Source organism: Lynx rufus, unplaced genomic scaffold (genome assembly GCF_022079265.1).
Source record: "Lynx rufus isolate CCGP_SWC_20201006 ecotype Redwood Valley unplaced genomic scaffold, mLynRuf1.p SCAF_9, whole genome shotgun sequence".
In the NCBI taxonomy this organism is placed as follows: Eukaryota; Metazoa; Chordata; class Mammalia; order Carnivora; family Felidae; genus Lynx; species Lynx rufus.
This window is the reverse complement of record NW_025814897.1, coordinates 10,268,026-10,412,204: the sequence shown is the minus strand read 5'-3', so window position 1 is coordinate 10,412,204 and position 144,179 is coordinate 10,268,026. Positions and strand designations below refer to the sequence as shown.

The 144,179-nt window shown below is 41.1% G+C and overlaps 3 protein-coding genes across 7 annotated transcripts; 1 reads left to right on the top strand and 2 right to left on the bottom strand.

Annotated features, from left to right (window-relative positions):
* Positions 1-27,168: 27,168 nt before the first annotated feature.
* PTS (6-pyruvoyltetrahydropterin synthase) lies at positions 27,169-69,436 on the bottom strand. Of its 3 annotated transcripts, XR_006960667.1 has the most exons (8): positions 68,255-69,436; positions 66,439-66,518; positions 65,223-65,245; positions 64,802-64,858; positions 62,824-62,894; positions 48,270-48,371; positions 27,475-27,643; positions 27,169-27,260 (listed from the first exon to the last, which is right to left on the bottom strand). XR_006960667.1 is itself a non-coding variant. In XM_047071462.1 (7 exons), the coding sequence occupies exons 1-7, from the start codon at positions 68,341-68,343 to the stop codon at positions 40,006-40,008; spliced, it is 432 nt and encodes a 143-aa protein (XP_046927418.1). In that variant the 5' UTR covers positions 68,344-69,436; the 3' UTR covers positions 38,719-40,005. The 3 variants fall into 3 exon arrangements, 2 of the variants coding, with proteins under 2 accessions (XP_046927418.1, XP_046927417.1); XM_047071462.1 differs by lacking the exons at positions 27,169-27,260; positions 27,475-27,643 and adding an exon at positions 38,719-40,015; XM_047071461.1 differs by lacking the exons at positions 27,169-27,260; positions 27,475-27,643; positions 48,270-48,371 and adding an exon at positions 62,194-62,630.
* A 2,656-nt stretch (positions 69,437-72,092) lies between these two features.
* On the bottom strand, positions 72,093-121,474 carry LOC124506151 (testis-expressed protein 12). Of its 3 annotated transcripts, none has more exons than XM_047072170.1 (14): positions 121,066-121,474; positions 120,029-120,107; positions 114,443-114,518; positions 108,934-109,138; positions 99,114-99,325; positions 98,793-98,908; positions 97,798-97,900; positions 92,376-92,504; positions 91,003-91,163; positions 89,690-89,857; positions 75,561-75,698; positions 74,815-74,997; positions 73,888-73,998; positions 72,093-72,357 (listed from the first exon to the last, which is right to left on the bottom strand). In XM_047072170.1, exons 2-14 carry the CDS (start codon positions 120,089-120,091, stop codon positions 72,244-72,246), a joined length of 1,779 nt encoding a protein of 592 aa, XP_046928126.1. In that variant the 5' UTR covers positions 120,092-120,107; positions 121,066-121,474; the 3' UTR covers positions 72,093-72,243. The 3 variants fall into 3 exon arrangements, with proteins under 3 accessions (XP_046928126.1, XP_046928125.1, XP_046928127.1); XM_047072169.1 differs by lacking the exon at positions 121,066-121,474 and adding an exon at positions 120,909-121,049; XM_047072171.1 differs by lacking the exons at positions 72,093-72,357; positions 73,888-73,998; positions 74,815-74,997; ... (8 more) ...; positions 114,443-114,518; positions 121,066-121,474 and adding exons at positions 117,458-118,224; positions 118,991-119,042; positions 119,134-119,245; positions 120,909-121,058.
* A 3,599-nt stretch (positions 121,475-125,073) lies between these two features.
* On the top strand, positions 125,074-142,873 carry IL18 (interleukin 18). Its single transcript, XM_047070529.1, has 6 exons — positions 125,074-125,239; positions 134,039-134,122; positions 134,945-134,956; positions 138,367-138,501; positions 139,318-139,451; positions 142,629-142,873. The coding sequence occupies exons 2-6, from the start codon at positions 134,047-134,049 to the stop codon at positions 142,848-142,850; spliced, it is 579 nt and encodes a 192-aa protein (XP_046926485.1). The 5' UTR covers positions 125,074-125,239; positions 134,039-134,046; the 3' UTR covers positions 142,851-142,873.
* The last annotated feature ends 1,306 nt before the right edge of the window (positions 142,874-144,179 follow it).

Sequence of the window (144,179 nt, the reverse complement as noted above, 5' to 3'; positions counted from 1 at the left end):
AATGATGGGAGTGTTAAAATCCAATAACTTCATTACCTTGTTTGAGACAGTTTCACTGTAAAATTACTCTTCTTTTACCAGCAACAATAAAAAAAAAATTTTAAGAAAGCAAAATTCAGAGCCATTCTTAAAGAAATCTCTTAGAAAAGATACCTGGTGATTTCAGAATATGTGTCATCACAGTAACTTCAGCTGCTGTACACATACATTCAATATTTGTATACCAGACGAAATATAATAAAAGTTGATCTGTTACTTACAAAACAGCCCAAGGCAAATGTTCCAAGTTTTCAAGAGCAGCTCTCCACCCAGGGGCACCCAGGCTAACAAAAGTTCTGCTGTCTTCATCGTGTGGCCTCCAAGGTTGTCCTTGTCATTTCCTGGCACTTATCTGGAAGGGGAGGGGTAGGGAAAGGGGTAAAGCATGGATGAGAGTTCAATGAGCACTCTTATGGGTAAGTCCTATAAATCACACACATCACTGGGGAACCCAGATGCCTGGTAAATATCATGGGGCTTCAGGCTTATAAAGGAGAATTTGACTGATGGAGGCCAAGAACAGATGGAAAGGAAGCTGCTTTTGACTTAAAAAATTTTTCCAGGGGCGCCTGGGTGGCGCAGTCGGTTGAGCGTCCGACTTCAGCCAGGTCACGTTCTCGCGGTCCGGGAGTTCGAGCCCCGCGTCGGGCTCTGGGCTGATGGCTCAGAGCCTAGAGCCTGTTTCCGATTCTGTGTCTCCCTCTCTCTCTGCCCCTCCCCCCGTTCATGCTCTGTCTCTCTCTGTCCCAAAAATAAATAAACGCTGAAAAAAAAATTAAAAAAAAAAAAGCTTTAAAAAAAAAATTTTCCAATAAAATAAAAGTATTGAATAAAAATTAAAAGCCATATATAAAGCAGTAAATGAGTGGAATTTACACGGCAGAAGGTCAAATAAGTATTATGGATGGCAAACTTGAGAAATGCTTTCAAAATGCAGAGAAGGGAACAAAGAATTGAACTATCCTGTTTCACTGATCCTAAAGACATCCATTTTCCCACATGTTAACACTTTAGAAATCAGGTTAAGTCTTACTATCAGTGACATCTTACAATCATTTGGACCGGGGAGCTGTCACGGTGAGGCTAGCAAGTCCTGGCCATGGGCAAACTTTAGTCTCAGCTATTCATGTTGTAAGCACTTTAATTGAGTTATGTACATTGTTGTGATTACATGTGAGTTTAATTGCCATTTGAAATGACTTCTAAAAGAATTACACTATGATTTGGCATTGAAACAAGAAGTTATTGTGTATGCAGAAAGGCATGGAATTAGACCAGCAGGAGATAATCTGATATGAGACTGAAGCAAGTATATTATTGGAGCAATAACAGCAATTGCTTTTTTGTTTTTAAAGAAAAACCAAGCACTTGATAGGATCCAAGAAAGAGAGAAGTTTTCTTGAAGTACAAACTAGGTTTTGTCACTGAGATACATGCAAAAGGGACTGTCTATGACATGCCAAACAATGCAGTTGAAGGCAGGAGAAACTAATAAATCCCCCAAAATAGATGAAACATTTGAAAACAAGGAAGGGCTTGTGTGTGATCAATTTACTGATTTCACAGGACTGTAATTATGGCATGATGGCATAGCTTATTGGCAGCATTTTTTCTTTCCTCTAGTTGTACATAAAATAGTGCTTCTTATAGTCAATACCATCTTAGATTCAATAATATATAGAAATCCAAAAAAGAAAATCTTGGGGCGCCTGGGTGGCTCAGTCGGTTGGGCGGCCAACTTCGGTTCAGGTCATGATCTCGCGGTCCATGGGTTCAAGCCCCGCATCGGGCTCTGTGCTGACAGCTCAGAGCCTGGAGCCTGTTTCCAATTCTGTGTCTCCCTCTCTCTCTGACCCTCCCCCGTTCATGCTCTGTCTCTCTCTGTCTCAAAAATAAATAAACGAAGAAAGAAAGAAAGAAAGAAAGAAAGAAAGAAAGAAAGAAAGAAAGAAAGAAAGAAAGAAAGAAAATCTTTGCTATGGGAGACCAGGAATAGAGATTCAGCCGAAAAATTGTACTGTTGAAGAAAAATCCAGAACAATCAAAAGAGAAGGAATCATTCAAGATATAATTAAAGAAAACTTTCTGAAAAAGAATGGGAAGAGGGGAAGCTGACTGGGATGAAATGGGCTCACCAGGATCCAGGTAAAAGTAATCCAGGAATATTCTGACAAGTTTTAAAATTATAAACAAATAAAAAACATATTTTTCCATATACATCCAAACCAAAAAAAAAAAAAAAGAGGTAAATATCTATAAAGGAATAAAAACCATGCTGCCCTTGGTTTTCTCTTCTACAATGATAGAGCAATGTCTACGGTTTGGACAAGAAAAAGACTTAGACTCAAGAATTTTATTCATGGATAAGTTTCAGTTTTTGAGAGGGAACAACAGAAAGACATTGGTAAGAGCTCAAAATGTCTGCCACTCACATATTCCTCTTTCAATCACTTTGAAATATATTCCAACTGCACAAGTGATGAATTAACATTAGGAGCTCAAAAATGAAAATATCAGAATATAAAAGGACTAGCAGTGAGCAGTGAAACCAATTATTAAACATAGAGATGGGTCTAAAATGATTGTTTAAATACAGTTACAAGAAAGAATATATGTCAAAATAGAGCCAGGACATATACAACAACAAATATTTAATAATAATCCAGATCCCAAACCCATATATAACTAATAAACTTTCAGGTAGGAAGGGGGAACAGAGGGAAATAAAAATATACAAAAGTCTTTGTCCTACACACTTGCGAGCCTACAAGTGCCATTTCATTCTCAATTAAACAATCAGAGAAATATTGATTGGTATTCACATACATTTTTAGAAACACATTACAGAAGACAGTAGGGGACTTTCCTTAAAAAGACAAATGAAGCTTCTTCCCAGCTTCTGCATATTTGGTTTGAAGACCTCTGGACAACACACAGGAAACGTTTTAATTTGTTATAAGGATAAACAAATGTTAAATTCCTTGAAGAAGCCTGTGGAGAACCAGGCTTCAAATGATGTTTAGATCTTACTGCCTACTAATACTTTCTATTTCTTCTGGTAAAAGATTCCTACAATCTGGCACGAAAAGATGCTGAATTCTGCCTCAAGGTGGCGCCCTCTATACCTGAGGTCAGTGTAAGATGGGAGAATCCTCAGGCCAGACAGCCTTGTTCAACAGAGTTGCTGGTGTCACTGAGAAACACACGAAAATTCAACCGGGGTGGAGCGGAGGAAGCTCTCCAAGATACTATTGTTACACACACAGGACCTAGGCCTGAGGTCAATACATACACCAAGTGTTTTCCATCCACTATTTTTTTTTTAATTTTTTTTTCAACTTTTTTTTTTTTTTTTTTTTTTTGGGAGAGAGACAGAGCATGAACGGGGGAGGGGCAGAGAGAGAGGGAGACACAGAATCGGAAACAGGCTCCAGACTCTGAGCCATCAGCCCAGAGCCCGACGCGGGGCTCGAACTCCCAGACCGCGAGATCGTGACCTGGCTGAAGTCGGACGCTTAACCGACTGCGCCACCCAGGCGCCCCTTCCATCCACTATTTAACTTGACGCTCGGGACAAACATCCAACGGGCACCATTTTTCCAATGTTACAGGTGAGAATACTGAGGCTTTTTTTCCCAGAATTAAAAGACTGTTTTCTAGAATTACACAGCCAGTGAAGGGGTGGCAGAGAGAGGTCTCCAAGCCTGGAACTTCTGGCTTAAAAGTTCATTGTGCCATACCACACCATTTCCCTAATTCAAAGAGAGAAGACAGAAAGAGAGTGGAGGTCTGGAAAACAGTGTGGAGGTTCCTCAAAAAATTAAAAATAGAATTATCCTATGACCCAGCAGTAGCACTACGAGGAAATTATCCAGAGGATACAGGAGTGCTAACTCATAGGGGCACATGTACTCCAATGTATATAGCAGTGCTATCAAATTATGGAAAGAGCCCAGTGACTGATAAATGGATAAAAAAGCTGTGGTTTATATATACAATGGAATACTACTCGGCAATGAAAAAGAATTAAAATCTTGGCATTTGCAGCAATATGGATGGAACTGGAGGGTATTATGCTAAGTGAAATAACTCAGTCAGAGAAAGACAGATATCATATGTTCTCACTCATATGCGGAATTGGAGAAACTTAACAGAAGACCATGGGGGTAGTAAGGGGGAAAAAAGTTACACACTGAGAGGGAGGCAAACCACAAGAGACTCTCAAATAGAACAAACTGAGGGTTGATGGGGGTAGGGGATGGGAGTACAGGAAAAATGGGTGATGGGCATGGAGGAGGACACTTGTTGGGATGAGCACTGGGTGTTATACGTAAGTGATGTATCACAGGAATCTACTTCCAGAGCCAAGACCACATTGTATGTCAGCTAACTTGACAATAAAATATATTTTAAAGGAAAAAAAGGGAGTGGAGGGATTGATTTCATAATGTATAAAGGATTAGTATAGGTGCTTTCTCTTTTACAAAACAATAATAATAATAATAATAATAATAATAATAATGCAGTGCACTGGACTAACCACCCTGTGCTAGTACCTCATTAATCCTCCCTAAAACATTCACAAAATGGATATGGGGCTGCTCTTTCTCCAACATAAAAGGTGCTGAGACATTCCCAGAGACTGCCCTGGTCTCCAAGGTTTGACTGGCAAGTACCTTTGAGCCCTCAGTCTTCTTTGTTTCTTGAGTACTCTGGGGTAACCCTTCTCTTGCCAGGAAAGATTACATTAACTCACTGATTGACCCTAAAGAGGTCAGGCCTAATGCACTGCTCCTTCCCATAGCTTAGAGAACAATACTTAAGACATGAGAATGCACCTGTAATAGCAAAATTTTAGACACCAGCAATGGAGTTATTTTTAAATCTCCCTCCCCCCGCCCAACCACTGCCACCAAAAAAAAAAAAAAAAAAATTCACGTCACACTATATTGAGACCGTGGTTCTTCATCTGTGTACCGAGGGCCTTGGCTCATCTACGTGTTACCTAACTCAGTGTGTGGTTCCCCCACAAACCGTGTGTAGAGACCAGGCTGGGCTCTGACGTCAGCAGGCCGCCGCACTCAGAGAACCCAGACTCGGTCTGAGCGCTCCGCGCCTCCTCCTCTCCCGAGTCCCGGAGCCGCCCTCTCCCAGAACCACCCGCGCGTCCCCGAGCAGCGGCGTCCCCGAGCCACTTGCGCGTCCCCGAGCCGCCCGCGCGTCCACGCCAGGCCCGGAGGCTCCGCTGGGCGGCTGCTGCCACCTCTCGGCCGCCCTCTCCCAGCCGCACCCAGCCATCCCGACCCTCCCCTGCCACCCTACCCCAAAACCGTCCCCAGGCATCTGGGTCTGCGGGCGCTCGGCCGGGGGGCGGGGGGGGTGTGCATGATCAGTGGGCCTGGGAGAGCGAGGACATTCCCCCTCTGGCACTTCCTACGGAGGAAGCGCCTTCCTTTCGGGTCACTGCCGCTGTGCACATAGGACGGATATGGGGATGGGTGCTGCAAGCGCCGACCTCCTCTAAGGTTCTGCGGGGCCCCACAGTTCCTCCACGCCTCACCACAGCCTGGCCCGCAGGTGCCCCTGATAACAACCAGACCCCCAAATCTGGGCCATCCTGGCTGCCTAAAGGAATGCGAATGAGAGCACAGGTTTTTCTAAACTCAGACCCCTCTGCCAAACACACCGAATTAGAATATCCAGGGCTGAGAACAGTAAACTGTTATTTGGCAGAGTTCCCCAGGTGATCCTAATGGTCCCCACAGGTAGGCCAGGGACCCACCGAGTGAGAAAACTTACATAACCTTTTCCAGATGCTTGCACACTCACAAACACACACTCCTGAGTCTGTGCAAAGACACACACCTAATATCAGGCCCAGTGCCTGAAAAGGATTTCCCTGAGAGTGCCTCTGACCTAGCCCAGGGTGGGTTTCCAAACTTCTCTGTTCATAAGGCCTTAGTGGCTCAGTAATTATTTTCACAGTCCCCCTAGGCCAAAAGAAATACCTAAGGGTCGGTTCTTAAGTAGTTAAGCCCAAACAATGTAATAAGTCTTTATGTCCTAATAACTGAATAGCCATTAGAAAAAATACATATAAGTTGGAAAAAATTATTTTTATTGCATTCTTAAATAACCAACTACTTACTGATGGGATGTGAGTGCTGGCTGGGTACTACACAGCACCTCAAACCTTGGAATCAGATTAGACACTGCCACCCTTATTTCCTATTCTATATTAGGATTAATATATTATATAATCTATATTAGGATTAATATATTAATATATTAATATCCTAATCTATATTAGGATTAATATATTAATATAGATGTTATAGAATATCTATATTCTAGGGGCGCCTGGGTGGCGCAGTCGGTTAAGCGTCCGACTTCAGCCAGGTCACGATCTCGCGGTCTGGGAGTTCGAGCCCCGCGTCAGGCTCTGGGCTGATGGCTCGGAGCCTGGAGCCTGTTTCCGATTCTGTGTCTCCCTCTCTCTCTGCTCCTCCCCCGTTCATGCTCTGTCTCTCTCTGTCCCAAAAATAAATAAACGTTGAAAAAAAAATTAAAAAAAAAAAAAAAAAGAATATCTATATTCTATAGATGCATGGTGCTTGCATTTGACCACAGCCACCATTAAAAAGACAGCTTCATGAAGATATGATATCATCAAAAAGCATGTAAAGCAATCTAATGGTGAAACCGCAAATTATCCTGACTAGTTGGTAGTTTACATGGGATCCAACAGATGTTAAGTGTCGCCTTAAACATTTAACATATCCCGTGGAGCCCTTGAATTCACTGCAGGGCCCCGGGACATCTCAGCACAGTCTGGAAACATGCAAGGACTTAGCTCCAGGTCACCACCTCATCTCATGCCATGCTCCTCAGAGTTCATGACGCTTGTTATACACCAGGCACCTTCCCTTCTCAGCACACATTCCTCCTCACTATTTTCTCTGCCCAGAACGCTCTTCCCCAGGTCCTGCCAAGAGGCAGACTCCTTCTCAGCCTTCATATCTTGGTTTAAAAGCACCCATTCCCTGAAGCCTTCTCAGGCTTCCTACCAAATCCCTCTCTGCTCTGCCAGCCTGTTTCCTTGTCTTTCTAGCTCTTATCACTAGCTGAAGATATCCTGTTTATTTATTAGTTTATTTACTTTCTAGCTTCCTTATCGGAATCAAGTGAGCTTTATGAAAGCAGGGAATATTGTTCGTTACTGTTTCCCCAGAACCTAGAATAATGCGTAGCAATAAGTAGACGATCGATAATTGTTTAATGAATGAATGCAGCCACTACACTGAGCCCAGGGAGATAAAGGTTTGAAGAATGTGCTTTAGATGTGCTATGCTTTGATCTTCACAACAGCCGTTAAAAAAAATAGATGTGATTAACCCCCAGGAAATCAAGATTCAGAGAAGTGTGGGGCACCTGAGTGGCTCAGTCAGTCAAGCATCTGGCTCTTGGTTACAGCTCAGGCCATGATCTCATGGTTTGTGAGTTCAAGCCCTTGGTTGGGCTCCCCACTGACAGTGCAGAGCCTGCTTGGCATTCTCTCTCTCTCTCCCTCTCTCTCTCTGCCCCTTCCCCGCTCATGCTCTCTGTCTCTCTCTCTCTCTCTGTGTCTCAAAATGAATAAACTTTTTTTTAATTAAAAAAAAAAAAGATTCAGAGACATGTTCAAGGCTGCATACCTGAATGGCAGAGCTAAGATTCAAATTCAGGTCCAGTTGACGTTTCATAAAACCACACCACCTCCCGTGGACTTTCCATTATTTGCCCAGAAAAGCTGAGGCCAGCAGCAAAGGAAACGGACCCTCAGGACTAGTTCCCAGAGTCCTTAGAAGAGAAAGTGGCCCACAGTGGAATTCACCCTCTAGAGGTTCCAGTCCCCCCACACCCAGGAGAGACCAGGAGAGATGTCCCTCTTCCCCAGGAAGGTCGTGCCTCTCTGATTCCCCAGCTGGGAGCTGACACAGGGAGGCCTCCTGCAGCCTCATCTTGTGGCCAGGCCCATGTTCTGCTGTAAACTTAATGACACGTGTGACTGGTGGCTGCCTCTAACTGCCAAGTTCCCAGTGATCACCCTGACAGGTAGGGGGCTAACACACAGCTGCAGGAAAGGATTTGATGGGCACTGCACTGGGTACCACAGGGCACACGGTTTACACAGTCTCTGAGTGAGGCAGGGATTATCAGGACCTGCTCACCTGCAGCGCCAGAAATTTCAGGTTGCCACAACATGAAAGGAACTATGAAAGGGGCACACAGGTCAGACACTGGCCAGCTGGACACAGAGTCTGAGGCCCTTGTACAAAGGACAGGAGATTAAACTTTGGTCTGTAAAGTCAAAAGACCAGCGCTTTGTCATTTTCCCTTCTTCTATGGCTGGCTTCTACCATATTATTCTTAAACTGGGTGGTGCAGGCAAGAAAACAATTCACCTTTCCTCTCCTTGCCTTTACACCCCCTTTTACCTGGCCTAGCTCATGCCTGCTTATTCTTCTAGACTCAGTTCCCTTGATTCCTCCTCCAGGAAGCCTGCTCTGGCCCTCACTGGGTAAGTACCTCTCCTCTGTGCTCAGTGTAACTGGGGCTGACCACACTGCCTTCTAATTGCATGTGTGTGGGTCTGTCCCTGCAGCCAGACTGGAGGCTGTTCTGAGGTGGCAGCTGTGACTTGCTCACAGTGGTGTCCCCAGTCCTCGGCACCATGCCTGGCACATAGAAGGATGTTGCTTAATATTTGTGATCACCGAGTTACTGAGTCCCCCACCCACACACTCTGATGTGGGGTTGAGGAGACGGGACACCACAGTGCTAGTCTCTGTGCTGCGCTGGTATCCATGGGGTCTTGGGAAACCTAGAAGTCATCTAGTCCAGCACACAGGCACCTGCCTCCTGAGGCCCCTTCCCTGGAAGAGTGGCCTGCTAAAACCACACACACCACGAGAATGACACCCTGAGAAAGGCTTGGCTACAGGCTGCTATCACTTCTTAAGGCTCTGAGCCTACATCACTGATGGCTTAAAACAAACTCTTCGTGACTCAACTTCATTATCTTCTATCCTGTGTGGAGCCTCCCGGGCTCTGCATCAGGTCACCATGACTGCACCCTCTGGGGCTTATGACACCACCTCCACATGCAGCAGCAACCCCAGACTCCTTTACAGCAAAAATAGCTTGCCAGAAAAATCGTCAGAAAAGCAATTAACATGGACCCGGTAACAAGAAAGCAGCAACGTGCAGGAACAAAGGAGATGGCTCTTAATAGCAAAGTTTCCAATTGCCTGCCCTGGGAAGCCAGCACCAGAGACCCTGGGCTTCAGGCATTAGTCATTAGGCTCTGCCCCTGATGCTTTATCTCAGAGGAGCAGAGCACCCCCTTTTCATCATGAGCCGGAAGCTGGTCTGGTGTGAGGGCCTGCAGAGACCTCCTGAAGCCAGCAATGAGAGGGAGAGGCAGCAGCTCACAAGAAAGGCAGACAGTCTCCCCGCTGCTTGTGGAGAAATGGTGCCTTGTCTGTAGCAGAGGACGGAGAGGCCGGAGAGAGAACAAACACTGGAAGCATGGGGTGACTGACTGTCTGCCCACGGGCAATGTCATGGGGAGAAATGAGAGAGAAACAGAGACACAGAGAGAACAAGCAGGGAGGAAGACACAAAGAGACACAAAGTTGAGAAACAGAAAGGCGAGAACTTATAGAAGAATGAGTTTTTACAATCCAAGAGGGGCATGAGGGCATGAGGGGGTGGTGGTTAACAAGAGCACAAGTGGAATATTCTAGACCTCATCACCAGTAACTACAAAGCCAGATCGAACTTACTTTCAATCCCCAAACTGTGACCACCTGGGGCTTAGGTTCTAAGCTCCCACCAACCAACCTGTCAGCACGTCCAGCAGGGGTCTCTGAGAGGGGCCAGGGCTGCCTCACGGGAACTCGAGAATAGGCCCCTGCAGTGGAAGACCTTCCAGGCTGGCCTCCCTACCAGGCCTCCACCATGGTGCCCCTGAGCTCATTGCTCTGCAAAGCACGGCGGCCCCCAACCAGGGCCACCACCATAACTACCACTCTGGCCACCAGAGAAAGGGCCCTCCTCAGATGCTTCCTTCTCAGCCCTAACTATGGAATCCACCCTCGTCCAATACCACATGGCATGTCTGAGACCAGCTACATTTCATGAATTTCCTGAAGGACTAGAGGAACCTACGTAGACCTCAGTGCAGCCAAAGGCCCCTCACCACCTGCATCCCATGTCACACCACCCACCTTCACGGCCAGGAGCCTCTTCTCTCCCACCACCAGGAATGTGCCAGGCACCTACATGCTCCCGGCTGAGTCAGAGATGGTACCTCACCTGACCTACCTCCCATAACCACAATGCTGTGCATCGCTTCCACAACCCTTCCCTTCCAGAGGACACCACTTCTACTACGGCACAGTCCAGATGGGCTCAAGCAAAACCATCTCATAACATCACACAACGGTGCATCTCCCAAGGCCTGGCTGATCCGTTCTTAACTAACCTCATGTGGGGGAAGTCAGAAGTGCAGGTCAGGTGAGGTAAAAAGCTCAGTCCAGATTTTTCTTACTGTCTTTTTAATAAAGGTTAAAACTGGGGGGCCCAATCCCACCAAAGTGCCCTTTCACAGGGAGATGCCAACGGATTCTCTCCTCGAAACCACCAGCTGAAAGTTTGTGTTATTTCACTTGCTCAGAGTCTGTGTGGTCCAGCTCTGCTCTTCTCTCCAGCCCACCTCCACCACTCTGTCACATTCAAGCCATCCCTTGCCCCCTTGGCCACTGACCCTCTTCATGGCTGTGTCTTCTGCCTACTGTGTCCTACTCATGTTCAAAACTCAGTCCAGAGTCCAAAACTCAGCTCATGTTCAAAACTCAGCCACCTCTGGGGAATGTTCCCTGATGGAAAACATCTAATCCAGGGCTCCCTGGGCTGTGTTCCTGCTCCCATACCTGCCCGATTCACTGGAGGTGCTTGAAACTATTCCGTGGCAAGAAAATAGTTCCAGTCCCTGGAAGAGTGGTTACAAGAGGGCACCAGGAATAAATTCCCTTGAGGTCTTCCATGGAGACATTCGTTGGTCACCAAAATCTGCCTTCTCCTTTTATAGGAATAGATGTAGAGCTGGGTGCTGGCTACCAAGAAGGGACCACATTTCCCAATGCCCCTTGCTTCCATGAGACTAAGTTCTCACTCACCACTGGAAAATGAGCAAAAGTGACACCTGCCACTGAAAATACCTCCACGGGTTCCTCCACATTCTTTCTGGAACCCAGAAGAGCCAGCATCCCAGCTTCAGTCAGCAGTGCTAATGCCCTGGGGTGGTGCCGGGTTCCTGAATCCTCTGATGGCATAAATGAACCCATCTACTCACTGTGGACTATTAAATGTGAGAGAAATAAACCTCGGTATTCTTCAAGACACTGTATTCCTGGATGTTTTTCTTACAATGGCTTTGCCTTTCCCGTTAACGATAACAAGAGCAGGCAATTTCCTGGCGTGAGTCACATCTGGTTTCCTCACACAATAGTGACAATACCCTCTAAGGATCAGTCTCACAGAACGCGCTGGTTAAGAGTCAGTCCTGAGCCTCGCGGTGAATAACAAAGTACCTCCCTGCACCACCTGTGCCAAGAGACAAGTACGGCCTCCTTTCATCCAATAGGCCATGCACCTCTTTCCTCCTTCATTTTGCCTCCCCCTTTCCCTGCCCCTCAGCTGAGCAGTGTGAGCTAGTACCTGCCTTCCCAGAGCACCTGTCCTCCTCTTCTGTACGATGAAGGACTAGTCTTGACTGGTGCTTCTCAACCCTGGCTGCTCATTAGAATCCACCTGGGAGCTTTTAAAAACTGAGATGCAGAGGTCCATGCCAGGCCAATTAACACCAAAGTTCTGTGGGATACAACCTCTAACTCAGAACTCTATCCAGTTTTCACATTGACTGCATCACACCCCAGAGCCATGTTGTTCTGGTCACGATCCAGCCCAACACAGCCTGCAGTGGGCTCTGTGTCTCGTTGATGATTCATCACTTACGTACAACACCCCAACAAGCACCAACCTCAACGTCCATCACCCATTTTCTCTGCCTCCCCAACCACCTCCCCATCAACCCCCAAGTAGGTTCTCTGTATTTAAGAGTCTCTTACATTTGATTCTCTCTCAGTTTGTAACTATTTTTTTCCTTCCCTTCCCCCACGATCTTCTGTTAAGTTTCTCAAATTCCACATAGGAGTGAGAACATATGATATCTTTCTTTCTCTGACTGACTTATTTCACTCAGCATAATACCCTCCGGTTCCACCCACGTTGTTGCAAATGGCAAGAACGTTGCATTCTTTTTCATTGCCGAGCAGTATCCCAGTGTGTGTGTGTGTGTGTGTGTGTGTGTGTGTGTGTGTGTGTGTGTGTGTATACCACAGCTTCTTTATCGATTCATCAGCTGATGGACATTTGGGCTCTTTCTATAATTTGGCCATAACCAATGTGGTCACTTTAAGTACAAAGTGAAAAGCATCACCAGGAGCAGTGCAAACATACAACTTGAAGCAGCTCTGGCTGAACCTCTGAGCCCAGTTTCCTTAGCGGTAAAACAGGAATAATGAGAGCCACAACACAGATATGATACAAAAGTATGAACAAGGACACAATACAGCATAGCACCTAGCATGTAGGAAGTGCTCAACGAATGTTAACTCTCCCCTACTTTACCCCCAAAAGTTTTCCACATCCCCAAACCTATACCTTTGTGTCCCCTGAGTGACGGGGGCCCCTGTGCCACAGCCATGTGAGACCTTTGCAAGGATACCTGAAATGCAAGGCAAGGGAGATGCAGACGCTGCTCAATGTGGGCAGAGCAAGGCAGCCACTAACAGTACGACAAGTTTTGCAATGCACAACTCGTGAGGACCCCTCTCACCCTGTGCTCATCATAGGTTTGGTTACTTCAACAGCTTTCTGGAAAATGTCAGTGAAGTGTCTTGAGGAAGAAGTACCCTTTAAGTTTGAACAAACTGCACAGTGCCATCCACATTCCCTATCCCCTATGCCCCAGTGTGACATCGCCCCTCATCAGGCGACCAATCAACCTGCCCATAAAGTATGTCGTGATCATGCCCACCTCAGGGACACACGAGCCATTCTTTGTGCCCTTCCTTAACATTGACCACACAATGAGAACGGGAAACAGAGCAGGACAAATGGAGAAGATGAATCCCACCAAGAGATATCCTGAAGCTTCCATTCTGTGGGAGCTCCCAGCCCCCGACAAGGCAGACCAAATCACTCAGTTCCCAGACCGGGGCTCCAACTCACTGCAGCCGCAGGTGAGTTTCCAAATGGGACAGTCCTATGGTGTGCCACAGCCATGCCCTTTTAAAGGAAACGGCCTGGCTACAAAGTCAACTCCAGCCAGTTCTGTTTTGTATCACACCCTCCCCGGCCCAGCTGATTGCAATGGAAGCAAACTCCCCAAGGGCCAATTCACTGGCTGGCCAGAGACCTTTGATGTGCCCAAGCACCAAAAAAAAAGGTGGGGGGCATCAATTAGGGCTCTGTCTCAGGAAACAGAACTGGGAAATAGCAAGGGAATAAGTTAGCTGGCGGTGTGTGCTAAGACTGAAACGCCATACGGTGCAGAGAGTGGAGAGATGTCAGAGGGACCACGATGGGGTGGGGGAACTAGCCCTAGAGCAGAACTCAGGGCAAGGTCAGCAGCAGATAGTGAGAGAAGGCAGGCCACCTTACTGGGTAGAACCAGGGCAAAAACCAGACTATTGCTCCAGTGTGAGCTTAGACCCAGAAAGCGGGCTCTGGGACATAGGTTCCCTCTGTTGCTCTGCTGTCCTGTCAACCTCCTCCTCCCCTACTTCCCGCCAACTGCTGTGGAGTAGCCTGTTTACAACAACCGAAAGAACAGCTCTGCTAAACCTCTTAGAGAAGACCATGAAAGGGACCACTTAATAAGGAAGCTACCAGAAAGGACGACAACTGTTCTGGAGTTTCCAGGAATAACACTAATTAACATACGTGTAACCATTTGCAAATTTTGGCTTGGAAAAATGAGGAGAAACATGGAAATTGATGGGGAGCTCTCTCTCTCATCAGTGACGATAGAATCCATTCATTTTAATCAGATGACCAGATGGAGGACTTTGTAATCTATGGCTCTCCCACCCCCATGTTGGTGGATCTTCTAGAGCTTCAAGGAAACTCCCCAAGAGCAAAGAACAGAGGACAGCATCTTGAAATATACCCTTTCGGCCACTAGAGGGAGACACTTCCTTATGAAACATGTCCTAGCCAGTTCCCTACCAGGGGGGATTCTTACCAGATTTTGTGGAAGGACCACTTTGCATTCTTCCTCTTTTAGGCAGCATCCTCTCAGGAGCCAAATGGGCTCTTACCCTGCCTTGGTCGTCAACAACAACAACAACAACAACAAAAGAAGAAGAACTACAAGTGTTCCCCTGCTTCAAGTCAACTTTGGGTTGAGGTTACCCCCAATCAAAAAGGAAGCTGCAAAAAACTGCTGCCGAGTGCTGCCTGGGGTGACAGCTTCCTAGGGAGCCATGGGCCTGGGGAGCTGGAGGACAAAGAATTCCTTCCAGGAACTGAGCTGGGCCACCCCCTGTGCCATCCCCACCTTTCCCATTCACCTGCTACCAGCATGGAGGCCTTTTTTAATTTAATTTTTTTTTATTTTTTTGGACCAGCGTTTCAGGAAGCCAGCAGGAAGCTACAACACTTCTAGGCCTAGAGAACACATAGGAAGAGAAAGAAAAAAAATCTGAAAGCTTCCCATTCCAAATGAGCCTGCAAATCCAAAATTACAAATACATGCAGAAATCAAATGCTAAAGCTTAACAGCCAAAACCAGCAACAACCTGAACATAAACCAAGCCACGTGAAATCAGTTTTAGGAAACAGCATAGCAGGCATACATAAGCATGTGGAGGATGGCTGAGAGATGAACGTAGGCGTTAACGTCCACCACGGGAAAGGGCAAACGGCCAGGCAGCACATGCAGCTGGCCTTCTGGAGCAGCCCTCGCTGGGGAAAACTCACAGGGAGGAGCAGGAGTGTGTGTGCAGGTCCCCGAGGCCCTCTTCTCCCCTGGTGGCACAAGGAGGTCTAGCCCGGCCAGAGGCCAGACATCAGACTCTAGAAGGACCTGGACTCTCAGACTGAGGGGCTTTGAGGTTGCCGACCAGAGAAGCATCCACCTCTTCCTGGAGGAGAGGCTGGGATTCAACGGCAGAATGATGCGGCAGAGCCTGGGCCGTGTTCTCAGTGGGAGGTCCGAGCCCGGTGGCTGCAGCTCTACTACCTAGCAACCTGTGGCGGGATTCACAGTTGGGGAGGCACCAGCACCCCTCTCCAGGCACGATGGGGGAGGGAGGGCAAAGGGCTGGCACCCAGTCCTTGCTGTTGTCAGGACTGACGGACGTAAGCACTGGGCCATTCCTGTAGATCCCTAGGGTTCAGCCCGAGACACATCCACCTCTACCTCTCAATATCTACTTCAAAAAGAACAAAAAAATATGAAACCAAAACAGGTGGACATGAAAAACTATTTTTAATCACGGAAGTAAAAAACACAGTAATTGAATTTAAAACTCAAACAGCCACCAAAAATCCTCTGCTGGGCACAGAGAGGGAATGAGTAAACTGAAAGAAGGCACTGTAGAATTCACCCACAACGTAGCCAGAGCACCAAGAGATCAAGGATAGGAACGATGAGTTAAGATGGCAGATGGATTAAGAGACTCTAACAAACACCCAGGAGGAGTTTCAGAAGAGAATGAAGGAAACGGTGAGGAAGTCTTACCTTGTTCCCTCCTTTCTTTCACACCCCACATCTAATCCATCAGCAGATTCTCTTGGCTCAACCTTCAAAGAATACTTTGAACCTGAGCGTCCACCCTCCCTGTCCCTGCCACGATGATCCAAGCCACCACCACCAATCTAACTGATCGTGAGCCCCCTCACAACTGAGTCTCCATGCAGGGGCCAATGTGATCACTGTAAAACATAAATCTGGTCATGCCATCCCTTGCTCACAGCCCTCCTGTGGCTGCCAATCACATTTAGAGCAAACTCCAAAGCACTATGTTCTACAAGCTCCTTCCTGATCTGGTCGCAGCAAACACGCCATTGCCACTTCCCATGCCAGCCTCCACTCTCGCTCTCTTCCACTGCACTGACCCCCCTTCCTTTCCTCCAGCACCGAAGGCACTCCACCACAGGGCATTTGCACTTGCATTCCCCTCTGCCCAGGGGAAGCATCCCCCAGATAACTGCATGGTTCATTTACTCCTCCATTCATTCATCTCTCTACTAAAGCATCAGTCATCAGAGAACTTCTCTAGCCTTCTCCCTAAATACCTCACCCCATCCCCATAACTGGCATTACAGGTTCCTGGACATAGAATGGCCTCTTCAGTAAATGGTGTTGGTGTAATTGGTTATCCATACGTGAAAAAAAATGGATTTTTATCTCCCACAATCACAAAAATTAATCCCTGGTCAATTCAAGACCAAAATGTGACATGTAAATCTTCCAAACTTTAGAAGAAAATATAAGGGGATACCTTTTTAAAATCTCACAAAAGGAGAGGACTTCTTAAAAAAAAAAAAAAAAACTAAAAAAAACCCTGCTCATAAAAGGAAAGATTACAAATATGACTATTTTAAAATTAAAGATGTATGCTCAGCAAAACACACCACAATGAAAGGTAAAAGACAAGCCATTTTTGAAGAAAGATATAACACAGACAACCAATAAATGTTCAGTGTCCAGTACTATAAAAAAAACTCCTACAAATCAATGAGAAAATGACAAACAACCGGAGAAATAAGCAGAGGATAGAAAGAGGCACTTCACAGAACAGAAAGCCAAAATGACCACACTATAAACGTGAGAAAGAACACATCAAAAGCTTATATTCATCAATATAAAGGAAATATATGTGAAACAATGAGATAATGATTCACACCAGATTTGCAAAAAATCAACTCTTGATAATTCCAAGTACAGTTGTCAGTGGGGAGGGGTGCCAATCCACTGCACAGTCAAAAATCCACATATAACTTCTGACTCCCCCCAAAACTTAACTAAGAGCCTACTGTTGACCAGAGCCTTACCAATAATATAAAGTTGAGTAACACATTTTGTAGGTTATATACATCATATACTGTATTCTCTCTCACACACACACACAAAAAGAAAACAAGAGAAAAGAAAATGTTATGAATAAAATCATGAGGAAGAGAAAATACATATACAGTCCTGTGTTTATCAAAAAGAAACAAAATCTGTGTATGAGTAGAACCACACAGTTCAAACCCATGCTGTTCAAGGGTCAACTGTACAGCATCACCAGCCCCTAGGAGTGAAAAGGATGTCCTTGGAATGTCCTCTGCTGGCTACTCTGACCTTTGGCCCCTGTGACCCTGGGCTCTGTAGTTCAGAAGCCTATATATGTAAGTCAAGTCCTTCCACAGACCCACACCAGCCCTCCTTTCCTCTTGCCTTCACATCATCCTTCAAGAGAGCTCAACTGCTTCCTGCACATTTCCTGGGCCTTTTCCCTGCTCTCCTGTCTGAAATTCTCTTCCTCTTTTCCACGTGTCCAAATCTTACACTAGCCTCAAGGTCCGGATAAAATGCCTCCTCTTCTCTTCCCCCAAGGGCCCCTAGAAATAGCTTCCCCTTTATCTCAAAGCCCACTATCTCTTCTTTGCTTATGGTGAAGCAAAGGATTAGCTTCGTAAGGATAGGTCTGATTCATCATAGGTCTTTCCTCCTACCGACCCACTATCTGGACAGAGCATGCCTCGGGCTAATCAATACTGATTGAGTGATGTGGGCTGCATCAGGGAGCCTTAACAACTAATCAGTAAGGGGTCTAATCAATAAGGGGTGAGAAGGAGGAGCTGTAGAGAATGTCATCCAGGATTCTGGGTCTGCTCTTTTCTATGGCACAATATGGGAGGAGAACCGGGTTTGGGAAGGAAGACAGTAATTCCGTTTTAGGCACAAGGAGCTGAAAGTGCCTGTAGGACATCCACGTGAGAATGAATAGCACCCAGAAGAGGCGTCTAGGCTGGAAACAATGCAAAGGATGTCCAGTGACATCGCTGTTTCCACTTGAGAAAAAAATGAAATTTGGAGAAGGAACTTGGTCAAACCTGTCTGGTAGGAAAAAGTAGATTGCAGTAATGAATTCTGTCTGATAGTACACTGCCTGGGGAGAGGAAAGGAGGCGCAAGTCTCTCACTGGGAGATCCAAGAAGGGATTTGGAAGATGCAGGATTCCACTGGGGGCACCAATGGTTTGGGGGAACAGCCAGGCCTACAGCAGCCCCTCTCTTGAGCCCCATGTCCTCAAAGACAGACTAGTGTAGTTTAAAAAGCCCTGGCTCAGGAAATGTGAAATCCCTTGTGACGTGCCTCCGTTTCCTCTACTGTAAAATGAAGTTAAACAAAAAACTGCTAGGTCTCTTATAATTCTAACATAGATGGGATCAGTAATTCATCTCTTTGACTCTAATTTTTTTTAATGTTTATTTATTTTTCAGAGAGAACAGAGGAGGGAGAGAGAGATGGAGGGAACAGGTGGAAGGTCTGAAGCAGGCTCCGTGCTGGCAGCTGAGAGCCCGGTGCGGGGCTCCAACTCACTAACCCTGACATCACGATCCGAGCTGCAGTCAGACACTTAACTGACTGAGCCACCCAGGAGCCCCTCTTTAATTCTAATGTTTTAAATACAAGGTTACGACCATTTCTTTTCTAAGTACTCTGCTTCCAATTATAATATTAATATAATTCCCATAGTGTTCATTGTAGAAAATTTGGGAAAAGGGCAAAGCCTAAAGAAGCAGCAAAAAATCACTACAATATCACCAGCTGGAGACAACACTGCTAACATTTCACTATAACTTCTACTGGTTTTCCTTTTACTGTACAAATACATTTTTTTTTTACAAAAATTGAGTAATAATATCCATCACGAACTGAGCACCTGATTGATACACAGGCTAAGACCAAGTGTTCCACATCCATATCACCAATCCTCATGGCAACCTTATAGGGCAGAGAGCAATGTCCCCCTTTTAAAGAAAAGAAGCTAAAGCCCAAAGAGGTCAAGTGACCTGCTGGAGGCCATATAGCTAGAAAAAACACAAAATTCCTACCACACTAGCTTTCTGACCTGGATTTTTGTAATATTTTTTTTTTTTTACTTAATTCTGCTTTAACATGTTCTCATTTCATTTTTCAAATACTTTTCTACCACGTTATTATAAGTTGCTTCAAGGCACTAATCACACAGTCCCCCATTGGTTAGCATCTAAGATGTTTTCAGCATTCACTCTCAGGAACAATGCTGTGATTATCTTCTTTGCCCTCAGCAGTAATTATTTCCTTAGGGTAAATTCAGAGAGGCTGAACACCTAGATGGAAGGAGATCTGCCTTCTTAAAGCTATTGACAAATAGTGTCAGGTTGCCTTCCCCCAAAAAGCTGAACAATTGTTCTCCCTTTAATCATGTATAAAAGTTCAGTCTACCTGCAACCTCATTAATGTGGAAAATTATCTTAGTTCTATTAATCTCTGCTGATGTAATACATGAAATTTCTTATCAGTGAAGTTGAACTTCTAATGTCATTGACAATTTCACGATTCATTTTATTTTATATTATTTTATTTTATTGTTTATTTATTTATTCTGAGAGACAGAGAGAGTGTGTGTGTGAGCAAGGGAGGGGCAGAGAGAGAGGGAGAGGGAGAGAATCCCAAGCAGTCTCTGCACCATCAGCACAGAGCCCAACATGGGGCTCGATCTCACAAACTGTGAGATCATGACCTGATCCAAAATCAGGAGTTGGATGCTCAACCAGCCTGAACCACCCAGGCACCCTTCATGACTCATTTTAACAAGTATTTACTATATAAATCCTTGGGAGATGGGAAGGAAGTGAAAGAATGGGAGAAAAGACAAGAAAAATTAATTTTACTCACTTAACAAAAACCACGCACCTAACATACACAGAGCACGTGGTATGCCCTACAGGTGTTAAAATGAAGAAGACTGAACAGATATTGAACAGATACTGATGCAGAGTATCACGGGAGACACAAAAGGAAGGTACAGTATTTGCCCTCTGAGACTTTGCAATCCAGTTGTGGAGGGAGCAAACCAACACCCAAAATGTTTGGATTTAATTCCTCCCTCCCCTGTTCTTTCTTGGGACTGCCTCCCCACATCCACTACGGCTTTTTGGGCCAGTCTTAAACTATTGCGAGTTGTCCACAAGCCTTATTTCCTGAATCACCTGAGAGCCCCAGAGGGCAGGGATGGTGTATTATTACTCATATGCTCGTCACGTCTTGTCGGTGAATGATTTCATACTTCCTTCACAATTATCCAGTGTTGTAAAACAGTGGCCGGCTGCCAAGTCCTCTACCCACTGCCCACCCCTACCCCCATATTAGTCCACTGCATGCCTGACAGCATCAGAAACACAGAAACCCACATACAAGCTTATAGGACTATATATTAAATTTAAATGAATGGTATTAACTTATTGGTTTGGTTAAATAAACCACCTCACTACCCTCAACGGTCAGAATCCTAGGCTTTCCATCTGCCAGTTCATTCACATGGCCGAACATGCAGGGAGGCTCAAGCATTTGAGGTTTGTTTGTTTTTCACTTTCTCATGCCTTACCGATGTTCACATGCCCTTCCTGCCCTTCCGGGACCTCACAAACCTCATGATCATCTCCCACCACCCCACCTGAGGGTCTGGCTCAGAAAACCGGCCCCCCACACGGAGGCAGAACAAGACTCATTTCATACACTTGCCTTCTCTTTTCCCCTCCCACAGGCTATCCTATTCCTAGGCCCTCTGGGCCCTCTTCCCCTTGGCTCCACTTGCTGCAGGTGCACATGAAGCCCATGCTGGGTCTCCCTTCTCTTTTCTCTAAGGCACATCTCACAATACCACCATGTCCCTGAGTTTCCCCTTTACTGTGCACTGATGCATTTTATCTGCATTGCCCAAACATCTAAGGCCGGCTCAGCTAAATAAACATTCACTTCATGGAATTCATTTTAATTCTGATTCAAATTTCAGGAGTGTTTCAGATTAGTGAGGGCTTGGAGGGTTGGAGAGAAATGGTTGCCATAGTGGGGCTGGGATGGACCTGGAGTGTAAGACTCAGGTGACTAGGTGGCCAGGGTCCTTGGTCCCCCTGTACCTCTCTTTCCTTTTCCCCTCCACCCACTTCTGAGGAGCCTTGGGCAATAGAGAGAAAAGGTGTAGATTGAAGGAAGTAGCGGGGGCCTTCAGCACTGGCCTCTGCCCATCATCCACACACTGGCCTCCAGGACAATGCTGGCCCTTGGACACACAGCAAGGCCCTGGCAGACAGGAAAGACTGAGAGGCTTGTGGAAGAGGAAAAGAGGAGACGAGAGAAAAAAGGGGGTTCCCAGAAGTGTGACTGAGGTACTAGAAGGGAAAAGTGAAGCCATATTTGCCCCCCCCCACCCCACGTGTACTGGCATGGGTATTGGCCAATAATAAAGACCACTAAGGTGCTGTGCCTTCATGCCCTCCCAGAGGTCACCAATAGAACCAAGGGGTCGCAGTGTGTATGACAACCATTGACCAGACAGGCCCTGCATTAGGTGTCATACCTATGAGTCGTCACTGAATACCAGTAGGCACTCTGTACCCAAGACCACCAAGACTCCCAGTTAGGGTTTTCAAACTTGAGGGTGCTTAAGAATCACTTTGGGGCTGAGAAAAAAGTCAGGAACATGCATTTTAATAAGTATCCTGTGACATGATGCAGATGTCCACAGACCACAGTGGTGTATCGAGATGGGATCATTGTGGAGCTCCAGCCTGGCCCCAGGAATCACCGGTCTCTTTGGATCCTTGGAATCACTGGTCTATTAATGCCTCAGAGGCAGCTGACCCAGTCACTGTCCCCAGTGAAAGTCCCCCCAGTCACCCCTCCTCCTCGGGACACCTCAGTGCTCCTCCACCCTTCCTCTCCCTGTCTCTCTCTTTCCCTCTCTCAGCAACATTTTCTGTGTGCCATTCAAAGCCCCCAAAGCCTAATAAACTCTCCTACATTTTTTACCTTTTTCCTGTGACCTTACCCTGTGATCTCAGAAGAAATCCAACTTTGCTGAGGACACCACTCCCCAGGGTCACCACTAGCCTCTATGGCACCTTGGGCAAATTAGAAAGAAGTGGCCTTTCTGGGGATGGAGGTCACATTGGTTAAAAGTTACCCTCCAGGACCCAAAATGTGGTGAAAGCTCAGATTTCAGCCCCATCCCTCCTCAGACCTAGCACAAACTACACCAAGTCCAGCCTGAATGCTTCCTTGTGACGTTCCATGGAGATTGGTCAACATCCCACTCCCCACTGGCATCAAGATCAAGAATGGAGTTGCTGTCTTAACTCCCCAGTGCCATTTCCAAACCTTTACTCTTCCTCTTCCTATAAAAGTCCCTGCCATTTTGAGACATGGTTATATCGGCTTCCAATCTCATCAGTGAAGGCTGAGATTTTTCATCTCTCCCTACCACCTTGCTGGATGTCCATAATTTCCGAACACAGTAGTCTCACAGCTCACGAACCTCCTCATCTTCATTCCCTTCAGATTCCCCACATCCAGGAACCTTGTCAGAATTGCCCCTCATTGGAAATCTTAAATTCCAACAGTCCAGCCCCAAACAACAATCCATTTCCTGTGTCGCTCTTGCCTACCCCTCAGCATCACAGAGACCCCAGATACCCTGAGTCCTTCATTTGCTGCCTGCTCAGCCTAGACCACATAGGTGACCACCTGAACCATTCTCTCACAAGCATCTACCTTCAATCTCATTTTTCTGGAAAAAAAATCCAACCCTAAAGAATCCCATGATCTGCCTTCTACCTTCCCTTGCCCAGGCCAAGTGCTGCTGAAGAAAAGCACACAACTCTACAATAGCACCATGGTCTCCAAACTCAACTGGGTTGTGAGTGCTGCAGATCAAGGATACTTTAACATGTGCTTTATAGGCTATCTCTCCCACCGTCAGGAACTGTTCCAATCTCTAGAGCCCCCTTCAAATCTCTCCCACCCAACCCCAAAGGCCGTCGTTCTTGACAGACAACATCTCTTCTTATATTTTTTTATGTTTGTTTATTTATTTATTTATTTATTTATTTATTTATTTATTTATTTTGAGAGAGAGAATAAGTGGGGAAGGGCAGAGAGAGAGAGAGAAAGAGAGAGAGAATCCCAATCAGCCTCCACACTGTCAACACAGAGCCTGATGTGGGGCTCAGTCCCACAAACTGTGAAATCATGACCTGAGCTAAAATCAAGAGTTGGATGCTCAACCCACTGAGTCACTCAGGCACCACACATCTCTTCATATCTTTATGAGAACATTGAAGCCATAAAATGAGAGCTGCCTGAACTTTCCAGCCCCCACTACGCTCTGATCAATCTCTGTGCTCCTTCTTTTCCTTATCTACAGTCTCCCAGGATGAGGGTTCTTCTCCTTGCCCTAGACCAGTCCCTCCATCTATGTTCCCCACCCTTACAAACTGTACTCCTCAGTTTCTCCCCTTAGCTTGCAACCTCCCCACCCTTCTCTAGGGTTTCCTGCCTCTTAGCCTATAAATATGTTCCAGTTTTGCAACATTTAAAAACAAACAAAAACCTTCCTTCCGCTGGGTCTCCTGGCCCCATCTTATGTCCCTCCTTCCTTCTCTACTAAAACCTATACTTGCTCTCCCCACCATCTCCCTTCCCCTCCCAACTCATTCCACTGCAGCTTCAGATCCTCTATTCACTGCCCCTTAGTAAAAAATCAATACCTTCCCATGGTCAAATTCACTGGATAATTTCTATACTTTTCTTACTGTTGCATTTGACCCTAGTGCTTACTCTTTCTTGAAACTGTCTACTCCCCTGTGACTGCAATGCCACTCTCTCTCTGTCAGCGTGGGTCTCCACCTTGGATTCCTCTTCCACCCACCATTTAATCATTGGGATTCCCTGCCAATCAGTCCTTAAACTACTGCTTTTCACATTCCACACAGTGCACCTGGACAAAAGCTTCCATTGTTGGGATTTCCCTATCACCGATACCCTGATAACTCGCAAGTCTCTACCCTAGCCAGGGTTTTATTCCTGAGCGTCAGGTTTATCAATACAACTGCATGCTAGACATCACCACTGAGACAGATACTCCACAGGCATCTCCAAGGAGACCTAACTCACCATCTCCACCCTTGCCCCAAAACTGTTCCTTCTGTGATCCCCATTTTAGTCAACGGTACCGTCATCCTCCCATCCAGTAAAGCCAGACACCTGGAATCACCCTAACTCCACCCTCTCCCCGGCAATCTATCTCTAAAATCTGCCCTTTATATTGCCTTAATATTTAAACTCTGTCCCCTCCCTTCTACGGCCTCCACCTCATGATTATTTTGTGATAGCTCATCATCACTCACCTGGACTATCACAACAGCCTCCTAGTTGGACTGAGTCCAGATTTTTCAATCTCACATTCACTCCCCACATAATCACTAAAATGACTGATCTAAACTCAGACCTGGTCATGTCACCCTCCTGCTTGAAAACCTCATTGCCTGTACGATAGAGTCTTAAATTTTTGACATGACCTCTAAGGCCTCAGTGATTTTGGCCTCTATTCATTCTTCAGCATCAGCCAAAACACTTCTTGTCTCAAACATTATGTTTCAGTAATGCCCTGCTCTCATCACACTGTTTCCTACGCCCACACTTCTCTCATCCAATAACACCCACCCCCAAGTGACCTGCATCCTTCAAAATAGCTTGTCCCCCATTTTCTCCATAAAGCACTCTTGCCTTTCCCTTGTATTCCTAAGACATCCTATGCTTAGCTCTTGGCATTTGTCCACTGTTTTGAGAAGAGCACCTGTTGGAATGAGCACTGGGTGTTGTATGGAAACCAAATTGACAATGAATTCATATTAAAAAAAAGAAATTATTTGTTTATGGGCCTACCTCCCAACATTAAATGAAATTCAAAAATAAGGATCAAGTACTGGGTATTGGTCTCTGTGCCCCCTCCTCCAGCTCCCAGTGCTAAGCACATCGCCTGACACATAGACTCACACAATAATTATTGAATTGACTGCCACAGTAGGGCAATGAGGCAGCTATTACAAATGAAGAAGCAAGTTACACACTAGTAGTTGGGGGAGCAGTAATTTAAGCCAACTCTAAGGCCTCTGCTCTTTGAAACACAACCTGGGGGTCGCCAGGGTGGCTCAGTCGGTTGAGCATCCAACTCTTAATTTCAGCTCAGGTCATGATCTCACAGTTCGAAATCTGCACTGTCAGTGCAGAGCCTGCTTGGGATTCTCTGTCTTCCTCTCTCTCTCTGCCCCTTTATCAATAAATAAACTTAAATATTTTTTAATTTAAAAGATATAAAAAGGGGGCGCCTGGGTGGCGCAGTCGGTTAAGCGTCCGACTTCAGCCAGGTCACGATCTCGCGGTCCGTGAGTTCGAGCCCCGCGTCAGGCTCTGGGCTGATGGTTCAGAGCCTGGAGCCTGTTTCTGATTCTGTGTCTCCCTCTCTCTCTGCCCCTCCCCCCGTTCATGCTCTGTCTCTCTCTGTCTCAAAAATAAATAAACGTTAAAAAAAAAAATTAAAAAAAAAAAATAAAAGATATAAAAAGAAAGAAAGCAAGAAAGAAAGGAGGAAGGCAGGGAGGGAAAGAGGGAGGAAGGAAGGAAGAAACATAACTTGGAAAACGTAAGCTAAGCACAGAAATGGAAATGAGAATGATATATCAGTGCACCACCTAAGGGTGATGGTGTATACCAGCAATCTAAGGAAATGAAGGTGGGCAAGATTTGGGGGATCAGAAGAATATGGGCTTAAAGTCCTAGCATTGCTGGTTCCAAGCAGAGTCCTGATATTATAAACTTCTGGCAGTGCCAGGATTGAGCTGCCCACTATATAATTCCACATGCTGGGCCCGAGGTAGCTAATGCTCCCACAAATACAACCATGCTTAGCAACCATTTTTTCTGTCCCCTCTTAGAAAAAAGCCCCTCTCTCGGAAACAAGCCTCCAGGAAGTTCCTGGCATAGATCGAGACATGGAATATCCAAAGGATGTTAGAAGATAAATAAATAGGGATCTGTGTTGAAAAGAGCTGCCATGTCCCTCACCCCCCCTGGGAGGTCCCTATTCTCAGCCACCCACCCTCCAACAGCCTTTCCTACAATCTGAAACAGAACGCAGCCAACGAAAGGAGTCAAGATAGACACAAAACAAGACAAGGAAAGCCCAGGTCTGGGAACCCATGAAATCACACAACAGCAAAAGAGGAGGCTGTTAGATCCAGCTAATGGCCCCATGCCTGCACATATCAAACATGGCCGTCCCCACACACCTCCCTCTGAACTCCTAGTCTAGAAGATATATGGCCCTGGGTGAGGAAGGAACAAGGACACAAGGTTGCAATGATATCAGTGAAAGAAAACTAAAAATACCATCCTGTGTTGACATAAGGAAAAGGCAGCAAGGGTGTGTGTAACAAAGGATAAGGATAGGGTGCCCTTCTCTGGTAAACCCCATGTCAAACAAAGGTGAAGAGGCAGAAATGACCTCATCAGCAGAGAATCTGAGAATCTGCCAAGTGTCCACGGCAAGAACACCCCCAGTTCTCTGTCCTCACCCTAATCTCTGGGGGGCCAAGCCAACCTATCCTCTCCCCTAAAGGATTGTGGGAACAAGGGAGCTCACTTCCTGCCTGGGGAAGGAAGCTAGGGCAGCCTCAGCTCTAAAACATAGTTCTCATTTACCAATGAAGAGATTCACACACCTGCTCCCTACTCTGCTGCTCCTCTGTAGACTGAGATAAAGGCCTTCAGTTTACAAAGTTTCACAAGAGAAAAGAATTTGTTACTCCTCCTTTCTGCCTTCCCCTTAGCCAACCAAGCCCAGCTCCATCGCCACTCAGCTGTGACAGACGGCTCATTACCAGCTGGACAGGCCATGTCCTGGAGCCCTGACTCACCTTTCATTGCTCAAGGATGGGGTGAAGCCTGCGATCCTTGGAATTCCCCTCTGGAGGAGGTATGAGCAGCTCCCAGGCACCACCTCATTGGAATCTCTCTAATAAATAACAAGAAAAATAAGAATTTAATGAGTGCTCTCTCTACGCCAGACATTGCACCTTACACATATCATCTCATTAAAAGCTCCCCAAAAACCTTATGAATAAGTACTACCATTATCCCCATTTTACAAACCAGAGAATAGAGCAGTTCAATATATTGGTTCAAGGTCACATGGATAGTCAATGGAGAAGTAGGTACACAACACAAACCTTTTCTTCCCGACTTGAGATATCCTGCTCCTACCCACCCATGCAGAAGGGGCCATCTTCCCTGCTGCTGTGCGTATCTCCTTCTCCTTGTATGGACTGTGATTTTTCCCTTTTGATAGAAGCTCAAATTCCCAGATCTCTCTCGGTTTTCCATAGGTGTGGAAGCTTCCTGAGGTTAGAAATCACTTTTAATGTTCCTTTGGAAGTGATACCAAGAACATAAATCAAAGGTTTCAGAACACCATGGATGTTTAATAAATAGCATTTACTTGTTATTATTAAAACCATTAATACTCCACATATCCGGTAATTTCCGTTTCTCTAAAGCAAGGTTTCACAACCTCAGCACTATTGACATTTGGGGCTGGATATCTCCTTGTGGTGGGGGCTGTCTGGTGCACTACAGGATGTGTTATATCACCTCTCGCTTCTACTCACTAGATGTCAGGAGCAATCCCACCACCACCAGCTGTGACAACCAAAAATGCCTCCAGACATGACCAAATGCCCCTGGGCAGCAAAATCACCCCCAGTTGAGAAATACTGCTCTAGACTAAGCAAATAAAAATGATAGTACAGAGGCACCTGGGTGGCTCAGTCGGTTAAGGGGTGGACTTTGGCTCTGGTCATGATCCCATGGTTTGTAAGTTCAAGCTCCACGTCGGGCTCTCTGCTGTCAGCACAGAGCTTGCTTCAAGTCCTTTGTCCCCCTCTCTCTCTCTGCCCCTCCCTTGCTCATTGTCTCCCTTCCTCTCTCTCTCTCTCTGTCTCAAAATAAATTTAAAAACAAACTTAAAAAAATTTTTTTAAATGATAATACTTATTCCCTCAGAGTAAAACAGTGAGAAAGTTTATTTCTACCTACAATGAAACAGCACCCTTAATAATCCTACTGAATAAATATGAGAGTTCCTGGGAATTACTTACAAAATAAAAGCACCAAGCACCAATTTCAGAAGATCAAGGTAATGTTCCTGTTATACCTGAACCAAATCCCTTTCTGCTTATAGAATCTTTCATAGTAGATGTCATACACTGGAGGGAATCCACAGCCAAAAAAAAAAAAAAAAAAAAAAAAAAAGGCCTGGGTTCAAATCCCTGCTCATAGTCCCAAATAAATATTTTTATTTCTTAGCTCTTTTACCTATCAGCTTCTGGTCAACTGCCAGGTCTTAGTTGCTGTAAAATGAAAGTAAGGTTTCCCTGCTCAGGGTTGTGGTGAGAATTAAATACAACAGCTAGAAAGCAACTCTATCACAAAGTTCTGCTTAAAAGGGCTCAAAAATAGTCACTTCTTTCTCTGCTCCCACTTGTCACCAGGCTCTTGAGAGCCTGATGTCTGATTTGTTTTCTCCACAACATCTAGCAGAGCAGTTCTCAACCCGGGCCACCTGACAAGAACTACAGAGCTTTTCAAATGCAGATGTCTGGCCCTACTGTGCACCAACTAGATTATAATCTCTGGTTTGAGAATATATATTGTGAGGATCCAAAAATGTACTCATAGAAAAGGTAATATGCATCACCTCTTACGTAATTGTGTTGATGCCAAAAAATAAAATAGTGATAATATTTATATCAGTTCTTAAAATATGATATATTAATCATTAATAATCAATACATTATAAATAATTTAAATAAATAAGTACATCTCCAAATGGCATCTATTGTATTCTCAGGATCCACAAGTGTCATTAGAATTTTTAGATTTTATGTTTCGGGGCGCCTGGGTGGCGCCGTCGGTTAAGCGTCCGACTTCAACCAGGTCACGATCTCGCGGTCCGTGAGTTCGAGCCCCGCGTCGGGCTCTGGGCTGATGGCTCGGAGCCTGGAGCCTGTTTCCGATTCTGTGTCTCCCTCTCTCTCTGCCCCTCGCCCGTTCATGCTCTGTCTCTCTCTGTCCCAAAAATAAATAAACGTTGAAAAAAAAAATTAAAAAAAAAAAAGATTTTATGTTTCAATTTCAATGATCACTTAAAAATAACCTTTACCCATATTATTTTAAAAATCTTTGAAGTGATAATTCTCAATTGAAAGATGCTCATTGGGGCACCTGGGTGGCTCAGTTTATTGAGCATCTGACTTTGGCTCAGGTCATCATCTCACGGTTCGTGGGTTTAGGTCATGATCTCACGGTTCGTGCGTTCAAGCCCCACGTCAGGCTCTTTGCTGGCAGCTTGGAGCCTGGAGCATGCTTTGGATTTTGTGTCTTCCTCTCTCTTTCTGACCCTCCCCTGCTTGTGCTCTGTCTCCCTCTGTCTCTCAAAAATAAAAAAAACGTTAAAAAAAAAAGATGTTCATTGAACAAGACTTTAATTTCTTTTTTTTTTTTAAGTTTATTTTGAGAGAGAGACAGGGAGAGTGAGGGGGGAGGGACAGAGAGTGAGAAGGAGAGAGGATCCCATCAGACTCTGTGCTACAGGCGGGGCTCCAACCAATGAACCACGCGACCATGACCTGAGCCGAAACCAAGAGTCAGACACTCAACCAACCGAGCCACCCAGGTGCCCCAAGACTTTAATTTCTTAAGATAGTGCTTCTCAAAGTTTCAGGAAACAGCTACAGAGAACTCTGAAATTAATATATTAACAAATTACTTAAGTGACAAAATTGCATTTGTACACAAGGCTGGAAATAGAGTCTGTTGTCAGGAGAGCCATTTGCTTTGTTTTTAAAAAAAAATAAGATGCTATAGTATACAGTTATGATATTTAAATGCTAATACATAGTATCAAATCAATACCAGAAGAAAAAAAGAAATCACAGTTCATGATTAATGGCAGAAGTCAGTAGCATCTAAGGGAATTAAATGTATTAAAGGATGCTCCCGTGACTCAACTAATGGAATGATGTTGAAAAGGGAAAGTTATGGGCTGGATTCAGGGCTGCGTGTCAGTAGCCTTGCTGTGTGCTACATCAGCACATCAGCAACTCCACAGAGGCAGAGGTTGTCTTCTCTCCGTGCCAACAACAGGACCACATCTGTAGAGACGTCCAGCAAACATTTCTGAAATAACGAACCCCCACCTTCCTCTTATTATCGTGTTCTTTCTACCCTTATTTTCCCTATATCTTTTATTCCTTACTTATTAAACCTTGTATTTCTGTAAGTTACCTTAAATCCTACAGGAACAAAGTAGGATATGAGAAAATCAACACACTTGTAAAGAACTGGATGCAAGGGGATTCCCGTGAGTAGCATGTTTCCTTGACTTTGCCTCTGGAGAGCTGTCTCTACCACATTCTGTCAGATCTCCACACTGGCCCACCCCCCATCTTTGAGAGTTGGGTTCATGGCCCACTGATGAAACTGTCCTGTATGTTTTCACTACTGAACTGTCCAGTTATGCAGTCACAACAACACATTTGAATTTCTTGGTAAAATGCTGTGCCCTCCAAAGATGTGCCAAAGTGTAGCACAGAAGAACTAAGGAAAGCCATTTCTCTCCAGGGGTAACTGACCTGGGCGCCCTGCAGTGCACTTCCTCCCAGGCAGACAGACAGCCTTGTCTTTCCAGGCAGGAACTCCCGCTGGCTGGCCAGAGAAAGGGGGCATCCAAACCTGCTTCCTCCCTCTGCTGGGGATCCCTTTTCTACTTCCTCTTCTGTTTGGGGATTTGGAAGCACTGAGCCCTAACTTCTCTTCTTGTCTTATTTCACTTCCTCACCCACCAACCCACTCTTCGACCAGACACCAAGTACCCCCAATGCTTCTTTTTCTGCCTAAAAATGAATGAAACCAACTTCTGATTTCGGGGTGACTACATATGTTAATGTTAGAAATAGGAGCTTAAAAGGTTCAACTTCCCTGTGAGCACTCAGTAATGTACAGAATTGCTGAATCATTATATTGTATACCTGAAACTAATATAACATTGCATGTTAATTACACTTCAATTCAGGAAAGGAAATAGAAAATACCTCCTGGCAACATTTAAAAGTTAACGGTAAACTGACATAACCATTATGGGAAACAATATGGAGGAAAAAACATTAAAAATACAGCTACCATATGATCTAGCAGTCCCACTTCTGGGTATATATCCATAGGAAATAAAATCACTTTCTCTAGGAGATATTTGCACTCCCATGTTCATTATTCATAGTCACCAAGACATGGAAACAACAACAGTGTCTGTTGACAGATGAACGGATAAAGAAATTGTGAAATATATACATATATATGAGTATATGAATTATACACACACACACACACACACACACAAACAATGAAATACTATTCAGGCTTTACAAAAGAAGGAAATCCTACCATCTGTGACATGAATAAAACTGGAGGATGTTATGCTAAATGAAATAAGCCACCCACAGAAAAACAAATACTGCATGATGTCACTTATATGTGAAACCTAAAAATAAAAATTAAATTAATAGTAGCACAGATTAGAATGGTGCTTCCCAGGGTCTCAAAGTTAAAGGAAGATGGCGTCAAAGGGCATAGACTTTGTGATTAAGTTCTGGAAACCTAATATAGAGAACAGGGGGAAAAAAGGATTCAATCTCCCACTTATTGAGAAGGTGGTCTTTGAACACTTCCTGAAACAACTTTCCAGCTCCTACTTAAATGCCAACAATCCCTGCTTCTTGCCACAATAACACAAGGCATTTCTAGATGTTACTATACAAAGTAAATCATCATAGATCCCCAGTCTCCAGACTCTGGACTTCAGGGACCTAGAAAAGATGCCAATTGTTCATTTTGCCAAATAAGGACATTAAAAAAAAAGAAGAAGAAAAGATGAAAGAGGAGGCTCTCCTACCTACAAGCTACAATGACCATAATTTCACAACCGGAAAGACATTTTTATAAGAAAATATCAAAAAGCTGTAATGCTCGAATAAAAGGCAAGCCCTTAAGTTAAATAAATTTTTACATTCTCTTTCAAAATCTCATCATTTTGTTCTCATTCCTCTTATTCCACAAAGACAAACTGCTGGCAGCCTGGAGTCTGACCACAATTGACTGTAAGGCAGGAGTTATTTTCCCCTAAAGCTGTATGACCTTGAGCAGTTTACTCAATGCCCAGCAACCCTAGTCCACTGACCAAAGATGCAAATGAGGCAATGTGGGTAAAGCACTGTGCCAAACCAACTATGCTCCCGACACACAATTTAGGCTTATATGAAGCCAAAGTTGTGACCAACAAAAGGTACTAAGCAAAGATAATAATTATTGCAATAGTACATTTCTCTCCAAGTTCTATAAAATGCAAATAGACTAGTAAGAGACCCAAATACACCACAAAGTATACACACATATTAAAATAAAATATTAAATTTAAAATTTAAAATCACATAGTATATTGAATTATAATGATGTATTAAATATTAAAACTAAAAGGTACCAGACCTTGACTTTGGCCCATCTGAATCTCAAAGGCTAAGTAGGAACAGGCATGTATTAACAGGGTGGTAAATCTATACAGTGGAGAAAGCACCTGGCTAGATGGAAGGAGGTAGGCAATGTGGTCCTAACCCTGACACTGCCACTAAGTATGGCTATAGCCTTAGGCAAGTTTAATCTTTCTGTGTACAGTTTTCTCAGACATAAATGAGGAAGTTTGATTAAAATGGTCTCTTAGGGCTTGATCAGCTTGAAAATTCTTAATATCATATACAATAGTGGGTTCTCTCTCTAAGAATATGTAAGCCTCAGGGAATGAGAAGGAGGAGTTGTATCTTCTAAACAGCTGACCACTAGATGACCCTCTAAGGCATAAGGAACCACACCATGGGATCCTCAAAAGCACAACACCCACTACCCTGATCCAAAAAGCCAAAAGGTACAACCCAATTATCCCTAAGTCAACGTGCTGACGGAAACATCCATTGTTGGTAAACAAATGAGAGTATTATAAACATTCTCCAGGCCCCTCCCTCTCCCTGGTGGCCCTTCCTCTCAAATATGCACCCTGCCCTTCCATGGGTAGCTAAGAACCACCATGTACCAAAGGCAGACTATGGCAGGCATGCTACCTGCATTCTCTCTTACACCTTGATGTGATCCTGCAAGGTTTGTTTTATTAACTCCATAAAAGGACTTAAAGAATTGACTTTCAGAACAGGTGAGTACAGTCCAAGGTTACAACGTGAGGGGCAGGATTCAAACGGAGGCCTCTGTGACTCTAACGTCTCTGCTCTATTCTCCTTGGTGGGAATGCTGCATCCCTCCCACCTCTGACACACCCAGGAGACTAGATCAAAACCAGCCAAGGTGCCTCAGGCTGATGATCCCTGCATTCACCAGTGCAGTTGCTCCTGGGGAATTTTAGGGAAGCTCTCTTTAGACTCTAACCTTAGGAAGACTAGCTTCTCTCTGCTCTCTGAAAGCTCTCCTTTCTAAAGAGACCAGTGAGGTATGGAAGTGCCTACCACATTCTATAGCATGAAGTATCAGCATATAAGCTCTAGGCCAACTAGAAACTTTGGGGTACCCAGTACAGTCACAGAACACAGCTTTTCTGACCTTAACAACTAGTCTGACATTCAGTTCCAACCTGGTTTACTTACATCAGCTTCTAAACCCTGGCTATGTAAGGTGAATTCCAGGGATCAGCAACGTCTTGGCGTTACCTGGGAGCCTGTTATAAATGAGGAGTCCCACGCCCCTCACCAGACCTACTGAATCAGAAACTGCATGTTAGCAAGATGCTCCGTGTGATCTGAATGCACATTCAAGATAAAAAGAACTGTTCTAGAATCATCTATGGAGCTTTTTAAAAAGTATGAATTTCCAGGAACTAGAATCCAAAATTACAGAGAAAGGGGTGAAGGAATAGTGGGAAGTCCAAATACATCTTTTTTTTTTTTCAACAAGTTTTCTTGTGGTCTATCCTCAAGAAAACTCAAGTCCCTTCTGGAGGAATCAAAGATCAATTTTGTTTTCTCAACAGCTGTCCCTGTAGCCAACAGCTCCCTCCTCCCTAAAGGCAGTGTTGATGACTTCATACAGGCTCTCTCTTGGGCTGAGCTCCACAATGTACTAAATGAATGGAACAATTCTGCTTGTCAGTTTCCCCGCTCTGCCCCAATCGTCTGCCCTCAATTCACAGGGAGGTTTAGACTACTGTCTCCATATCAACAGCAAAACTCCTATATTTTCTTTTCTCCTGACCCACTACCTTAATCTGGCAGGCAGGTAGGCAGACAGGCAGGAAGGAAGGACGGAAAGCTGGAAGGAAGAAAGAAACATCAGAAAGAAGGGAGAGAACAAATCAACATGTGTTATACACCTACTGTGTACCAGACCCACTCCATCCATCCCCCAAAACAGTTTACATATATTTCTCATTTAACATACATTAAAATATGTAAGATTTGTATTAATGCCCCAATTTTCAGAAATGGAAATTGAAGTTAAGATAAATTAAAACTCTCCCAAAGCCAGGTTCCTAAACAGTATCTAATACTAAAGTTCTTCTGCATTCTTTCTACTACCCCTAACTTGCTTACACATAATATTACATAAATAAATATTTTCACTGAAACCTAAATCACATACCATAAAATCCATTTCAGTGGATTTTAGTATATTCACACAATGATGAAACTATCATAACTAATTCCAGAGTACTTCCAACACCCCAAAAAGAACCCCCAAACCAATTAGCAGTCACTTCTCATTCTCCCTGTCCCTCTCTACCACCCCTCCCACCATCCACCCCCACCCTGTCCCTGGAAAATACTTGGTCTCTATCAGTTTGCCTATCCTGGATATTTCATATAAGTGCTATAATACAATATGTGGTCTTTTGTGTCTGGCTTCTTTCACTTAGCATAATGTTTTCAACGCTCATCCATGTTGTAGCATCTATCAGTACTTCATTCCCTTTTGTAGTTGAGTAAAATTCCATTGTTGGATATACCTTATTCTTGCATCTATTCAAGAGTAAATGGGCACTTGGGTTGTTTCCCACCTTTTGGCTTTAGGAATAACACTCCTATGAACACTCATGTCCAAGTTTTTGTGTGGACATATGTTCTGAATTCTCTTGAGTACATAACTATGAGTGGAGTTGCTGGGTCATGTAATAGTAACTCTCTGTTTAATTTTTTTGAAGAATTGCCAAACTGTTTTTCCAAATTGACTACATTCCCATCAGCAATGCAGAAGGGTTACAGATTTTCCATATCCTTGCGGACACTCGTTATGTCATTTAGCCATCCCGCTGTCCGTGAAGTGGTATCTCTTTGCGGTTTTATTTGCATTTTCCTAATAACTAATGATGCTGAGCATCTTTTAACATACTCTTTCACTTTTGTGTATATTCTATGGAGAAAGTACTCATTGCCCATTTTTAAGTTGGGATACTTGTCTTTTTATTGTTGAGTTGTAAGTGTTCTTTTATTGTTGAATTGTAAGTATCCTCTGGATACTAGGCCCTTACCAGATAGATGATTTGCAATATTTTCTCCCATTATTTGGATTATCCTTGCACTTTCTTGATAGTGTTCTTTGTAGAATGAAAGCTTTTAGTTTTGATGAAGTCCAATTTACCTATTTTTTCTTTGGTTGCTTATGCTTTAGGCATTATATCTATTAAAGTGTTGCCTAATCCAAGGCCATGAAATGTTATACGTGTTTTATTGGGGGGGGCAGGTTGTATAAACACTTACATTTAGATTTTTTACCCACTTTAAGCTAATTTTTTATATAGTATGAGTTATGGGTTCAGTTTCATTTTTTTGCATGTCGATATCCAGCTATTCCATTTGTTGAAAAGACTATTCTTTCCCCCATCAGATTGTCTTGGCACCCTTATCAAAAATCAGTTGATTATAAGTGTATGGGTTTATTTCTGGACTCTCAATTCTTTTCCATTGGTTTATATATGTCTATCCTTATCCCATTATCACATTATCTTGATAACTATAGCTTAAATACTAAGTTTTGAAATTGTAGGCAGTTTAAGTCCAACTTTGTTGTTATTGTTGTTTTTCCAAGATCATTTTGGCTATTCTGGGTCCTGTGTTATAGTTTTCAGTATACAAGTCTCACATTTATTTGGTTAAATTTTCCAGTATTTTTATTGAATATCTTCAAGTTAAAAGATACTTTCTCTTTCTAGTTAAAATCTATTGTTAAGTGCTTCTACTGAAATTTTCATTTCAGTCATACTTTTCCATGGCAGAATTTCTATTTGTTTTCTTTTAAATCATTTTTATGTCTTTAATAATATTCTTTATTTGATGAGACATGATTCTCATACTTTCCTTTCACTCTCTAGACATGGTTTCTTTTACTTTTTGAATGTATTTATAATACTTGAGATAACATCTTTGTCTACTAAGTCTAATATATAGGCTTCCTTAAGGACAGTTTTTTTTTTCCTGTGCACCGACCAGACTTTCTTGTTCCTTTGTAGGTCTTGTAATCTTTTGTTGAAAACTGGACATTTAAAAAATATAATGTGGTCATTCTGGATATGTGATACCCCTCCCTCCCAGGGTTTGTTGTAGTTTCTGTTGGTATTATTGTTTGTTGCTACTGCTACTTTTGCCTGCTTAGCGACTTTTACAAATTAATTCTGTGAGGTCTATCTTCTTTTTATTATTATTATTTTTTATTTTAGAGAGAGTGAGCAAGCAAGTGGGGGAGAGGGGTGGAGGGAGAGAGAGAAAATCCCAAGTAAGCTCCACAATCAGCAGAGCGGAGCTCAGCCCTGCAGAGCCCATGATCCTGGGACCATGACCTGAGCCAAAATCAAGAGTCAAACGCTCAACTGACTAAGCCACCCAGGTGCCCCATCTGTTTTCTTTATCATGTGTGGCCACTGAAGTCTCTGCTCAGTTCACCTGGTGGTCAGCTAAAGAAACCTGAGATTTCTTTTTTTTTTTTTTTTAATTTTTTTTTTCAACGTTTATTTATTTTTGGGACAGAGAGAGACAGAGCATGAACGGGGGAGGGGCAGAGAGAGAGGGAGACACAGAATCGGAAACAGGCTCCAGGCTCCGAGCCATCAGCCCAGAGCCTGACGCGGGGCTCGAACTCACGGACTGCGAGATCGTGACCTGGCTGAAGTCGGACACTTAACCGACTGCGCCACCCAGGCGCCCCAGAAACCTGAGATTTCTGGTTTACAGGCAATTTCCAGATAGGTCACATAGTGACAATTCTCTGGAAATGAGACTTTTGGAGCACTCCAAACCCATTCTGCCCTCTTCCACTGGCTGCTAGTTTGCTGGTTTTCATGGCTCCCATAATGGCAAAGCTGTTGGGTTGTTTTTTTTTTTTTAATGTTTACTTATCTTAGAGAGAGACAGAGACAGAGCATGAGTACGGAATGGGCAGAGAGAGAGGGAGACACAGAATCCGAAGCAGACTCCAGACTCTGAGCTGTCAGCACAGAGCCTGACCTAGGGATTGAACTCATGAACTGTGAGATCATGACCTGAGCTGAAGTTGGAAACTCAACTGACTGAGCCACCGAGGTGTCCCAAAGCTGTTGGTTTCTAAGGCTATTGCAGAGGTGTGGAGAGAGGGGTGGGAATAAGGCAAGCTAAAATGCCACAGTGCTCACGGTGCTTAATGAAATTCCGCCATTTTTCTTAAACAAATGCTCCTCAGATTTTTGCAGGCCTTTGGTAAATTTCTAGAGTTCTGAAAAAATTGATTTTGACCATTTTTGCTGGTGCTCTCATTGCTTTGCTGGAGGAGTAGATTTTTCAGAAGTCCTTGCTCTACCATTCTGTAAGTGCTTCTCTCAAAGAAACATTTATAAATATCACCTTGATTCAATTCTACATTTTTTGGTTTCATTTCTACTCACATAGTACTCTTTCAGAAAATAAATCATAAAAATCAGAGGAGAGATATAAGAAAACATATTTTCTGATTTTTTAGTATTTCCCTTGTGCTATGGTGCTATGGAGGAACACGTCAGGAGCAAGGTGGACCAAAGCTGTTTCTTTCCAGAAAATAAATATAAATCCAAAAGCACGGTCTTCCTAATTCTATGCTAGTCACAAAATGGATGGGGATTGGAGACATGTTCGATAAAGGAAAGCTAGAAAAGGATATGTAATATTCCAAGAAAAGAGAGCTTTTACACCTGGATTCCCTATAGGGAAAAGAGTGGAGCTTCTATTTAATTTTTTTTAATGTTTATTTATTTTTGAGAGAGAGAGAGACAGAGCGTGAGTGGGGGAGGAGCAGAGAGAGAAGGAGACACAGAGTCCAAAGCAGGCTCCAGGCTCTGAGCTGTCAGCATAGAGTCCGACGCTGGGCTTGAACCCACGAACTGGGGGATCATGACCTGAGCCAAAGTCAGACACTTCCCCGACTGAGCCACCCAGGAGCCCGAAGAGTGGAGCTTCTAAACGGGCCAGGTATGTGATGATCACTCCACTCTGGATTTCACTTTGCCAGCACTCAGCCTATTCTCCACAGCTTGCATCAAATAGCAGACGCCGAGATGAATGAGGTGCAGAACAGAACCATGATCAGTACCTTCCCCTTCTTGAGCAAAACTGGAATTGGTAAAGGGTCATGCTGACGAATAGCAGGAGATTCATTCGTGGTGAGATTCTGGGCTGAATTCCAGACACCAGTTCATTTTAGGGAGGAGTGGGAAGGAGATTTGCATTTATGACCTCACGCAGAAGCTCCAACCCCGGAGCATATAAAGAGGTGAGTCGCAGGTATTTCCTAGTACCTGGCCCAGCCGTCTCCAAACCATTCAAGACCATGGCAGTCCTTGGCTCCACACTGCTGCCACTCGGGCTGTTTCTATGCTTCAGACTGCTGTGTTCTTCTGCCAGCTCTGCAGGTGAAATTGACAAATGCATGTTCTTCAGTGAGGTCACCACCACTGGCCCAGGCATCATGGTCAATTCAGATGTCTATGACAGCAACAGAAACTACACAGGTGAGAAGCCGTTCTCTCTGTCGTCCTTTGCCTTCTATAGGGAGTTCATCAGAACTTCAGAGCACACCCCTCCATTCCTGCGCTCCATCACATAAAACATGTGTCTTTGACCCAAATGGGAAGTGGGGGCAGAAACAGAAAGAAAGAGAACATGTGATAGAGTTAGCTGGGTGGGGCTGTTTCTGCCTGTTCTCTGCGCAAACCTGAGCCAGGGGGCCATGACGTCCCGACACCCAGGTTAACTGAGCCCCAGCAAGAGCTCACCTGAGGCAAATTCTCTGACTTAAAGAAAATGGGCATTTTTATTATTTTCAGGGGTAGTATCTGCATCACAGTCTGTAGTCTGTTCACATCCATTTGAGAGAACAATGCCCCTGTGGATGATGGCATGTTGCATGCCGGGAGGCGCTGTTCACCTTCAGTCTGTGGGAGGAAACTCGAGCGAGCTAGGCAGGGGAAGTGTTACTCTCCCACCTGGTTCACAAGCAGCCTGAAGCCGAGAGAAGTGAGGTAGGTGATGGCTCAGGGTTCCACTGCAGCAAGTAAGTGGCAGAACTGTCTGGCTCCTGAATCTTGGTCTTTCCTTCCCAATCTGATGCTTCTCTTCGAGGTGCCGAGGAACGTTCTCCAAATATCCCATTTTGGATCAGCCAAACCTTATAAGTCAAGGCAGGTGCTTTCTAATTACGTTCATAATAACAACATTTAATATGGTGGTTTACAGGTATTCATGCATTTATTCCTCACAATAACCTGTGAGGCAGATACATACCACAGTCATTCCCATTTCACAGATGAGAAAACAGAGGCAGAGGTGATAGTCACTTGCTCAGGTCACAGAGCTACTTAGATGGTGGCACTGGGAGAGAAACCCGAGCAGCCTAGCTTGAGACACCCGGCCCCTAACCACTGCACCATACGCCTCTCACTTACGGTACTGAGCACTGAGACCACTCATTATGTGCTGGGTGCTGTTCCAAGGGTAAATGCTATTGTCTTCCCTGATGAGAACTGTGGCACAGGAGAGTTAAAGTTTTTACCCAAGGTCACAGGAAGGAGCACTGTTAATATCTGAACCCAAGTTAACAGCTGAGATCTGTCCAGCTCCATTCAGCCAGGCTGTCCAGCTTCGGGGACTGCTGTCTCATTACTGTGTCATCCTACTATCCTAGAACTCGACCCCAATTTTTCAGGGAGCACCAGGGTGGATATTACACCCATAAACTACAGAGTCCAGACTTCGGCAGGAGAACGACCATGGTCTGCCTTCCCACGCTCATCCTGTCTTGTCCTTTTTCCTTTTTTTTTTTTTTTCCATCGGGATTGTCACTAAGGGCCTCCGTTGTGACTCAGGTCACTGTATCCCACTCCTTCAGACAGTGGGTCCTATCCTACCAAGCCAGGGCAGATAATCTTATAATTCAAGATGAGGACAGGAAGGCATATGTATGACCTTATCTACAGAGAAGGACCTGGGGCAGGTCAGAGAAACAGCTACAAAAGAGATCACAGACCGCGGACTTAAGATAACATATCACAAGGTGAGGGATTCTGCTGCTGAAATCAAAGAAAAAGAAATCTATCTTGTGAAGATGTTGGGGGAGAGACATGTAGCATGGGGGCCTTCTGAAAGTAGGGAAGTAGGAGAAAGAACAGTCAGGAGAGGATCCATGAGACCCCTCGCAGGGGAATACACTGTGTGAGAGGGAAATCAGGCATTTACATAGGTGCTGGGTAGAGCAGGGGGATGAGGAAGGAGGAGAGGAGCTCCGGTTCACCGAACACCTACTATGTGCCGGGCACTTTTCCAAGTTTCGTCTGACTTCGGCTCAGAACAGAAATGTGCTAAAAGTTCTATGATAAACTGAATCACTATGTGAATGATTTAAGTTGGGAGTCAAAATCCTATGCTCACGGAGACGTGAAGTGTCAGACTCCACACCTAGGATTACACAACAAGCTCTGTGATCTCCTTGTAAGGGTGTCATTGCAGGACTCCTCTGGGATGTGGGACCTTTGGGGAGACTGGGTACATACCCACAAAGGCCAACAGCTTCTCCTTATTTTCATTTTGAATATTTTTTTGATTTCAGGGTTTGTGTCAACATTGGCAGGTCATATATAGACCACATGGCATGTCCCATGGCACAATGGCAGCCTAGGTGTTATCTTAGGAGAGGTTTCCTAGGTTTGTCTTGGTATCAGGGAAAGAAACCTGTGATGCAGTGACAATATTAAGATTTTGCTGTGTAAGCATCAGCCTCCATTTTTCCCTTCAGTGGGCAAGAGGGATGTAACTTGCTTGCCTTTTTCCTGACCCTTCATCTTTAAGGGCACTGTACCACCTTGGGTGCACAACTTTTTAAATCAATCAGTGAGTAGTTATCTGGTACCCTCCAGGTGCCCAGCACTGGATGGGCCAGATACTGACATGGATGAAACCACAGTATATAGTACAAGCCAGGATGTAGCTAAGGACTCAATTCCATAAATATAAACATAAATGTTTCAGGAGAGAGAGGGAAAGAGGGCTGAACTGGCCAGGAGGTGGGACATAGGCAGGGTCCTGGAGGGTAAGCGGGGATGGAATATGTGATGAGAAGGCAGAATCCCAGATAGGTGGTCAGACACAAACAAAGGCCAGGGCAGGTGATGGCCGGGTGCATCTGCGGAGCCAGAAGAAGGCCGGCTGCCCTGAGGGCAGGAGGGCAGAAAACACAGTGAGCCAGGCTAGGAGGACCATGAAAGCCATGTGCCGGGTCCTATAATCAAGAGAAGTGAAAATATAAAAGCAGAAATGTTTAGACCCTCTAGAAAGAAGGGCACTTGGATGGTTTTGGAGAGTACTGTATCCAGAAGGAAGTGTGTGTGGAATCTGATCTGGCTACAGTCTAAAGAGAGAAGGTGGAGGCCAGAAACCCAGACGACAGATGCCTGGGAGGGAAGAAAGGAGGCAGGAAGCCAGAGGGAGAGAGAGAGAGCAAGCAGAAGCAAGAGCACAGGCAAGAGCATGCCCCCAGGAGAACTGACAGACTTGGTGAAATCTGCCGGACAGCATCGCAGAGCCCTCCACCCTGCGTATGTCTACAACAGCAGCCAGGTTCTTGCCGGGCAAGTCGGGGCCTGTGGGGTTTGGCTCAGCGCACCACCACCACCCCCCGCCCCCCCCCCCCCCCCGCCCCCGTGACTGGCAAAAACAAAGAGAAATGTTTTGTGCTTAAATAAATAAATAAATAAATAACAATGGCCATTCATCCAACACCCATCACGTGTTAAACTCTTAACACTATTCTCTGTGCTACTCCCAGGAACCTTGTAAGATAAGGTATCATGATCTCCATGTAACAAGGGATAATATCATTATCCCCAGACCTAGGACCAGCCCTGGGGCAAAGTGGGCATTCAAGAAATATTTGTGGAGTGAGTGATGAACAAGGAAACCGAGGCTGAGAGATGAAATGGCTTGCTCCTAAATGTAAGAGCTACAGTTCTCATCTAGGACTGTCTGACCCTATTGTGCTACAGGCTTGATATTCTATGCTTTGTAAGGAGAAGTCTTTGAATGAATGTGAGTGGCTGACAGGGACCTGGAAAACAGCCCTTTGGCATTGAGAAATTCTTTCAGAAGGGATCTTATTATTTTTTTTTAATGTTAATATATTTATTTTGAGAGAGAGAGCTAGCTGGGGAGAAGCAGAGAGAGGGAGAGAGAGAATCTGCAAAGAGAGAGAATCTGCTGCAGCACAGAGCCTGACTCGGGGCTCCATCTCACAAACCGCAAGATCATGACCTGAGCTAAAATCAAGAGTCGGGCACTTAACCAACTGAGCCACCCAGGCACCCCTCAGAAGGGATCTTCTGAGGGAGAAAATGGACAGACTGAAACATTCTCTTGAAATTCCCTCTCCACTACCCATCAGGATGCTGGAATCTAGCCTGTGAGTGCACCCCAGGCTAGATCAACACGGAAGACTTCACCTGATTGGGGAAGGTCAAGAAACCCTAGGGTTATGTGATAGGTACTGGGGCTCAGAGACCCCATCCCTTCCCTCACACTTGACAATAGAGACCAAGAGGACCAGGAAATGGGCTCTGCTTTGACTTGTCACTAACAGGCCCTTATTTCATGACCGACTTCCCAGGGGGCCCACTTGACCCTTTCTCATGCATCAACCACATCTCTCCCCACTCTCCACTCACCCTGACAGAAGGGGAGAAGAGGCTATCCCCTTCAACTGGCTGATAGGAACCTGGCTCCACAGATTAAGAGCCATCCACGAGCTCACCCCTATTATATAGCAAAACCAGGGCCAGAGTACTGGTCTTCTTTTACCTTTTACTATAAAAAATTTGGAAAACACAAAAATGCACTAGGAAGAAAATAAAAATAATCTATAATCCCACTACCAAGAAATCATACTTAATATCTTTTACTTTATTTTATTTTTTTAATTTACATCCAAATTGGTTAGCATGTAGTGCAACAATGATTTCAGGAGTAGATTTCTTAATGCCCCTTACCCATTTAGCCCATCCCCCCACCCACAACCCCTCCAGTAACTCTCAGTTTGTTCTCCATATTTATGAGTCTCTTATGTTTTGTCCCCCTCCCTGTTTTTATATTATTTTTTTCCCTTCCCTTGTGTTCATCTGTTCTGTGTCTTAAAGTCCTCATATGAATGAAGTCATATGATTTTTGTCTTTCTCTGACTGATACTTTCACTTAGCATAATACCCTCCAGTTCCATCCACGGAGTTGCAAATGGCAAGATTTCATTATTTTTGATTGCTGAGTAATACTCCATTATATATATATATATATATATATATATATATATATATATATATACCACATCTTCTTTATCCATTCATCCATCGATGGACATTTGGGCTCTTACCATACTTTGGCTATTGTCGATACTGCTGCTATAAACATGGGGGTGCATGTGTCCTTTCAAAACAGCACACTTGTATCCCTTGGATAAATGCCTAGTAGTGCAATTGCTGGCTCGTAGGGTAGTTCTATTTTTAGTTTTTTGAGGAACCTCCATACTGTTGTCCAGAGTGGCTGCACCAGCTTGCACTCCCGCACCATAGTTAATATCTTATATTTCCTTCCAGACTTTTTTCATCAACTTCCTTTAAAATGGGATTGTATTATATGCACATCCTATTTGTAACTTTCTTTTTGCACAGTAAATTTTGATTTCATGACCTTCATCCCCCTGTCACATGCCACAGATGGCGGCTGATTGTTTCCTTCTCATTCCCTCGTAGTATGGGTTCCTGTAAATGCCAATATCAGCTCTGTGGTCCTGCGAGCAGTGGATGAGAACAACACCTCACTAGGCCTCTGGGAAAAAGCAGACGAGCTTTGCAACAGCAGCGCCCTGTATCACCTGGAGAACTTGAATGACAAGCTCTTCACAGCAAACTGGGTATCTCCTAACTCCGAAAACATAACCACAATCGAGCTACAGTAAGAACCTGTCACCGTGTGATTTGCTTTGGGCTTTTATGGGCTTTTTGCAGATGGGGTTTATGCAGTTTTACACTGACCTGAGATGGCTCAAAATGCACCCCAGACATGAAGTGGAGAATTTAGTAGCTGTGCTCTTTTTCTGCTTCACCATTCTGTCCAACATTTTACCTACAGTTCATGCGCACACACACGCACCCCCCTCCCCCCAGGGCAGGCTCAACATAGACAGAAAGATCTGGTTTTGAAGAAATCCAGAGCTAGACAGTGGTTAAAGCAAACCAAGCTAACAAACAAATGAAAACCGAATTTATTCAGGACTGTCGCAACAGAAGAACCTAAGATAGAATAAGGCTCAATTCTGAATACCATGTGGGCAAGTGGGAATTTACAGCCAAGAAGCAGGGTGGGGGGGTTGGGGGGGTCACTAAGAAGAAACAACAAGGCCTATAAGGGGGATTCTGGCTAAACTGAACTAACAGGATTCTTGCAGAAGGCAGGCCAAGGTGAGCAGATATTATCTGGGGTGGTAGAGGAGGAAGAACCAGGTGTTAGGGGTGAAGGGTGAGAGGTAATTGCTCAATTGACTTAGAAGTGTTCTTGCTGAAACCAGATTTTACAAGGAAGTGCACAGATAGGCCTGGGAGAAGGTTCTGGAGCCTGACTAAAGTTTGGTCAAGCAAAGAATCTTTGCCACTGGGCACATGTTTGCATCAAATTCCAGAGGATCGTTTTTTAAAACAGATTCGTTTTGAAAACGGCAAGTGTGATGATCATGTAATAACACTGGCTTCCTAGTGTCACACCGAATGGACACACTCAGATTCCGAGGCGAGGCCAGCCGGCGCTCACATTCCACTTTAACAAAACGACCTTCCTCTCAGCTAGAGATGTTACCCAGGTTACTTTAGGAGCCCACATTGAGAGGCCCTCACACTTTCAGACTGCCACTCTGTACCAAAAGGGCAGGTCTCACCATGAAGCCATGTCCCCGGTCAATAGCCACCAAGTCTCTACAGACACTGATGGTGATGATGCTGTTGAGCCATCCTGCCTTCTCCTGCCATGCCTGGGGCCTGATGGGACATGGCTGGCTCTGGAGAAGTCGTTTTGCCCACGGTGACTTCTGAGAGTGGAAATGCAAGGGAGCCGCTACATCCCAGCCTCCTGATGACAGCAGTCTCCTAGATGCCAACCAAAGCTAATCAGGGCAATGACTCTGCTTACACGTCACGTCATTAAAGCCTCTACACTCCATGCAACAACAGATGAAAGACCCAACGGTGACCACCTGCCACAGAAACAGCACATCCCCACAGACAGTACGGTCTCCAGACCCCTCCTTGGCCCACGCGGCTGACAAGGGGAGGGACCGGCACATATAATGGGGGTACAGACAGCAGGGAGCTCCACCGCGCTGGGTGGGGCACAAGGAGATGTGAAGAGGCCCCTGCCTCTGGGGCTCCACAATGAGTTCCGGGGAGACAAGGCCTCTGTAGAAATCGTTGCAGAGGGTGAACATCACTTCCTCCAGAAAGCATTCCCTAAACCCCCAGGTCAAGTTCCAGCTCCCTGCTTTTCACCCTCAGAACTTCCACTGCTTCTTCACAACACATAGCACACCTGGGATCCATTACTTAACTCGTCCACTGATTGTTTCACTTTTTAAAAAATTTTTTAAATGTTTATTTTTGAGAGAAAGAGAGTGCGAGTTGGGGAGGAGCAGGGAGAGGGAGACACAGAATCCGAAGCAGCTCCTGGTTCTGAGTTGTCAGCAAAGAGCCTGATGGGAGGCTCAAACCCGTGGACTGTGAGATCATGACCTGAGCCAAAGTCAGATACTAAACCGACTGAGCCACCCAGGAGCCCTGATTGTTTTGTTTAAAGTCTGCCTCCCTGAAGAGACTGTAAGTGCTACAAGGATTAGAACCACGTCTGTCGCATCCACCACTGTCCCCTCAGCACCAAGCACAGTGATCGGCATGTGGTGCACACTCATTAACTGTTGAATGTATGAATGAGAGAATGGGTTGATAGTGAAATCACTATAATAAGAATAGCATACCAAGGGGGCACCTGGGAGGCTCAGTCAGTTAAGCATCCAACTCTTGGTTTCGGCTCAGGTCATGATCTCACAGTTTGTGGGTTTGAGACCTGTGTGGGGCTGCACACTGTCAGCATGGAGCCTGCTTGGGATTCTCTCTGTCCCTCTCTCTCTCTCTCTGCCCCTCCCCTGCTTGCATTCTCCCTCTCCCTCCCCCTCTCCCTCTCTCTCAAAATAAATAAATAAACTTAAAAAAAAAAAAAGAACAACATACCAAGCTGTACAGATCATTTAATGAACATTGAGCACCTACTATGTGTCAGGCATTGCTGACAACAGAACCTGTCCCCATGGAGCTGGCCCTCCTGTGGCAGAAGAGGCTCACAGCAAGGCAACGCAGTCGAGGAGCATGTCTCTCTAATGGAGCTCTGTGTGGGTTAATGACAACAGGGAGAAATGACTTCACAGAGGTTACTATAGAGTATATGGGCAGATGGGACCAGGACGGAGATCACAGGCAGGGCTGGCTTGGACAAAGAGTAGAGGTTCAGAGTGGTTCAAACAAAGAGCAGAGGTACATACCAGCCGGTGAGGAGTTCAGGGTGCTGTAATTGGTGGGGTGGGGGATGGACAAGAACTTGGCTGGAGCAAGACCACAGAGGATCTTAGTCAAGACAATATAGACCAGATCAGAATTTAACGACCTGCTGATTATGCTGTAGAGAACACTAAGGTCGGGATCCTCTGGGAAGGAAGAAATGGGAGCAGGACTCGTGAATTCCAGAGCTGAGGTCCTCACCACGATCTCTTATTGATTTGCCCTCCACAGAGCCTTTGCTATCAATTTCTACAACATGGCTACATTTTCTTCTCTGCAACTAAGAAGAAAAGGTAAGTTCCTCTGTGGCCTATTTACACATCTGGCAGTGATTCAGTCAGCCTGGAAAATTACTTTGTGGGTGTTCTAGAAAGTCTTCTGGTCATGATTATCCAGATGTCAGTTGAGTCCCCCAACACCTGAGACCTACAGAAGATGGCTCAACCCCTTATCAGATGCCCTCTGGGAAACAAAGCCATTCCCAACATTTCTGCCAACTCCCAGGGGCTAACTCTCAGTCACCTGTGGCTCCAGACTACTGCTTCCTCAGGAGCCATTATGTCTAATACTACATAGATGGATATGAAAGTCAGCTCCTTCTTTAATCTCCACAAAGAATTCCCACTTACACAAAGTCTTCATATGTATAGCAGACTCTAACCAAGGGGCTGAAGGGAAGAGGGGGAGATTTGCATAAAGAAGGGTTGATAGTGTAGAAATACTCATACTTTCCTTCATTCTCAGAGTGGCCTCTGGCCACCACCACTACCACCAGAGATTTACACTGACCTTTCACAGGCTGTCGCCTCCAACTTCAAACCATCCTGGAGCTCCTGGTCCTTCTCCTCCCTTCTCTGTCCTCTTCCTTCTCTCCTACCTCCTTCTATGGAGCTAAAACAAATTCGAGACACTGAGGTCCAAGAAAGATAGGTAACTTGCCCAAAGCCACACAGAAAGCAAATGGCAAAACTAGGACTCATAGTCCACATCTTATAGTTTTTTCCACTTTTCTTAGACTTCCATCAAAACTAGAAAGACAACATTTTACTACGAATGAAGTTTTAAAATGCAAAGCTCAACCAAGAACAATAAACATTAGTCTTTCTCAATGTCCAGATAACAAGTCTTCCTTGGGAGCCCCCCAACATGAAGTATGATGCTCATTTTCCTGCTGACTGTACATTGCAAATGTGGTCACAAGGGATATCTGTTTTCAGCAATAGATTTTAAAGTGATTCTGCCTAAGGAAACTATTACATGAATGCCTTCATGGCTTCCTTTGGTGCTTCCCCTCTGTGGAAAGACCAGAGTATTATTTTCTTCCTGAAGGGTATTTTCAAGATGAACACTCATATAAATGCTAAGAAAGAAAGAAAAAATGTGTGTTTCTAATCAGAATTCCTTCAAGTAGTTGTGTTCAGACTTTGTGGCTCAGTGGGATACTAGAGAAACATTTGCCCTGGAGAAACACTAAATGAGATAAGACAAGGCCTCCTAACTGGAAGACACCCTCCCGCTGGGGACAGTGCTTGGGCCCAGCAAATCACAGGATTTCTCCCTTCTTATTCTTCTATATAGTCCTCTTTGATCCATAGACCCCTGGAGGCATCATTATAATACTCCAGGTTTTCCAGGATCAGACTACCCCCAGGGCCTGGTTCTCTGCTTCTCTGCAAGGCAACCTCAGATGGGGTTGACCCCCACATCTGAGAATGACCAGTGCCTCTGAAACCACAGAAAGAGATTCAGGGGTTTGTACAGGGCCTCTTTGCACTTGCTTTAGGGCAGGGGTAGCCATCCTCAGGTTCGAATGATTATCTATTCTTACAAGCTTTACATGCAAGCTTTGAAATTAGTAGGAAAAAAAGAAAATCATGCCATTCTGGATGATATTTGCACTGGTTGATCTAATATAACATTAAGGACATAAAGACATAGGAGGACAGACTACCCACCCAACAACAAATTCAGTAGTTGTATAAATTCCTTCCCATTTAGGATTGTGTAGACCTTAAAGGTAGAGAATCTTCCTTACTTGCATTTTGTTGCTTGACATTCTGTACCCCCTAGTTTTTTCCTCATCCTCTACAAATACTTGGTAACTGAGAAGGGTCTACTGAAATTTGCTCCAGCGTTCCATCAGATTAGCCTCCTTTCTCTACTGCCCACCACCACTTCCCCCCAACAAAGAGATTGTGATGCTATTGTTTGTTTGTTTCCAGAGACGACCAGCTCCCAGATATCCACAATCAGGACAACCCCAAGCCCAAACCCAATGACAGGACACATCTCTACAACCAGGACAACCCCAAGCCCAAACCCAATGACAGGACACATCTCCACAACCAGGACAACCCCAAGGCCAAGCCCAATGACAAGACATATCTCCACAACCAGGACAACCCCACGCCTGACTCCAAGGACAACCAGCTTGGCCAACAAAACCTTCCTCTGCCCCATCACAAGTGCCATTCAGATCCTGATAGTCTTTCTCACCAGCAAACTCCTCTCCTAGAAGGAAGCTAGGAAAATAATTATTCCTGCCTCCTCTGCATCTCCTACATTGAGTTCCAAGCCAGGGCTCTGACAGGTGTGCGAATGAAGACTTTACATTCTCAAATGTACAACTCTACTGCCACTGCTTTGGACAAAAAAACAGAGACTTGGGATCACTTGGTGGAGGGTAGCTAGTTCACTCACCAGTGGACGTGTAGCACACAGATGTTCAACTGGATCTCTCAGGACACAAATTAGGGTTTTTTGTGGTTTTTGGTTGTTGTTGTTGTTAACTACTTAGACCTGGTCTGGGTGTAACCTGGAATTCTGGCTTTCGATTTCACATGCTGACAGCCAATTCCATGACCAATGTAAACTTTTGTTCGCTGCCAAATGATTTCTCCACGCCCCAGTCTCTGTGGGAAAAAACCTTTCCTCACTTTCAAGATGATCTCAGATTTCTGACCAAACCCACTCAGGTTACACAGAGGTTCTATGTCTCATGTCACTCAACAAGGAAAGGAGAAAGGAATAGCCCTGATGCTATTGGCCACACCAGTAGCATGTGAAGGGCTAGAAAAAAGGAATGTACCAAGTCTGAGCAACCTAGAATGGGAAATTACTATGGTATAAAATACATTATCTTTTTGTCATACCAAATAAGCTATATTTCAAACAAGAATAATGAATGTGTTAAATCCAAATACAAGTCTTTAGTGAGTGGTTACCCTAAAAGTACAAAATACTATCTGATTTTACTCATGTATGTGAACATTAAAAAAAAAATTAACAGAACAGTAGGAGTGTCTATGTTTTCAAAGACAGATCCAAGGGTAAAATTTTCCCAAGGTTATTTTCCTCAAGTTACAAACTGGTCATTTTTCCCCTAATGGTAATTTCCACTAAGAAAAGGGCAAAATATTTACAGTATTCATAACACAATGTAAAACCAAAAGAAAGCATAGGGTTTCCCATAGTACCCTGATGATAAGCAACAAAGTTTTCTTTTAATAATTATCCTAAATTCCAGGATGCCAACATCCAGCACCTAGCCTTCCTTGGGGACAGCTTCTGTCAATTTCTTCCTCTTCCCTGAGAATAGGCCATACTTTCCTACTTGTAGGTTTTTAACTTTTGTTGAGATCTGGACGTGGTGAAGGTTATAACACAGTGACTCTGGAAATCAGACTCCCCTGCCCCTCCCAGGGCACGCTGCTGCTTGTTGAGAGCCTCCGTCCATCTGTTGAGGGATCTCTCAACTCCTCTGGGAAGACTCCACTCTTTTACTTGTTTAATTTTTTTTAATGTTTGTTTATTTATTTATTTATTTATTTATTTATTTATTTATTTATTTATTTAGAGTCAGAGGGGGGAGGGGGAGAAAGCCAGGAAGGGGCAGGGAGAGAGAGGGAGAGAAAGAAATCCCAAGCAGGCTATTAGGCTGTCTGTGCTGTTGGTGCAGAGCCCGACATGGGGCTTGAACCCACGAACTATGAGATCATGACCTGAGCCAAAGTCAAGAGTCAGATGCTAACTGACTGAGCCACCCATGCGCCCCACAGACTGTGCTCTTTGTTGAGTGTGGTCACTGACATCTCTGCTATATTATCTCAGCAGTCAACTAGTAACCTCATAGATTTTCTTACATGTCAAAATTTAGCAGCCTCTTTCTTCATTAAGCATTCCTCTAATAGCTGGAAGTTTTTTTTATATTAGATCCTAGAGTTTGTAGAGAAAGTTCACTGACAGTTTTTGCCAGCAGAATGGTTTCTGCAGTGGACAGACCAATTCCTGGAGCTCCCCATTCTGCCACTTTCTATGACATCACTGGGTAGCCACCATTAGTATACGCCAGGCGCTGTGCTAAAGCACCTTAAAAGCATCATCGCAGATAATTGTCACAAGAACCCTATGAGACAGAGCTGTTTCACAGATAAGGACACTCGGGCGGAGAGAGAGAAATAATTTGCCCAAAGTCACTCACTGAATAAGTAATGAAGCTGGGTTTCTACCATTTTGGAACCTGCACCATAAACAAGGACACTCAAAGGGCCCCCTGTGCGGCTTCTACATGCCCTGGCATCCTCCAGGGCACCTGGCTCCCCAGGGTCATATGACAAGAAGAGGGTATGGAAGGTATGTGTGTCTCTCAGGGACACAAGCAGGCTGCGTGTTCCCACAGTCCTCCACGCCCCACTCTCTGCTGCCACCTGTAAGATAAACTGCGATGACCCAAGACCCAACAAGTTTCATATATACCTGTCGTGGGCCAGCCTGGCCTCATCTCAGGTTCGGTGTGGAAGGTGTGACAACAACTGGAGGCTCAGCAAAAATATTCTCTTGAGAAGTCTGGGAAGAGCTGAACTCAGACACGCGACACAGAGGTAGCTGTGCGAGAGCACTGGGTTCGGAGGCAGGAAGCCTGTTAAATTCTAGTCCGGCTACTAAGTAAAAAAGTGACCTTAGGTAAGTGGCTTTACCCTCGTTTGCTTCGGTTTGCATCTGTTACACACAGGGTTGCCCAGGTGGTATCTGCGCCTTCTTGCAGGTAGGTCTCCATTTTGATTTCTCTGTCACATCCAGACCCAGTTCTAAGGGTCTATCTAGCTGGAGATGGTAAGTTGGTGCTAAGTCAGTGATGCTTTATGCCACGTCTGACTGATTGGCAGACACTGCTGGGAGCACTGTTGAGGAGGATTCTGAAGCAAAAGCCAGGCTCAGAAATAGTGTCGTATTCAACAAGTATTATCTTCCTTGGGCTCAGGAGGCAGGACTGAGTGTCAGGGGACCCAGGTATCTGCCGTCCTTGGTCCCTAAAGTGAATCCAGTGAGTGGCTACAGAACAAGAGTAAAGGGATGATCAAGTACGTACATTCAGTCTAGGAACAGCTAACTCTGATCATCACTACCAGGGAAGTGACTCACACAAGGAAAACAAAGGCATACAGGCAACTCCAAGGAAGCCCACAGGTGGCACCTCAAGCAGAGAATAAAGAGGTGAACAAAAGATAGACTGTTTTCACTCCCACACTCACTTGCCCAACCTTGTTCTTCCACTTTTATGTTTTCTTGTTTGCGGCTTCGTGTTTTGTGAACTCGGTGCATTCTTTTTTTTTTAAGTTTTTTTTAATGCTTATTTATTTTTGAGAGAGAGAGAAAGAGTGTGTGGGGGGGGGCAGGGGAGGGGCAAAGAGAGAGGGAGACACAGAACCCGAAGCAGGCTCCAGGCACCCAGCTGTCAGCACAGAGCCCAACGCGGGGCTGGAACTCACAGACCTCAAGATCATAACCTGAGTTGAAGTCGGATGCTTAACTAACTGAGCCACCTAGGCACCCCTCAAAGCATTCTTATCCTGTGTTAGAAGCAGCAACTGACTACCCATTTAAGGGAAGTGATCATTCATTTCTGAGGAAGTAGGTGAGAAAACTGCTATCTTCCAAATCCCATTACCTCAAAGACATTCATTCACACACCAGAAAAAGTCCCGAGCCTGGTCAGTGGTCCAGGTATCACAGCAACTATTCAGAGCGGGAAGAAAATTCAGAACAGGCAGAACATTCAGATATTACCTTATTATCTATCAACCTCCATGTTACTTTTTAAAATAAATGTTTAAAATATTCATAATTAACTGAAACATTTTTATTTCACATGAGAGGTAGTTCAGCAATTGTCTTAAAGCCTAATTTCTTTTATTTTTTTTTTATTTTTTTTTTAACGTTTATTTATTTTTGAGACAGAGAGAGACAGAGCATGAACGGGGAAGGGGCAGAGAGAGAGGGAGACACAGAATTGGAAGCAGGCTCCAGGCTCTGAGCCATCAGCCCAGAGCCCGACGCGGGGCTCGAACTCGCGGACCGCGAGATCGTGACCTGAGCTGAAGTCGGACGCTTAACCGACTGAGCCACCCAGGCGCCCCTTAAAGCCTAATTTCTGAGACCAGACTGCCTGGGTTCAATTTCATTTAATTTTACCCCTTGTTAGTTGTGGGGCCCTGTACAAGTTACTCACTTTCTATGTGACTCAGTTTCTTCATCTGTTAAAATAGGGTGAAATACAGTAGCTACCCATAAGCTGTTGTGGAGATTAAATCAGTTAACATATACAAAGCATTTGGAACAGTACCTGGTACAAAGTAAGCACTATATAATTATTTAATGCCTAGAAAAAGCATTACAAATGATACACTGATGTACAAGAAAGCCAAGTATTATTCCAATATAAATTTGTACAAATAAAACGGTACCTATAACAAGGACTAAAAGTACTAATTTGTAATTCTTATAAGAAATGGCCAATGTCTGACTTCCCACAATCTTTCTCCCTCCAGCCCCACCTTCACCTTCACACTTCAAGCTTCTAAGTAAAATGTCTCCTAGCGCACTGGGTCAGCTCCTTTCTTCTAGAGAAACTAAACAATGGGTGAGGAATTGAATTACTCCACATAATAAAGAGTTAGGAGGGAAGGTGAGAAGAAAAAGCAAGAGTATCATAAGGATTGGCACAGAAGGGAGCTTCTGGGGGCTGAACAGAGAGGCCAAGGGATTTCCCAACACCTGCTCTTGGTTACAAACCATTTCTGTCTTAATGTCCTTCCAGAGATACAAATGAAAATTAGAGGGGCGCCTGGGTGGCTCGGTCGGTTAAGCGTCTGACTTCAGCTCAGTTCATGATCTCGCAGTCCCTGAGTTCAAGCCCCAGGTCGGGCTCTGTGCTGATAGCTCGGAGCCTGGAGCCTGCTTCAGATTCTGTGTCTCCCTCTCTCTCTGTCCCTCCCCTGCTCACACTCTGTCTGTCTCTCTCTCAAAAATAAATAAACATTAAAGAAAAAAAAGTAAGAATTAGAATTATTTTACTTCTGATAGCTGGACTATATTTCTTTGACTTTGGACCAGCAGTGAAACTGGGACATATGGACTCACCCTGCACCCAGCCCTGCTTTTATGTAAGTTATATCTATGTATATAGATAGAATGAGGTTAAATATATATACCTGGTAGAAATAGGAAATAATTTAACATATGCAAAAACTACACATTTATCTATGCATATGCATATAACCTGTATATAAAAATAACTTCAGACTCAGATGCTTGAGTCCAACAAACTCAAAAAGCATTTGGCTAAATTAACAAAATATGTAGACAGAGCACATTTAAAAACCTTGGGAAATTTTTTGAATAGTTATTTTAATTGAGTATGTTTTTCTTTCTTTTTTGTTTTTTTAAGACAAACAAACCTAGGTTCAAATCCTAGCTCCTTCACTTAATGAGTGACTCTGAACAAGAGTCCCTTAATCTCCTTAGATCCCAGATCTCTCACAGTGAATTGAGAGCTGAGCTGACTCATGCCTCGAAGGGCCACCAGTGATGGAGATGCTGGACACATAGCGGTAGGCATGATGTTAATCACAATAAGTCAACACATGCCAAGAACCTTAAGTTAGTTAACTACCCAATCTCGAATGAGGGTGGAAACATTATATGCCATAATCTGGTCAGGTTGCATTTGTTTCCTCTTCTAAACACAGTTTTCTCCTTCAAGAATAGAGCCTTCAGGGGTGCCTGGGTGGCTCAGTCAGTTAAGTGTCTGACTTTGGCTCAGGTCATAATCTCACAGTTTGTGAGTTCAAGCCCCACATCAGGCTCTGTGCTGACAGCTTGGAGCCTGGAGTCTGCTTCTGATTCTGTGTCTCCTCCTCTCTCTGCCTCTCCCCTGCTCAAGCTCTGTCTCTCTCTCTCTCAATAATAAATAAACGTTAAAAAAATTAAAAAAAAAAAAAAGAATGGAGCCTTCAGATCATGATCTCAGGGTTATGAAATAGAGCTCTGCGTTGGGCTCTGTGCTGACAGCATGGAGCCTGCTTGGGATTCTCTCTCTCTGCCCCTCCCCTGCCCAAAATAAATAAATAAACTTAAAAAAAAAAAAAAGAAAAGAACGGTGGGACACCTGGGTGGCTCAGTCGGTTAAGCGTGTGACCCTTGGTTTCTGCTCAGGTCATGATCTCACATTACATGAGTTTGAGTCCAGCATCGGGCTCTGCACAGACAGTGCAGAGACTGCTTGGGATTCTCTCTCTCCACCTCTCTCTCTCTCTCTCTCTGCCTCTCCCCCACTAGCTCTCTCAAAATAAATAAATAAACTTAAAAGAAAAAAAAGAATGGAGCCTTAACTTTCTCCCTAGTACTCCGGGAATTACTCAAAGTTATTATGGCAACAAAACTGGGCCCTTGTTTGCTAAAAAACAGGTAATTGCCTCAGTGTTGCCACAGATCTATTAAGTTGTATGCTCTACAAAAAACCCTGTTCTTAGGGCCCAAACAGATGGAAAGATAAGAGGCATTCTTTGCAATACCAGCTGAGGCTCTCTCTGCCTGGGGCAAACCTACTCTCCAAAAGCTGGGACAATGACTACCCACCAATCTTGAATTTATTATAAAGGGAGCACTTGTCGGTGCACACCTGTATAAGGGCTGCTACCCAACGATGGTGTGGTCATGAGGACAGCAGTTTATTAAAAGATCCTTCATTGGCATGGTCTAGCTTGTCTTTACTTAAAAGAGTAGTCAAGGACTAAAACAAAATTGACCCACAAAAGGAAACAGAAAATTTCCAGGAAGATAAAATTTGCCATATAAATAGGTTTTGACAAATACTTAGGGGATCTAATTTTATTCTGTGATGGTTGTTCTCTGAGATGAAACACATAAAGAGTAACACCTATCTGAAGTATACTCGCAAAGTTTGATATTAAATCTCAAAGTTTTTACCAAACCAGGTTCCACTATATCTGTAGAGATGGCAGGCATGTTCACTCATTCAATGACTAATTATTCAGCACCCGCTGGGTAGTGGGCACTAGGTTAGGTCCTGGGGAAATACGAATAATAACACAATGGCGCTCTGGCTTTCATGAAGCCAACATCCCCATGATTGGGAAAGACAGTAAACTAGTAAGCAAAATAAATGAGACAAAAGGAAATATAGATAAAAGTTTTGACACTGCAAGAAAGGGGAGTGTGTAAGGTATTATAATAGAAAATAACAGAGGATTTCTACCTACACAGGGTAATCAAGGAAGGATTCTTTAAATGGGGTACATCTAGGCTGGAGTCTGGAGAATGATGGGTTTTATGAAGAGGTAAGGGGGTGGGGGTAAGGGGCAGCATTCCAGGCAGAAGGGCAGAAAATACAAAGATCTGGAGGCTGGAATGAAACTGGAGTGCTTTAGGACTTGAGAAAAGGCCAATGTGACAATGTGACAGCTGGAGGCTGGGGATATGCAGTGGCTGCATCATACGGAGCATAAAGTTTGGATTATATTTTAAAATTAAAAGGAAGCTTCCAAGGGGTGACACGAGACAGGGGAAGAACTAATAAAGGAGTATGGAAGAGAACCAAAGTGGAAGCAGGAGGCCAGCGGAGAGGCCAAGTCAATAATCTAGGCAAGAAATGGCAGCGGTTTGGACTGGGGTCAGTGGCACTGGAAACGGAGAGACCAAAATCCCTGCACATTTTAGAGGAAGAACTGACAGAGCTTTCCGACAGATTACAAGTAAGAGATAGGAATCCAGGACAACTCCCAGATTTCTGGCTTGAAAAATGAATGGATGGTATTGGCATTTTTAGGGAAGACTGGTGGAAGAATAAATTCTGAAGGAGGAATCAGAAGTTCACTTTTGGAAAATGGTGAACTTTGAGATGCCCGTGAGACACCCATCCATGGTTCCATCTGCAGGCAAATAAAACTTCAAAAGGTAAAAGGCAACACTAGCCCTTCTATTTCTTCAGGTTGTCATCAGTCACAGGGCTCATATTTACTAAGACATTTATGAAAAATGAAAAAAGGTTTTTAAACTGAGTTCATACTTACAGTAAGTTGGGAGTTTTCACTAATAAACTGGCTGGCCAAAGCTGACCTTGGGCAGATGTACAGAGAACTTGTTTCTTGGGCATCTTTAAGAATGTAAGCCTGGGATGGTGTTTCTTTAGCCGACAACCAGAAGACAAAACAGGGCAGTATTTTAATTCTTTATTTTCTTTTATTTTTTATCGTTTATTTATTTTGAGAGAGAAAGCGCAAGTGTGCGCACACACAAGCTGGGTAGGGGCAGACAGAGGAGAGACAGAATCCCAAGCAGGCACCACACCATCAGAGCAAAGCCTGATGTGGGGCTCAAGCCCACGAACTGTGAGATCATGACCCAAGCCAAGATCAAGAGTCGGATGTTTAACCGTGTGAGCCTCCCAGGCGCCCCTAATTCTTTTCGTAATGGTTAATACTCCCGTCTTGACGGTGACAGAATACAGTGGGGGCAGGTGGTTGGCTTCTGAAGGAAGCAAACCAACTGACAAGCTGCGTGAAAGCCTCACTGCTGCTCCGAAAACCCTTGCGGTGCACGAACCACACTCCCTCACTTTTCTTTTGTGGTGATAGCAGTTCTCTCTGCAGCTATGTGGAGACTGCGTTTGTCTGGGACATTCTCCAAAAGTGTCTTGCAACAGAATCTTGCTATAAAGTTAAATTGTGTGAAACTAACAATGATTTTTCTGTGTGCAAGGGAGGCTAGAAATATCCCAGACATAACAAAAGCAAAATGAGCACAATCTGTTTCCCATCTTTAAAATAATTCTATTTCCAAGAGGAATGTGCAAGTTTGGAGTTTAAAAAAACAAAACGGACACTTACCATAGATCTAGTCTATTAGTGGCCTCATATGCACAACTGATCATATTCTGGCCATTTTTACAACCCATTGGTGGCGACTGCATCCATTCAGGCAACACAAATGATAGCTGAGTTCTGGTCATTCTGTTCATAGCGATATGGTCAATGTAACTTTTCTCAACATCTCACTTTAGAGTTGGTTTTAATTTTAAAGTGCTTCAAAGAGCCTTATATGGGGGCGCCTGGGTGACTCAGTTGGTTAAGCATCCAACTTCAGCTCAGGTCATGATCTCACGGTTTGTGAGTTCAAGCCCCACGTGGGGCTCTATGCTGACAGCTGGGAGCCTGGAGCCTGCTTCAGGCAGATAGGTCACTAGCCCACTACCCCTGCAGGATGGTCACACAGATTCTGTGTCTCCCTCTCTCTGCCCCTCCCACCACACACCCTCTATCTCTATCTCAAAATAAATGAACATGAAAAAAATATTTTTTAATTAAAAAAATAAAGGTATTTATATGTATCTACCCACAAAACCCACGAGTTCCACTGGAAACAACCACTGCTGATACTCACTCCTGCAAAAGGAAATGTGCTTTATTCCCCTGCCATCAAAAAGAGCATGACAGACAGCCCCTGCCTAGCTCCCCAGCCTCCTTTCCTGCTCTCCTCCTCGTCATACTTCACACACTAGAACGTACATGGAGTCCTCTCCCTCCAGTGTGGTGTGGATTTAGTGACTTGCTGTTAAGTAACAGAATCTAGAAATGTGACTTGCTTACCAGACTGGGACCCCCACTGTGCTGGTGAGAGTGCTCACTGGCGGCACACCCCTCCCTGCCCTCTGGCCTGCTCATGCTGAGGAAGCAAGCTGCTCTATGCAGGCGCCCCCATGGCAGGCAAGGGAGGAAGGAGCTGAGGCCTCACACCAACAGCCCCGTGAGTGTGAGCGAGTGAGCCAGAAGCCGACCCTTCCTAATCCATCCCCGAGATGACTGCAGCCTGTGAGTGACCCTGGGCCAGAGGTCCCAGGGGAGCCACCTCCAGATTTCTGGCACATTCAAACTGTGAGATAATCATGTTTTGAGCCCTTCTGTGGGGTAATCTGTTATGTTACAGTAGATAACTAGCCCACTCCCCCTGCCGGGTGGTCACAAAGATAACGTGAGGTAAATAGAAAGGGTTCAGCACAATGCCTGAGGCCACAGGAGGCAGTGCACTACCTTAGCTCTACCCTCCCTCCCTGTCACTCCATCCCTCCTGCTCCATGAGCATCTGGCCACCATCACCTCCCCTCTGGATCCCCACAAATGCTCTGCAACTGGTTTTCCTTGCTTCCCTGTGTCCAGCTGGTGATTCTCCTTAAAAAGCAAACAGAGAAACTTCAACAGCTCCCTATTGCTCAAAGGACAGAAACCAAATGGATATTCAAGGCCTGCAGACTGTCCCCATTCTGTATTTCCAAGCTAGCTACCCATTACACACTCACACTTCATTACTATTCTATTTACGATCAATCTATTCACTTCATCCCAAATACACTTTGTCCATTCCCACCATGAGTGGATGTGCGCCCCTTCAGTACGTGTTCCTGCTTTTCTCTGGATTCCAAAGGCCACCCTCCTACCCCATCACTTTCACTACCATTCAGGACTGACCTCCCTACTAAGCTTTTCCAAATGTCACCACCCCAGAATAATCTTCTTCTTTCTCTAATTTATTATGTACTCCTTTGGTATTTAAAATCACAGAGATATAAAATCTGAGAACAGGCAGAAGCAACTTCAGAAAGCCTCAGGTCCAATCATTCATGTTATGGGCAAAAAATCTGAGGCTCTGAGATGAGAGGGACACAGCTGAATAGTGGCAGCACAAGGACCAGGATTCAAGCCTCAAAACTCTCGTGTTATTCAATTCTAGAAACATTTACCAAGGGGCCGTTATATATAAGGTACTACAAAATTTCAACAGTTCCTACCAATCTGCCATTCATTTATTTAATCAAACAAAAATTACTGAGTGCTATTTACTAGATACTCTGCTTCGAATAAAGACTTTGTCCACAAGGAATTCAGGGCGGTGAAAAATGCAAAAAGGTAAAGCAACAATTACAAAACAGCTTGATAAGGTCTCTGACAGCAGGTTCTAGGGAGGCAGAAGAAAACCACCTATATACTATCTTTGGTCCTGCCCTCATTCGCTCACCCATTCAGTGTGATAGACAGTCAGACAGACAGACTTCTCACTTTCCTAAGGAAAGTAAGTAGAAAAAAAAAAGGTTCTCTTGAAGCAACTCATGAACGACAAACCCCTGCCATGTCTACGCTACTATGAAAAGTAATGTTTTTCTAATATGATATCAGATCTATAAAATTAGATTTATTTAAAAAAAACTTGAAATATACATACATTATTCCATTACCCTGTTTTTAGAGTCTGTGTTTTGGAGTCAGACAGACCCTGAGTGTCAGACATTCAGTCTGCTGTTTATTTGCTGAGTGATCTTAGGCAAGCAGTTTAAACTCACTGAAATTTAATTTTCTCATCTGTAAAATGGGAATAATACCCACTTTTCATGGCATTTGTGGGAATTAAAATCCTGTCTTTTAAATAATCAATACAGAATATACAAGTATAAGTAACAAAAATTGTGCTTGATAACTAAAACACATTCAAATATCATTAAATGGGCACGGCATTATTATCAAAATTTATCAAAATATCCTTTAGTTACTAACTGTCCAAAACAAAAGGGTACCTCTCTGAAAATTTTTCTAGTAGTCACTGCACAAGTTTTTTTCTACTATTTCCAGGTAGCAACATTCTGAGAATCCATTGTGTGCTAGTTGCTATGTGGAGAGTGAAATAAAACCCTACATTTAAGAAGTTTAGAATACAAATGAGAACACTTCTTTGTGCGAAGCAAGCAAATCCTTTCTTGCGGATTTAGTCATGAAGAAAAGATACTAGGTGCCAAGAATATAGTTCAACTGAAGCAGGTAAGTTTAATGTTAAGAACAAAATGGGATCCATTAGGAAAAACTATATGTAAGAGATGAGTTACAGTGTAAGATATCCTTTTCATGTTGATTATTTTAATAGGATTTAATACATATGATTATTCTTCAGGTTTCTGAATTTAAATTGTTCAGGTGGCCATAAGGTCTGGAAACATAGACAACTATACATAATAAATAGTTTACTGATATTCCAATAAATGTTCAATGAATGTCATGTTCCTCACTAGCAATTTATAGTTCAACAAGCTGTGCAAAACTGCCTTGAACAGTGTGCACTAAACCGGTATTTCCATCAATCCTTGTATATGCACTTACAATGCATCACCTAAAGTGATTGTATGCCTTATTTTCACTGAATAATCTTGTGCCCTCAGCACACCTGAGAAGTAATCAAGAAGTGTATGTTGTCTGTTTTCGGACTATATGGCCACCTATATATATATTTTTTAAGTTTCACCTACTGTAAGTCTTATAAACATTTTTGCCATTCATATTTATACCAAGGAAAAAATGAATACTAAAAAATGAGATAATGGAAAACAAAAATTGATTTATTTTGCTTTTAAATTCCACACCATAACATTTTACTGAAAATGAAGTGATTTTTAATCTATAGATAAAGGATTCTCTAAATGACACTCAGAATGTCTTTAACAAATTTTGTTTTAAAATATATTTGAATACACAACAGGTCTTACACACAATGATTTCAATAAATTAGGCACCAGAACACAAGGTGAAGCTCTAGCAATTCTGTGATGACTTTTTAATAGTCCAAGAGGATAAAGACCTTTTTCAAATGTGGAAAGAAATTAATCTTTCTACAGTATGAACCCCTTAAAGCTACTCTCCTTTATAGACGACAACATTATTGTCAGTTTCATATACTTTTACTTTATAAAGAACTCCCATAGGAAGAAATTTCTGGAGGTTTTCCCAGATATATACAGCTACATTTTCTGTCGTGCTGTAGGAAAAAAAGGAAAGAAGATCAAAGGCAAATGAACAAAATTTCATGTTTGATATTTACAGACAATAGAAATTCTGGATTTAAAAAATAATGTTAAAATAAAACTTCAGAACCACCTACCAGTCAGATAAAATGTTAACAGCAATTCTTCTTTCCTACTATTTACATAAGGCAAGATGGTCACACTCACCTTACAATATCTGCAAAGTATGGCACATCTAGATCCAGATTCTTGTGATCAAGGGGCTTCATAATTGCCTCCTGTAGATAAAACAAAGGAAAAAGATCACTGGTTCCATTTATGACTCAAATTCCAAAGTGTTCTATCTTTGCCTCTAGAAGCCTTACCTTATCAGTTAGTCACTAACTCAGTGCTTGTAAGGACTCCATCTGTGTCTCACAAAATAAAGCTTAAAGTTGGAAAATGAAGCAAGGCCCAAATCTCCATAATGACTGGTTCTCCTCATTACTAAATGCAAAGATGTAAGAAATCAAAACGTACAGGAGAATTCACTGCAGCTTTCTTGTAACCAGCCACAGTGATTCAGAATTCAGTTTAACACTTCGTGAATTCTGTCTAAAAATTACCAAAAATACTTCTCCATACAGTCTTAGCTTCAGCACAATGCCACAAGGTCATCAGAACAAGGATCCAGTGAGTGTTAACATTTTATAAAGCCGACTGAGAGTGAAATTATGTAAGTAGTTCTAAATTTCTGCTATGAGGAGTAATTTAAGAATTATCTTGGACTCTCAGAGGAGAAAAAATATAAATATATAAAGACCGTTGCTTCCTAATGCTTATATGTATTAACATAACGTTTTCCCTTGTTGGTGGCAAGAATAGCAACTGCCTTATTCTTTCTAACTTTTTACTTTTGGCTATTGTACAAAATGTAAGCATTTGTGAAACAATCTAATTTTCCAGCGGTATGGTTCCAAGAAGGGTACATTAATAATAACAGCAATCATTTTTTGAGCAAAACCAGAACCATATGAAAAAGAGTTAAGCCTTAAGCCAAACAGCCTTTAAAACAGATCAAATTAAGGGCAGTTCTACATGGACATCAAGAAAATAAATACTGTTTCCTATTCAATTCCAGTGCAGGTCCCAACTTTCCCACTGAAGTTTCTTCCACAGGCCCCATCTAACTTTATTACATGCCATGATGAGTTACTTCTACTAAGGGGACTAAGTGGTGTCCCTCGGGTACACAAAAGTGGCGAAGAGTACAGAGAACCTGTATTCCAGTATTTGGCCATCCGCATGCATGAGACGCCTCAAATTTCCCATACTGCTGTCTTGTATTGTACAACACTCTGTGTATATATTTTAAATCTCCAGTAAATGCAAAAACTCTGTCTTTATAGGTTTCCTAATGTACTCAGAACACACTGCTCTTTGTTCATATGCTGAATCTCTTATTCATTTTATCCAACTGAAACTTACTGAGCACCTAGTATTCTTTGTCTCCTAGAAAAAGTCATGTTAGCATTCTCTGGGTAAAGGCTGTGTCTCACTCGTCTTTGTACTCTTGATGCTTAGTTCAAAGACTTATGCGGAGTAGGCAAACTTGCTGAATATATGAATGATAAGTAATATGGAAGAAATGATGATCATTAGTAGCATTTTTATAAGACAGATATCGGATTCCAGAACAAGAATAAGAAGCAGAGTTTAAGAGTGGAACTGAACAGACAGGTGACATGGTATAATAATAAAACCAAAGCTGGGTTGAAGGGAGTCCACTCCTAACTTTGTAAAAGACTAACCACACAACCTAAAGCAAGTTCGGCCTCTCTCAATCCAGGGAATGAAGAAGTTGGTTGAGATCATCTCTAAGGCTTCTGACACTGCAGGACTTCTATGATACAGTCAGCAAGTCCTTCATTGAACTCCTGTTATGTGATCCCTGTTAATTGGAGGAAATCAGGATATGGCAGCAGGGAATACAAGATGAGCATGTTACAGGTATTCCCATCACTGCAATTCAACTGTGACTTATTTCCTTTAAATCACCCAAACACCTTTAGAAAAATATGAGAGTAGTTCCTCCAACTACTCCTCCAATTCTGCTCACAAGGTCATGGAACCTCTGAAGATACTTAGGTGGGAAAGTAAAAACGGGGGCCATCAAATATACTTAGAGGACCCAACATGACATTACCTCCATGTACTCTTTGAGGTCGGTCATATTCATAACCATGCCTGTAACAGCATCAATCTGAAGAATAAACAAAGGTGAATATTAGTATGATATGCTTTTCATATTTAAACCTCTGCTAAGTTATTAAAGGCTGTACAATGTGCAGAAATCACGCCCACATCTGCCTTCATCTCTGAGACAATCACCAGATGCTCCAGGTATCCATTTTATGGTACCACTGATCTTCTATCTGTCCACATATAGCAGATTAAAGATAACCCTTTGGGAGAGGAAAGGTCTGGAATGACAGCAGCTCACCATACACAAAGGCCAACAATGAAGCAATATTGATTTGAACAGAATTTTTCAACACAGAATCCATCATGTTGGCTGAGAAGGCCCAGCAATCTGCGCAAAGCACACAGATATTTTCAGCACGTACCTCTCCATGAACTGTCACCACAACTATGGGAAAGAAAACAGAATACCAAAAAACCACATGAATTTCAACAGATAACACCCAAGCACAAGTTAGCAACATAAATTAAGTATTAGATCTCTGCCCTACAAAACTCTATTTATATTTTCCCTAAGACGGCTGGTCTTTTAGTTAACATCTTTATTAATGAAAGCAAGACTCAACCAAGACAGAGAGGCTTAGCAGGAGCTTTGGCCAAAGCCAGAAAGGGTGTAAATTCTATTTACGAGGCTGATGCACTGGGTAAGAATGTCCACTAGGTAGGATGGAGATGCCGCTTGATCACTGCCTGTAAAAGCAGAGTATGTACAGAAAGAAGTCCGGCTACACATCGAGGTGGCCCAATGCTGGGCGGTACCTTTCTGAGCAAGCAAAACCACTAATGGGCCTAAAACTCTGATGCCTTTACTTACATAAACATATCCAGTTTACGGTAATGCTCTATAAGTTAACGAAGCATTTGAAAAATGATGCTCAGAGTGTTTTACAATTTAATAACATTTTTTTTTCAGCTCTGTGCAAACGCCATTAGGTATTACGTGATAAGAGAGCAAACTAAGAATAACAAATATCATAGATCAAGAGGCAGTAACTAAACTAGAAAGTCTGATCTTCTGACACCTTTTCTAATCTTTTTACTCTACCATACTATATGCCATGATATGCAATGGCTTACGTAGCTGTTTTTTGAGATACCGGCTTTATCTCAAAGAATCACATCTCTCATACTTGTTTAGAGCATAAATTGTTTTCTTGGAACATTGCTGGCAAAGTTTTAGACCCAAGTTATTTTCCTGCCACATAGCAGGTTCCTAACCAATATCTCCCTTTTGTCTGTCATTATTTACTCAAAGAATACAGTGTAATTTTAACGTTAGCCTCAACAATACCTAATTAGGAGGAACCGTGGTGCCAAAAAAATCTCATTATGTACACTAAAGCCAAGGATAAAAAATATTATTTAAACCATTCATTATCTCTAACACAGCAGATACAAGGTAAAATTTAAGACACATCCAACCAAGACAACAGATTTTTTTCATTCTGAACTTCCATGTAACTGCATATTCAAGGCTCAAGGTATTCATGCTTTGCCCATAAGGTTTCTGACTCGTTAGGACTATATTTGCTGATTACATCCTTATTGAAAGGGCTAAAATTTCATCACCTTTTCCCTCACCTTTATAATTGTGCCCATGGCCATTTGGATTGTTGCATTTCCCATACAGTTTCAAGTTTTCTTCGTTACTCAGACATTTGCTGAAAAAAAAAAAAAATCAACGTCACAAGTTCAGATACCTTCTCTGTTCCCTACATTATTTGCTCTAGCTTTTGAAAAGCTTCACAATTTATTATTACTTTAGCTCACCAAATGGAGAGTCATAAATCATTTTGATTTCATTATTCAGCTGTCAGGAACCAGTGTATGCCCCTTAATTAGGCTACTGTACCATATAAATTAGCATAAACAAAGTCCACACCCTCATTCCACAGCAAGATTCCAACTGATCTGCTCAAGGCCCTTCTATTTTTCAACTCCCCAAGCATTTACTGGGTACCTATTACATTCTAGGCATGGATTGAACGAAGCAAGGACATACAATGATAAAAGATGCCTGTCCTCAAGTGGTTTAAAATCTCATTTCTCCTTAAAAATAATTACGTGACCTACTGCGGCTCCTCTTTAACACCCTTGCATTATAACGCCTTACTTAATGACTGCCACAAACGTCACCAATCCATTGAGGGGTATTCAGATTAGGTGAAACTTTAAAATTACAATACTCAGTTGTTCTTCCAGGCAGAAGACAATTTTCTTTCTTAAATTTTTTCCAAGTTTATTTATTTTTGAGAGGGAGAGAGAGAGAGTGCACGCACAAGTGGGATAAGGGATAGAGAGAGGGGGAGACACAGAATCTGAAGCAGGCTCCAGGCTCTGAACTGTCCGCACAGAGCTGGACTGGGGACTGGAACCCCAACGGTGAGATCAAGACCTGAGTGGTAGGCTGATGCTTAACCCACTGAGCCACCCAGGGGCCCCCAGGAAACAATTTTCTTCATGAATTTTTACTCCACCTGTCCAATCGTCCATGCATCTTCAACGAGGCCTCCTATGTGAACGCCCTATTATACACCACCCCTTCCTTTTTGAGACCCTCTTTGTTATTTTCCCCCATTCCCTCCTGCTCACCCAATGACATTTAGAATGCTACAGCTCACAAAGCTTTTGCACAAAATTCCCTCCCTATGTCCTCCACAAGATTGGCCAGATGGCGCGCTCGGGACAGAAGGCGAGGACGGGTGAGTGTTGATCGCTGCTGCCTAACACAACACCTGTCACCTGACACAAAACCTGACAAGATGGCCAAATACCTGCCCAGTGAATGAACGGATGACCCTTGTTAGAAATGATTATCCTCGTTTCACAGACCGGGAAACGTTATGCTGAGAGCGGGACTTGCTAAGGAGAGGCAAAACGCGCCTCGACATCAACTCCTCGGTGCGTTCAAGCAGTCGTGAATGCTCTGGGTTCAAATTCCTGTCACGCTCCCTGTTCTTAGAGCTGCCTCACCAAAGGGATCGCCTGGGTTCACGACATCCGTGCTAAACAGTGGGTAAACTTGCGTTGTCGTAGCTGTACTGGTTACGTGGCTAGCGCTCCTGGCACCTCGGAGCAGCTCACTTTTACGGAATGTTCACCACGTGCCTGGCACTGTGTCACCTGAGCACTGTGTCACTGCTCCGACTGTCGCAGCAACCCCTCGCGCTCTACTGGGGTATGTGAGGAACCCCGAAGTTGCTCCAAGACTCGGAGCCAGCGAGGAAGCCTCCGCGGTCCGCGCCGCGTGCCACCGCGCCCACGGCCTCCTCCGCTGGACTCCAGCTGCCACCGTCACGCGGTCGCCAGGGAAGCAGGGGGCGCGCCTCGGTTCGCACACCTGCGCTCCCGCGCCCGAGCCCCGCCCCCCTGCGTGGGCACTGTGGGCACACCCCACCTGTGGAGCCGGTGGGTCGCGCTGAAGGAGACGAGGCGGGACAGACGCGCCCAGCGGCGACCGCCCACGCCCGCGCCAGCCGCGCTCATCGCCTTGCCTCCCGGTTCGGTTCGCCGCGGGGCGGGGATAGGCCGAGCGTTCCGCGGCTGCGCAGTGCGGCCGGCGCCCTGGGACGCGCTCTCGGCTCCGCGCTGCGGCTGGCTCCCTCTGCTGGCCCGGAGGCAGTAAAGCGTCCCGTCCTGTCAGTCTCTTGGACAGCAAGAGCGCGGATAGGTAGGTAAACCTACCAGCAGTCAGAAAACGTGGGAGAGGTCTCAGTGTCTTTCGTTCCAAGGTCTGCTCAGCCTCAGGCCACTTCGGGCCGTGAGGGTCAGCCTGGCCACACTGCATACTGGAAGGACCTCTGTGACACGCTCCTCCCACTCACTTCTAGAAAGCCCTGGCTGTAATAACCTCCCCTGGCTGGTTACTCAGAGGTGGGCCTCAAGGCCAACCAACTTATAGCCTAAAGGGAGCGGGAATTTCAGGGCACATGTAGGAGCACTAGACTTTCATAAATGACATTACCTTTGGACTGTTTGTAAAGATTCTTCTTACTAAGGGAAATTCTCAAGCTTTCCTTACCATCCACACACATGCATAAAACCATTTATCACAGTGTGAACACATGCAGTCATGAACACACACATTAGCAATTCTCTGTCCTATGTTGACACTTCCGGAGTAAACGGATCATGTTTCCCCACATCTACTTATAAGGAGTATCCACACTACTTAACAGTTCCCAGTATTATGTCACCTCTTGCTTCCATTCATTCCTTTGCTAAATATTTATCGAATATCTAACCATGTGGCTGGCAGTATTCCAGGAAGGATAGATTAAATCATGAGAGTAACAGGCATACAGGCCCCAAATCGTGATTTCTTTCAAACATCTCCTGTCTCCAGCTCCATACTCTTGTTCTGCATTATCATGTAGCCAAACATTTTTAGCATGTTTTCAAATATTTTTATTATATCCCCCAGTGGGCTGTAAAAACGTCAAAGAATAAACTTCAGATATTTCTGAGATAAACACTCTAGTCCAGTCCTCTCATGGATAAGAAAGCATGGGCCCAGGGGCACCTGGGTGGCTCAGTCAGTTAAGTGTCCGACTTCAGCTCAGGTCATGATCTTGCAGTTCACAAGTTCAAGCTCCACATCAGGCTCTGTGCTAATGGCTCAGAGCCTGGAACCTGCTTCAGATTCTGTGTCTCCCTCTCTCCCCCTCCCCTGCTTGCTTTCTCTCTCTCAAAAATAAACATTAAAAAAAAATTTAAAGAAAGCACAGGCCCATATAAGTGAATTACTCATACAAGATCACTTACAATAAAACAGTACTTGCCAGGCATTGACCATATTGGAGATAAGCAGTCTAATTAATGGTCATTGGTTACACAAATGCTTGACTCTTTCTGAATGAAGTCTTAGGAATCAAAATACAAAGCAAAAGGAATTTCTGAGAAATTGCTGTACTCAATTACTTAAATAAAATATGGCATTGCATTTGCAGAGCCTTTGCTCTACATTTTTAAATTAAGGGTATTCACCAAATTCACCCTCAGTGATCCTGTTATGGGTTGAATCATGTCCCCCCAAAACTAGTGTGTTGAGCCCCCAGTACCTCAGAACATGACTTTATGTGGAAATGGGTCTTTGCAGATATAATTAGTTAAAACAAAGTCACTAGGCTGGGTTCTAGTCCCTTTCCCCTCCCATATGCGCCTCATACTCCTCTCCTTGAGTCTCCACCCTGGTGAGTGAGGAGTTGGGCTTAGGGAGAGGAAGAGGCCCTAACTAGGCTTTCAGCCTTAGTCATCTGGTCACTCAGTTTTATCAGAGTGATATATTTAAATAGATAGATAGATAGATAGATAGATAGATAGATAGATAGATATAGGCATATTATAGAATGTCACTGTGGAGCGCCTGGGTGGCTCAGTAGGTTGAGCATCTAAGTCGGGCTCTGTGCAGATGGTGCAGAGCCTGCTTGGGATTCTCCCTCTCCCTCTCCCTGCCTCTCCCCACCTTTCAAAATAGTCATTTTAAAAAATAAACAAATAAAACGTCATTGATCCCTTTTTGTCTTCTTCTTCAAGAACCTCATAGATGACAGAGCCACGGCAGAATTCAGGCATCCTTGGGTCAAAATCTTATGATTGTACTGATAACCTTTATATGCTTGAACTTCACACCCTGTGATTAGGATGGAGTAAAGATTTACAGAGGAAAGACATTATCAGATTGGCATACTTCCCAGATGTCATCTGGAGTCTCTTCCACCCTTTAGATCCAGATAAGATCTAAAACAATCCTCCTGTCTTTGAGGACTTCTGTGAAATATCAGGGGATTTATGTTCTCTTATGCTTACCTCAGCCTCGAGGCCTCCACATATCTGTGAGTTGTTCAGCCATCTTCTTGCCATTCTGGTACCTGCTGCTTTTACTCTGTGCTTCATCAACCCAGACACAAAACTTAGAGCTTTCCCTTTACTGCCACAATGTAAACCTTTACAGGTGGCATTTTTGTGCCTGCGGGAACACTTCACTACAGAGGACAGGGTTTATGATGTTGGCTGTAACTCCTGAGGAAAACTGGGAAGAAACTGACTCTGCAGTGAGCTCACGGTTGTCCCAAACTACAAGTCAAGGAGGGTTCTCCGGCAGCATTCAACATGCAGAGGGAGCACTGAAAGTTTAACTGGTCCTGGTTTGGAGTTAAGTGAAGGGAGGAGGTATAACTGAAGGGAAAGGCAAGAAAGGATCTCGAAGGCGTTGGCAAGAGTGTGGTTTATGTGACAGACATAGGAGGCTTCGGGCTATCAGGGTTTAGACACATGGAGATTAGATGGCCTCTAGTGCCACCTGTTGCCCAACCAAATGAAGAACTACCCACTCTTCAATTTCTGGAGGTGAGAAGAAATGGCTGATCTTAGGGACGTCCCTCAAAACAACACCCTCCCAAGGCTGAGCTGGGGGTGGGGTGGAAGGTGGCAGTCGGTGGCTCAACTGCTGTGGCGTCCGTGGACAGTGGAGAAACAGGTGCTTTGGAAGAAAGCCTCCAAGCATGATGTAGCTGGCTTCGTGTCCTCTGTAAGCTCCTTAGAGCCCACGCTAACAGGCAGGCTGTGATGGAAAAAAACAAGGTGCTTTTTGGAGCTATACTCGTATTTTACAATCTGTGATTATTTGTATTTTTTCTCCCAAGTGTAAGGACCTCTGTCACCACTCTGTCTGATGGTGGTGATGACCCAGCTCTTTTTCTTTCATGTAGTCTTATTATCTAGAGAAAGATGTATCTAGTAAATATAAATTTAAAACTCTCTTCAAAAGGTTGTATCAACACTTGCTTCACGTTTTTAAGGAAGAGCCCTAAGAAAATATAAAACCGTGATTATCTCAAGAATTCTGTTTTGTTTTGTTTTTTTAAAGTTTATTTATTTTGAGGGAGACAGAGAGCTGGGGAGGGGCTGTGGGGGGAGAGAATCCCATGCAGCCTCCACACTCAGCACAGAGGCAAAATAAAGAGTCGGACACTCAATTGAGCCACCCAGGCACCCCAAGAATTTGTTTTTTTTTTTTTTTTTTTTTTTTTTTTTTTAATTTTTTTTCCACGTTTATTTTATTTTTGGGACAGAGAGAGACAGAGCATGAACGGGGGAGGGGCAGAGAGAGAGGGAGACACAGAATCGGAAACAGGCTCCAGGCTCTGAGCCATCAGCCCACAGCCTGACGCGGGGCTCGAACTCACGGACCGCGAGATCGTGACCTGGCTGAAGTCAGACGCTTAGCCGACTGCGCCACCCAGGCGCCCCAAGAATTTGTTTTTTAATAGAAATTTTACAACCAGATCTCTACAGTTTGGAAGGTAAGGTGCCTTTTTTGCTCTCTTTTTTTGTACAGAGAATGTTCATTGTAAACTTAGTTTCTAGGCCTTGTGAGTTGTTCCATCAGATGGTGACAAAGGTGCCATGGAACCCATAAGGCATTTGCACGGGCACTTCGGCTCGGCCCAGTTCTTCAAAGTTCTTGGCGTCCAAGACTAGTAGAAAATTGTTTTCATTCTAGAAAAGGAAAAACAATACTGGAAATTCTTTTCTTTTTTAATTTTTTAATGTTTTAATTATTTTCGAAGAAGAGAGACACAGAGCATGAGCGGGGGAAGAGCGGAGAGAGAGGGAGACACAGAATTCGAAGCAGGCTCCAGGCTCTGAGCTGTCAGCACGCAGCCCGATGCGGGGCTTGAACTCACGAACTGTGAGATCATGACCTGAGTTGAAGTCGGATGCTTAACCAACTGAGCCACTCAGGCGCCCCAGAAATTCTTTTGATCATGTCTTATGCATCTTCCTATCTATCCTCACCACCTAGCACAGTGCCTTGGCTATTCATTCACTGAATGTTTGCAGAATTGCTGAACCAGCCTGAAAAGGAAATTATGGCAGAAGAAGTTCAGGCCCAGAGTGAAGAAATTAGGTTGTTTATGTCAATTACTTTCACAGAATCTCTCTGACTTTAAGGATCTTTTTACCTGGGCCTTTTTAATCACCGAAGGGATACAGAAATTTTTTTCTTCCAAATTTTCTAAGTTCTATGCCTCCAGTTACTTCGGAACTGTACAAATAACTTTGTCAGCATTACAAGGCTGACTGGTACTTGCCCTGGTGTAATTGCAGGAGTGGCAAGTACATGAAATGAGGACAAAGTCCTCTGAAGCCTGTGGCAGATGTTAGTAATTGATCCCAGCACTCTCCTCATCAAACCCTTAAAAAGTCTCAGAATCCTACACCCCAGGCAGCCACTAATAACTGATCAAAGCTTGTACTCAAAGTGAACCTGTCTGCCATAAGACTGCCTTACACAAGAAGTTATGGCATCAACATTGTTGAGAACTAGGGCTCACCACATTACACTTTTGGAGCAATGAAACTGGCAGCACGGATGGTGGCATGAACACCCGACTAGACGTCAGAAGACTGAGATTTAAACACTGGCTTTACCACTGTGAGATCTGACGCAAGCTCCTGCAACTTATCTAACTTACAAATTCCATGTGTGTAAAATGGTATGCAAAAAAGGTCTTCTTCTTTTTTTTTCAATTTAAATTCAAGTTAGTTAACATACAGTGTAGTCTTGGTTTCAGGAATAGAACCTGGGATTCATCTCTTACATATGATGCCCAGTGCTCATCCTGAAAAGTGCCCTCCTTAATGCTCATCACCCATTTTACCCATACCCTACCCACCTCCCCTCCAGCAACGCTCAGTTTGTTCTCTATATTTAAGATTCTCTTATGGTTTGCCTCCCTCTCTGTTTCAACAAAGCTCTTCTGATGAGTAAATAAGATGATGTGTGTTAAAATTCTTTGTAAATGAATATACAAAATGTAAATTATGATGACTATATAAATAGAACTTTAAAATAATAATAAAGCACGATTGTGATAAAAGGGTATGTACATAGGAGGAGAGGAAGAAAAGGGAGAAAGTACTGTATTGGAATCAGAATAAACTACTGACAGCATCACTGAATACAATCCTCAAAAGGCTCAGTGCCACTTCTCTTTCTGAATAGTGATGGGGAGATACATTTACCTGCTTGGGGGTGATCACCACAGAGAGAATAACCCCACCATCTTCTTCACTGGTTCCTGGTGCAGGAACAAACACAGGTTCCGAGGGGTAGAAGCCATCTTCTCTCCAAATCTGTAAGACCCCCCCCCAAAAAAAGTATTTGATAGAAGGCTAGTTATGAGCAAGAAGCCTTCAACAGCTTTTCTCACTCCCAGCATGCACCTGGCTGTCAGTACACTATCCATTCAGTAAAAGAACCAGGCTCACTGAGCTGAATAGAGGGGGGCAGGTGGCTTGCAGCTACAGGCTCCATCATCATCAGACACAATCTGTGCAGTTATAATTTCCCATCGACCTGAACTATGTGTCCCAATAACCTAAACCCCATGATTTCTCTAAAAATAACATCCAACAGAGACTTGCTTTTCTGGGCTTGGGATTCATGTAAGATTCCCCAGAGGGAATATACCCCTAGCCTAGGTGATTCTGTGGTTCTCAAACTGAATAAAAGTAAATGGTTGAGCGGCTTAAATATTAAAGAAGCCCAAGGGGTGCCTGGGTGGCTCATTTGGTTAAGCGTCCGACTCTTCATTTCAGCTCAGGTCATGATCTCACAGTTGGTGAGATCCAGCCCTGCAGCGGGCTCTGCCCTGACAGCTTGGCACCTGCTTGGGGTTCTCTCTCTACCTCTCCCCAACGCATGCAAGCACTCTCATTCACTCTCTCTCTCATTCTCTTTCTCTCTGTCTCTCAAAATAAATAAATAAAACATGAAAAAGAAAAACCTTTAAAAAAAAGTCACTCCTTCCTTTAAAAAAAGAAAAAGAAATTCAAGAGCTACTTTAACAAAACAGAAACTAATTCAAAAAAGTGGTCTTTTAAGGGTGCCCTTTAAAAGGGCAAATGTGGTCTTTTAAGAGTTCAGAAAGGGAAAAAGATTTTCATTACCGTCAGTGTTTTGTTTACCACGTCCACCTTGATCAGAGAATCCCCCACCAAATGCCGAAAGCCACAGCCATAGAAGAAACGATACTTTCTGCCACTGAATTGGCCATAGTTGATCTGGGGAAATTCAATACCTCCTTCATCCTCTAGACCCTCAGGATGTAGATTTTCATAGGAGCACCAAATCTAAAAGAGATCCCAAAAGGATTTGCAGTGATTGCTTACTTTCTCACCTATTTTATGCAGTAAAAGTCAGTGAGGGGGCTAAGAGTTTGCAACAGGGCTTGGAAACTGAGACTCTAGGTCATCTTTTCCATTATTCCTCTTTCCATCACGTGTATGAATACGTGAAAGATCATCGGGTTTTGTGACGAAGCTGTCAAATGGCATACAGGGTGGCAGTGACCTTCTTATTCTACCAAAGCTATTAATAGCTACACAACGGCATGCTGTGGTAAGCACAAGCTTTCCAGAAGGTGGAGATGATCAATACCAATCTAATACTTAGCTGTTCCACAACCATTAGAAGATTGACATATCTGTTTCAAAACACAAAAAGGATAGGTAAACACAGCGCTCACTCCCACTCAGAATCCTGCAGCTCTTGTGCAAGCGACTGTCATGACCTTACCCTGCTAGGCTGAATGTTATCAGACTTATTGGGCAACAAAGATTGAGGGAAACAGCCAATGAATAGAGTACCACGATTAAAATTCAAAGTCTTAGTCTAGTGTCCTTTGAAAGCATACCTTTCCATCAGCCTGTTTCACAGCACTGGCTGAAGAATAGGACAATGGGCTGAGGTTCTGTCCCTTGGGGTCATTCAAACTGACATGCAAGGGCAAAACAAACCTTCGAGGGAAAGATCTGCCTACTGAATTATAGACCTGTTCAGGAAAAAGAAAGATGAGAAAATGTCATTCATAGGATAACAGCATGTCCCAATAATTTATATCCAGTCAAACATTCCTAAGTAATTGCATAAACGATCATTTTCATTCATTCATTTATTCCACAAACATCTGTTGAGTACCTCTAGGCAAAGCACTATTTTAGACACTGGGGATGCAACAGTGAACAGAGTCTCTGGACCTCAAGGAACTCACACTCTAGCGGAAAAAGAATGATAATAAGAATTAAAATGTATGTTATTGGATTAGCGTCAAATACACAAATGAGGTCTTGATAGTGATAACTGCCATTAAGAAACATCCTGCAGGGTGAGAGACTAGAGAGTAACAGGGGTGCTTCCTTTTTCATGTCTGGTCAGAATAGGCCTCTGCGTATTAAAGCATTAACTTAGTAGGCCTGGGCTGCTCAAAGCTGGCACATTCTCAAGAAAGGTCCATTTTCATGGCTGGTCCTTAGCTGGCACCTGAGAACTGAGCTGTGGGAATATTATGTCTGACAAGACTAGGTTCGCATTCCTGAGGTCTTGAGCCACACTGCACTACTTTACCCAGACAGTTTATGCAAACAATGCAATTTATAATGAACATTTGCTTCCCTGTGGGCATACGGAGCTTTGCTTAACTGAGGTTGGGGAGGGGCTATTTGCCTATGTGCTGATTGATACCCAACAAAAACTCTTGATGATCAATCTGGGGGAGCTTCCCTGGCATGCAACATTCCATACATGTTGTCACAAGTTGCTAGAGGAATCAGGTGTGTCCTGGGTGACTCCACTGGGAGAAGACTTGGAAGTGTGCACCTGGTGGTCTCCTCCAGTCTTCATCCCACGCACCTTTCCATTTGCTGACTTTTCTGAGATCTGTGAACCCTCCTACTGAATCACCAAACCAAGAGAGAGGATCCCCAACACAACCTCCTTGCAGAGATCATGTTGAAGCAGGCGGCCCTAGCAAAATAAGTATATTTTTTCTGACAATAAGAGTGCTTTAAGCATATTTTCCCTTCTTGAAATACTGTAAGAGGGGCACCTGGGTGGTTCAGTCGGTTAAGGGTCTGACTCTTGGTTTTGGCTCAGGTCATGATCTCACCATTCATGGATTTGAGCCCTGCGTTGGGCTCTGTCCTGTCAACAAAGGGCCTTCTTGGGATTCTCTCTCTCTCTCTCTCTCTCTCTCTAAAAAATAATCAAATGCAAAAAGAAAAACAAAAAAAACTACTGTAAGATGGAGAAGAAAATGTGCTATTTCCCCTCATACACCTGGATCCACATTATCTCCATCTCACACAGAAATGTTTTTACTGAAAAAAGATTCAGTGCTATTTTTAAGCTTCATACAGAGTTAGATTTTTTTAAGAGTTAGATGTTTTAAGTTACTTTTAAATTTATGTGAACATTTTTTTTTCCTTCAGCAAAGCCATAGCTGAACAAAAAGACACTTCCAATAATGGTGGCTTATTATTAAAAAAGTAAAGTGGACCAACTATCCCACTGAAAACAGTTTAAAGAAGCTAGACAAAATGCTTAGAATGGGTGTTTGAATTCAGGAAACAACAGATGTTGGTGAGGATGTGGAGAAATGGGAACTCTCTTGCACTGCTGATGGGAATGCAAACTGGTTCAGCTGCTCTGGAAAAGAGTGTGAAGGTTCCTCAAAAAATTAAAAATAAAATTGCCCTACGACCCAGCAACAGCACTACTAGGAATTTATGCAAAGGATACAGGGGTGCTGATTCATAGGGGCGCATGTACCCCAATGTTTATAGCAGCACTTTCAACAATAGCCAAATTAGGGAAAGAGCTCAAATGTCCATCAACTGACAAATGGATAAAGAAGATGTGGTTTATATATACAATGGAATACTACTCGGCAATGAGAAAGAATGAAACCTTGCCATTTGCAACAACATGGATGGAACTGGAGGGTATTACGGTAAGTGAGATAAATCAGTCAGAAAAAGACAGATATCATGTTTTCACTCATATGTGGAACCTGAGAAACTTAACAGAAGACCATGGGGGAAAGGAAGGGGAAAAAAAAAGTTACAGAGAGGGAGGCAAACCATAAGAGACTCTTAAATACAGAGAACAAACTGAGGGCTGATGGGAGGGTCGGTGGGGAGGGGAAAATGGGTAATGGGCATTGAGGAGTGCACTTGTTGGGATGAGCACTGGGTGTTGTATGTAAGCGATGAATCATGGGAATCTACTCCTGAAGCCAAGAGCATACTGTATACGCTGTATTTTAGCTAACTTGACAATAAATTATGTTTAAAAAATGCTTTATAATTCCCCCCCCAAATAAAAATAAAATAAAATATATTTTTGAAGGCATTGGTGAGCTAAAAAGGCAGTGACAAACAACAGGGCAGAGATTTGGAGGGAGACGGAAACCTAGAGGTAAACAAGATACGGGGGCGGCGGGGCAACTTGTCCCCTAAGGATATCAACTGCTTCCAGAAAAAGGCAGCTGAAAGGCTGAGAAAATAAAATAACTTTTTATTAAACTTTTTTTTATCTTGAGATCATTGCAGATTCACATGAAATAATACAGAAAAATAAACAATTGATTAAAAAATGGGCAAAAAACTAAAATAACATTTTGCCAAAAATATACAAATGGCCAATAAGTACATGAAAAGATGCTCAGCATCATTCATTAGTCATTAGGGAAATGCAAATCAAAATTACAATGAGATATTACTTCATACCCACTAGGGTGGTTACTATAAAAAAAAAATCAAAACAAGAAAATAAAAGTGCTTTGAAAAGGTGAAGGAATCGGACCCCTGTGCATCGCCGGTGGGAATGTTAAATGGTGCAGCTGTTGTAGAAAACATTCTGGCGGTTCTTCAGTTAGTGATACAATTATCACAGGATCCAGCAATTCTATTTCTAGTTATATACAAAAAGAACTTAAAACAGGGACTCAAATGTATACTTGTGTGCCGATGTTCATAACAGCACTATTCACAATAGCCAAAAGGTGAAAACAACCCAAATGTTCCCCAACAAATGAACAGATAAACGAAATGCAGTACAGACATACAAGGATATTTAACCTTTAACAGGAATGAGATTCTGATACATGTTACAACATGGATGACCCTCAAAAAGGTTATGCTAAATAAAATAAGCCAAACACAAAAAAATAAATCTTGTCTGATTCCACTTATATGAGGTACCTGGAATAGGCAAATGCATAGAAACAGAAAGCAGAATAGAGGCTACCAAAGGCTGGAGAGAGAGGATAATAGGGACCTGTTATTTAACAGGTAGAGTTTCCATTTGGAATGATAAAAAGTGTGGAAATGGGCAGTGATTATGGTTGCACAACACTGTTAATGTACTTAATGCTACTGAACTGAATACCTAAAGATGGTTAAAATGTAAGTTTTATGTTATGTATATTTTATCACATAAAAAACAAAATAATACAGAGAGATCATATGTATCCTTCATCCAGTTTCACCAATGACAGCGTCTTGCATAACTGCAGTACAATATCACAACTGGAAAATTTACACTGATATAATCCACCAACTTTTTTCAGATTTCACCAGCTTAACATGCACTTGCGTGTGTGTGTGTGTGTGTGTGTGTGTGTGTGTGTGTGTCTGTGTATTTAGTTCCATGCAGTTTTCTCATGTGTAAATTCATGTGATCACCACGACACTCAAGATATAAAATCACCACAAGGATCCTTCATGCTACCTTTTTATAAATATATGGCTACACCAACTCCCCTAACACTTGACCCCAGTGAATAGATTTTGATATTTTCAAGGAATTAAAGGGATAAAAGCTGGAGTTCAAGGACGGCCAAAAAGGAGAAGCCCTGATAGACCCCCAGCTCTTTGGATCAAAACCCCTTCATTCAGCACCTAGGAGTAAGAATGAACAAGAAGTAGTCCAGCTCTTTCAGGAACTGTACCCTGCTTCAAAATATCCCAAGCCCTAGAACTAGATTAAGAATATCTGGAATTGGGGCGCCTGGGTGGCTCAGTCAGTTGAGCGTCCGACTTCAGCTCAGGTCATGATCTCACAGTTTGTGAGTTCGAGCCCCGCATCAGGCTCTGTGCTGACCGCTTGCTTGCTCAGAGCCTGGAGCCTGCTTCAGATTCTGTGTCTCCTTCGCTCTCTGCCCACTCACTCTGTTCACGCTTTGTCTCACTCTGTTTCTCAAAAATAAATCAATGTAAAAAAAAATTAAAAAAAAAAAAGAATATCTGGAATTGATCATGTACCCAAGCAATCAGCCAAAAGTAAATAAAATTTTCTCTGGAGGAACGTAGTATCAGCCTGGGTCTCAAAATATCTCTACAATTTTTCAAACACAATATTCTGTATACAATAAAAATTAGCCAGTACATGAGAAGACAAGAGCATGTTTAAAAAAACAAAACAAAACAAGATAACAACAGAACCAGAGCCACAAGGGATCCAGATAATAGAAGCTACCAGACTCTAAGCTTCTGAATATGGTGGAGGAAATTCTTTTAAACTGAGAATTGTAGCAGAGAACTAGAAATTATAAAAGAGAACCAAATTAAAATTCAAGTACTGAAAAATGCAATGAGTTTAAGAACTTAGTGGCAAGGTTTAACAGCAGAATAGACACTGTTGAAGAAAAAATTAACTGTAAGACAGGTAAGAAGAAAATATCCAAAACAAGATGCTTATTAGAGAGACACAAGAATGGTAAATACTAAACAGAACATAAGTAACAGATAAAGTGAAAAGAAGTAACACACATGTACTTCAATCCCAGAGAGAAGGGAGAGAAAGGATTTACCAGATGCAATATTTGAAGAAATAGGTGACATTTTTCAAAACTAATGAAAGACATCAGACCATACATTCAGTTATCCCTAAAAAACACCAAAGTAAAATAAATAAAAAGAAAACCATACTGAGAGCTATCCTAGGACTAACTACAGAAAATCAAAGAGAAGATTTTAAAATCAGTCAGAGATGGGGTGCCTGGGTGGCTCAGTCGGTTAAGCATCCAACTTCAGCTCAGGTCATGATCTCACAGTTCATGAGTTTGAGCCCCACACTGGCTCTCTGCTGTCACGGCTTCCCTTCAGGTCCTCTGCCTCCCTCTCTCTCTGCCCCTTCCTTGCCCACTGTCTCCCTCCCTCCCCCCCTCAATCTCTCTAAAATAAAAGCATTTAAAAAAGTTTTCTTTTAAATCAGAGGAGAGGAAAAAATAGCAACTTCAAAGGAGCAAGGCTTAGATTGACTACTGATTTATCAACAGAAATCAGAATACAACCAAACATCTTTAAAGTATTAAAAAAAATAACAACCTAGAACTCTTTATCTAATGAAAACATTCTTCAAGAAAGAAGGTAAAATAAAAACATTTTTCTGAGAAGCAAAAACAGATTTCATCACCAGCATATCTGAACTAAAGGAAATACCAAAAGATACTCTTCTGTTAGAAAGAAAATGATTCCACATGGAAGGCTCAGACTGGGAGGAATTAAAAGCAATTGAAAGGTACAGATGTGGGTACATGGGTGGTATGGAGAACTATGATTACATAAAGCAATAATAATAATGTCTTATAGGGTTTAATATAGAAAGAAAATTAAAATATACAACAACAGTAGTGTATAAATCAGGAGAAGAGTAAATAGAGTTAATGTGTTCCAGAGTTCTTGCACTGTCTGCAAGGAATTAAAGAACCAATTTATAATATATTGTGTTAAATCAAGGCTGCATATTATAATCTCTAAAATAACCACCAGGGACGCATGGGGGGGGCTCAGTTGGTTAAGCTTCTGACTTCAGCTAAGGTCATGACCTCACGGTTCGTGGGTTCGAGGCCTGTGTCAGGTTCTGTGCTGACAGCTCAGAGCCTGGAGCCTGTTTCAGATTCTGTGTCTCCCTCACTCTGCCCCTCCCCCATTCATGCTCTGTCTTTCCCTCTCCCTCTCCCTCTCCCTCTCTCTCTCTCTCTCTCTCTCTCTCTCTCTCTCTCTCAAATAAATAAACATTAAAAAATAAAAAATAGGGGCACCTGGGTGGCTGAGTTGGTTGAGCGTCCGACTTCAGCTCAGGTCATGATCTCGCAGTCTGTGAGTTCGAGCCCCATGTCGGGCTCTGTGCTGAGGGCTCAGAGCCTGGAGCCTGCTTCAGATTCTGTGTCTCCCTCTCTCTGACCCTCCCCCGTTCGTGCTCTCTCTCTTTCTCTCTGTGAAAAATAAATAAACTTAAAAAAAAAAAAAAGTTGGGGCGCCTGGATGGCTCAGTCAATTGAGCGTCCAGCTTCAGCTCAGGTCATGATCTCACAGTTTGTGAGTTCGAGCCCCACGTCTGGCTCTGTGCTGACAGCTTAGAGCCTGGAGCCTGTTTCGGATTCTGTGTCTCCCTCTCTCTCTGCTCCTCCCCTGCTCATGCTCTGTCTCTCTCTCTCTTTCTCTCTCAAAAATAAATGAACATTAAAAAAAATTTTTTAAAAAGAGAAAAGAACTAAAATGAAATAGCCACTAAAAAAATATTTAATTACCAAGCTAATGGGCAGGAGGTGGAATGAGGTTTGGGGAGGGGAGATGGAAATCAAATAATAAAATACACTCAACCAATCCAGGGAAGGCAAGAAAGGAGAGAGAGAAAGAAACAATGACACAAATAGGAAGTGAACAGTAAGATGGAATTTTTTTTTTATTAAAAAAAATTTTTTTTAACATTTATTTGTTTTTGAGAGATAGAGAGAAACAGAGCATGAGTGGAGGAGAGTCAGAGAGAGGGAGACACAGAATCCCAAGCAGGCTCCAGGCTCCGTGCTGTCAGCACAGAGCCTGATGAAGGGCTCAAACCCACATATCACGAGATCACAACCTGAGCCAAAGTCGGACACTCAACCAACTGAGCCACCCTGGCGCCCCAAGATGGGATTTTTATTTTTTTTTTAATTTTTTTTTTTCAACGTTTATTTATTTTTGGGACAGAGAGAGACAGAGCATGAACGGGGGAGGGGCAGAGAGAGAGGGAGACACAGAATCGGAAACAGGCTCCAGGCTCGGAGCCATCAGCCCAGAGCCCGACGCGGGGCTCGAACTCACGGACTGCGAGATCGTGACCTGGCTGAAGTCGGACGCTTAACCGACTGCGCCACCCAGGCGCCCCAGATGGGATTTTTAAACTTCAATATATTGGTGACTGTTCCAACTAAATGCTCAATTAAAAGTCAAGAATTAGCATAATGGATTTTTAAAATATATGCTGCTTACAAGGTACACATTCATAAAGATTAAAAGTGTAAGAATGGAAAAGTTACAGCATGCCAACATTAAACAAAAAAGTAGACTTTAAGGCAAAAAACATTACTCAGAAATAAATGTTCAATAAAATCATCAAGGTAAAACAATTCTAAATTTGTATGTACATAATAACAGAGCACCAAAATATATAAACTAAAAATTAACATAACTATAGGAGCACCAGTCTGGCTTAGTTGATAAGAGCCATGTGACTCTTGATCTTGCGGTCATGAGTTTGAGCCCCACATTGAGGGCAGAGTTTACTTTAAAAAAATAAAAAATAAAATAAAATTAACATAACTATAAAAAGAAACAGAAAAATCTGTATTCCAATTAAGAGATTTTAATATGCCTCTCATGTGATATCATAATGTCATGTAATAGAGATCAATAAAAACAGATACGATTTGGAGAGTATAAACAAATATGACCTAATTGACATATGTAAAACACTATATTGAAAATTCAGAATATACATTATTTTAAATACTTATGAAGCACTTAAAAAATGATCTAACGCTGGACCATAAAGCAAATCTCAGTATCATACAGTAAAATTAAGCTGGAAATCAATGGTAGAAAAATCTCTATATATTTGAAATTTTAAAAACACATTTCAAAAACAAATCTCAATGAGAGAAAATTCGTTAACTGAGAAGTAATAAAAATAAAACATATAAAAATTTGTGGGATGCAGCTAAAACTCTGCTAGAGTGACATTTATCATCACAAAGATATATGTTGTGGGCAAAAGGATGAAAAATAACAAACTAACCACATTCTTAGTTACAAAGAGGTCATATTAGGCACAAAGGAAAAAGAAAGGGCCAGAGAAAGACCGTATGATTTCACTCACATGTGGAATTTAAGAAACAAAACAAATGAACATGGGAGGAAGAAACAAAGAGAGAGGCAAGCCATAAAACAGACTCTTAACTATAGAGAACAAAGTGAGATGTTGCCGGAGGGGAAGTGGGCAGGGGATGAGCTAAATGGGTGGTGGAGATTAAGTAGGGCACTTGTGACGAGCCCTGGGTGTTGTATGAAGAAAGAAGGAAAGGAAATAATAAAAATAAGAATAGAAACTGATGAAATGGAAAACACACACACATTAAAGAGGATCAACCAAGCCAGAAAGATAGTTGTTTTTGAAAAGCTTCATTAAATTGATAAGACCCTGGCAAGCCTAAGCAAATGCACAAAAAAGAAAGGAAAAATTACCATATAGGGATAAAAACAGGTGGCATCAATTAACCATAGGTACATTTTTTCAAATCATAGAATGATATCACAAATGACATCAGATAAATAAATTTGAAATTTTAGATGACATAAATTTCTAAAAAAAATCAATTTACCAAATCTGACACAATAAAAAATAGAAAATCAGAATAATATTGTATTATTAAAATACAATTCATAATTTAAGATCTAACTATAAGGAAATATACAGGCCCAGATGGCTTACTTCTTGAATTATTCCAAACGTTTAAGAAATAATGCCAATCTTATACATTCTCATGTAGAGAAAAGAGAACAATTTCCAACTCACTGTATGAGATCAGCAAAACCTTAATACCAAAACTTAACAAGGATATTATAAGAAAGAAAAATTATAGGCCAATTTTATTCATAAAATACATGCAACAAAATCCTAAACAAAATATTAGCAAAGTAAGTCCAACAATATTTAAAGAAAAATACACAGCAACCAATTGGGATTTGATTCAGGAATAGAAGGGAAAGCTTCACATTCAAAAATCAATAAATAGCTGTTATTACAAACATTTCTTCAATCAATCAATGTACTTTACCACATTGATGACATAAAGGATACGTCAGAGGATTATCTCAAAACTATTGAAAAAACACTTGATAAAATCCAACATCCATCCATAATTAAAGTTCTTAGTCAACTAGAAGTAAAAGGGAACTTTCCTAAGTGAGAAAAATTATCTTTAAAAAAGAATCTATTGGGGCACCTGGGTGGCTCAGTCAGTTAAGCATCCAACTTCAGTTCCAGTCATGATTTTTGAGTTCGAGCCCAGCGTCGGGCTATGTATTGACAGCTCAGAACCTGGAGCCTGCTTCAGATTCTGTTTCTCCCTCTCTGTCTGTGCCTCCCCTGTTCGTGCTCTGTTTCTCTGTCTCTCAAAAAATAAACATTTTTTTAAAAATCTATCAATAACTTATGTCCACACAAAATCTGCCCACAAATGTTAACAGCAGTTTTATTTATATTTGCCAAAAACTGAAAGTAACCAAGGTATCCTCCAATAAATGAATGGATAAACAAACCGTAGTACATACATACAACAGCATATCATTCAGTGATGAAAAAAATGAGCTATCAAGACACCAAAAGACCTGAAGAAACTTTAAATATATATTACTATGAGGAAAAAGCAAGTCTGAAAAGGCTACATACTCTAGGATTCCAATTACATGACATCTTGAAAAAGGAGAAAGTATAGGGACAGTAAAAAGATTACTAGTTGCTAGGTGTTGAGAGAAGTGGGGAGGGAAGAAGAATGAATGTGGTATTTTAAAGGTAGGGAAACTAGTCTGTATGGTACTATAATGGTAGATACATGACTTTATGCATTTGTCAAAACCCATAGAATTGTACAACACAGAGTGAATCCAGTGTAAATTACAGACTTTAGGTAGTAATAATATATAAATATTGGTTCATCAATGGTAACAAATATACCACACCAAGGCAAGATGTCAACAATAGGGGAATCTGGGAATATTAGAGGAAGGGAATATACATGGGAGTGCTTTCCAGGTTCTGCTTGATTTTTCTTTAAATCTAAAACTTCTCTAAAAAACAAAGTCTATTAGTTTGTTTGCTTGTTTAAATCTATAGCAAACAGCATACCTAACAGTAAAATGTTGAAGACTTTTCCTCTCATATTGGGCACCAGATAAGGATGCTAACCATCTCCACTTGCATTCAACACTGTACTGAAGGTCCAATGAAGAAAGGCAAGAAAATGAAAATCAATAACTAGTTTGGAAAGGAAACTGTCATTACTTGTATAAGATATGATTGTAGATGTAGAAAATCTAAAAGAATCTATAAATTATTAGAATTACTGAATTACTGTATTCATTAACTGAGCACAAGATCAAGAAACTAAAATCAAACATATTGCTATACAGCAGTATTAACATAAATGAAAGCAAAAGTAAATACCTAGGAGTAAATCTAATAATTTAATAATATTCCTTATAATAAAAAAGACATATAAAATGCATACCCAGATAGCTATAAAACACTTTAAAGAAGTGATAAAATGGAAAGATAAATTGTGTTCATGTACTAGAAGAATCAACATTGTGTAAAGACATTAACCTTCTCTCAAATTAATACGCAGATTCAGTGCAAATGCAATTAAAATCTGACAGGTTTTTTTGTTGTTCTGTGTGTGTGTGTGTGTGTGTGTGTGTAGAAACTGACAAGCTGATTCTAAAATGTATATAAAAATGTAGGGGGGGTGCCTACATGGTTCAATCAGTTCAGTGTCTGACTTCGGCTCAGGTCATGGTTTCAGAGTTCATGGGTTTGAGACCCACATCAGGCTCTGTGCTGACAGCTCAGAGCCTGGAGCCTATTTCTGATTCTGTGCCTCCCTCTCTCTCTGCTCCTCCCCCACTCATGCTCTGTCTGTCTGTCTCTCTCTCTCACAAATAAATAAACATTAAAAAAAAATTTTTTTTAAATGTAGGGACACCTGGGTTGCTCAGTTGGTTGAGCACCCAACTCTTGATTTCGGGGCAGGTCATGATCCCAGGATCATGGGATCAAGCCCTGCGTTGGGCTTGGGGGCAGGGGGCCTGCTTGGGATATTCTCTCTCTCTCTCCCTCTACCCCTCTCCCCTGCTTGCTCTCTCTCTCTAAAATAAAAAAAAAAAATTTTTTTAATTTAAAAAGTTATAGCGGGCCAGGAATGGCCATGACACTCATTATAGAAGGAAATATTAGGAGGACCTTATCTACTAAACATCAAGAGTTTTCATACAGTGATATTAATCAGCACAGTGGGATACTGGCACAGGAATACCGAAGTAGACCAATGGAACAGAATATAAATCTAAAACAGAATAACGCATATATGAGTACTTAATTTTTAGAATTAAAAACTCTTGTAGAGGTAATATGGGAAAATATTGTTATGACCTTATCATGGGAAGATGTCTGAAATAGGATGTACAATGTATTACTCATAAAGAAAAAAATTGATAGATTGGAACATGCTTATTCATCAAAAGCACCATTAAGATAACCTGATAGAGGTATCCGCAAAAATACCTGTAGGAATTTCATACTTCATGGTGAATTATTAAACATTTTCCAGATGAGAAGGGGAAAATGATTACTGCTATAACTACTTCTTTTCAATTTGAGGTCCTCGCCAATATAATAAGGCATGAAAAAGAAATAAAAGACATATAAGGACTGGAAAGAAAGAAATCAAACTGTCATTATTTTCAGATAACATGATTATATACATAGAAAATCAAAAATAATCTATAGTCAACTATTCAAACCCTAATAAGTGAATTTAGCAAGATATTTAAATAAGAAATCAATATACAAAATCAACTGCATTTCTATATACCAGCAAAAACAGAAAATGAAAGCTTAAAAACTAAGCAAAATAAGTCAGAGAAAAAACAGACATCATATGATTTCACTCATATATACTTGTATGTGTAATTTGAGAAACACAACAGATGAACATAGGGGAAGGGGAGTAAAAATAAGATAAAAACAGAGAGGGAGGCAAACCATAAGAGATTCTTAAATACAGAGAACAAGCTGAGCGTTGCTGAAGGGGCGGTGGGTGGGAGGATGGGTTAAATGGGTGATGGGCATTAAGTAGGGCACCTGTTGGGATGAGCACTGAGTGTCACATGTAAGAGATGAATCCCTGGGTTCTAATCCTGAAACCAAGACTACACTGTATGTTAACTAACTTGAATTTAAATTAAATAAGAAGAAGAAGGAGGAGGAGGAGGAGGACGAGGAGGAGGACGAGGACGAGGATAAGGAGGGAGAGGAGGAAGAGGAGGGGGAGGAGGAGGAGGAGGAGGGGGAGGAGGAGGGGAAATCTAAAGCAAACGTGATGCTAAAAATGGTAACAGAGAACAATCTGGTATCTGCCAGAGGGGAGAGTATAGGGATGGGCAAAACAGGGGAAGGAATTAAAAAGTATAAAAGCCCAGTTATAAAATAAATAGGACATGAGGATACAATGTACAGCATAGAGAGTATAGTTAATAATATGTAACAACTTTCTATGGTGACAGAAGATACTAGATTTATTGTGACGATCAACTCATAATGTATATAAATGTTAAATCACTATGTTGTGTGCCTAATATAATATTGTATGTCAACTACACTTGAATAAAAAAACTTAACAATTAAAAGAAAAGACTGGGATGCCTTGCTGGCTCAGTCACTGGAGTGTGCAACACTTGATATTGGAATTGTAGGTTCACACCCCATATCGAGTGTAGAGATTACTTAAAAATAAAATATTTTAAAAATAATAATAATAATTAATCAAATATACCATTTATAATAGTTTCAAAACTAAACCTGAATGCCTACAGATAAATTTAACAAAAGATATGCAATATCCTGACCAAAAACTTTATAAACATTACTGAGAGAAATTTTTAAAAGACTCAAATAAATGGAAAGATATTCCATGTTCATGGATTGGAAGATTCAACATTTCTTACTGTTGTAAGGACATCAATTATCCTCAAATTGATCTGTAGTTGCAACATGATTCCAATCAGATTTTGTTTTTTCTTAATTTGCAAAAACTGACATGTTGACTCTAAACTTATGGAAATGCAAAAAGGCCAAGAAAAATCCAGGCAATCTTTAAAAAGAAAAGAGCTAGGACTTATACTGCAGATATCAAGACCTATCAGACAGCTATAATAACAAATAAGTAAGCTTTGTAAGAAAAGTTAACTTTAGGGGTGCCTGGGTGGCTCAGTCTAGTTAAGTATCCGACTTGATCTCAGCTCAAGAGATGATCTCACACTTTATGAGTTCGAGCCCTGCATCAGGCTCCAAGCTGACAGCACAGAGCCTGCTCAGTATTCTCTCTGCTCCACCCCAACTCATGACTGAATGTACTCTCTCTCTCTCTCTTACTCTCTCTCAAAATAAATAAGTAAACTTAAAAGATAAAATAAAATTAAATCAATGTTTTAAAAAAATTTTTAAGTAAAGTTACAGCCTGAAACAATTTGCATTACATAATCCAGGAAATTTTTACCTTGGATTCAGTATCGGGAAAAAGTGAATGCCCTCAGCTGGAAGAACCAAAACAGCTTCTATTATCAGAGAATTAAGATATTATAGTCCATTTGCCATCCCTTCCAGGAAACTGAAGCATGTTTAGTTCTCAAGTGTAATAAGGAACTAATCACACAGTGCTCCAAAACACATCTCTTTGTTTTCTTTAATATGCTTTTAATTTATCAGGTATTAAGTAAGTAACTCAAATTATTTTTAAGTATTAAAGAAGTAAATGACAAAGCTGTGCCTTCAATGCTTTAAAACCGTTCTACTTCCTTATCTGCCAAAGAAGCAAGAGAAGCAGCCAGAACCTGGCTAGTTCAAAATTATGTTGGCAACTTCTGACAAGTCAGAGATGTTTACCTGATCAAGCCCTTCCCCAACTTTCCTGAGATTCTGTAGTTGGTAAACTTCTAGGCTTCTTCCATCATCTTGACAGCACAAATCAATTACAACACAGCCCTGGTCCTCAAAGGCATTGATTTGATGAAAAGTAACAAAAGGTTTACTGTAGTACATCCCTGGAAGAAGCTGTAGGGAAAATACAAAGAAAAAGAGATATTTTCTTTTTTTCTTTAAGGAACAGATCCACAAAGTTTAAATTAAAAAGATTCCTTCCTCCCCTTTAAGTGACAGGCCTAGTAAGTATAAAAGGTAGAATGTGGAACATAGAAGCAAACACTTTGATTTAAGCATTGCTTGCTGAGGTCATCACATTTCATATTAATCAATGAACTGGGGCTATTTGATATAAACCAATCAACTGTCACAACTAACTTAAAAGTCCTTATGAAATAGGGCCCAATGTTTTGAGGTATAAATAAATCCTAGACTTTATCTTACATGATTGAATAGAAAATACTGCTTTTGAGGCACCTGGGTGGCCCAGTAAGTTAAGCGTCCAATTCTTGGTTTTGGCTCATGTCAGATCTCGTGGTTTGGGAGATGGAGCCCCTTGGGCTCTGCACTGACAGTGCAGAGACTGCTTTGGATTCTCTAGCTCCCTCTCTCTCTGCTTCTCCCTTGCTGGTGCGCTCTCTCTCTCTCTCTCAAAGTAAATAAATAAACTTTATAAAACTATTAAAAAAAAGAGAAAATACTGCCATTAAGTAGCTTATGATGAGTTAAGTGATTATTTGGAAAATGCACTTATTATCAAAATAGGATTTTTTGTAATGAAATTAGGGTACAGTAAATTTAGGATGTCATCTCTTTAGAAAGGCAAAAAGAAGACAAAATACCATAGCGTTACTAAACAGGAGTATAGAAAGATATTTAACAAACGCACTTTGGACTTTGGTAGGATTATCATATTTACATACCAAGAAGTCATAGAACCAAGCAAAAAATTATCATTGCAAAAGTTACAGAAGACTTCTATGTGAACAACATTCTCTTTAGCAAATATTATGACATGGAAAAATTCATGCTAATATGCCAAGGTTTCTTAGATGCCATTTTAGTTGAATCAGATAATTAAAAGTAAAACCATCCCTTACAATTTTCTAATATGCAAAACCCACTGTACTCATTAATAAGTAGCTAGCCCCACCTACGGAAGAAGGTAATATCCTTGATTACGAATGTCTTATACCAGCAATACCCAGTGACAGAAAAAAAATCAACCATATACAGATTTGTCCATTTTCAAAACAAACATAGTCAAGATACTCCACCTGTCCAGTGTGCTTATCTACCACATGAAACCGTGTATTATACTGGGGTTCCCAGCTTATTCCATCTGCAAAGGACTTTCCCCGGATTTTAGAAGTGACAACTTTCCACAAATTCATCTTTAGAGGCTGTTCAATGAAGATTATGTAGTTCCTTGTCATTCCTGAAAGGTTCCAGCAAATAATAAAATGGGATTTAGTAAATTAGAATTGTCTGAAATGTGACGGTTATGGGGATTTATCTGAATGCCAGGACATAATACTTCTAACCCTAAACAAAAGCCAGACAGAAATAATTCTCCACTGCTTCCCAGCTTTGCCTTACATATTTCTTGTTCCTACATAAAAAAGGGAACTGCTCAGAACAGCTTGGGTTGAATGCTCACAGCTTGCTTTTTATCTTCCTTATTTTTCTTTTTAAATTGGTCAGTTTATGAACCAAGTGAAGACGCATAATATTAAAGTGTCATTTGTGATCAAGATGTTTCTTCTGTAATCCTTTTGCTATTTATCCTGAAGGTTAAGATTCAGCAGCAGATTGGCTATAAAGGTTTAGAATGCAGAAAATAAATATTCTGAGAAAAAGCTGAAGCTATCAAACAGAATATGAATTTCCCCCCAAAAAAAACATAGTCAAGACCTTTTCATGAAAATAATTACCTATGGCTTTAAAGTTACCTAAAATTTTGAATTCTGTCAATTTTTTTTATGGTCAAATAATTTTTTTCTACTAAGACTTTACTTTTGTAGAGCAGTTTCAGGTTTGTAACACAATTAAAGGGAAGGCACAGAGACTTTATACCCTGTCCCCCCCCACACACAGCCTCCCTAACATCAACACCCCCCACTAGAGTGGTTGGTACATTTGCAACAGCTGACAAACTGACAACCCATCAAATGCACCCAAAGTCCATAATTTACATTCTGGTTCACTTTTGATGTTGTCAATTTTTTTTTTAATTTTTTTTTTCAACGTTTATTTATTTTTGGGACAGAGAGAGACAGAGCATGAACGGGGGAGGGGCAGAGAGAAAGGGAGACACAGAATCGGAAACAGGCTCCAGGCTCTGAGCCATCATCCCAGAGCCTGACGCGGGGCTCGAACTCACAGACCGCGAGATCGTGACCTGGCTGAAGTCGGACGCTTAACCGACTGCGCCACCCAGGCGCCCCTATGTTGTCAATTTTTTAGTAATTGCCAGGATAAAAAGTATGTAACTAAACAAAATAAACTGAAGTGGCATTAAAATGCAACCTTGGTCTCATCAGCATATTTTGATAAGTGGTATCAACACAGTATATGCGAACACTAGCTTGTCTGCTACAGCGACGTTTAAGGCACATCCCAAAGTAATGTGTGTTATCTTTGGGCTTACCAAAGCTATGATAGTAAGAAGGTCTCATCCCCTCTGCAGAGGCAATAGAACATATCACCTGGGCTCCATGGATTGTCTCCCCAAGATCCACCTTCTCTGGAGGAACTCGAATAACATTATAGCAAGAACCTGGAAAACAAAGTCCTGTCTTATTTATACACATTCTAAAATAAAATACAACCCTTGCACTCATGGATTAGAGATTTATGCAATATATGCATGACATCCATATTTCATAAAGGGTTATTTCTTTTTTTAATGTTTATTTATTTTTGAGAGAGAGCGTGAGGCACAAGTGGGGGAGGGGCAGAGAGAGGGAGACAGGATCTGAAGCAGGCTCTGCACCGCCAGCAGAGATCCCAATGTTGGGCTCAAACTCACTCAGGAACCATGAGATCATGACCTGAGCCGAAGTCAGATGCTTAACCAACTGAGCCACCCAGGCGCACCCATAAAAGGTTATTTCAAACAAAGACTTGGATAAAAAAAAAATATTAACTTTATGAAAGTCATTAGCTAAGGTTTTAAAATGATACACACAAAGTAATCAACCAACGGTTTATTGCATTTTTTTTCATGATTGCTAGCTAAGTTTATTGCATTTTAATGCTCTCAAAAGACTACCCTCTCACTCCCTAAAAATGAACTCATTCTCTACTTTATAGGAAAAGATCAGGTAGCAGGCAAGAATATCCTCTAATTCTACTTGTCCCTCTCACCATTCCCCAATCCCTACAATTACAATCTCCATTTGCCCCCACACCCAACTCCTCTCCAGTCCTCTGGATCCCTGGGGTCACTCCAAGTCCCATCTTATCCTTTCTTAATGCATTCATGCAATTGCCTTCATTCATGTAATTATTCATCTTACTACTTCTGCAAGAACCAGCTCAGGTAACCACTCCTCAAGTAGCCCTCCCTGATTCTTCCCCACCCCAAAGGTATTTGGTGCCTCTCCTCAATGCCCTGATTATATCCTGTACAGTCATACACTTATCTTATTGCACTATAATTTCGTGCTTGTTTATCTGCTTCCCAATAGACTGGTGGGCTCTTCAAGGGCAGGAATTGTGTCTGATTCATCTTTGTATCCTCAGTACCAAGCAAGAACTTAGCATTCAGTAGGCACAGTAAAAATAGCTATTGATGATGGATTACTTAACAACTTATGTTTGTTAAATTATTCAGTGAATAGGGGCACCAGGGTGGCTCATCGGTTAAGCATCCAACTCTGGCTCAGGTCATGAGCTCGCAGTTCATGAGTTTGAGCACTGCATTGGGCTCTGTGCTGACAGCTCAGAGCTTGGAGCCTGGAGCCTCCTTCAGATTCTGTGTCTCCCTCTCTCTCTGCCCCTCCTCCACCTCTCAAAAATAAATAAACATTAAAAAATTGTTTTAAATCGTTCAGTGAATAAACAAATACTGAGGTCATATTGAATTATATTTCTGGTATTAGAATTGCCAATGCTGGTCCTGAAAAACTGGGGTAACACATAACTTTGCAAACACTCAGCTTCTTTTGGAACAAGATAACCCTTCTGTTCTCTATTCATTTATTCAGCCATTACTTCTTGAGTGTCAACTATATTCCAAACACTCTTCTAAGTGTCCTAAGTTTATCTTCCAGACACTTATACACAGCAGGGTCCAAATGTACACAAGCCTTTTCTTTTACAAAGCTCAGATTCTAATAAAGCATCCAATAAGTAGAAGTATAAAGCATCGGATGATGACAAGATCTATAGGGACTGGGAATAAGTGTATATGGATGGGGGCCACTGTTTGCAATTGTTGATAGGGTGATCTGAGAAGGCTTCACTAAGACAGTGACATTTGAGAAAAGACCAAGAGGAGGTGAGGAAGAGAGGCTTGAGGATATCTGGGAGAAACACATTCCAGGCAGAGACAAGAATAAATGCAAAGATTCTCAGCCAAAAGTAAGCCTGGAGTGTCCAAATAATAGCATGAAGGCCAGTGAGGCCCTGTCAGAGTAAGCAAGAAAAGTCTGAGATGAGGTGGGTGGGCTAAAAAGATAAGTGGCTGATATGCTGACAATAAACTGAAATGGGGCAAGGGTAGATGCCCAGAGACCAGTTAAGAAGCTATTACACCAATTCACATGCGAGAGGATGGTGGGCTCAAACCAGAATGCCAGCAGTGGAGGTCATATGAGGTGGTTGGATTTTTTAATTTATTTTGAAGGCACTGCTGCAATTGCTTTTTGACCAACTGGATATGGATGTGAGAGACAGATGTGAAGGATGATTCCAAAATTATCATCCTGAGCAACTGGAAGGATGAAGTTACCATCAGCTTAAATGGGGAATCTTTTAGGCAGAGAAAATTTAGGGGAAAAATTCAGGAGTCTGGTTTTAAATAAGTTAATTTTGTAACACCTGTTAGACATCCTAGTAAAAACACTGAGTATTTTTTATCAATTTTATATCCAATTGATATAAAATACTGAAGGGGTCTGAGTTAGGATATAGATGTGTTCTGCACACCCATTATATATAAAACATCATGCTTTAGACAGTGATGAGTTATAAAAGTGATAAAAGACCAGTTCTACAGTTCCAAAAGTACCATATTACTATCTAACAGATTACATACATTTCATTAGTACTAAAAACTACTTGGATTGATTATTTAGAGGATTTTTGTTCATTTTTTAAAGACTTTAAAAATGCAGGGAAATGCTTAAACAGTTAAAAGCTTTTTATTTCTTAAAGACAGAAATTACCAGCAAGCACTTTATTATGAGAATCACTAAATTTCTCCCAAACACAACCTCTCTACAGCTACATGTACATTTGAGCTCCAGTTCAAAAACTCCGGTTGAACTGAACATTTGAGGAAGGAGGAAGATGAAGAGGAGGAGAAGGAGGAAGGGGAGGAGGAGGAGGAAGGGGAGGAGGAGGAGGGGAGGGGGTGGGGGAGGAGGAAGAGAGGGAGGAGGAGGGGGAGGAGGGAGGGAGGAGGGGGAGAGGGGGAGGAAGACAGGGAGGAGGAAGGGGAGAAGGGGAGGAGGAGGGGAGGAGGGGGAGGGGAGGGGGAAGGGGGGAGGGGGAGGAGATTCAGTTTCAGTTGAGATTAGAAGATAAAGAATTGCTCATCTCAGTGGTTAGATTAAGTGACAAAACTCACTAAATTTAACCAGTATTAATTAATGAACTGTTCTAACTGCAAGTTGTGAAGCCATGAGCAAGACAGACACATACCCAGGAAACACCCAACAAAGGAATGCCCAGAGGAATGACTTGCCCAACACTGCATCTAACTCTGGGAGACTCTTCAGGACTTTGTATAATAGACTGAGGCAAAGTACCAAGAACAGCCACAGCCCCTGATGACTGGTGGCAGGGTTTCTCAAAGATCCAAGAGTCACTTGCACCAAAATCACGTGGGGACCTTGTTAAAATGTGCCAAGATAAGGGGTAAGGGGGTGATTGAAAAGCGGATTCTTGGTCCTTTTTCAGGTCTACTGAACCAAACTCTCTGAAGATAAAGCCCAGTAATCTACATTGCTAGGAAGCATTCCAGAACATTCTGAGGCACACTAAAGGCTAAGAACCACTGATCTAACGACTACTTATTTTAGAATATATAATTCAGAAAAGCTAAACAGTATCTATCATATTATGAACTAGTTACCAGTTATCTACTTGATTAATAGACTTAATTTATTAGGAAATGTACTTTTTGTCAACCATATTTTAATTAACAAGAAAATAGTTTTTAAAATAGATCATCTACTTAGGAGAATTCTATGCAGCCTGATTCTGGGAAATGTTTCTTGACATAAGAAATAATTATTATAATATTTTAATACATTGTTAAGGGAATAAAAAACAGACCAGAGAAGTATATAGAATAGATACCATTTTTAATGAAATTTTTTTAATGATCAAAAAAGATGGAGGGACAAAAAACTGCGGAGTTAGTTTACCCATTTCCTGAAACATTTTACCTAAAAGGATGTTTGCTGTTTCCTATAACAGCCGTGAAGAACACATTTCCTACTCAAGATCAGGTAATAAAGAAGAGGATAGAGGAGCGCCTGGGTGGCTCATTCGGTTAAGCATCCTGACTTCAGCTCAGGTCATGATCTTGTGGTTCATGAGTTCAAGCCCCACGTCGGGCTCTGTGCTGACAGCTAAGAGCCTGGAGCCTTCAGATTCTGTGTCTCCTTCTCTCTCTGCCCCTCTCCTGCTCACACTCTGTCTCTCACTCTCTCTCCCAAAGAAATAAACATTAAAAAATACATATATATATGGAGAGAGAGCTGGGTGATGAAGTTTTAGGATACCTAGCTCTACTTGAGCCAGCAAAAAACAAACCTGCACTATGCATTTTAATACACAGTCACCTATGTCAATATGGAGAAGTAGACACAAACACCCTGCAAAGCCAATTACTCACCAAAGGCACACATTAACCTACACAAAAGCTAAACCATACAAATGTTTCACAGGTTATACATGATAGACTGATGGACAGGTTAAGACAGATAGTCAGAAATATAGAACACCTACCCATTTCTCTTCAGAGAGACATGCACTCAGGTTACAGGAACATGAATTTGCATGCTCTGACAGTCTTCTGTACTCAGTAATAAATAACTACGAAGATAGTCTAACAGAGTGACTTTGGGTATGATTCAGACTTGTTGGCAAGACTGGCCTTACACACTAGAAACTTGCCTAACTGAGTATCTTACACAGTCTCCAGATTCACTGCCCTTGTCTGTAAAATGGGGGCAGTAATAGTACCTCTCTCAGAGAGTCGTTATAAGGACTAAATTAAAAAAGTACATTGAAAAATGCTTAACACCAGGATATACTAGGCACTCAATAAATGTTAGCTATCATTATTAGCTATTAGAAGTTTCTGGAGCAGATTGGTAGGCAGTTGGAAAAGGAGTTGTGGGTGACCAGGAAACAGATGTGATGTAAATGGCTGGAAATACAAACACACAATAACCTTAACTTACTTTGTAGTGTATTTTTCCCATAATAAAAATAAATCCTTTCCCATGTAATGAACAATGTACTTTCCCCACATCTGTTTGCTGTACCATTCTAAATTTCTTGTACTTATAGTGTGATTTTTTTTTAAATTCAAGTTTGAGAAATACATACTGAAAATCCCTGTAAGGCCTGTAAGCCAAAAAGCACAACAGAACATAAAAAATGTAAGTCATGCTGAAAAGGTCAAATAGCAAATCAGTTGCTAAGCATATGTGCAAAAGGACCATAGAACACAGTAAATTAGGTACCTTCAGCTCAGTTATGCAACTTTGGAGATTTCCTTCTGACCCTTTTAAACAAAGTTCCCTATGTCTACACCTTAACTGTAATGGAACACTGGGGAGATAGTTAACTCCTAATTATTTTTAAAAAGACCTCCTTCCCAACTTTACCACGTGACCCATAGGAGTTCCCCATGTTGTAAGCTGTTCCATCAGCGTCATAGTGAGGATGTGCAGTTGCTCCATTCACAGCAATGAATTTCCTCCAGTCTACCTGCAAATTTAAGACCATCAGAGACTTTTAAATGTTAAAATGGGAAGATCTCTACTTACATTTATCAAAAGTAGGAATGTGTCAGATATCTTAAAAATAAGATATGACAACTATAGTCTAAGCCCTAATGTCTCACCTCTAAGAAATCAAAATTATTTTTCCTTCTAAAGAAATTGAGACTAAATAATAAATAAAAACTCCACCACCACCACCACCAAATGGACAAAAATGATCATCCAGTAAGGATTCCCCATCCCCCACCAAGATTGCAGGAAAGTTCAAAAAATAAGAATTAAAGTTCTGGTCCAAATTTAATTTAATTTTTATTAATGTGTTAGGTGAATGCAGGAGGGGCCTAGACAGTCTCTAATCCAATTCTATCTGTAGCTAGGAAGAACATGAAATGGCCAACTTAAATCTGTACTATTGTATTTTTCCTTTACTATAGCCTTCAGATATTAGGACTAAGGAAGACATCTAGAATTATCTTTAAGGAAAACCAACCTCACAGGGCTAGATCTACTGAGGACAGAAGGTGCAGAGTAATACCCTGAATCAGTGGGTAACTTTTTTTTCTTTGTTTCATAAAGGCTCCAATTTCTTCTTCAGATAACTACCCCTCTAAAAAGTATTCGGAAAGGAATGCAATGTTAGGGTCTATTTTATTCATTTTTGTAAATGTTCATTAATTTTTATTTTTGAGAGAGAGAGCGCAGAGGAGGCGCAGAGAGAGAGGGAGACAAAGGATCTGAAGTAGGCTCCGTGCTGACAGCAGGGAGCCTGAGGCAGGGCTCCAACCCACAAACCATGAGATCATGACCTGACCCAATCAAACACTTAAACAACTGAGCCACCCAGGCGTCCTTATTCATTTTCTTAAACTATATTTTACCTTTTCAGTTTTTTCCAGAGTTTTGATGTCCACTTTGTTCATAAAGTTGGTCTCAGTACTAAGGTAGTAGTCACCCTTGTACTGCACATAGTTGACATTGGTGTTGTCAGTTATTGCTGAAACCAAATCCCAGAGTTACTTAAACACCACAACTTACTGTAGCACAGTCAGAGCAAGAACACAGTTTAAACATCCTCTTATACCAAAAAAAAAGAAAAAAATTCTACTTCAAGATATGTATTTATATAGATTGACATACATCATAATTAAATAGTCATCACTATCACCCAGAAATTCTGAGCACAGTAAAAGGCTGCTTACCAGGCACTTCAAACTTTGATAAGAAACGTTCAAAAACATTCTTGCAGGGGTCAGGGACAGCCAGCGTGCCAAATTCTGAGATCACAATTCGATCATGAACAGTATTGGCCTTATAAGTATCACTCTGTAGGAACTTGCTTCTATACGTCACTGTGCCCTTCTCCATCCTGAACTGGTGAAGCAAAGCCATCCCATCAAACCAGTGATTGTACCTTCAGACAGCAGCAAAAACAGAAAGACAAATATCAGTAAGAAAAACACAGGGGCAAATGAATGCCTTCAAATACAGAGATAAGGAATTGGAATGGGTTCCCAGCACAACCTGTTTAGTTTGAAAACTTGAGTAAGAGATGACACCTTTTGAGTATATCCTGAAATCGAACGGAGAAGAACTACTTACATTCTTCTGACCCTTACTCCCCTGTCAAAAAACTCACACTTAGAAGGTTGAAAATAACACTCCAAACTGGTGACTCCTAAAATAAGTCTGATTTTTACCCTATAGCCAGGAAAATAGCATAAGAGGATATGAAATACTTGACATTCTCCAAGTTAAAATGGGTTCCTAAGCTTTAAGAAATAATAATCTTCATATCTTATGTATGTATTATGTATTCCATTTACTTTAAATTTTTTCAAATTTATCAGAATTATGCTAAAGAACAAATAAGATTATTAATCATCTTGGTACGTATGATTACAGTAGAAATTATCTATTTAAATAATGGAATATAGGGGCACCTGGGTGGCTCAGTCAATTAAGTGTCCGACTTCAACTCAGGTCATGATCTCGAGGTCCGTGAGTTCAAGCCCCACATCGGGCTCTGTGCTGACAGCTTGGACCCTGGAGCCTGCTTCAGATTCCGTGTCTCCCACTCTCTCTGCCCCTCCCCCACTCATACTCTGTTTCTCTCACTCTCAAACATGCGTATGTTAAAAAAAATTTTTTTTAAATAATGGAAAATCAAAAAACTATAAGGAAAAGTTTATAGCTTTGCTTTTAAACAATTCTTTTTTTTTTTTAATGTTTGTTTGTTTTTGAGAGAGAAACAGAGCACGAACAAGGGAGGGGCAGAGAGAGAGGGGGAGACAGAATCTGAAGCAGGCTCCAGGCTCTGAGCTGTCAGCACAGAGCCTGACGTGGGGCTAGAACTCACAAACTGTGAGATCATGACCTGAAGCCAAAGTCGGACACTCAACCAACTGAGTCACCCAGAAGCCCCAGTGGCTTTGCTTTTAAAAGAGTTTCACATCATACAGTCTTTTCTTTCATGTGCTTAATATGCTGAATGCTTAATATGTCTTCAGCACAGATAAGCAAGGCTAACACCATTGTGTTAAAATGCAAAGGCCCTGGAAGCAAGGAATCAAAGAAATATTTGTATACCTGTGTTTATAGCAGCATTATTTATGACAATCAAAAAATGGACAACCTAGTGTCCATTAAAAAGGAAGGAAAGGAAATTCTGTCACATGCTACAACACAGAAGAACTTTGAGGACATTATTATAAACAAAACAATCTAGTCACACACACAAAAAGGTAGAGTTTCAGTTTTGCAGGCTGAAAAAGTTCTGAAGATCTGTTCCACAACAATGTGAATAAACTTAACACTAACCTTTACCTCTAAAGATGGCTAAGATGGTAAATTTTACATTACATATTGTTTACCACAATAAAAAAATGCAGGAAATAAATTTAAAAGTAAAACAAGACTTTCTTTGCCCAGTGATTTCAGATGCTATCTTATAATAAATTAAATTTCTATTAGTTCTTGGGTTTATTTCTTGGCTTTCTATTCTATATCACTTGTTTATTTATTTATGTACTGACATCACAATGTTTTAATCATAGAGTGTTTATAGTATTTTTTAATGTCAAAAAGGCTAGTCCCTTCACTGAAAATCTTCTTTTTTTCATGTTTTCTTGACTATACTTGCATATTTATTTTTCCATATGAACTTTAGTATTGATCTAATTTCCTTTAAAAGCTTGTTGGAATTTTAAAGATTGTATTAAATTTTAAAATTAACTTAGGGAATACTGACATCTTTATGATGTTGAATTATCCTATTCAAGAACACAGGATGTTTTATCATTTGCTTGATTGCGTCTTTTAGGAGTCTTGTGATTTTAGAGAGAGAGTGAGTGAGTGAATGAGAGTAAGGGAGAAAGGCAGGGGGAGAGAGACAGAGACAGAGAATCTCAAGCAGGCTCCATGTTCAGTGCAGGGCCCAACATGGGGCTCTATCCTATGACCCTAGGATCACAATCTGAGCCAAAATCAAGCGTCAACGGACTGAGCCACACAGGCACCCCAAGGAGTGTTTTTAAAGTTTGCACATTTCTTATTAAGTTTCTTCTTTGTTGCTACTGTAAAAGTTTTTTCTACCATTATGTGCCCTAACTAGTTATTGTTTGTGTATATGAAGGCTACTGATTTCAGTAGGTTAATTTTACATCCTGTTACCTTACCTTTTATTGTTTGAATTGGTTTTGTCATTGATTCTGTGTGGTCTTCCAGATTTACTAGGATATCATCTGCAAACAGAGAGTCTTACCCTACTAATCTTTGGGCCTCTAATCAGTTTCTTTAGTCAGACTGTATTGGTTACATCCGGTTGAAAAGCAGTGGAATAGGGGACATCCCTTCCTTGCTCCTATCTTAAAATACCTATAGTGTTTCTCATTTTAATATCACTGGTTTTAAGATTAAGAGTAAAATATATATGTTTGTGTATGCATGTATACATATATACACACATATATAAATATATAAATGTGTATATATATACACACATACACACAAAATGTATTATATGTATATGTATATATACATATACACATACTTATACCTTTATATCCACATGTGTATATACATATATATCCACATACATATATTTATATATAAATATATTATTACATATATATTGGATGCACATATATTTACCTGTATGTGTATATATGTGTATGTATGTATATAAAATCACATTAAGAAAGTATCCATCAAGTCTTGTTTTCTTGAGTATTTTTATGAGGAATGGATGTTGAATTCTGACAAAAGTTTTGTCAGCATTTATAGAGATAATCCTATGATTATTTATCCTGAGACCTATTAATATGTTATATATTAATGGATTTCCAAATAATGAAACTACTTTGCATTCTTGAAATTAATCCTACCTCATCATTGTGAATTATATTTTTATATAGTGTTGGATTCTATTTGTTGTTAAAATATTTTTGTACTGTATTAGCACTATATATTTTTTATTTTTTCATTGATATTCATAAGTAATATGAATAAATTTTCTGTACTGTCTGCATCATGTGTAGATCATGAATATTATACTTGTTTCATTTTCTCTGAAATGATATACAGAGCTTTAGGACTATTTGATATTTGAAGGTTTGGTAGCATTTCTCTATGAAGAAATCTGGGCCTGGTGCTTTTTTTGAGAGGTAGATAATTAACAAGTACCCCTTTTTCCTCTATAAAAACTGTTCTGTTCAAACCTGCTATCTCTATGAATTTGGGTAATCTGTGTTTTCCCAGAAAATTATCCATTTCACGAGGTTCTGAAATGTATCTGCATAAAGGCCTAGAAAGTCTCGTAAATTTTATCTATTTCAATGGATTTCTTTCCACCACCATTTCCTGTTTTGAATATTTGTACTTCCTCCCTTTTGTTTCTTGATTATGTTAGCTGGTAGTTTCTCTGTTTTGGTAATTTTTTTTCAAAAAACACTAAAAACAAAATAATTTCAATAATTATTGCTATTCTTATCTAAATACCTCTAAAACTACAATACATAGTCTCAAACACAATACTCTGGGTATAACACCAGACACTCAGTTGCCTCATTTAAGAGACTTCACGTTCTTTTGTTCTCTTTCTTTATTTATTTTTGGTTACCACCTCATATTGTTGACTATTTTAATAAGCTTGTACCTAAGATCCATTTCAATGTCCGTTCCCAGGCTCTGGTGATAAGAGCCTCCTGGTACAGGGAGGGCTCCCTTCCTGTAGGAAATTTTATGGCCTGTTTTTAGGTAGAAAAGGGGAGGTCAGGAGCCCTTCCTGCATCTGCTGTTTCTCAAGTGCCTTCATCTCAGTATGCCGAAGTGGCGTATTTTGGAATACATGTCCTAAACTCCTTCAAGGACAAGGGGAGGACTGGAAGAAAATGTAGAGGATTCCTCTCTTCCCTTAAATTGTATTACTTCATGTTTTTTTCTTCTGCAATGTTAATTTAATTTATTTTTTAAGTTTATTTATTTATTTTGAGCAAAAGAGAGAAAGAGGGAGAGAGAAGACGAGGGAGAGAATCCTAAGCAGGCTCCTTGCTGTCAGTGCAGAGCCCCACCTCACCAACTGCAAGACCATGACCTAAGCTGAAATCAGGAGTCTGACCTTTAACCCACTGAGCAACCGGAAGTTCCTGCAATTTTAATTTAAATCGCACATCTATGTAGTTTAAATGCACACACATAGTTCAATTTCACATATGTAGTTTTAAAGAATCGACCAATTCCAAAAAACTTCCTATGATAAACTGAAGTCTCTAATCCCTTTACTCCATTTTCCTGTCCCTAGAGGCCAACGCTTTCAAATACTTTAATTTGACTCTTGATTTTTACTTCCATATTGCTAATTAACATGCTTGTTATTTTTCACATTAGACTTTTATTGGGTTTCTACTAGGAAAGATCAGGATTTAGCTCTCCTCTCTCTCCCCATCTCCACTACGCATGAGCACCCCTTAAATCTCCCAATATTTTAAATATCACTATCATAATATTAATTACATTAACACTTAATATTCATATTATTGACTATAAAAATGTCATTCACAACACAATCATGTAGAAAACTATAATTACTTTTCCTTCCTTATGCCATTTTCTACTTTTCCTAAAGTTGATTTTTCTTTTTTCTTTTTTGTTTGTTTATTTATTTAATTTAAATCCAAGTTAGTTAACATCTAGTGTAATAATGATGTCAGGAATAGAATTTAGTGATTCATCACTTACATATAACACCCAGTGCTCACCCCCACAAGTACTCTCCTTAATGCCTATTGCCCAATTAGCCCATCACCTCACCCAACACTCTGCCAGCAAACCTCAGTTTGTTCTCTGTATTTAAGAGTCTCTTATGGTTTGCCTCCCTCCCTCTCTGTTTAAAAAAAAAAAAAAACTTTATGTTTATTTTTGAGAAAGAGAGAGAGACAGCATAAACAGGGGAGGGGAGAGAGAGAAAGAGAGAGAGAGAGAGAGAGAGAGGAGAGGAGACACAGAATCCGAGGCAGGCTCTAGCCTAACAGCTGTCAGCACAGACCCTGATGCGGGGCTCGAACTCATGAACCTTGAGATCATGACCTGAGCCGAAGCTGGACACTCAACTGACTAAGCCACCCAGGCAACCCATCCCTCTCTGTTTTCATCTTTTTTTTTGCTTCCCTTCCCCTATGTTCATCTGCTGTATTTCTTAAATTCCACATATGAGTGAAATCATATGATTATTTGTCTTTCTCTGGCTGACTTATTTCGCTTAGCACAATATATTCTAGTTCCATCCACATTATTGCAAATGGCAATATTTCATTCTGATTGCTGAGTAATATTCCACTGTGTGTGTGTATGTAGATATATATGTATATGTATGTATACATGTATATATATACACACACCACAATCTTCTTTATCTATTCATCAGTTGATGGACATGTGGGCTCTTTCCATACTTAGGCTATTGTCAATACTGCTGTTATGAACATTGGGGTACATGTGCCCCTATGAATCAGCACTCCCATATCATTTGGATAAAATCCTAGTAGTGTTATTGCTGGGTACAGGGTAGTTCTATTTTTAATATTTTGAGGAACCTCCATACTGTTTTCCAGAGTAGCTGCACCAGTTTGCATTCCCAGAGGAGTCACTGTTTAATGGGAACAGAGTTTCAGTTTGCAAGATGAAAAGTGGATGGATGGTGGTCATGACAGCACAATAATGTGTATGTACTTAATGTAACTCAACTGTACACTTAAAAATAATTAGGATGGGTAAATTTAATGCTATGTGTATTTTACTACTTTTTTTAAAGGCAATGTTTCCTGCAATATCATTCAGCCATTAAAAATAATGGTCATTCAGATTTCATAGCAACATGTATAAAAGGCTTATGATAGTGTGAAAGTTTTTAAACCAGAGCCAAAAAAAAATCAGTTAATATCCAAAACATAAAGAACCCACACAACTCAATACCGAAAAAACTAATAATCCAATTAAAAAATGGCAGAAGGGGGTACCTGGGTGGCTCAGTCGGTTAAGCATCCAACTCTTAATTTCGACTAAGGTCATGATCTTGCAGTTCATGAGATGGAGCCCCGAGTCAGGCTCTGAGCTGACAATGTGGAACCTGCTTGGGGTTCTCTCCCTCTCTCTCTGCCCCTCCCCCACTCATCACATGCGCTCATGCTCTCTCTCTCTCTCTCAAAACAAATAAATAAATTTTAAAAAAAAGGGCAGAAGATCTGCATAGACGTTTTCCCAAAGAAGACATGAAGATGGTCAATAGGCACATGGAAAAATGCTCAGTATCACCAATCACGACGTAAATGCAAATCAAAACCACAATGAGATATCAACTCACACTTGTTAGGATGGCTAGTATCAAAAAGACAAGAAATAGCAAGTGTTGGTGAGGATGTAGAGAATAGGGAACCCTTGTGTATGTACCGTTGGTGGGAATGTAAATATGCACAGCCACTGTCAGAACTACCATATCATTCAGTAATCCTACTTCTGGGTACTTATCTAAAGAAAACAAAAACACTAACTCCAGAAGATATCTGCACCTCCATGTTCAATGTAGCATTATTTACAACAGCCAAGACACAGCAACAACCTAAATTTCCATCAGTGGATGAATAGATAAAGAAGATGTGGTATATGTAGACAGTAAAACCTTGGTTTGTGAGCTTAATTCATTCCAGAAACACGCTTGTAATCCAAAGCACTTGTATATGTAAGCAAATTTCCCCATAAGAAATAATGGAAACTCAGATCATTTGTTCCACAACCTAAAAATATTTATATAGAAATGATTACAATACTTTAATATAATACAAAATAATAAAGAAAATACAAAATATAAAGAAAAACAAATTAACTTGTACTTTCTTTGAAAACCTTCATGACTGGGGTCAGGGAGACAAGACAAAGGAGGGTTACTGTGTAGGATGACTTTCACTATCACTAAGGGAATCACTGCTATCTATTGGCTCAATGGAATCTTTTTCTGCATGGGCCATTGTATATGCTTGCACAGATGTACACTACAGTACAACATTAATAAACTCTTGTCATATACTGTTATTTATTTTATTTTTTAATACTGTATTTAATGTAACTGGCAATAAGGCAGCAGAGGAAAGGGTCTGTATCTGCAGGAAGCCTGACCTAGAATGAAGCAAAGCATTCCTAAGCTCACTCTTGGATGGAAAAGCAAAGGACTGCTCATAGGTGCTCTGAACTGACAAAAAATACACTAGTGCCAGTTGTAGGACCCTTCCAACGTTCTAAAAAAATCACTGATTTCTACCAAACACGGCAACCTGAGACCAAGCATCCAAGCATGGGACACAATCACCCACAATCCCGCAGAGAGAGAGAGAGAGAGAGAGACAGAGAGAGAGAGAGAGAGGAACCACCGGCTCAGTTGTGATCATGTGACGTTTGGTATCACATACTACTCATATTGCAAGGCATTGCTCGTTTATCAAGTTAAAATTTATTAGAAATGTCTGCTCACTTTGCAGAACACTCACAGAACAAGTTACTCACAATCCAAGGATTTACTGTATACAGTGGAATATTATTCAGCCATAAATAAGGATATCTTACCATTTGTGACAACATGGTTAAGGGCATTTTGCTAAATAAAATAAGAGACAGAGAAAGACAAAGAAAATACCATATGATCTCATTTACATATAGAATCTTTAAAACAAAACAAAACAAAAACCCCAAACTCATAGATATACAGAACAGATCAGTGATTTCAAGAGATGAGGGGGTAAGGTTAGGTGAAATGGGCGAAGGAAGTTAAAAGGTACAAAAATAAGTTAAGCAATGGGAATGTAATATACAACATGGTGACAATAGTCAATAATACTGTATTGTATATTTAAAAGCTACTAAGAGAATAAATCTTAAAAGTCCTCATCACAAGAAAAAAAATGGTTTTGTAACTGTGTGGTGACACATGTTAACTAGACTTACTGTGGTGATCATTTTGCAACAATACAAATATTATCCATTATGTTTTACACCTGAAACTAATATAATGTTAAGTCAATTATACCTCAATTTTAAAAAGTTTACATACAAGGTGTCTGGAAGGCTCAGTCGGTTAAGCATTAGACTCCTGGTTTCAGCTCAGGTCATGATCTCACGGTTTCATGAGTTTGAGTCCCACATAGGGCTCTGCGGTGACAGCACAGAGCCTGCTTGGGATCCTCTCTTTCCCTCTCTCTCTGCCCCTCTCCCACTCACACTGTGTCTGTCTCTCTCAAAATAAATAAATGAACTTTTAAAAAGTCTACATACAATATGAGTGTAATTGTTCAAAATAAATGTATAGAAATGGGGCAAAGACTAGCAGGAGATACATTAAAGTGCTAACAGAGAATGTGACCCACATTTTCTCCCACTCTGTTCTTTTATTATTTTTTCCAAGTTTATTTTTGAGAGTGAGAGAGTATGAGCAAGGGGGGGGGGGACAGAGAGAAAAAGAGACAGAGAATCCCAAGCAGCACAGAGCCCCATGTGGGGCTGGAACCCATGAACCATGAGATCATGGCCTGAGCTGAAATCAACAGTTGGATGCTTAACTGACTGAGCCACCCAGGGTACCCAAGCCCCACTCTGTTCTATATTTCAAAAAGTTTTATACAGGTAAGAAGTTTTATAGTGAAAAAAGTTTCTATTATTTAAAAATGTTTAAAGCAAAGAAGATTCCTCCCTTACCATAAGGTTTTCTTTACACCACTTCATGTCCCTACTAACCACACAGAGAAATAATGTACTAAAGAGTTATTGGTCTTTTTCATTTATTTCCATGTATTGATTGAGTGCTATTTAAGAGCAGGGCACTGTCCTGAATACTGGGGATACAGGGCGAACAAGAAAAAACTCTCTGCTCTCATGGAATTTTTATTCTAGTGGAGGAACACAAACAAAAAGTACTAGACATTGATTGTGCTGTGCAGAGAATTAAAATAGGAAATATAATTAGTAATAGCATTTTTAGATTGGGACATCGGGGAAGCTCAAAGGACATGAGACTTGAGCTGATACTGTAATAAGAATCAGACTTGGAAAGACAGATAAGAGCCAATGCCAAGACCCTGAGCAAAAATAAATGTGCCCAGTTTGAGGAACCGAAAGAGCCACTGTGTCTGGGGGACACTGGGTGAGGGAGCTGTATGAGGTGAAGACGTTGCTCCTTCCTTCAGGAACTTGTGGCGAAACAGAGCTCAGTGGTCATACAGACAGTTCCTGACACTTCTCTTTTGGCATGAGCCTTCAAGAGAACTCCAAATTCAGAATATTCTGCAGAGCAGAAAACTCAGGACTTTTTAAGAAAAAGAATTAAGTTTCCTTTTTCTTTTTCCTGTAGACTACAGCTTCCTCATGTGTAATCAAAGGGACTGCATGACAATGTTAGCCTCAGAGAGAAAGCAGACGTAATGTATATTCCATAGAACCAGCCATGCTAAAAAATCCAAATGGTTTTCCAAATTCAAGACTTACTTATCCTTCCCGAATTCAAATTTCCCAGGCCCAACTCGAAGCAGGTAGCCACGGAGCCACTGAGGAAAATGTCCTCGGACGCAAGCAGAGACAATCTGTGGTGTCTCCTCCACCGTGGTTACTAGTGGTGCAATACATGGAAGCCTCTCTTGCTTACTGAAGATTGCCTTCTTCTGACGAGTACTTTCCACATACTTCTTCAAAACTGTGAAGAGGAAACCAGGAGCACAAAAAATTTTACCAATCTTCCATAAACATGCCTGTTTCTCCCTCAGACAATATTCTTATCTACTCTTAAAGGAAAAGTAAACCTATATATAGGTCCAAATATAGTCTCCAAATTCCTCTCTTCCCTCATTGTCAGACCATCAACTCTCTGGATCTCCATTTGTGAAGCACAACAATCCTCTTTGTATTCTTGCAGTACGCTCAGGACTTTATTATTATTATCATTTCTCATAGTTGAACAATACTCCTCTTTTCACAAGACTGAATCTACATATTAACCCAAGATGTGCTAACAGCAACCTCATTGCTAGGATTTTTAAAAAATGACCACTAGGGGCGCCTGGGTGGCTCAGTCAGTTGAGCGAGTGACTTGATTTCCGCTCAGGTCATGATCTCATGGTTCATGGGATCCAGCACCTTGTTGGGGTCTGCACTGACAGTACAGAGCCTGCTTGGGATTCTCTCTCTCCCTCTCTCTCTGCCCCTCCTCTACTCAGGCGAGTGCACTCTCTCTAAATAAGTAAAGAAAGAAAGAAAGCTTAAAAAAAATGACCAGTATTCATTACTATCATAATTACTTTTGATCCACCAGAATGGGATCCCAAAGATTTCCCAGCGATTTATAAGAATTTAGTAGGGTCTGTAGTTCAGCTTCTTCCATTTTAATGGCATACACTTGAATGTGCATGGCATTTTCTAAAAGAAGGGTATCATAAACTAAATTAAGCAGTGATACTTGGTCTGAAATTACTTGAAGTTCAAAAGCCACAAGAAGAAAAAATCATTATTATATAATAAGAAGGTAAAAATTATCCCTGTTAAGGGCACCTGGGTGGCTCAATCAGTTAAGCATCTGACTTCGGCTCAGGTCATGATCTCACGGTTCATGAGTTTGAACCCCACATCGGGCTCTGTGTTGACAGCTCAGAGCCCGGAGCCTGCTTCAGATTCTGTGTCTCCCTCTCTCTGCCCTCCTCTGCTTGCACTCTGTCTATCTCTTGAAAATAAATACTAAAAAAAAATTTTTAATTATCCCTCTTCATATTTATTTCGTGTTCGTTCACAAGGTAGTGTTGCCTAACAGAGAGGGATAGTCAGATATATAATTAACTAGTGCCTTATTTTACTTAAAATTTTAACAGTGATACACAAGTCTAAACTAGAAAAACTAACACATAGAGACCCTATTTTTCTCAAGAAGTGAGATTTGCATTATTTTAGCCAAATATTTTACAGTGTTATATCTATTATTCCATTTCTTTCAAATCTTCATAAAATTTGGTTTAGAGTACATGATTCCTTCTACTTTCCAATAATAAACAATTCAGTCAAACCCAACTATTTTCTGAATTCCCAAATAAAATTGACTCTTACCCTGAATGTCCTTCCTATTAATCTACCCCTAAGGAAATTCTAGTATTGTTCAAATTCTATCTCAAATGCTACTTCCTTTAAGAGGAAGTATACTGTAATATTTAAGAAGAGTATTGGCCCAGGTCCTGCCTGGCTGCAGATTGCTAGGGTTCAAATCCTGGCCTGCTGTTTTCCAAATAAATAACCTTTCTAATGAGGATAATAATATGGCTATAAATAATAAATGAGCTATGTAAAGTTTTTAGAAAATAGTAAATACTCAAAAAATGCTATCATTATTTCCAATCAATCCAACAAGATGTAATATCATCTTCCTTTGAATTATGTATTCATTCAACAAAGGGGTAACTGGTAAGGGATAAAAAGTATTAGAACCTGATGTAGGGATGGCTGGGTGGTTCAGTGAGTTGAGAGTCTGACTCTTGATTTCAGCTCAGGTCATGATCTAATGGTTTGTGAGATCCAGCCAAATGTTGGGCTCCCTGCAGACAGCATGGAGCCTACTTGGGATTCTCTCTCCTTCTTTCTCTGCCCTGCTCACATGTGCTCATGCACACTCTCAAAATAAATGGATAGACTTAAAAAATAAAACCTGATGTGGGCACCTGGGTGGCTCAGTCGGTTGAGAGTCTGACTTCGGCTCAGGTCATGATCTCATGGTTCATGGGTTTTAGCACCTCATTGGGCTCTGTGCTGACAACTGGAGCCTGGAGTCTGCTTCAGATTCTGTGTCTCCCTCTCTCTCTGCTCCTCCCCTACTTGTGCTCTCTGTCTCCCTCTCAAAAATGAATAAACATTTAAAACAAAAATTTTTAAACCTGATGTAAAGGAACTCACTGCCTAATAAACAAACAGACCATTTATACTGTAATCCACATTTTGAGCACTGTTTCTCAAAGTATAGTCTGAGAACTACTTGGAACAGAAATAGATATTACTGCTGAAATGGAGATTCAGGGACTTCATCTTGGACCTAATCAGAATCTCTAGGGTATAGCAAGCAAGTATTCTTAGTCACACTAAAATATGAGAACCACACTATTGGAAGTGGAGGTATAAACAGGATGTTTTGCAAATCTGGAAGGTGGAAACCCTTGGTTATTTATCTTACTACTTTTATTTATATTCTGCATATTCATCTCACTCTCCTCTTTTATTAACATAAATATCCTGAGGTCAGTTTTTACTCCTCTCACTTAAGTAGAATTACATTGAATACGCGGATTGGACAATGGTCTGAATAGAGATTCAATAATATAAAACATCTTACATTTTAGAAAAAGTTTATGTGTGTATCCATTCTGTACTCCATAGCATACTATTGGCAGTTTATTATATACTCTTCAGACTTTTCACAACATTGGATATTGTGTTCTAGACCTCCTTAAACCCCTTTCTATTATTGGTTCCTGAGACACTGCACTTATCTAACTTCCCTGCTCCCTCTTTGTTTGCTTATTGCTAGCTTCACTTACTAGCTGACAGCCTTGGGTAAGTTACTAACCACTCTGAGCCTCAAGTTTTTCAGTGATAAAATAGGGGTGCCGTGGGGATAAAAGAAAGGTAATTCTTCCTATTTATGTTGGTTGTCATAACTAAATATAACGATAGTAGAGCATTTGCAAACATTATTAACTCCCTTTATTAGCCCCTCTTCCCCTTATCACCTCAGGAGTGTGTTCCTAAAGTCTGATCTTGGATCTTTACTCTTTAATGTCAGCACACTTCCTCAGTAGTCTCATCTAGTCCCTTAACTTCACCAAGTACTTCTTGCAGACGATTCTTAACATGTCAAAAGAGAATTCTTCATTTTCCCCCTTCTAAATCAATTTTTCCCACATACTAAATCACGTAGCTTCAAAATCTCTGTGGGCCTTGAACTCCTCTTCTTCACTGTCCCCTCACATTCACTAAGTGGTTAAGTTCTGCTGAGTACACCAGGACAGGGCCAGGAAGAGAATGCTAAGGGGATGATAAAGGGTAGGTGTAAATTACTAGGGCTCAGTTTACAAGGGTTTCTGGGGGCAAATCCTTTGTAAGGATTTTTACCTGTCCACCCCACCTGGGCAGCACCTCCAATTTTTCTTCTGGACCAAACCTGTCCTCATCAGCATTGATGCTTCCACTTCTCTTGCCATATCAGTCACTTTCTTTCTACTGTCCTAATATAGGCCCTCACAACCTCTTAGATGATATTATCACAGCCTCTTAATCAGATGAAATTAGATAGGGAAGCTATCTCCTATGCCAGAGCCTCCGAACAGGTGGGATGGCCAGAGGCTCCAGGCCAATTGCCTCCAGTTTTAAACAGCTCATGGAGCTCCAGATCCTAATTTACTCCAGTGTGAGCTAGAGTTATTATCATTTTCTTTTTTTTTAAGTTTATTTATTTATTTTGAGAGAGAGCACGTGCGTGTGTGCGTGCGTGAGCGGGGGAAGGGCAGAGAGAGGAAGAGAGAGAATCCCAAGCAGGCTCCTTGCTGTCAGCACAGAGCCTGATGCTGGTCTCCATCCATGAACCATGAGATCATGGCCTGAGCTGAATCCAAGAGTTGGATACTTAACCAACTAAGCCACCCAGGCACCCCAATATTATCACTTTCTATGTGTGGTATCATGTGGAAAAGGTTGGGAAGCACTGCTACTAAATTAATCTAAGTACAGATCTGATTGTGTCATATAATCCTCCAAAAGCCTTCAGAAATGACTCCTCACTGTCTACCAAGTAAAGTCTAAACCACTTGGCCAACCACTGAAGGCACTGCACAGGCTCACACCAACCTACCTGTCCAGAACTACCCCTGCCCGCCCCCGCACTAAGGTCTTCTGTTCCAGCCAAACTAAAACACTTCCCATTTTCTTCTCCTCATCATAATTATACCCTTCTCAGGGAACCTGGGTGGTTCAGTCAGGTAATAATCTGACTTCAGCTCAGGTCATGGTCTCGCGGTTTGGGAGTTTGAACCCCACATTAGGCTCTGTGCTGACAGCTTGGAGCCTGGAACCTGGGCAGGATTCTGTGTCTCCCTCTCTCTGCCCCTCCCCCGCTCACACTCTGTCTCTCTGTCTCTCTCAAGAATAAATAAAAAATTATATCTGTCTCTTCAACTAGGGTATTTCCTATCTCCTCCAGGTGAAATTCACTTACCCTATTCATCCTTTGGGATTCAGTACCCATGTCACCCACTTCATAAACACAACATTCCCATTTCCTATAGCAAGAACTAATTCTCCTTAGTCTGAACTCACACAGCATCTATTTCAGCTCTGTTAGGGCACTTACCTTACTCTGTCTTGTGCAATAAAGATGAATATACTTTATTAGTGGTATTCCTTGAGTACAGAGTCACTTGTTTTTACTCCCACTCCAGGACCGAACACATTGCTTTGCATACTGCAACCACTAAATTGTTCAACAATATTCTAGTGCATATCGGTATGATTTCTGTTAGCTCAGCATCAGCCAATTTCAAGAAAGAAAATCATATAACAATAGTAGCTATAATAGAAAGCTACAAAACAATAACCAGAGGTTTTAAGGCAGTCCCCCAGAATGCAAATAAAAGAACCAAACATTTATATTAGGAAGTGTAGCGGTGATTTTCAATTGAGACAGGTCTAAATAGTGAATATTCTTCCTAGTGCATACACAAGAGAATCCCTAAACCATGAATCCTGCCCCATGTTATGTAAAGTATGCAAACGAAAGGCTGTTTCCCTGACGAGTAAACAAATCCTGACTCAGCCTTCCGTAACTCCCAGCTCTGTGGTGTTGCTGTCTGTATCTGCTACACACAGAGTGAAAAGGTTCAGAAGCCCCCAGTATTCTTCAGGAAAGAGGCACAGAGTTCTAAGCCTGAGCAGGCAGAAGAGGAAGAAGGGGAGGAGAAAGGGGCGAATCCCTTACCTGAGATCCAACGTACTATCACAGAAAGGAAACCCACTGCAATGGTAGAAAGGTTGCTGACAAAATGGAGAAAGATCTGAAAAAACATTCTGGTATTACATTCATTAGCAACAGATCCGTGATTTCCAAAACCTCACACTCACTTCCTGGTCTGTCTTTGGCTCACTGACAGGAAAGGAGGGAATGCGGGCAGGAGGCAGGGAGGTGGTGGTAAAGGGGCAGGGCTTCCAGATGCCTGCAAACTTTTACTCTCCTTTCCACAAGAAGTATCCCAACCTATGATAAGTAGTTGTTTAAATTCTGAAATTGGACCATCAATAGCAGTCTCCCTTCCTAAACCTTCCTCTTTTAAACTTGTTGTCACATTACAATGAAGCCCCTTGATCCATGGGTTCCATTTCATTATGATGCTCCTCTCCTCTGAAAGGCTCACATCTCTGTCCTTACAGAATAAAGTCCAAATGTAGTCTGTCAATAAAGGACTCTACAATCAGGCCACAACCTACCTTTCCATTGTCTGCCTGCTTTGTACCATATCATCCTTCCTTTTCTTTTCCATTTATTTAATTTACAAGACATTTTCTGATAATCTAGTATGAATAAGGCCCTGTGAAGGTATGCCCTAATGTATAATGATTAACAAACACTTTTGGGGCGCCTGGGTGGCGCAGTCGGTTGAGCGTCCGACTTCAGCCAGGTCACGGATCTTGCGGTCCGTGAGTTCGAGCCCCGCGTCAGGCTCTGGGCTGATGGCTCAGAGCCTGGAGCCTGTTTCCGATTCTGTGTCTCCCTCTCTCTCTGCCCCTCCCCCGCTCATGCTCTGTCTCTCTCTGTCCCAAAAATAAATAAATGTTGAAAAAAAAAACTTTTGAGCACCAATGTATCAAATACTGTGCTACAAATTGAGAATATAAGAAAACAAGACTCAATCCCTCCTCTCTAGTGGTTTAGATGATACACTATTCCCTTCTGTGAATTCTCAGTTCAGGAAAAAGCCTATCCAACATACCATGTGTTTGTGTTTTTGTTCTTCTGTGCCATTTTAACAAACTTTCCCCTGCCTGAAATACCCTCTTTCTTTTCAAAAACCCATTTTACTACTTCTCTGACCCCTTTGCCAAATGCCTTCTAGTAACTCCAACTAAAAGGAATTAACTAGTACTGCACAGAAATATATATATATATATATATATATATATATATATATATATATATTTTTTTTTTTTTTTTAATGTTTTATTTTTTGAAGCAGACAGAGCAGGAGCAGGGAAGGAGCAGAGAGAGAGGGAGACACAGAATTCAAAGCAGGCTCCAGGCTCTAAGCTGTCAGCACACAGCCTGACGCAGGGCTCAAACTCACGAACCGTAAGATCATGACCTGAGCCGAAGTCAGACACTTAACCAGCTGAGCCACACAGGCGCCCCTATTTTTTAACAGTTACTTATCATGTTTTCTTACCAAAGACATGTAAATGTATTTCAAGAAAGGAGTGGTTACAAATGTCAGAAGGGAGAACAAAAAGTATCTTAAATTATGCTGTATTCCCCACAATGCCTAGCAGAGTATGACGTACAAAGATATTCAATATATATTTTTATTGGTAACCAGTAACGAGTAATTTACAAACACGTGGAATTTTATTGAAATGAGTGATAGGAGAAGTGTAAATTAAAAGGCAATGGTATTTCTGGAATAGCCTATCTCCAGTTGTTAATTATTCAGAGAATTATTCTTGCTTATGTGGATGGTACCAAAGACATCAAAATTTAATCAAAAATCCGTCTTATTTAGGCTTTTAGGAACTTTTATCCTAGTAAAAACATTTTGACTAAAAATCAGTTCCCTAGGTGTGTTTTTTGTTTTTTCCTTTAAGGAGTCTCCATGCTCAAGACAGAGCCCAACACCAGGCTTGAATTCACAATCCTGAGATCAAGATCAAGATTAAAGTCGGTTAAAGACTTAACCGACTGAGTCACCCAGGCACCCTAGTCTTAATCATACCAAATGAAATGATCAGACCAATTCTCTGAACTGCACAGGAAAGACCCTGATGTTGAACAATGGTGACACTAACAAGATATAACAAGTATATTATGAAATGTACTCTGAAACAATCTGTTAACCTTATCTTTCTCAACAGTAATTAATGTTTAGAAAACAGTAACTCCGGAACATTTCTTAGTTATGATGTGCCAGTAGAGACATCTTTGTTTTTAGAACATTAAAAAATTCTGTAAGGTAACAGACTAACTCAAAATCCAGGTGATATGTCATATCAACTCAAATACCGTCTTCTGGCTACACTGTTATTTTAAAATTCCATTTCTAAGAGTTACTTCATTGACCTCCAAACTATCCTGTGTCATTAGCATATCCCTCCACCAATCTAATAATTTTTTCTACCTAACCCATATTTTTAGTAAACATTTTATTTTACGGTTTTCAATCCTTTTATGTTATGTGGTATATTTGCCTTAAAATAGTAATCTGATTGCTGTTCTGGCAGTCAAATTAGATTTTACATTTACAAGGCAGCAAGGCACACATGCTGTCCACCAGAAGAATATCAAATTCCCTGTGGTGCTGTTTATAAATATGCTCAAATCTGTGATTGCTTATATATGTAAAATAGATATAAAATAGATTGAATGATCTATATGACTGAAAAATGTGTGCTGTGATTTTTAAAAACCTGATTAACATAGTTATCACATATAATTATATAACATATTAAAAGTTTTCAATAAAATCATAGCAATACCTTTGAACATTTTTTATAGGTTTTTTTTTTCTTTTTAGCTAGATGAGCATTAGAGATCCTCTAATTGAAATTCAATTAATGAATCATAACAGGTTTGAAATGACTTACCAAGGTTGTCTTCTTGTTTGGCTAATTTTTACTTGTGGATCACTAACTTTTATCCCATATCACACAATGGCTAAGGTTTCTAAGTATAATTTATTAACTACACCACTGATAAGGTTGATATGTAAAAAAGCCAACTCATATAAAGTTTTGATTAGTAATTTCTGGTTTTTATTTTATCACTTTTACCACAAGAAAATAATTTTAAACCAAGAATTTTTATTAGCCATATATTGTAACTAATAGAGAAAATAATCAAACGGTAACATTCAATAGCAATAGCTTAGCTATATCTTACTACATATTGTGACACTGGACAAATTATCTTTAGGTTTCGTTTTTTTTATGATGTTGACCATGAAAAACATTTTAAAACTATCTCCATAGCTACCTATCTGCTACTTAGAGTACTGCAAAGAAAAAGTGCAATATTGTTACATATTACCAAATTAACTCATTGAGTCCTCTTTTAGAAATTTAAGAAATGCTAGGAGGTTTAAGGAAAAAAAAAGAACCTACATATAATTTAAATAATTTACACTTTTATGAAATATGCCAAATATTTAAGCCTCAAAAAAAAGGTACATACTTCATATTATTGTCCAGCATAAAGCCCCTTTTAAATCTAGAAAAGAAATTCAAGCAGTTTCCCCTTCTATGTTTAAGGTACACAGTTTCTTTAATAACTAGAGAGGTGTCAGAGCATAAATGTCATTCTCTTAATACAACAATAATGGGCTTAAATTCTCAGCTTATTTTAAGTACAAATTTTATCTGTGCAGTGTGTTTGCAATCACTGTAAATCTTTGTCTCAGGAGCTCTCTTTTTTGTATTAGAAAGTTTTCAATAGTATTGGCTTCTTTGAAGAGTCCATCTATCTCGTCAATATAAGATGCATCTACTGCTGCTCTCTCACTAATGAGGAAAAAAAAGTTTTTATGTTAAACTAAATAGTAATAACATCTAGTGACACTATCATAGTGATGTTTTTTATTATGGCTATACTAGTTAGCTACTTCATTTAAATAGCTTTGCACATTAAAAAACTTCATTAATTTACAAACACTTCAGTAAAAGTTAAATTAGTCACATAAATATTTTTAACTATTCAAAGTCTCCTGACAGGGCAAACTATGTATCTTACATTATAATTCTAATATTAAACTACATACATTATTTTAACAGTCACACAAACCATCATCCGAATACTATGATTGTCCAGTAGATTAAAAAACAAATACCTAATAAGCTTGATAATCTCAGAGCAATAAAATATTTAAATTCAGTCAGTCCTCAAATATAGAGACATAATATTTAAATATTTCATAAATATTTTATATTTAATATCACTCTTATTATCATTAACTTCAATAAATGACATTTTTCTCAAAGAAGTTTTTTTGTAACATGTTAAATGTTATATCATCTAATTAGAGACCAAAATATATCCAGCCTAATATTTAGCTCTGGTAATAACAAAACAAAGGATGTTTAGTGGAAAAGTTGGGATTAATCTTCAAAAATAACCAATTAATCTATTATAAATGAGATAGAATAAAAAAACTGAAATTACAATTGCTGGATAGGTCTGCAACCACTGAATTAAACTTCCTATTACAGAGTTTCCAGAAAAAATTATTTCTAAGAAAAAGATTCATGAGGTTATGCTATAAGTACTTGCCTTAAGATCTTTGCATATGCAGACAACATTAGATTAATTTCTTTGCTCATGTCTGTTCAAAAAAAATCACCAAGTTATGAACTGTAACAAATTTTCTGTATTATAAAATCAATGTATAGAAATATAAGCATTTTATATATCACCATTCAAATCTTTCTCCAGGGATTCATCTTTATAAAATAGTCCAGAGCTTTCAGACAAAGAGGAATCTGATTTTCCAAGAGAGGACAGATGTGGACTATCTGGCATTTGAGGCTAATAGAAGTAAAGAAAATAGATAAACAGTCAACAAGATCCTTAGGACATATGCATTCTGCTGTCCAAAAAGGCAAATAAAACATCTTTCAGAAAAAAAAGCACACATGCTAGAAATTATATGTGCTCATGTCCTAATCAGCCATTTAAAATTTTATTATCAAGAAAACTTTTAGGCCTAACAAGCACCTTGTTCAACATACTAAATTTTACTTTGGTTTTACATTAGACTTTGATTATGGTTTTAATCCCTTGATGGAAAAAGTTTCCTGTATCTTGCACCGGTAGATATTCCCATAGCAATATAGTAAAACTTTCACTTAGACAATAGCCAAATGCTGGCAAAATTATGCAAGATTACATAATCTTTAAGGAAGCAAATAATGTTCCAAATGCAAACAGATCAACTGGCGGAGGTAGTAGTGAAGAAGAGCAGGATACAATGCTCTTAATTTAAAATATCAGCAACTATAGTACCTAGGTATCCTTATTATAGCAAAATACTTATGTAAAACCCAAGTATCACATATGCATGAACATGAACCCATTTCTGTCTCTACATCACGAATTATAACAAAGAAGTCTCCCAATAGTTTCTTGAAGGCCTATGCTAGTTAATGAAAAAGCAGCTAGAGTCAACATAGTTCCTGCTGGGACAACCCCAGTCCTGGGAGTATGAAAACATTGAATTCCATTGATCAACAGAATTTTCTGAACTAGAAAATATTTGAGAAGTATAAAAAATAAAATCAAAGATTAAGGCTCCAGGAGCATATAGATTACCTCCAGCTCTCTTGGTCTCTTGCAATTTCTAGTATCAGGTTTTACAACTTGACTCGCCATCATATTCTGGAGGCAAGGGCTGCAAAGTTTAGAGGAATGCCAAATATAAGCACAAACGGCATGCTACAGCTTTTTTGAATCTTCCCCTTTCTTTCCAGTCCTGCTGATTTAATTTAGGCTGTCATTATCTGTCACTTATCTGAACAACTCAATTTCTCCCTTCCCTATCCCATCCTATCAACTGCTATTTGGGCCATCTTTCAAAACTCTGATTACCGTATTTCTTCAACTCAAAAACCTTCCCACTATTCATTGCTCCAGAACAAATTCAATTTCCATGGAATGGCATCCAAAGTCCTAGATCACCTGCAGCCAATCGATCGTTCCCATGATTTTCATCTACTCCCTCTACATAGGATCAGCCAAACTAGTCTCTTTGGCACTTCTGCCTTGTTTCTGCCAGAATTTAAGATTCTTCTACCTTCAAAAAAAATCTTAACATTGAAATGTATCTTATAGTTCATCTAATCCAATGTCGTTTTTCACAGATGTGAAAACAGGGGCAGAGACCGTTGACCGAGTTCAAACAAGTAAAACTGAGCCAGACTAGAACCAACCTCCTGGTACCTGAGTGTCTACTGTCCTATCTTACCTTAATATAGCATCAAACTTTCCTTTTAAATTACTTCCCCATGAATTCTGAAGATCACTTCTCCAGGAATCTGAAAGATTACATTTAAACTAACGAAAAATGTAAACAACTACAACGGGAGAGTCTCTACATCTCAGGAGATGGTACTCAACTATCAATTTACTTTGCTTTAAACTCTGGTCCTGGATAATTGAAATGAATGTTTGATTAGTCATATATCATACTCACATAAATAAGACACAAAGACAGCAACAACAAATAATAGAGAAAGATGTCCTTTTGGTAAATTCCCTACAGCGCTCCTACACTCCTTCCAGCACCTTTAGGCGTCAAGAGCTGTAACGATAATACGCAGACAATATTACGCATGCCCAGTAGCGCTCACTTTGCCTTGAGAAGCTCGAAAAGAGAAGCCAACGTGAAAGCCGTTCTCTTTTCCCTTCCCCTTTTTCTCTTCCCTTTTCCTTCTACACCTCTTCTCTGCTCTCCCAGAGTAACAGAATGTGCATATCGATGAAATGAAAACTTCTAGAGCTAGGTAACTGTGCCTCTGCAAAAACAAGTCCGTTTTTCTGTCAGAACCTAGGTCCCAGCGGACTCCACAGGGCTGCCCCAAGAGGCTGGAAGTGCTCCTGTGACAAACCCCACGATGCAATCCAATGCTCTGGTGCCCTAGACATTACACAGCACTGCCCCTGTGTCTTACGCAACTTCTCCTAGTCTTCTCTTTCTTCTCAACGCCCAGTGGGCCCCTCAGACCTTTTCACCTGCCTTTTTTTCTCACTTCCCTCCCCGCTGCCTTTCCTCCCTAGTTGTGTTTCAGACCCATTAACGTCCCCGAGAGGAAGCGCCCATCCTCTTACTGCGCTGTTTCACACTCTCAAGGGCGCATCCCTCCAGCCCCACCCCAAGCCTGGGCTACTACATGGCGTCCGCACCTTCTTCCTCAGCAAAAGCATGGGACTGAGGAGGCGCAGTGCGCGCGAGTGCGCATGCGAGTGCGCGGACTCCACGGCCTCCCAGCGGGCAGCGCAAGGGTCACGTGATGGACAGCGCAGCCGCCCTGGAGGCCAGCCCCGAGCCTGGCTAGGGGGTGTGGGGGCGAGGGGGCGGGGGGACGGGGGCACGGGGCGGGGGCGGGGAAACTCTCGTGCACTTCACGAAGGGGTGGCTTTTTTCCATTGCTCTCCCGCTGTCCCCCTGGACTTGGAGTCTCTGAAATAAAAATCTACCCTTGCTTCCACGTGTGTATTTGGGGAAGGTGGGAAGAATCTGAGTCTAGTCTCTCAAGAAAGAACATGAATTTAGAATTGCCCAAGAGAGGCTGGGGTGTGTCTCACCTGCTTGGAATCTCAGTAAAGGAACATGGGACCCCGGACACTACTTTTCAAGTAAAAGTTACATCCTGTCCCAGGTGGCACGTTTGAAGGAGGGGTTTAAAGCTGAATTCCTGCTGTTTCCCGAGCGAAACTTCCAGACCCAGACCCTCCGTTCCTTCGCTTCCTTTTCTTTGGTGCAACCACACTTTAAGAATCACACCCTTTTGGAAGATTGCTTTCTTGATACGCTAGTAGGTTTAGTCAATATTTTGAAATATGATTTCAAAAAATTTTGTAACATACGTGGCCCATGTACTTGGAAGTTAGTCTCATGAGTGCTCTCATGTGGTGACTTTGACCTGCAATTTCAAAGATAGACATTCTAAAGTTATGCCCAGTTGATGTGGAAGGGGAAAAATATGACCTCATAAAACAAAGGTCAATAACCCCTAATAAATGCCAGTTACACACACTCACACCTTAGCGAACTATATGTAACTTAACATGGTTTTTCCGTTTGGCTTACCTAAATGTTAATTGTCATAAAGACTCGGGAGTTGTGTGTGTGTGTGTGTGTGTGTGTAATTTATCGGCTGTTTGTGAAAAAGCCATTCGTTTTAAGTAAGTTCCCAGAAAATAGGTACTCAGTTTGTTTAATTTGATTTGCTAATATTGTGAAATAGAAGTTACTTAATCGACTAGATGATTAGGGTGCAGTTTTTGACAGTCTTTTTGGAATCCCTATCACCGTCTGAGGACTGATAGCAATCTGTGTTGAAATTTTCCCCATGTGTGGTAAAATGAGGGGGGGAAAGTAATGAGTTTTTCATAAAGCCACAGCATTCACTTGAAAGAATTGTCCTTTAGTCTGATACATGTCCTTCCTAGTTTTCTTGGTGTTAAAATGGTCTGTCATAAAATAAAAATATAAAGACTTTTAAGATTTTTAATGCCCTTACTTGGCAAATTATAAAGTTGCCCACTCCTCTGCATTGTTAACATTATTGTCACTATTATTTTTAATAGCCTATTAAATCCAATTCCTCTTCTAGCCTTCACGTTGTATGGTATCTAAAGAGGTAGTTATCTAGTTCTTAAAGTACCTCCAGGAAAAATAATTCCACCTAATACATACATGTTTACACCAAATCAAGAGAACACCATGGACATTTTATTTTATTTTTAAAATATTATCTCCATTGGGGTGCCTGGGTGGCTCAGTCAGTTGAGCCTCTGACTCTTGATTTCTGCTCAGGTCATGATCTCACAGTCATGAGGTCAGGCTCCAGGCTGGGCATGCAGCCTTCTTGGGTTTCTCTCTCTCCCTCTCCCCTGCTCACTCACTATCTCTCTAAGAAAAACAATAGTTATCTCTGTTGTAAAAACTAAATGAGTAAGAAATGAGAGTGTGTGGAAAGTTTTATAGTTGTCTAGTGCTTTATGGGCGCCTGTGTGGCTCAGTAGGGTAAGCGACCGACTCTTGATTTCAGCTCAGGTCCTGATCCCAGGGTTGTGTGATCGAGCCCCACATTGGGCTCTGTACTGAGTGTGGAGCCTGCTTAAGATTCTCTCTCTCCATCCCTCACTCCCTCTCTCTGCCTCCCTCCCTCACTCTCTCTCTCTCAAATAAAAAGGGGAAAAAAACGGTAAAATTTTCAAAGGGCTATCATCATCTCATTTTAATCTTTACAAATAATCTTACGAAGTAGGTAAGACATGAAGCCATCTGGGTTGCTCTGTATCAGGAAAAAAAAAAAAAAAGTTTATCCCAAAACTAAGAAAAGGGAAAATTGTGCACTTTACATCTTTACAGTTGGAGAAAAATCATTGGCGATGGGCCATTTAAAGTTAACTTGTTCGGGGGTGCCTGGGTGGCTCAGCCGGTTAAGCATCCAACTTCGCCTCAGGTCATGATCTCACGGTTCAAGGGTTTGAGCCCCGCCTCTGGCTGTGTGCTGACAGCTCAGAGCCTGGAGCCTGCTTCATATTCTGTGTCTCCCTCTCTGTCGCTCCCCCACTCATGCTCTGTCTGTCTCTGTCTCTCAAAAATGAATAAACGTTAAAAAAATTTTCTAATAAAAATAAAAATAATAAAATTAACTTGTTTGGTGTTCTGCTTCTGATCATTCTTTGACTCTATTTCATGCTTTCGTATTAATTAGCTATATGGAACACTACAGTTGGAGGATGGAAATCTGTTACTTCAATTTCAACCATGTGTGTATTCTTACCATATATTTCCTAAATGCATGATTTTTCTTTTTCTAGTAGTCTCTGCACCAAGCACCTCTGACCATCTCACCACAGACTTCCTTTGTAATCACTGCGGTGGACATGATGTTTTTATAACATTGTAAAATGAAAACCCTATTTTGTTAAAAAAAAAAAAAAGTAAACCAAACTCAACTAGCTGCTTATGGAAGCATTTGATTCCTAACTCTAGAACACCTCTGTTTCCATATAGGCTCTATACTGGCCAAAAAAGCAGAAACCAAAAGTCACTTTGCTACTTTCCTTGCTAGCACGGTAATACCATTTGGCACGTGTTCAAGAAAAAATTGTCCGGGGAATTTTGTTTCTGCTAATTATTTTCAAGGCTGTGATATCTTACTCTGCTTTTTTAAAATTACATTTCAGGTGCTATTATTACATTATAGGGATTATTCTAATAGGGCTGATTATTCAGCACCACAAGATAAGGGAAAAGTTTTGTGCTAAAGTGTGAATAGAAAATCTCAAAACAGAGAGAGATTAATGTGAGAAAAGATGCTTCTAATTGACCAAGCAGTTGCTTTTTTAAAAGGGCTTGAAAGTACAGTACTTCTGAGAGAAAGGCACAAGATTTGGAAGGGCCAGAACTCCAACTTTTACAGCAGAAATGATCTCATTAAAATAGTGATTTTACATTAAAAGAAGTACGCAAATTCTCTGACTTTATTTCCAGTTCTACTGCCCTTGGAAAGAGCCCACATTTGAAGGCGGGTTCAAGGCGTGCCAGAACAGTCTCCTCCCTCCACCTCCTTCCTCCTTTCTCCCAATCGCTGGGTCTCCTCCTCCCCCAGACGGCTATAGATCAGATGACCAGCAAGCTCTGCTTTCCAATGCTTTCTGCATTCCTGGCTGCCAGCTTCAGCTGCTAAAGGGGCTGCTGCCACCTTCTGCCATCTACACAGCTCAGGAAAAGAAAGGGACCTCAAACCTTCCAGATCCCTTCCTCTCCTAGGAAACTACTGAGCACAGGTAAGAAATATCATTCCTTTTTATTTAGAAATGAGACATGGTTTTAAAAGGAAATCAACTAGAAAAGTGATTGAGACGAATTGAGGTCCTCTGACATCACTATGATGGGCAATCTGTAACAACAAAGGGAACACAGCAAAGTCAGAGTGGAAACTTTTTCTTTTAACCAACGTTGGAGAGTATCACTTTTGAGCAAACGTTTCCAAACTTTTTGGTCCTGTGACCTCTTTACATTCCTAAAAATCATTTAGGACCCTCAAAAATGTTTCCCTAGGTTACTTGACTGTATTGTTGTCATTTACTGTACTAGAAATTCAACTTGTTTCAAAATAACAGTAAGCACATCACAGGCCAGCATAAAAAACATTTTTAATTATAAATAACCATACATTTTTAAAAATCTGTGAAGAGTGACATTGTTTTTCATGTTTATGAATCTCTGGCTTAATGGAAGACAGTTGTGTTTCTATCTGCTTCTGCATTTAATCTATGTGATATTGCCTAGAATGTAAGCTCTGGTAAACTGTGGTGTGTACACATGAGAGAATGAGGGTGAAAAAGACAAATTACAGCTCGTTATTATTATGAAAATAGCTTTGACCTCAAGAGCCCCTTAAGAATTGCTGCTTTAGAACAATAAAATAAGTAAGCTTCTCTTCAACGGGAGTCTCAACTCTGAATCCATGATTCTAAAAGCAAACAAAAAATTTTTGCCAAAGGTTGATCCTCTTGATAGAATCTGCATCAGCACCCTTAGCTGGGCTATAGTTGGACGAAATTATAACATTCCCCAGGAGAATCTTATTTCACAATAAGGCAAGGGCTAAATTAATACCTCTATTTTGAAGTACTAATAAGAAAAATTAGGACTCCCTTAAACTCCTCTTTTCTTTTTGTCTATATCCAGCTATTTCAAGTTCTTTTAAATCTTCCTCCATAGTATCTTTTTTAACCTGGCTTGTTCATAATATCCCTACATGAATATTATGAATTCTTACGCAAATTTGTACATGAATTCTTAGAGTAGTGCCAGCGCCTGTCTCTTATCTTTTTCAAAATGCACTTGCTGGCTCAGTAACTTGCATTCCTATTGCCTATGAGATTAAATTCACATTTTTCTGGGGCACCTGGCTGGCTCACCAGGAAGAGCATGCAACTCTTGATCTTGGGGTCATGAGTTTGAGCCACACGTTGGGTGTAGAGATTACTAAGAAAAATAAATAAACTTAAAAATAAATAAATAAATAAGATCACATTCTTCTAGTGACTTCCAAAGCCCTCTCTAACCTCACCCCACCCTGAGTTCACTGCAGGACAGCAGGAGTGTTCCACCACAGTCCAAAAAAATGGCTCCATTCATGAAGTCCATCCTCCATCACAACACTGTTTTAATGATCATATAAATGCTCTTCCATGTCCTTTCCCATCTATTTAAATCGTAAGCATTCTTTAAGGTTAAATTCGATTCTCCTTTTCACACGAGGCCATTCCAACTACATCAGTTCCACTCTGGATTTTTCCTTTGAGTCTGTATTTAGCTGTTGATTATATGCGCACCTATTATCATTATATTGCGCCTATTATCAGACACCTATTATTTACCTAAATTTTTACCTAGGTCTTCCTCCATCCCACCTCTGCCACATCTACATACAGACATTCATGGAATGGCAACATTTTCAAGAATTAAATGATTTCTAGAACTGAATAGTTAGATTTTCATCTTGCTGCTACCAAGATGACTAAGTACCTGATTTTAGGGAATTAGGTAATATGCTTCCTCATTTCATCCGGTGTCTGTCTATGCCACAGAATTGAAATCCACAGCAAGGATAAACATGATTGCTTTTCAAATTCAAATTGCTTTTCAAACATTCTAATAATATGGGGTTTTTTTTTAATATAATTTATTGTCAAGTTGGCTAACATACCGTGTGTAAAGTGTGCTCTTGGTTTTTGGGGTAGATTCCCATGGTTCGTCACTTACATACAACACCCAGTGCTCATCCCAACAAGTGCCCTCCTCAATGCCCATCACTCATTTTCCCCTCTCCCTGCCCCCCCATCCACCCTCAATTTTTTCTCTGTATTTAAGATTCTTTTATGGTTTGCCTCCCTCCCTCTCTGTTTGTAACTATTTTTTCCACTTCCCTGCTCCCATGGTCTTCTGTTAAGTTTCTAAGATCCACATATGAGTGAAAACATATGATATCTGTCCTTCTCAGACTGGCTTATGTCACTCAGCATGATGCCTTCCAGTTCCATCCACGTTGCTGCAAATGGCATGATTTCATTCGTTCTCATTGCCAAGTAGTATTCCTCCAATAGTATGTTTTTAAACTCCTCTATGGCTGAAATACGTATTCAATCAATACGTGTTATGTTAGAGTTATGAGGAAGTGGTTATGAGGGCATTTGCCACATATAAATGGTTCTCTCCTTGCAGCCTTAGCTAAAATCTAGAATTACAGAATACTGGAGCTGGATAACACCTGTAATATTAACCATGCAACTTCCTCTTTGTCCAAATGAGGAAACCGAGACCATCAAAATTAAGTGACTTGCCCCAGACAAGATTGTGAAGCATGTGACCTCATGTCCATCATGATTTTCTACCATTCACTAGCTTGTGGCCAGTCTCCAAGGCTTGTATAACAAAAACTGTTTTTGTTTGAAAGAACCAATTGCCACTTGCATATTCCTGGGAGTATCGTTCTGAGGTGGTTTGTAACTTTAGATGAAAAAAAGTCAATAATCTGAGAATTTTAGATGAAATATTCAAAGCATATTTATCCAGTGGGAACTATAATTTTCACAGACTGGAGTTAAGAAAGCAAAGGGACACAGATGAGACTGGAAAAGAGGGAAGTTGAGGGGAGGAATAGAAGGGTTATTTGTAGATATACTGAGATCTCACAAGAAGAGTGGTAAGAAAATAATTCAAAATAAGCACTTGAAGTAAAAAAGAAACCACCAAGGGGGGGGTGGGAAAGAAGAGGGAGAATATTGGAGAAGTTACTCTGTTTTTTTTAAAATACGTTTCAAGTGTTCCTAATATTCCTTCTCTTTCTCATTGGCTTTCAGATGGAGTGAAGGTTTTAAGATAGAAAAAAATTCTACCAGTTCCTTTACACACTGTTGTCACGGCAACAAGGTGTATCATAGCAGACATTTATTCCTTTAACATTGATTGAGCCCCTGCTGTATATAAACTTCTTCCAGATGTGGAAGATTCAAGAAGAAAGGGACAATTCATCTTAAAGAAACTCAGATTGAAGCTGGGCAGACCTATTTGTAATCAAAATAATCTCATTCAGTGTAGTAAGATGTATTTGAGAAGCATAAGCGGGGGTAGGTGTAGGGGGGCACTGGTGAGAGAATGATTAGGTAGGAATGGAGGAGTAAGGGAGGTCTTCACAGAGAAAATGTTTGAGCTGGGCCTGAAAAGGTGAAGAACCAAGGGTCTAGCAGGCAACGAAAACAGGGAAGTTACTGCCTGGCAGGGGAAATGTCGCTGGCAACAGTATGGAGCCGGGAGAGTCTGGAAGCCAGAAAATCTCTAAAGAGAAGATGCCAGAAGTGATGAGGGCTGGACTTAAAACAATGCTGGTGGAGATGCAGAGGAGACGCCAAATTCTAGAGACATTTCTGAGTTATAACCTACAGTATTTGTGAGGCAGGTTAGACAAAGGAGTGGAGGACTCCCGGGTTTCCGTTGCAGACAGGTTATTTGGGCATGTTTTAGAAAGTAATTCATTAGTATACCCTACAGCTGGAACTGTGGGTCTGGAGCCAGAAACTGAAATTTGCAAGTTATAGAAACTACCACCCTCTCTCTTCACTTTATGGCCTGAGTCCCTAAAAAAATAGTTTCTATTTGCTGTCTTACTTTTTCCCCACCCCATTCTGCCCTAGATCTTTGTCAACGTGCTTCTGTTCCCTCACATTCCCCAAACTGTTCTACCGACACCAGACCTTCCTAACTTGCCACATTCGATAAACAAGTTTGAGCTTGTACCTAAGCAGTTCCTCCTTAAAGCTCCTTTCTCCCTTGTCTTCTGTGACACTTCTCTCTTAGATTTACAAAACTGAACTAATTATTTTCCACTTGGCCTGTCATTCTCTTTTTTCTTAGTTGTAATGAGGTAACCACTCAACAAGTTGCCCAAGCCAGCAACTTTGAAGTCACCCGCAGTTCCTCCTTCTTCCATTTGATCTACAGCCAATTAGCTAAAAACCAATCCTGATATTTCATCTCTCTTGAATCCATCCAGTGCTTTTGTCCCCACAGTCGCTACCTTAGTTTATAGCTTCATCAACTGTTACCTTAACTGTTAAAATTACTTCTGAGGTTGTTTTCTGGCCTCTGTTCAGTCTTGCCCCATCAAATCCATCCTCTACACAGCTGCCAGGGTGAACTTTTCAAAACATAAATCTGACCGTGTCTTTCTCCTACTTAAAGAGATTCAGTATTTTTTTTCAGAAAAAACAGTTCAAACTCTTTAGCCTACTTAAGCAAGGCCTTTACAATCGGACTCTCCTTTACAAGTTTATGTCAAACTGAACTATTTTGCAAGTTGCATTTTATGTGAATTGAACTAGACAGAATCAAGAATAGAGAAATAACAGTCTCATTTTTCAAATTGTTTTTTTTTTTAAGTTTTATTTTATTTTGAGAGAGACAGAAACAGCACAAGTCAGGGAGGGGCAGAAAGAGAGGGAGAGAGAGAATCTCAAGCAGGCTCCAAGCTGCCAGCACAAAGCCCGATGCAGGGCCTGAACCCATGAAACCATGAGATCATGAACTGAGCTGAAACTGAGGGTCGGACACTTAACTGAGCCACCCAGGTGCCCCATAATAGTCTCACTTTATAGGCAAAATGGAAATATGTGAACTCCTCCAAATTAGTTTATGTAGAATGACACAATTTCAAAGGTGGTAGGGCAAGTGAGTTGTGAGCTGTTAACACTCTTCCCACATTTAAGTGTCTCTCATACTTGACAATTACCTGCTTCCATGTTGGTATTATGTAAGCTAGGCTATTCTTGAGACATACAGGTTATTGTTATGCTATTTTTAAAATATTCACTACTGAGGCGCCTGGGTGGCTCAGTTGATTGAGCATCCGACTCCGGCTCAGGTCATGATCTCACAGTTCTTGAGTTCAAGACCTGCCTTGGGCTCTGTATTGACAGCTTAGAGTCTGGAGCCTCCTTCGGATTCTGTCTTCCTCTCTCTCTGCCCCTCCCCTCCTTGCACTCTCTCTCTCTCTCTCAAAAATAAATAAACATTTTTAAAACTTTAAATATTCACTACTATCATAATTTTAAATATTTTTATACCTGATAGTAATGTCATCAAAGCGCTGAGGGGTATTATTACTGCTTGTGCTGAAAAACACCTCCAAATAAATATTTTCCAAATAAGTTGGAAAAACAGTTAGATGTCAGAAAACAATGATAAAAAGGCCAAAGTACCACCACAATAGAATGTGTGGAGAGAGAGCACTATGCAAAGAATCGGCTATAATGCTGAGAAAGTTGAAACAAAGAAAGAAAGCAAGAATACACTCCGGTTGTTGTAGATTTATGTCCTCCGAGGATACCTCTTTACTACTTTTGTATTTGTTCCCAAGGAAAAGTTAATCTTGAACTATCTGAGATCTTCAGAAATGCTTTCTTCCTACCCAATGGGACTGCATTTGCATTAACTGCAGGAAAAGTGATGAGGTTCCAAACAAGCAAGGTTCTCTCAGAATTCCCTGCTCCAGGCTTTTGCTCAGGTAGTTCCCTCTGTGGAAAGCTCTTCCCCTGGCCTTGTAAATGCCTGCCTCTCATATGTAGAACAAGCAGAGGGTTACTGGAGGGGGTGTGGGAGGGGGGATGAGCTACGTGGGTAAGGGGCATTAAGGAATCTACTCCTGAAATCATTGTTGCGCTATATGCTAACTAATTTGGATGTAAATTTAAAAAAAGAAAATTAATAAAAAAGAAAAGAAAATGCCTGCCTCTCTTTCAAGGCAGCTTGATTATCGCTTCCTCTAAGAAGTTTTCTTCCACACACCACCAGGCAGACAGAAAGGATCTCTTGTAAACCCAGCTCTGCACAGCGTTCATTGTACTATTTTGTAATTGTTGATATATTTGTCTCTCCCTAGACTCTGAGTAATTGCAGGGTAAGTATTGTGTTTTGTCAGCTTTCTAGCTCCATGCCTGATACGTAGTGCATGCTCAGTAATTACCTGATGAATGATTGCAAATATTGTGTAATATTATTCTTTTTAAGGTAGTAGTGTCCTCTAAATTAATTCACTCATTGACTAAATACTCACTGTAGTAAACACTAGTAATTTCATCCAATTCCATCCAATATACTATTTAGGGCTTTTCAAGTAAATTATTTTACAAAAATATGAATGCATTACATAACATTAAAGTTTGTAGAGAAGACCACCCTAGCCATTATTTCATATATATGAAATTATATATACATATATGCTTATATATTATATATCTATATAAATTTGATAACTATCCACATTTGTATATGTATAAGGAATTGAACCTAGATAAAACTGTTAAATAGCCACCAATTCACAAGTGTTTGGGGTTACCTTAATTTGGATTAAGGTTTTTAACTGGGTTTTAATTTCTGGCTTCTTCTACCATATATGTTTGGCCTCAGCAGACTATGCCAGAAAAAAATTTGAGTCACTTCTCTACTTATGAGCTTCGACTTAAATACTCCTCTATATACCAAGGACTACTGTGAAGCAGCCACATGCCTTAGAGCCCAAACCATAATTACCCTCAGGAACCCAAGGTACTGCTGAACTCTGGAGTAGGGCCTCTTAATCATTTCTGTGGCATGGGCCCTCACAGACAATCTGGTGAAGTTTGTGGACCCCTTCACAAAATAATGTGTTTACATGGATAACATTTAGTACTTAATTGCTCAGTAGGTTAAGCATTCGACTTCAGCTCAGGTCATGATCTCATGGTTAGTGAGCTGAAGCCCCATGTCGGGCTCTATGCTGACAGTTCAGAGCCTGCTTCGGATTCTGTGTCTCCCTCTCTCTGCCCCTCCCTCACTCATGCTCTGTCTCTCTCTCTTTCTCTCAAAAACAAATAAATATCTAAAAAATTATCTTAAATACTTAGGCTTACAAAGGAAACTTATTACATTAAATTGAGTTATCAAAAAAGGGTTTTTTAACAAATTTTGATATAGTATATATATGCCTCTTTATCAAGACATAAATAACAAAATTTGGGGCACTTGGGTGGCTCAGTCAGTTTTGAACATTGGCTTCAGCTCAGGTCGTGATCTCACGGTTCGGGAGTTCAAGCCCCATTGGGCTCTCTTTCTCTGCTGTCAGCACAGAGCCTGCTTTGGATCCTCTCTCTCCCTCTTTCTCTGCCCCTCCTCGCCTTACGCATGTGCACGCGCTTTCTCTCTCTCTCAAAAATAAATAAACATTAAAAAAATTTTTTGCAAACAAACATGCAAACAAACAAACCCAAAATCTACTGGTGGGACTAATAACTTCTGTATATTTCAAAGTAGTAAGGAGTTTAAACCCTATTTCAAGATCTCTACAACAATTATAACACAATAGGAAATATGTGTTTCCATTACTGACATCAGAGATACTGCTAATAATACATACTGTGGTTTCCTACACGACCATAAGGGGAGGAACTGCTAAATTTCAGTTAGAAGTTGGTGAAAATAGGGGCACCTAGCTGGCTCAGTTGGTTAAGTGTCCGACTTCACTTCGGGTCATGATCTTGAGGTCCATGAGCTTGAGCCCCGTGTTGGACTCTGCTGACAGCTCAGAGCCTGAAGCCTGCTTCAGATTCTGGGTCTCTGTTTCTCTCTGCCCCTCCCCTGCTCACACTCTGTCTCTCTTTCTCTCTCACAAAAATAAATAAACATTAAAAAAAAATTTTTAGAAGTTGGTGAAAATAAATGTAATTTTTTATTTGTAATATGTAATTTTTTCCTATCTAAGTTTACAAATTTCTCAGGTATAGAAACCCTTCTTCACAGACAAAGGTCTAGAAGGATACACACAATATTGGGGTGGGGTGGAATAGGGTGGGGCAGAGGAGAAAAGCAAAAAGAAGTTTTAACATGTTTAAGTCCTGTATTATTTGGGTTTTATTTTTTTATTTTTTACAGAAACACTGTATTTATGTATTACTTGTGTAAAAAGCATAGTATAACCCAAACTCCAGACCAAAAGCTATGGCTGCTCAAGGAGAAAAAGGGCCATCAGATGCCAGAGCGCTGTGGTGTCCTCACACACTGCCCTTACTCCCAGGCAGACACACTACTTTTATCATTGTCTCACTTTTGGCACTTTCACAATGAAGTCACAAAGCTTCAGTCTCCCATGCACATGAACCCATTGGTTGTAAGACAGACATAGAACCAATCCATAGTTAAATGACAAGCATCGTATATGTATATTGATGATATATTTCCTCCAAGATACTAGGACAATATTTCAGTTCAGTAGTGGGCCACTTATCCACCCTTTATAATACTGTCATATGAGAAGATGCTTTCTAGATTCCAAACATTTGTTGGTTTACAAGAGAACATTTGAACACGTGTATTCATAAGCTGAAGACCCAAGTGTTTATTAAATATCCAAAGTGTTCATCAGCATACTGGGTGATACACTGACTTCTGAGTTTGGAGGTAATAGAAGGCAGTAAGTAGAAAAATATTTTTGGGGTGGAAATGGAAAAACCACTACATTTTCACAAATGACTCTTTGCTTTCATTAGGAATAAAGATGACTGCTATACCAGTAGATGATTGCATCAACTTTGTGGGAATGAAATTTATTGACAATACACTTTACTTTGTAGGTAAGTCTAAAGCAATAGGCCACATAAGGATTCAGATAAATGTATTCAGCTAGAAAAGATGTTGTGAGATAAACTATTGAGCACCTCTTTTTTTGTCACCAAATTCTGTTGTAATACCGGTGACCCTCTTTTCTGGAAAAGAATAAAAAATACTGGGCCTCTAGAAATTAACCACAATATGTCCAACGTCCTAGCACCTTGTCTCACCACATGTCCTGTCACTTTAGCTAGCAGAAGCCAACCCATAAGATCGCTGCAGGTGCACATGATGAAATCTCACGAAATTGGGTACACTCAGGGAATATAATTTCCTGCAACAAACTGGCAAATCATATAACAAATACCTTAAATCTGGAGTTCTGTGAGTAGACTATGCCAGTTTATGTAAACAAACTTGACAAATAAAAACAGATTCTAATGATTCATCTTCTGTGAGCAGCTTGGCTCCATTTGAAAGTTTGGCTTCATTTGAAAGATTCACAGAAAGTCCCTAGGTGACTTTCCATTGAAACCATAAACTTAAGAGTAATCTATCACTTTACAAAATTTCCTTTTAAGTAAAAATTTAAATTTGTGAACTCTGGATTTGGGTTTTATATCTAATTTAACTGAGACCACACTAAGTCTAATGAGCTCCATTTTATGTGACCTCTGGCATGATTGTATAATATTTCTGATGGAGGCCCACAAAGGCCATCACTGGTTAGTTAGTGGTTAAACACTGGGGAGTGACAGACGAGTTATAAAATGGTAGGGTAAGAGGAGATTCCGAATTGAAATATAGAGTTTAACATATTTTGTTTCTCTTTTTTTCCCCTTTAGCTGACAGTGATGGTAAAGTATAAATTTATTTCTCTTTCTTTGCAAAATCAGTAGCTACTTGAGTAAGCACCTCTCAGACACATCCATATCCCCATTCTCAGCTGAGAGAAACTGGTACTAGGCCATTTGAGAAGCTAATCTTCCCTCAAAGGAATGTGGACTCAAAAGAACAGCCTTGGAATAAAGATGACCATAAGGGATACAGAGAAGAACTGCTAGCAAAATATGCTTCTCTCTACACCTTAGAAACTTCTCTAGCTCTTAGAATCTACAAAATAGACTTCGCTTATTACAGAGATTCTAAGATTATGAGGAGGTCATGGATTCTCTGGAGGAAAAGGGGATTGAAGCAAGAGAATTGTCCAAAATCAAGGAAACCTTCCTTTAACCCTCTCTCTCAGAAATGTTTTGGGAAGAAGCCTAGGAGGCTCCCAGGTGGCAGAGGATTCTGGAAATAGAGGAGACAGGAGAGGGTAGAGCAGGCAGAATTATGAAGCTGAGCCATTATGTCTTATTAAGATGTGGATGTACCCAGTTCTTGTCCTTCTGGCATTCAGGTAGGACCATGCCCATGTCTGGCCTATGATCCTCTAAAAGACCCCAGATTATTAGAGGCCATGAGTTTCTCATACTTTTCCTTAAAAGTAACACTTTTCCCATTCTTAAGGTGATCCTTACTGTACTTGAAATAGAAAGTATCAGCTTTAAAAAAAATACTATTTTTCACATGTCTTTTTCCCCCCAGCTTTACTGAAATATAATTGACCTATAACTCCTCATGTTTCTTAAAGATTGCCTTGCTCTCCATTTATTTAATTCAGTAAATATTGGTATCTGTATCTCAGGTGCTATGTCAAGCAGTAGGATACAGTGGTGAGCAAAACATGGTTCCTACAGGGAGAAGCAGGCCCATGAGGAAGACAATTGGAATATAGTATGTTAAGTGTTACAAAGACACAGGATGCTATGGGAGCACATGGAAGAGGCACCTAATTCAGTCCAGTAGATTCTGGGAGGGCACTTTGAAGGAGGGACAGATTTAAAGAGTGAATAGGGGTTAGTGAAGAGAAGGTATTGTGGGCAGGGAGAAGACAGCATGCACAGGCCAAGATATGAAAGAAAGCATGGCATGTCTGAGCAATTAAAAGTAATTCAGAATGGGAGTAGGATAATGAAGAGAGAAGAAGGATAAACAGGGTGCAGATAAAGAAGCTTCCTTTATTCCAAAATAGGGAATTTAGACCTTATCTTTGGGATAATGGGGATTCAGAAAGCATAATATGTACGACCTGGGATACAGATCAATTTGCTGCAACAAAGAAACCCAAAAATATAGTAAGAGAAAATGCTTCCGTAAAATACAAGTCCAAGTTGGTAGTTCGTGATGATGGTGGGATCTCAAGTTTCTTCTCTCCTGCTATTCCAGTATCCCTAAGTTGTTGAACTCATTCACATACTTGAAAATCATTACCATACTTCCTAGGTCCATATCCCAGCTAGCAAGAAAGGGTTCAAAATAAGAGGAAGACAGCCCCATTCCTTTTAAAGTCTCTACTTGGAAGTTGTACACATCAACTCCACTCATATTCCATTCATTAGAATTTAGTCACCTGGCGATACCAACTGCAAGGGAATCTGGAAAATATAATTTTTATTCTAGGTGGCTATGTGCCCCATTAAAAATCAGAGATAACATGCTCATATCTCTGAATTTTAACTTTAATTAAAATTGAATTTTAATTCCTCCTGGCTTCAGTATAAAGAATTGATGTGGGGACAAAAAAAAAAAGGGGGGGGGAGATGCCAATTAAGAGGCTATTACTGCAGTCCCTGTAAGAAATGATGGTGACATGAATTAAGGTAGGCACAGTGGATGCCAATGAAGAGCTGTGCATGGATTTTAGAAATACTTAAAAGAATCAAGAGGACACAGTTGGGGCTGGATTTCGAAGGGGATGGAAAGAAAGACCGAGAAGATAATGCCTACATTTTTGCACTTAGCCAATTTGTACCGTTCAGTTAAATAGGAAACACAAGAGGAAAATCAGGGTAATGAGGAATGTGGAGCAAAGAGGAAGACATAAATTTAGTTTTAGATCTTATCTGTGGGACATCCTAGTGGAAATGTCCAGTGGACTCTTGGACATAAAGTTCTTAGATCCGGATGAAAATGTGGACTGGATATATAAATTCTTTTAACATTTATTCATTTTTGAGAGACAGAGAGAGACAGAGCATGAGTGTGGGAGGGGTGGAGAGAGAGGGAGACACAGAATCAGAAGCAGGCTCCAGGTTCTCAGCTGTCAGCACAGAGCCTGAGGCAGAGCTTGAACTCACGAACTATGATCATAAATACAACTAATCCAGGAAGTAGAATGACTGGGTTGACAGAAAAAAGGGGATGATTGGTAAATCAAGGTTTCAGTAGAAGATACATGCAAAACACAGATGGAGTTAGCCCTAGACACGAGAAGGAGCACCTTTTCCACATTTTCCCCCTGGGACAAGAAGGGGGAGGGGGTAGAGGAAATTAACTGGTGGTGCCACAGTTATGTTTGTAAGTGGAGAGGCCGGAAATCATTTGCAGAAAGTGAAAGCAGAGGTCACAATGTAGAGATCCTTAGGAGATAGGAGAAGATTTAGAATCACAGCTCTGTACCACGGAGGATTGCTGAGCTATAACAGAAAGGAAGTATTGACAATCGGTGAACTGGGAATGTGCCAATTTGTACATTTGTATAATTGCTTGGCAGCAACCCTCAGCAGCCAGTCTTGGGGTTTTGTAGTAAAAGGACAAATAAATTCAGGATTTAAGACACTGGCAAAGGATAGATTAAATGATGAGCTGTGAGGCCCAGTCTTCATAGAGAAGAAAGGGAAGACAGGAAAAGGTTAGACAGAAAATGTTAAGAGGCAGGAGGACTCTAAACATAGAGGAAAAGCTTAAGAAAGCTAAAAGGATGGGAGATTGTGGTTTGAAAGTAGGGTATTTGAATTTAAGACCATAGAAGTAGGGGCGCCTGGGTAGCTCAGTCGGTTAAGAGTCTGACTTCAGCTCAGGTCATGATCTCACGGATTCATGAGTTCAAGCCCCACGTCGGGTTCTGTCTGGAGCCTGCTCTAGATTATGTCTCTCCCTCTCTCTCTGCTCCTTCCCATTCACACTCTGTCTCTCTTTCTCAAAAATAAATAAACTTAAAAAAAAAAGACTATATGAGTAGAGTAGTGATAAAAAGGTGATAATAAGAATCAGGGTGCGCTCTTGGAAGTGGGTTAAAAAACACTGTGCAACTTTGTCCTACCATCTTCTACACCAGAAGATTATGATTAGCAGTTATTGAAAACTGAAATATATAGAATGATTATTTGTAATTCGGGAAGAAAAAAACATATTCTTTAATGAGATTTAATGTGCATTGTAGAAAACCTGGAAACAGATTACTTTGGCAAGCTTGAACATAAACTCTCAATCTTACGAAACTTGAACGACCAAGTTCTCTTCATTAACCAGGGAGATCAACCTGTGTTTGAGGATATGCCTGATTCTGACTGTACAGGTATTTTTTTAAATATATATTTGTAACATAAAAATGACAAGCTTACTTCTTCCCATTCCAGTTAACTACCTATGTTTTTCTAGGATAGACCTAATCCTCAGATGAAAAATCACAGGAGTAGTAATAATTTCACACACAAAAAACTTGATAAGGTCCACATTTTTTAGTTGGGGTGAAAAATTGATGCAACAAAGATATTGCTAGGGGTCAAGCTATTCTGAGCCTATATGAGGGTCGCCAATCCCTTCACTATAATTGCACTAAGTCTACAGAATCTCCATATGGACCTTAATCGCTGTTGGTTATAGCTAAATTGCTGACGGAATTTTCAAAAATCAAAATCAAAAATAAATACACAAGCATTTGGAGTGAGTCTGTCTTCCACCAGAAATTTAGAATGCCTTACAAAGGAATCTGTTTACTGTGCCTTCCAAGGTTTGAATTCCAAATATCAGAATTTAGGCAGAGTTGAAACAGTGAATGTGCACTTTGGGGAAAAAAAAAACCTAAATTTTTACCATAACAGATAGATTTTCAATATTCTATTTAACATTTAAAGGTTAAAAACAATCTTTTAGAATTCATAGTATCTCTAAAACACTCAAAAAGTTGCTGTATTTGTGTTATAATACATATGATGAATGTGTTTTAAAGAATGTGAGCGTGCCCATGTAAAGTCTCCTGCTAAATGGCTGAATCTCAGAGTACAGAAATGGTGATGGGTTTGTTAAGGATTATCCCTAGGTTAATTTCCATAAATGGTGATTTGTAAAAATTCTTCTAACTAGGGTTCTTATTTATTAATGTTTATTTCAGATAATGCACCCCGGACTGAATTTATCATATATATGTATAAAGATAGCCTCACTAGAGGTCTGGCAGTAACCATCTCTGTGAATTATAAGACCATGTCTACTCTCTCCTGTGAGAACAAAATTATTTCCTTTAAGGTAAGGCTGAGCCTTAATTTGTTTTAGTCATATTTACGTGCAAAATTAAAAAACCCAAATATCGTCAGTCCAATCTTTTTTTTTTCAAGTGTATTTATTTATTTTGAAAGAGAGAGAGAGTGGGGGAGGAGCAGAGAGAATCCCAAGCAGGATCCACGCTGTCAGTGCAGAGCCCGGCTCGGGGCTTGATCTCACAAATCGTGAGATCATAACCTGAGCTGAAACCAAGAATTGGACACTTAACGGACTGAGTCAGCCAGGTACCCCAGAATTATATTTTCATGTGGCATTTTCCCCCTTCCCAAGTTGCCCCTTGGCATGTCTACTAAGGCCATACTCCTAACTTTCAGTAGAAAGTGATCTTGATAGCAGTTCTTTATTGGCAAATCCCCATTTAGCAAATCGTTCACGACATGGGATTCACCTTTGAAATTGTCAGTTTGTGAGCATCTCCAGACTGCTCTCATTGGGAGGAAAGTTTTCTGGGTCACTCTGTAGTTATAGTTAATGGTTGTTTATCTGATAATAATGGAACTAGGCAAATCCAGGTGTAGGGGAGGCTGAAGTTTACACAATTTGGGCAGCCCTTTTAAAGAAAGAGAATATAAAATCAACAAAGGCATAAAGTTGATGCTTTATTTAAAAAAAGAAGGGGACTTAAAAGAGACCTGTATAAGTGAGGGGCTCTGACATTTAAGCTTCATAGCAAATGTGCTTCTGGAAGGACTCAGTCAAGGGGCGGGAAGAGGGAAAGGAAGGTGTTAGGACCAGTTTTAGGTCATGCTCTTTAATCCCATTTTCCACTCATTAATAAGGATCTTAGCAGTGATTATAAATATAGACTAAGTTCTAGATGATAAGGCACAACTGGGTGCCATTATGTGCTCACCTTTCTGGGTTGCTTACTAGCTATAAAGTCCTAGTGCTTCTGGTTACCCCTGTTTTCCTTTGGGCAAGAACCTTCATGACACCAAGACGGATTTGTTTCAAGACCTTACTGTCAGTGTCTGTTTCTTGTATGTACATCCAGGCATGGTCAGGATTCTCTCAGACTTACTAACGCAACTGGGAGAGGACCAAAATAAGAGATGTTAGGTCAGGGGTGCCTGGGTGGCTCAGTCGGTTAAACGTCCCATTTTGGCTCAGGTCATGATCTCACAGTTGGTGGGTTCGAGCCCCATGTCAGGCTCTGTGCTGACAGCTCAGAGCCTAGAACCTGCTTCAGATTCTGTGTCTCTCTCCCTCTCTCTCTGCCCCTCCCCTGCTCATACTCTTTCTCTCTCTCTCTCTCTCTCTCTCTCTCTCTCTGTCTCTTTCAAAAATAAGTAAACATTTAAAAAAAATTTTTTTAAGGTAAGAGATGTTAGGTCAAGCTTGCCTCTCCCTGGGTTCAGATTCAACCCCTCCTGATGTAATGATGCAAAGAATACCTTAGGCCCTTGGAGCACTCAAGTTTCACCAGGTAGGACTTTCCAAGTTGAGTGTTCCCCAAGGTCACTAGGATTGTTTCCACATCCATTTGTTGTGCATCTTCCCAATAAGGGCTACGAATAGTCAACACCAAAACTAAAGAAAGCTACTGCCCCAAGATTCCTTGCCTCTGTTCTGAAATGTAGCCTTGAACTAGTTAGAGATCACCTATTCTACCTATCCACATTTCCACCTTCAACTATAACTTTCTACACTAGGTTTGAACTAAAAGGTTTATTTGTCTTTAATATTTCTAGAGTTTTTGAAGTTTTAGCTAAGGATTATTTATCACTTATACATTAGATATTAGGTTGGTCCCAAACTGTCTCCCCTAGGTTGGGGTCTCTTCCTACATTCTGGTATATCGTAGACAGCCTCAGAAATATGTGCCAGTGGGTGAACTAGTTTATACTGTCATCAATTCAAGACCCTCACATGTTAATAAAGGAAAAAGGTCAAGAGTTATGACTATAAATTGCATAATGGATTGAGAAGTTTGCAGGTACTCCCAGGTTCTTTCAGGCCTCTTGAGAGGATGCTTGAATACTATTTTGGGTCTGGAGGTCTCTGCATCAATCCTTAGATAGGATAATGCTCATCTTTGCTACCAGGGGGTCAAAATTAAGTTCAAAATGTCTGTTGGCTCCAGGATTAATATGGAAAGAAACTTGGGTGGTCCTCACATTTTCTAGTCCATTCTGAAAAGTAGGTATGATGCACTAATAGGAAAAGTGCAGGCAGTACTGTCAGTTGGGGGACCGGCAGGATTACGGTTTCACATAATCTAGCTATTCTTGAGAAAACCCTCTTCTGTGGCTGAAAGATAAAAGAATCAGCATTTGGCTTTCAGGGTAGGACCCAGCCAAATTCAGGATAGAAATTCAGGAACTACTATGGAACTGGAGTGCTTGGCAGAGAAAAAGTGCTGACTAAGCCAATAAGCAAGGCTATCCTGGAACCCAGGACCTAGCCCTAGTACAAGTAGTGGGTCTATTTATTTATTATTTATTTATTTAATATATGAAATTTATTGTCAAATTGGTTTCCATACAACACCCAGTGCTCATCCCAAAAGATGCCCTCTTCAATACCCATCACCTACCCTACCCTCCCTCCCACCCCCCCATCAACCCTCAGTTTGTTCTCAGTTTTTAAGAGTCTCTTATGATTTGACTCTCTATTAGTGGGTCTATTTACAGCAAGTTTCAGTCCTAGGCTCCACTGAAGGAGGGACGAAGCTGAGATGCCTGCACTTTCTGCCTCTCTCACATTAGGCTCACAAACAAGAGCTAGCCTATGCCTAGGGGTGGAGGTCATCAATGTCTTTGGCTGTGAATGGTTGAAGAAAACAGGAATTGACATTAGCCTAAGAAGGTTGTGGTCTGTGCTGGAACTCTGCTTCATCTTGATCAGATATGGACTCCACTCAGGGGAGAGGAGAAAAGGAAGCTACCTGATGGTTAAATTGGGAGAAACTAGAGGCTTAAACCTGAATGTGCATTCGATGGTGGGAAAAGGCAGATTAAACAAGGAGAACAGATTAGGAATTAGGAAGGAAATAAAATCAATATTCTTATATTCAGAGGTTTGGGTTTTTTTTTTTCCTTGTACTTCTTTAGTTCTTTGCAGTAATGTACTTCAAAATAAACCACACATATTCAAATTGTTCATGTTCTTAAAAAATTAAGTATTTTTTTTCCTCTATAGGAAATGAGTCCTCCTGAGAGTATCAATGATGAAGGAAATGACATCATATTCTTTCAGAGAAGTGTTCCAGGACATGATGATAAGATACAATTTGAGTCTTCATTGTACAAGGGGTACTTTCTAGCTTGTGAAAAAGAGAAAGATCTTTTCAAACTCATTTTGAAAAAAAAGGATGAAAATGGGGATAAGTCCATAATGTTCACTGTTCAAAACAAGAATTAGATATTAAAATTGCATAATTTGAACCTTCTGAGTTTTTGTCTTTCAGAAAGGTTGTAAGACTTTGTGTCTATAATTGTAATAATGAAATAAAATGGATAATGGTCTTAAAAGATACCACTGAGAAATGAATAATAAGGTATCACAAAATTGAGTTGACTCTTCCTTATCCAGATAAATAAAATATTTGCATAACATTAAGAGAATGCATAGTTTCAAAACACATTCTACACTGTTAATTGGAACATAGATTATACTCAGTAGACGTGCCTTAAATCTTTTGGGTTACTGGTCCTAAAGATGAAAGATACTGATAACTTGAACTTTCTAATTTTTTAAGAATATCATTAAAACCATCAAGATTTTGTAGAGATTTGACTAATTTCTACATTTCTTCCAAAGTCAGGTATCTTTCAAAGTCAGATTGATCCTGAATCCAACAGCATATACAAAGGATTATATATATTCTAAACAAGCGACATTCAACCCAGGAATGTAAAGATGGTTTAATATTATTAAATGAATTAATATAATATACCATATTAATAGAATAAAGTATAAAAACAACACAATCATCTCAGTAGAAGACAGTAAAAAATTTTAATTCCAATATAATTAACAAACAGTGTTATATTCATTTCAGGTATACAATCTAGTGATTCAACAATTCCATATATTATTCAGTGCCCTTCACAATAAGTGCACCCTTAATCCCCATCTCCTATTCCACCTCCCCTTTGGTAACCACCAGTGTGTTCTCTGTATTTAAGAGTCTTGGTTTGTTTGTTTTCTCTTTTTTTCTCTTTGTTCATTTGTTTTGTTTCTTAAATTCCACATATGAGTGAAATCATATGGTAGTTTTGTATGACTGACTTATTTCACTTAGCATTATGTCCTCTGATCCATCCATGCTGTCGCAAATGGCAGGATTTCATTCTTTTTATGGCTGAGTAATATTCCATTGTATATAAACCCCACATCTTCATTATCCATTCATCTATTAGTGGACACTTGGGTTGCTTCCTTATTTTGGCTATTGTAAATAATACTGCAATAAAAATAGAGGTGCATATCTCTTTTTGAATTAGTGCTAATATCATACTTAATGGTGAAAAAATAATGCAAGAATATCAGCTCTTACAACTTCTATTCAACATCATACTGAAGATTCTAGCCTGTACAATCACAGGAAAAAGAAAGAAAAGGAAGTAAAACTGTCCAGATGTGCACAAACCATGACTTTCTATACAGAAGATCCTAAGGAATATGTACACATGCACAAAAACCCCTATTAAAATTAATAAGGGGGGGCGCCTGGGTGGCTCAGTTGGT

What these genes read in the sequence shown, in the direction of transcription:
- LOC124506151 (XM_047072170.1), bottom strand. Translation starts at nt 120,091, where the DNA reads ATGATGGCGAGTCAAGTTGTAAAACCTGATACTAGAAATTGCAAGAGA. An exon ending in GATAGTACGTTGGATCTCAG is followed by an intron (nt 109,139 to 114,442) that starts GTAAGGGATTCG and finishes TCCTCTTCACAG; the next exon opens with TTTTGAAGAAGTATGTGGAA. An exon ending in TGGTGATCACCCCCAAGCAG is followed by an intron (nt 72,358 to 73,887) that starts GTAAATGTATCT and finishes TTCCTTTTCTAG; the next exon opens with AATGAAAACAATTTTCTACT.
- IL18 (XM_047070529.1), top strand. Translation starts at nt 134,047, where the DNA reads ATGACTGCTATACCAGTAGATGATTGCATCAACTTTGTGGGAATGAAA. An exon ending in GCCTGATTCTGACTGTACAG is followed by an intron (nt 138,502 to 139,317) that starts GTATTTTTTTAA and finishes TGTTTATTTCAG; the next exon opens with ATAATGCACCCCGGACTGAA. An exon ending in ACAAAATTATTTCCTTTAAG is followed by an intron (nt 139,452 to 142,628) that starts GTAAGGCTGAGC and finishes TTTCCTCTATAG; the next exon opens with GAAATGAGTCCTCCTGAGAG.
- PTS (XM_047071461.1), bottom strand. Translation starts at nt 68,343, where the DNA reads ATGAGCGCGGCTGGCGCGGGCGTGGGCGGTCGCCGCTGGGCGCGTCTG. An exon ending in ACCTCAAAGAGTACATGGAG is followed by an intron (nt 62,895 to 64,801) that starts GTAATGTCATGT and finishes TTTTATCTACAG; the next exon opens with GAGGCAATTATGAAGCCCCT. An exon ending in TACTTTGCAGATATTGTAAG is followed by an intron (nt 62,631 to 62,823) that starts GTGAGTGTGACC and finishes TTTTTCCTACAG; the next exon opens with CACGACAGAAAATGTAGCTG.